Genomic DNA, 115,189 nt, shown 5'->3' on the forward strand with positions numbered 1-115,189 from the left:
CAGTGAAGGTTTATAAAGCTGTAATAGTACTTATTTGTATGAAATCTATTTTGTTCTACACACAGTATAAATCAGTTTCCTTCTACTGCAGTGAAGAAAAATAAGTTTTACAGAATCCAGCAATAGCAAAAGTGTATCAAGGTTTGAGTAGGCATTACCCCTTCATACTGAAATGGCTTCCATTGCCCATATGTAACAAATAACATCCATTCAGTGGATGTGCTCTAAATGCATCAAATGTACAGCAGTGGTTTTATGTGTGTGAGTCAGCCAGGGAATGTGTGATCAGCGAGCCATTGTGAAGTGCTGAGAGAGTACACATCATGAAATGAATACCTCAACACAGTTGCCAAAAGCCCCAGATGATAATTTTTAAAGTGTTTTCAAATATTTATGGGTCTTTGGGGGACATATAAAGACCATTTACTTTCCAGAAAAAAAGACCAATGTAATCTGAAGAAAAAATCATTTTTCTGGCCACCCAGCTGCACCAGCTAGGTGAGATATATTGATATTACTTGCATGTAGATATGTCAAAGAATGGTTTTCTTAGGATGTGAGGTTTGCAAATTTGTGGTGGAATATATCAAAATCCAAATTCAGTACTGGAAAGTTACATTTTTTTTTATAAGTCCTGTAGTCACTGAGGAGACAGAAATTATTTCACAGCCTTCCTTGAAGCAGGGGTAAACAACTTCAGACTTTAAGGCTCTTGAGCCCCCTTTGCTTTCTCCAAATGAAAAGGTCAAACACCTATATATCTCAAGTATGAGCAAAATTTACTACGAATCAATAGTGCCTGTTTAACAGAGAATACTTGTGTTTGAATATAGTAAATTGCAAGCTACACATAATAATATCCAGAATTGTTAGCGTGGGAATACACTTTGGAACTAGTTATGAAAATAACTAGAACAACCCATTTTCTTTGATTTCAACAGCTGCAAGTAAACACTATGTTTCTGAGGCAACCTGGAAGGAGAATAACAGGTATTTTAGTGTGTGAAACTAAAATTAAAGATGTTTTAATGTGCTCAGAGCTGCGAATCTGGTAAACAGCTTTTTTGTCCATCACGTAATAAAAAAGATATTCACTTGTACATACAGACGGAGAAACCTGAACATCAAAGTACTTTATTGGTCATCTACCATTCTTTTGCCTGCTACTGCAATAATGAATGATGTCACTGCAGTTTACTGTCCCAGTCTGATTTTCTCCATAGACTACCAAAGGTATCAAATTTCCACTTCGAGGATTTTTTTTCCTCCTTCATTCCAATAAGTTGTTGCAATAATTTACACACAGATTTAACTCTTCAGTGGCACAGTATCATTTGAATTGGGTTTAGTTTTGCAAACAAAGCATAAAAGAGTGTCTTCCTGACTCGTAGGAATTGTTCTGCTCACTGGTCTCAGTGGCCTCATCTTTCCCTTCCTTTTCTGTTGGGCTTAAACATCTCCTTTCCTTTAGCACTTTTTATTTCTACACTGAGATAAATACATTCTATCTGAAACACAGAAAATGTGTGTCATCAGATTTGCTCTCTGATCTCATTTCTCTTGACCTCTATCCATCAAAGGTCTACCTATCTTCATTTCTCTGAAAGTTCTTTTGGCTGTTTTAGCAAATTTATTGCTTTTTCCTTTTAGAAAAAATGGAGCACCAGGAGTGAAAAGTATCCTTTTCTGAACTAGAAGAAGTGTACAGGATATATTTCTTATTTTTTACTCAATCAGCTGCTTGTCTACTTCCAGCAAGTTAAAATGGCTATATGAAAAAAACACAAATCTAGAAATATAGCTGTTTTCTGTAAAAGACAACTTTTCTATTCACTATGGCAGCAGAAATTATAACATTATTAATTTCTGCATACTATATAGGAATATAGTATAGGACTAGGTTTGATGAGGAAAGGGGAAAGAGCCTTTGGACAAAACTTACAACAATCAGAAAATATGAGATAACTGGTTAAAACGAACATAATAAAGGAGCAGTCTGAACAATATGAAACAGATCACTATTAAGTTTTGTAATCCTTTTACTCAGGCACTGCTAAAGTACCCCTTTTCATTAAAGGGAAAAAAAGCAGAAAAAAACCAAGGGAAAAATAGTATTTACCTCTCAGTTTGAGAAAAAAGGGAATCCATCATGGTCTACATGCTGCCAATTTATGTGGGTAATTTCTATCATTTTCATGTTGATAAGATGTTATTTTAGCCAATCATATTTAGGTTATACTTAAGATAATTTGACTTGGAATTTATGCTGTAAAGAAAGGATTTTTAATTTTTTTTTTAAGATTTATATATTAAAAGCATATAATACTTATATTCTCCAGGGTTTTTTTTCAGCCTAAAAGTTTTACATAAGGTTGCAAATCTGCATGGAATGGTCTGAGTTGGAAGGGACCTTAAAGATTATCTAGTTCCTACCCATGTGCCATGGGCAGGGACACCTTCCACTATCCCAGGTTGCTCAGAGCTCCATCCAGCCTGGCCTTGAACAGTCGCAGGGATGGGGCAGCCACAGCTTCTCTGGGCAACCTGTGCCAGGGCCTCACGAATCTCACAGGGAAGAATTTCTTCTTAATACCTCATCTAAACCTACTCTCACTTTGAAGCCATTTCCCCTTCTCCCCTGCTTGGGAAGGAGGAGCTCAAGTCCATCATCTCCCAGGAATTGCCTCAGTGTCAGCCTTTCAAAAGAAAGCAACAACATGGGGACAAGTTCTTTCATTATTCCACCACTTTCAGATCTGAATCAAGTTGCAGGTCTTTGCAGGAACACAAAGAGGAGCATCATGAAACCTCCTCTGCACTTTTCTGGACTAATCACACAGACATATTCCTCTTGTTGCCTTACAAAAATCCCTCTAACAGGCATTGTGCTTTCCTCCAGGAGAGCAGTAAGGCAGTCTCTGCACAAGCCATGCCCAGAAGCAAAGTGCATCTCACACATGTGGTGCAGCTCACAGGAGTGGACACCTTGCAACGCTCAGCCCCCTCAGCCTCACAGCAGTTTCCCTTTGGATTTGTGATGCAGAGCACCTGCAGAAGGTGCTAACCCCAAATAAGCTCCTGAACAAAAGTCTCAGCCTCTGATAATGTGTGAAAAGCCAGTGTGTACACAGAGCTGGGTGATGTTTGGTTAAATTCACCAAGCTGTTCACAGAAGTCAGAGCAAGGTAAGGACAAGAAATTTGTGTTGGGGAAGGTGGGTGCCAAGGGAATTGTGTGATATGGTTGCCAGTTAAAGTGGGGAGCAAAATTCAATGACCAAGGTGGTCTCTTTCATCCTTCTACTCTCACATAAATGCCAAATTGATATAAGCAAGTGTTAGAAATTACTATATTTGATCTTACCCTGCCTATCATGTCAGGACTACCAAGAGGTAAGTTGGTCCTACTCTTTATATTTCATAGTGCTTTATAGGTCACCTATCACAACATATTACTTGTCCTACAGATATATAGAGACACTCCAAAACCCAGAACTTAGAGTTTACCCTACTTCCCATTTGAATCTCACCATAGGCATGCTCACAGCAAACTAGTGAACACCTAGAAACTGTGCAGCAAAGAAAATAAATAACTCACCAACAGAAAAGAGAAACACATATCTAATTATACTCATAATTCCAGGAACACATTGTGACTCAAGACTGATTAAAAAGGGAAGCAACTCTGAAATTTTGCCAGATATTTTCCAGCATGAATGACTCCCTTTCTGCCTCGCACACGGAACACACTGAGCTGTGTTGCATACTGCAACAACCTCCTATTTCAGCACAAAGAAACTGTCAGAGATAAGGCAAGAGATATGCAATATTATAACTATTATTTATTCTAGATTAATGAAAGGGGAAAATAGCCCTTTTAGTTGCAGCTTGCATGCAGAAAAACATTAATCTTACAGAGCTCAGACTGTCTATTGTATTCACAATATATTAGCAGTTAGCTGATCTATCAGCTGATATGAATTATTACATTGGCTTACAGTGATATCAGTTTTCATTATAGGGCAGTCATCCAAGTCATCTCCTATTCTGCTTGCACATCCTTATTTCTTTGTTTTTCCTTTACCCTTTGGATCCTCTCTGGCCAGGAGGTTTGTAGGCTGAATATGTTGGGAATTTTTTTTAATGTGTGAAATGCATGAAGAATTAGAAAATCAACCAATCAAATAAATGGTTTTCCAGAGAATTTGTTAAGCTTTCTTTTCATTGACCACATCTCCTTCTCCTTGGACTAAAACATGTTACAGCTTGGGTAGACAGGGGTTGAAAGGAAGGTGGGGGTGTTGGTTTGATTGGCTGGTCTTTTTTTGTTGTTATTGTTGTTGTTCAGAGTAAGCTTTGTTATTTTGCTTTAATTGTTTGGGGTTTTGTTTGGTTTTTTGGTGGGTTTTTTTTGTTTGTTTGTTTTGTTGGGTTTTTGTTTGGGGTTTTTTTGGTTTTTGTTTTTTTTTTGTTTGTTTGGTTTTTTGTGGTTTTTTTTTTTTGTCCATGTTACACAATATTGACTCTACCAGCTAAATAAAGGAAGATATTCCTGGGAGAAATTTGCAGCCCTGGTGCATGATAAATACAGTGCATGATTTAAGGAGAAAAAGACAAAAAAAGCTGGAGGAAGGATGGAATGGCAGGCTACTGTCTAATAGAGATGGCTCAGAAAATGCCCTCAAGAGTAGATTTTCTAGCCTTTGACACTGCAAATCTGCAAGCATGGCTTTGGACACAATCTGAGCAAACCCACAGATCCTACAGGACCCTCATGAGAAAGTTCACTCCACCATCTTAGCAGCTGTCCTCCAGGTTGTCCCTGAGGCTTCTCTTTCTGCCTCCAAGGCTTCAGATTTTGGGACAGGAAGGCATGGGATATGTGTGGGAGGGTTTCATATATTTACTTGACAATATTTTCATGTTAAACTGGCAATAGCACTTGACTGGCAGCAATGGGAGTCCCTCCCTGATGTAGTTTAGTCTCAACCCATGGGCAGAATCTGGGCCCATGTTGGATAATGCTGCCTTTCCAGTAAGGCTCTTGCAGGTATGGAGCCCTGAGACTGCAGTGGGCACTGCATGAACCCCCCTGCAGGTTTCCTCAGCTGCCCAGGAGCTCCTGAGTGGTAACCAAGTACAACTGGAGGGATCACTGCAGGATTTGGGTGCTTTTCCACATGACAGAGAGGCTGAATCTTTAAAATATAAGTCTGTGTGTATTTATAGACATACATGTACCTGCACATGTATTTTGCAAAAGGAACTCTGACAGGCTTTTTCCTTACTTAAAGCACTTACTTCCCTCCTCTACCCTCCCCTTTCCCCCTTTAGAAATCACTGTCTCTATCTGATGGCTTGCCTGCTTCAAGCTGTATTATAAGATTTTTGGGGCAGAGTTTCTTGTACCTTGCCTATGTTTGAAGAGGAAGCAGCAAGCACCACTTCAAGTCTAAATAATGACAGTAATCATTTCCAGCAGACAGACAATCTCTTCCTGGCTGGCTATAGTCTTCAGCCAGACTCTTCAGCCAATGTAACTGGCAGTCCTGATATTTCCTCTGAGCCTGGCACAGATTTAGGATGCTTAGCAGTGTTCTAGATGCCAATTTATCAATTTATTCCCTAAAGCAGTTTGATTTTGTTGCGTGCGAAAATATATACTTATCTATTAAAGGAAGTACAAGTGGAATAAACCAGGAAATATTAAAACACAGCAGGATGCGGTGAGATATGCTGTTTCTTACACAGTAGCAGTAATCCTAATAAAATGCAGATGCAATCATGTTGAGGGAGCAGTCTGGTAATAAAAAGTGAAGAAAGGAGCAAGGTGCATAAAAAAAAGGGGCAGCCCTTGGGTGGAAGTATGACTCTGAATTTAGTAAAGACATAATGTGGTGCCTGTTACAATTGAACAGATTTGCTTTCAAAATGTAAAATCAGTGGGTGGACTGCTTTAATGCCTGGTGTAACTCCACCAAATTCAATGGAATCATACCCATTCTGAATGGAGCTCTGCACAAGCAATATAATATACTGTAGATGTGAAGAAAGTCAGATTGACAGAAATGAAAAAAGCATTCATGTGCATTTCCTTATGTGTATTTAAAATTCATGGCCCTTTTTTTTCATTTTCCAAGAATATTCACAGTAATCATACTTTGGTTATGGAAAGAAAATTTCTAAGAAATGCTTATTCTTTTAAGTTTTGTAGCTCTCCAGGAAATGTATTTGGTTGTTTTCCTAGTGGGGATTTGAAACAGCACCATGTGACACAAGATACCAGTTACCAAATACCACCAGCCCTTTATTCTCTCTTTGTACAGTGTCTAACACAATGAGAAATTTGCTACATGACATAGGATTGTGTCTGTTACGGATAATAATAATAATAATAATAATAATTATTATTATTATTATTATTATTATTATTATTATTATTATTATTATTATTATTATTATTATTATTGTTATTATAGTCAAATAGGAAGATATATTCTTTAAAAGTAAAGCATTTGAAGAATAATGCAATCATCAGGCACAGTCAATACGGGTTCTCAAAGGGAAAGCCCTATTTGAACTAATTTGATATCCATCTGTGATAAGGTCATCTGCCTAATGGATGAAGGAAAGGTAGTCAATGGAGATTTTCTGGATTTTAGTTTGATACTCTCCCTCACAGCACCCTTTTGGAGAAGTTGCCCAGCTGAGGGAGCTGGGTAAGGAATTGTCTGAACAGCAGTGCTGTGAAGAGGGTGGCAGTGAATCAGGACACACTTAATTCCCACAGGGTTCAATTTTAGCACCAGTTCTGCTCAATGTTTTTATTAATGATCTTGGTGCAGAAGTTGAATGCACCATTAGCAGGTTTGGTGTTGAAACTGAGATGGAAGGTGTTGGGGCTGTTGGCTCTCCTGAGGGACAAGATGTCTTGCAGATGGATCTTGATAGATCGGATCATTCGGCTGTGATTAATGGGATGAAATTTAACAAGTCAAAATGCTGGATTACACACTTAGGATCAAATAATGACAGACACAGTGTAAATTGGGAGAGAAATGTCTGGAGGGCAGCCCTGCAGAAAGGGATCTGGGGGTGCTGCTCAGCAGCCTCAGTCTGAGTCAGCAGAGCAAACCTCATTCCACGGGGCATCAAACCAGCTGGTCAAAAGAGGGGATTGTGCCACTGTGTTCAGTGTTGATGCAGCCTCACCTCATGTTTTGTGTTTGGTTCTGGGCTCCACAATTCAAGAAGAATGCTCAAGTTCTTTCCTGCCAAATGAGGGAAGGCTGAGAGAACTGTTTTTGTTCAGCTTTGAGAAAAGAAGGCTTAGGGGAGACCTTATCATCATGTTTCTGTGTTCAAAATGTGGCTACAAAGAAGAGGGAGATTCCCTTTTTATGAGGAGTTGCATGGAAATGATGCAGGGTAATAATACAAGTTACTCTTGAAGAGATTCTGATTGGACAAAAGAGGAAATTTTTTCACAATGAGAGCAATCAGCCATTGAAATAGTCTTCCCAGAATGGATTCCCAGACATAAGAGAATTTTAGCATTTGACTGGACAGAGAACCGCACTATCTTGGCTTTTGTCAAGAAAGGTTGGACCAGATGATCTTTAAGGTACTTTCCAATCTGGGATGCCATGATTCTGAAAATGCATCCAGAGGACAACAAAGCTGGTGAAAGGGCTGTACAAAATGTCCCATGAAGAGCAGCTAAGGACTTTGAGCTTGTATAGTTTGGATAAAAGGGGGTAACTTCATTGTTTTCTGGGGAGAGGAAGTGGAGAGGGAAGGGCTCAGCTCTTCTCCAGAGGAACCAGGGATAGGAATAGTTCAAAGATGCAGCTGAGGAATCTTAGACTGGGCATTAGGAAACTTCTGTTTTCTGAGAGGGTGGTCAAACCCTGCAGTGGGTTTCTAGAGAGGGCATTGGCCTCTCAAGTCTGCTAGTGTTTAAGAGGCATTTGTACAATGCCCTTGATAAGATGCTTGAACTTTTGGTAAACCGTGAATCTGTCAGGAAGTTGGACTAGATGATCATTGTAGGTCCCCTCCTACTGAAATTGCCTAGACATGAGCCTAAACATCTCCTCCTTGTGTTCAGAAATCGTGTTTATCAAAAACCAAAACAAGTGTGCAAAGTAGAATAACCTGAAAAAAATTTATAATAATCTTTTGATAGTGGTGAAAAATTGCGAGAAAATATTTTGCTTAGCATTTTACATGCGAAAGCATGTCAGTCTTGCAAGAATAAAGGAAGAGAGACATTTATTTATGTATTGCACATAGGAATCTCATAATGAGTACATTGTTCAAACATATAGGTGATTTTCCCTTCCTGGTCTAATGGAGTTTTAGCAGCTCACTGTCTAAGCTTAATACATGTTGCTATTCTACAGGGTTGTCTGAAGTTAGACCTCAATTGTTCTGCTCAGATCCTTGGCAACTTATTATGGTTTCCAAACATTTCAAAAGGTCAGTATTGCTGGAAAACTCTTACTTGGCTGTGCATCTTCTTCACCTGCCAGTGGAGACAATGATCCAGGGTTTGTGAGGTAGCTTTGCTATTACAGGAACACCTGACATACAAATGGAGAATGACAGAACCACACTTTTCCAGGGTGGCAGAGAAGAAGGCTTAGCAGTGGTTAATAGCAGTCATTGGCATATTTAAAGGCCATTACAAAAATTAAAAACTCAAACTCTTTTTGGTAGTGGCAGATTATAAAACAAGAAGCAAAAAAATAAAAATTCCAGCTTTGAAGGTTCAAAATGGGCTTTAGGAAAATCCTCCTTGCTGAAAGGGCGGTGCTGCCATGGAACAGGTTACACTGGGACCCTGTGAAATCTCCATTCTCAGAGCCAGACAAAGCCATGGTTGACCTGATCTAGTGCGGTCAATAATCCTGCTTGGAGCAGAGATTGGGACTAAATGACCTCTACAGGTCCCTTCCAACCAACACTGTGATTCCATCATTCTAATATCTTTTGGGTTTGGTTTGGGGTTTTCTGTTTGTTTTTCATTTCTCTGGGCGCCTTTGGCTGACTTTGGGCCCTCAGGAGCCTTCTTCCACACTCTGCTCTTAAATTGCCATGGCTTCAAATTTCTGCACATTTTAACTCTCTGGAAAACTGACCGCGAAATGAAACAAGAAGTTTCCCTGCTCATTGACTCATCAGTGTTTGTAAGAAATTCTCACAAATATCAACTGGGCACAAATACAAACCAGAAGGTCTAAATGGCAAGCCTGAGGAGGCACCGTCTTCAGTTGTGCAGTGGTTTGCATGTTATGTGTAAACAACGAAAAATTTCAAGAAATGTTTTGGTTTTTCATCCTGGAAGAGGGACAGAAAAAAAAGAGGGTAATAATGCAAACCATGCTCTCAAATGTCTTCCAAAGCTATTAAATTTAACACTGGGGTAAAATAAAGAAATAGTCAGATGATTTCCATATATAAGGATGCTCATTTATAAGAGATCTGAATCAAATTCTGGATGAGGCATGTGGATTTGACTTTCTAGGGGTACAAGAAATAGGTATTTTTGTGTAATCCTGTAGTTGTCCCTTTTTTACATAAATAAGTCATGATATATTACAGTTTTAAAAGAAACTATAGCACTTGTATTCATCTTTATTTTGGTTGTATGAAAGATATAAAGTCAAGGCTTCCTCAAACACATCCATATGTACAATTGATGTTTTACAGGATGTGTATCACTGTTATTCTCTTGATATATTCCTAGGAGGAAATTTACCACTCAACAACACTGCTGTTCATATTTAGCATGAAAAAAGAGGTATTTCTTGAAAAGAAAACTCCTTTTAAAAAGAGATTCCTAGTCATCTGAGATGGTTCTAATAGAACTCACTTTTAATTACCCTTCATCCCCTGCCTTTTTGAAGACAGCACTACTATTACCTAGCTCAAATCTATGAAAAGGTAAATGACCCAAGAGATTCTCTGCAGGAAACCAAAAGCCTCTATGGTCCAGCTTGATGTTTCTCCTTAGCCGACTGCATCTTGTTTTACTGAGGCTCTGTTGAATCTTCTTTGTCCTCTTTTGATATTAAATGTCTTTCCTTCAGTTTTGCACCCTTTTAAAATGAATAATGTGTCCAGGTGTCTTTATCATGCACTCATCATTTTTTTTTCTCTGGGAATCCTTCAGCTTTTGCATCTTTCTCTGTCCAGTGAGCAACCTTTTGAGACTGCTTCTTCCAATGTAGGTCAGCCAGGCTTCAGCTTCTCTCATGTTGTTCAGACTGGATGTTACTGACAAATTTCTATGGACTAGAACATTTAAAAATAAGCTCCCCATGCCTTCAGGCTTCAATTCCATAAAGGTGATGCCTTTTCCTGCACTCCTATGAAAAATAAGGTGCTGTATTGGAATTCAGCATTGTGCAGGAGCAGACATCTGTATAAATAGTCAAATCCCTTAAAAATGCCATTAACACTCAGATTTAAGATGAGATTTTCTATAATTAGAAGAAAGGATGTATATATTCAATACATTCATTACAGTTTCCCATCCCAAAGACACTTTATCTATCATTCAGCACGGGGTGCAATACAAAACAGGCTTGAATCAAAGTCATATTTTAACGTTCTGATTTTCTCTACAGCCTCAGATGAGCAGTTGTATTTACCTGAGCCATTCTTCTGATTTATAACTTCTCACCACTCATACCCTTGCTCATGTAAAAGCCAGGAAAATCTACAGGGACTTTTGCATTTGGGATAGACACAACTCCTTTCTTGTTCTTTTCTTTTCACTCACACCCAGAAGTGGATAGAAGAACACAATTTTCTTAATATCCAAAAAAAAAAAGGGACATCTGATAGTAGTCAATGGTGACTGAGATGCAATAAAATGAATTCAGTATATGGCAAGTGTTGTTTGTGTTATCTGTCACTCACAAAAATATAATAAAAAAACCACACACACCAAAATCTAACATTGACCTTATGGTTACACATGGATCTGTATCAAAATCATCAGTCTGAATGCTTCATGCTTGGGAAAGTTCAGCAGAGATTTAAAGTTTGTGGTTTCCTGCTGTCTCCATAAAGAGATTAAGCCAAAGTTTTGGTTCCAGGCACTCTTGAGCACTGTCTTTAAAAAGTATTTTAGGCATTTTTTATATGGCATAAAGAAACAAACAATTAAAAAGTCATATTTTAGATTTAATTTAATTTTTAACTCTACTAGCTGTTCTGAAAGACTCCAAGCACATATAGGTAGACTTACTGGAGCCTCTTTTACAAGTGCAAAAGTGGTATTTTGTGCTCATATTTGACAATTGAGAATTCTTTTAGTGCACATCTCTGCAAAGAGAACAGAAAATTGGGTCAAATATTTGGTTATTTGAGGTATGAGTGAATGGTGAGTGGTCAGAATTCAAATTCCCCCTCTCATAATATCAGCAGATTTCATCCCCTTTTAAAAATATTTCTATTTCCACCCTGCCTCCACCCACATCATTGTTACTGAAAAATTCAGCAAGATTCACTGATTGCTTTTGCAAAGGATGAACAGGATTTAGTCAGAGCACAGAAAATGCTGATAGAGGTTTTTCATATGGGGAGCTCGGGGTAGGGTGGGGTAGAGTTGCTTCACTGAAGAAAAAGGAAGGAAGGAAGAGTGATGAAGCCACATGCTGAGGAGAGCCCTGGAGAACCAGACTTTCTGCCCATTTAACACTTCTTGAGAAGAGAGGGTTTGTGAAATCACAACTGCTCATAGGAGGAGTTTCATCATCCCACATTACAGCTGCTGCTACTTCAGTTTAGCAGCGGGTCTGTGGCAATAAAGGCTGGTCATTCTGCCACTCCTGGAGCCTATTACCCTAGAAATTGCTCTACTTCGCTGTGCCTAAAGCCTGACCTTGCTGGAAGGCCAAGAGCCTGTTAGTTCTGGATTTGCAGAGATTGGTCCAAAGGCACAGGGAAATGTGTGCTCACACACCCACTGCAGCTCCCAACACAGGCATTTCTCCATGTGTCTGGGTGGAGATGGGCAAGTCTGGCAACTTGATGTTTTCCATCCTCAGAAGCTTTGCCTTTCTGGTAGCAAAAGCCCTTTGAGCAAACCACTTTGCTCCTACATTGAAAGGGAGCAGCCCAACCTCCTGCCTTTTTGGAGCAGTAGCTGGCAAAGGATGTCCTGCAGGATGTCCTGCAAGACCACTGTTGTGCTGAAACACTGAATATATTGCTGTATAAAAATCTATGCAAATTATGATCCCAGCAGTGACTATTTTCCCTCTAAAATTACTTCAAAAGCCCATAATTTCTCCTCTTCAGGCTTTTCTCATATTTACTGTAACATTGTAATTTCATCTAATAACTGTGTAACCCTTTGGCAAAACCTAATTTTTCTGCTTGTCCTCAGGTTTGAGATGCCCCTGTTTGATTCACTGTCCATCCATCAAATGAATCCTTCACAGTTTTTATTGGGTTTTATTTGAAGATGGGGATATTTAAAAGACAGATCCAAGAACCAAGTCCTGCAATAGGAGATCTGTCATTTCCAAAGCCTCTTGGAGAGCAGCTAGAGTGTGCCATTTTCCAGCTTTGAGGCTGGAAAGTTGGAGGTTCTTACTGAACAGATCTCAGTTAAAGCACCAGCAGAACTCAGCTCAAAAAAAAAAAAAATTATTGACAAGCTCTGTTGTAGAGTCATCAAAATGCAATGCAAATGCACAAGTGTCTGAATCTGCTTGTTTTGGCATCTCAACCTACAAATCAAAATTGTCATATGAAAGTGATCTTTCTGGATCTCCTGCCTTCCAGATGGCATTTTTCCCCATGTGCTCCTGACATTCATGATCTCTGTCACACCTGAGCAATCCTCTGAGTGTAGCTCCCTAAACTGGCAAAATTAATTGGAAGCTTATTTCCTGCTAGAGTAACATCCTGACTGTATTTAAACCTATATCCTATGGAGCTGTTGATTTGTCATTTAGTGAGGAAGGGGTTTTTTTCAGCTGTCCCCAGACAACTGTACTTCCTAGAGATTTTTAGACTGCCAGGGTTGATATGATCTGAGAAGCTTCTCAACACAAGCTCCAGAATGCAGCATCCCCACCGCCATGGGCAATGACTGATTAATTCAAAGAGTACTTGGACCATGCTGCCTTTTTCCTAAACTGAGCTCTTGTGCTGCAATACAGTAGAGGAAGGGAAAAACATAAACTTGTAGAACCCTTTCTAGGTTTCTTGAGTGTCTCTTGAGACCAGCTAAGCCTGTTTTGCACCTTCTGCTTGACTTAATGGAAGGAAATGATCCAGTTGCTATCCTTTGCATTTGATTTTCTACGTCTAGGGAAACATAGTCTGAAAGGCTCTTGTTTCATAAAATGCAATATGCGTTCATGTGAGCAGCTCCTCCAGGCTTCCTTTGATAGTCAAGAGAGCATGAGACTTCCTCTCATTGGAGGCAAACACCTATGGAGGGTTAGTGGAAGTGTGCTGGTTTCCTTCCATTCAGTACACAGGGGACTTCAGACTTCTGCACTGATACGTGGCACTAGGTGAGGCGAATCCTCCCTGCATGTCTGAGTAATGCTCTGAGACAGTGCAGGGTAATTCTTTGAGACAAACTTCATGTTAATACTTACATTACTACAAGGTTCAATTACTTCCAACTACATTAATAAGCCCTTCCTCTTCCCTTTTTTATATTTCATATCAAAACCCCTTTTAAAGATCTGACAGTCTCTCAGGGAAACACGTATCTTGTTGATGATGGACTGAAAAATGTATATTACATGTCAGCAACACTAGGAGCTCATAAGCTTTATGCTGAGAAGGAAAGCTACCACAGCATTCACCTCATGGCCATTTAAAGTGATTACCTGTAGGCTGAAAATTATTGTGTCATTATTCTCTTCAACTAGAATGAACTGTTCTTAAAATCATAGGTAATCTGGTTTTGAGTATCTGCAAACAACAAGAAGCTGACAAAGCCAAATCCCCTCCCCTCTTCCCCAGACTCACCTTTGTTAAACCTTTGGATCTGTGCTATTTTCCTGATTATGTAGCTTATTTAAAAATGCCCAACTGTGTTATCTGTTTTTTTTCAGACATCAATAGGTCTGCTTGGTGTTTAAATAGGTCTGAATAATGGAGAAATCAGTCTGATGTAAAAACAGAAGGAGCTTACATTTATGGTGGCAGCAATAATGATGGTACAACATCACACAATGGCTCCTGTAAGCAGACAAATGTCAAAACAGCATGAAAAACCCCTCTTGCACACTGTTAAGACTGCCCAGAATTCTCCCAGAATAACATACACAGTCATTTTGATGAATTCAAAGCTAATATCCATGTCAGACCCTCACAAAAACACCTAGTTTCAGACAGAAACTAATTGTATTATCTTGTTTAAAAATAAAGAAATCATCCCTTACTTTAGCAGATTTTGTCTCTGGCATTTTGCTGCTCTTGCCTGAAAGCATGCTGTATGTAAAATGGTGGCGTGGAAAGGATAGCAAGCTGAGACACAGTAGTGGACATTGTTGGGGATATAACAGCGCTTTTAGGTGCACAGGAGAAGGGTGTGGGAGAAGGGATGATCTTTGGAGAGCTAGCACACCTCAGTGGAAACTGTATGTACTGCAGTGAACAGCATTTTTTAACAAAATAAATCTGTGTTGCCTTAACACAGTCGTGCATATTACCTGGCTGCTAAGGTTTTGGTCTATTTGTTCTGTTTTGGTTTTTTTGTTATTGCTTTTAAATTCTCATGGTTTACATAATGCTCCATTCTCATGATAAGTGGAATTTATCAACAGATTTCTTTTTAACTCACTGGGAAGAGTCCCCTTTAGGAGGACAATATCTCTGGCAATAACACTGGGCTTTCTGCACAGCCTGCACTTTTACTCAGTAACCTTTCAAAAGCAATCACTGACCCTGGAATGCTGGTAGTAGTTACAGATTTCATTTTCCAGGGCTCTCCAGTCCCTAACACTCCAGATTAATTCAGTGGGAACTGTGGATGGATTCCATGGTTCAGGCCTTGAGTTTACTGGAAAGAGAAGTGAGCCCTCACAGTCTGCTTATGCTGCTGCTACAGGTCCTGTCCTTGCAAGGCTGCAACCTCCTTATTCCTCACTGCTGGTTCATGCAATCCTTAAAAAAGGATTTTTTAAGGAAATGGAATGGAGATGCACACACCAAATAACCACATGAAGTAGCAGAAAATCCCATTCCTGACCAAAACCATGAGCTAGAAAAGCTCATGGAGTAGAGCATTGTGTTTGCGACTTGTCACTTTACAATGCACATCTGCACTATAGTGAGGATAGATGCTATAAAAACAATAATGATTATGGTATTATGAAGATGACTATAACAATGGTCTTTACTGTAAATAGGGAGTATTTTCTTCCTTCCAGTTTTCACAATAAGTAGGATAAAGAACCAATATGTGAACTAATTTTTTTCCTTGTAGGTTCATGAATATAATAATTATATGGGTGGCAAATATTTATCCTTTATTTTTTCATCTACTCACATTACTCCACTGTGTGTCTGGTTTTCAGTTAAACTTCAGCCTTGATTAAGGAGTCTATGCAATTACCTTCTCCCAGTAAAATGTTCTATGAAGTCCTGAATGACCGTGGGTTTAGTTTGCTTGCCATTGAAATCCCACAGAAGCCTCCAGAAGCCTTTCCTTTCTCAGTAACCTTAACAGTATGACTTATCCCAGTGTATACAAAAAATTATTTTGACTGGGAGATGACTTCTTTAATTGTATCACCTTTGAAGTTCTAATTGGCCAGTTAAGATAATCAATTGTGAGGGCATTTGAGGGACTCTTGTACTGCTGCTCCTGGACCTGTTCTGCAGGGAAACACAAGGCTGTGTGGCAGTGATGTTGGGGCACACATCTCAAGGAGGTTCAGAAAAGCATTGTTTCTTAAGGTACCGAAATACTTTGGGAAGTTTGAACTGTAATCAGTCAACAATCACTGGTGTGGTTGTTTTTATTGCTGCTTTTTTAATTTGTTGTAAAGAAACTGATTCGTTACATAAGCTCCTTTCCTGACACACACACAAACACACCTCACAATGAAACCAGGAATGGCAGGGAATCCCAAAAGACAATGAGACTCATAACAGTGCAGAAAGGTGTGGAAATACTGATCATCTGTAGCACGATATGCAGGAATATCAGATTGAAATTCTAAAGTTTCAAAATCTACTACTGAAAAACAGAACCAGCATCTTTCTCCTTTATTTTCAACAATACAAATCTATTATATTCTTCCTTACAATTTAATCACCTTTAGGCCAATTCCAGCTTTAAAATCATTAATACATTGAAGAATATGTCATACACTTGGTCCCAAAAATGGCCACAATAAGGCCAAGGTCTGTAATTTCTCATGCTTCTTAAATGAGGCTCCAAAAGCAGATACCCTTGTCAGGTCTCTCTTCCTTCTTATTTTTTTAGACATCCATAAATATCCTTTTAGAAAATACTGAAGAATGTGAAATGTGTGATCTTGCTACACATGGTATGTAGATTTCATTACTGATTCCCAAAACTTGGAATAAAACATGGTCAATTTCTTCTTTACATCCAATTGTTCTCTCTGGCACAATGACTACTTGACTGTTTCTTGTAGTAATAATTATTGACAAAAGGACAAAACATGGAGCAGTCAGATTTTGCCCCAATGTTAGTTCCCATAATTTGGGACTCTGATGTCTTTGAAATAGTAAAAGATGTCCATAATAGATGTGATTTCTAAGATCTTCTGTAGGAGTTCTTTTCAAAAGCTGCATTGTTTCCATGGATGCTGCCGTATAATCTAATTATTCCTGATGGGTTGCCTATTGTACCACAGGATTCTTCAAAGGAGAGGAAAACAGCAAGGTAGATCATTTGAGCAAAAAATCTTTTATTTGTTTAGGACAATGTTTCACAAAAGCTCTATCTGGGAAGGAAAAGAAATCTCTTCTGAGCCTCCTTTCTTTCAGAATTCAAGTTGCTATAATCATATAAAGCTGCTCTGTGTACTGTATGTTTTATCTTTTCCTTTCATTGGATGATAGAAGACATTTCAGCCCCATGTTGGGATGGGGTTTTTTTCCCACTGAAAAATTAAATCATTTATATTGTAGGATCTACTGTAGACAACTAGGGTAAAGCAACCCCAAGCAGTCAGAGAATACAAGCCAGGCCCAACATCTGCAGCTTGTCAAAGGAATTATTCCACTCAGCTCAGTTGGAATCTTTTCGTGGTAAGACACACAGTGGGGCAAAGTAGTTGATATTTACATCCACCTCATTAAAGTGAATCAGTTTCCTATTATCACTGAGTCACAAGTTCCTGGACCACATGATGAATCTCACTTGGTCTGTCGTGTGTGCAACTGAACTGGTTTTGACCTTGGGCATTGTGCTAACAACTCCCATTGCATGTGCTGTTTCTCAGGACACCTTTGCACCTGCATAACTAGGCTCCAGCCAGCTTTTCCCAGGGAAAGGCCTGGAAATGTACTTCATCATGTCAAATAACAATGTCCTGAGCACATGAGCATGATCTGGTCTTGCTGTGCATAAGTAAATAAATGAATGCTTCCCTTACAAGCACTGTCATCCAAGCTACCACACTAACCATATGGCTGTGTGGGAAACTAATGAGTGCTAGAGTGGGAAAGGATGGAAGCTCAGAACAGTTTCTCCCCATCATCCACTCCTGTCTTAGAACTATTACCATAGTACTACTATTTTGCAAAGCTAGATTCTGTGTTTTGGAGTTTTGCCATGCTTTTATATACATGTGAAACATTTTACCACTATTTAAAGGTTGTCTTCATTTGTACAGTCAACAAATAAGAAAAATCTCTACAGATTTTCTTTTACATGGCCTTTCAAGAGCATTTATAGTTCCAAAAATTACCTGTATTGCTCCTATATTATCATTATTCTTTTAAGACACAAAGGTTCTGCCAAAGCCCTACTCAGGGCTTTTTTCTCCTTATGTCACATCTACCCTTAATATTTGGTGATAGTCTGCATTGATAAATGGTACGCAGCTAGTAAACTTCTGCTTTTAGGTAGAGGCAGCTCAGCTTTGTTTCCTCCAGTGTTTACCAACAGAGGATTCAGAGCTCTAGTTTTAAGATCTGTTCAGGATCAGGAGCTGCAACAATTTCCAGCCTATGGTGCTCCTTAGGGAGGGACTCTCTGAGCAACATGGACCTGAACTTCTGGAGGAGGGAGGGGGGAAAGTGAGGGATGGAACCAAAGCTGTGTATATCTTGGGAAAATGAATGGAAAATTTTGAAGTCTGTAGTCAGTAGACCTGAAGGGATGGCCAACATTCTTGTTCTGCACAGCCCCAAAAGAAGCTGATATTCTCTACCTTTTTCCCACCTTCCTGTTTTTCCACTATTTATTCATCTGCAGTACAAGGCAACAGTATTGCACTATTTAAACATGTCTATTTTGAGTCTAGTTCCTCACAAACAAACAATATTCTTCAGCCTTCAATATTCTTACCTTCAATTACAGATAAATTTCTTGCTTTAAATTAAGTGTTTGAACTTCCCTTTGTCTAGGGCTTCAGTATATGCAGGGATGGAAAAGTACTGATGCAGTGAAAAAACATGATGTGCATGCAGCCCCTGACAGAGGTACAATCTGAAGGGCTGAGTCCCAGAGCCCGTCTCCTTTGAAGGTTCTCTCTCCCTTGTAGAAAGAAACCACATTCTTCCCTCTAGTTCAGCCAGTTTCCTCTCATGTGAAGCCACAGGAAAAGGAGGTGACGATGCCTCTCCAGATAATAGTTGTTATCAGGGAGGGATTCCATTCAGACCACGGAGAACCAGGGCAATAGAGCACCATACTTAGGGTGAATTTGTTTCCAAGCAGGGGGGCTACCTTCTGCACCTAAATCTTCTTCCAACATGTGGATCTCTTATGCACATATTTAACCAATGGAGGCTGAAAGTAGCAAACATCTGGAACAACGTCACTGTTGATCTGAATCGACAACAATGAAAAACTCCAGCTCTAAATCTAATGTATCTAAACTTTATCTATGTTGGAGCATCAGTTTGGGGTAGTAAAGCTGAGGAGACTGCAAAGTAGTAGTAGTAGTATGAAAAATATGGCAATATTAAATACTATTTTCCAAGTACTAGGAAATTACAAGGAGGGACAAAATCATGGCTTGATATCAAAGTCCAGAGAAGCTAAAATCTGGAAAACTTCATTTTAAGAAGCAGACATCCTTTCAAGGCATGGTTTGCTTCTAACAATTCAAAGTAGTAGAAGATACAGGAAAAAAAAATGTTCTCAGATGATGCCACTGGATGACTTGTAGTAGCCAGAAAGTATGGAATACTTTCATGGCATGTATACATATTTTGGGATGATATTAGATTTCAAGTTTTCCAAAGGGACAGTCTTCCTGCAGCAGTATTTTCTTAAGCTTTTAATTTTATTTTTTTCCCAGACAGGCACACTCATACATGGCATATTGAAGAAGCACAGCATGGTTCATGAAAGATGCTTGAAAATGCTTTGGGAAGGTAGTTAAATTTTGGAAAAGATTGCCCACAACATGAGCTGTAAATAGAGAATAATCTTACTAGTGTGTGGTAGGTGTATAAACATTATAAAAAGGCAGAAATGAAGAATCCTGTAGAAGATACATGTGGCTATTTGGACTCAGAGCAATTATGACATTGTAAAACTTTTTATTAGGAACCTAAATATATTGCAATTTGGTGTTTTTAGTAACAGAAATATTTTCATTTGATACATATCCTCTTATCCACAATACCTTTGACTTCCCATTACTACTAAATCTGAAAAGAGTAAGACATGGTCACAAACTCCCAACAGATCTCCCTAAAATCTCTCCTGACACTTGTCATGGAAAATGGGATGCCTTGGATAAAAGTGATTTTTATCACACACTGTTAATGTGGTCTCTGACAACAAATGATATTTTAATTACCTGGAATCATGAAGTTACTTAGGTCGGAAGGAACCTCTGTAAGACTTGAGGTCACTGGGGGCGTTCAAAGCAGGGTCAAAGTCAAGCCAGGCTGTCCAGCTGGGTTTTTTATACCTCCATAGCTGGGTATTCCAGAGCCTCCCTGAGCTCTTGTACCAGTGTCTGGCCCATTGTTGTTGGGAATAATTTTTTTTCATTATATCTAACCTCAGTTTCCCATTTTCCAGCTAGTCTGTGCTGTCCTTTCTCAGGGCGCCTTTTGACAATATTCTAGTCCAATCTTTATCCATTAGGTATCTACAGAGAACAGTTAGATCTTCTGCTTGACCTTCTCTGAGTTTAAAAAATACAGTTCTGTCAGCCTTCCCTCATACTTCATGTACAACTAAATATTTTTATGGAAATAAAAGAAGAAAACAGTGACAACTCGAAAATCACAGGAAGAGGAAAGAGAGAGTGAGGAGAGAAAAATTTAGAGGAAAAAAGTGACAGGAAGACTGACTTGATGTTGGCAGAAGATGAGAAAAGGCGCTGAGGAAATCCTGAAGCAGCAAAAAAAAAAAAAAAAAAAAAAAGAGAGAGAAAAATGGGGACATGAAGCTAAAAATGTCATATGCAGAAGAGGCCTTAGAAGTTGAAGAGTTATAGAGATGAGAAATGGGTAAGAAATGGAATGGCCACTCCTCTACCATTGTAGGAAACGGTAAAGGACGTTCCTTCTGAAAAAGATGCTTCTATACTTGAACTTACAGCTTAATTTTGACCACAAAGCTCATTTCTACCTTAGAAAGAGGAGGATGAAGAAAGGATTTCTGGGTAGAGATGTTTTATGAAGATGACACGACTGGTGCAAAAAATGAATGAGCACTGGAGCGTGCAAAGTAGACAGCTCCTTCATAGTTCCTGTCCCACTTGCAAAGTTGACAGAAGACTTTGTCTTTTTTTCTTTTCACTTGCAAAGTCTACAGAAGGCTTTCTTTACCTCTTTCATATCTTTGACCTACTCTAGAAACAATCATGACTATAGGGCAGCAGCCTTGAGTGACAAACTTGGCACCTTTGTTTCACGGTAATAACAAGTTCTAAAGAACATCATCTTCCTATCCCTCACCCTAGGCTGAGGTTTATTACATCTGTAGGTAAAAAAAGGGCTGCAAATGCACTGGAACAAGGTTAGAATTCAAAGTGCTCTTGACATAATGGTAGAGTCAGAAAATAGCAGGCTCCTAACTTTTCTAACCTTAAGACTATTCTTCTATTCTCTACCCCTTCACAAATTTTATGATAGTTTAACCCTATTCACTAATGAAATTGCTCTGGATGGATACTAAAGTGAAAATAGCCCTACAGGTTCTGAATTTTACAGCTTCTGTTTTCATTCTTTATCCAGGTGAATATTCATGTTTCTTACAAAAATAATAGAATATAAAGCTGAAGAATATAGAAGTTGTTAAGCTTCAAAGATATTCTTGCAATCAGGTAATATAATATAGATTCTTTTGTATCTTTTTAGAGGAACCATTATTCACATACATTTGAAAGGAATGGAAATATGGCTATTCTTAGCATTTGACCTTGAAGAGTAGATTCAAGCCCATTAATAGTTCTTCAGTTACATTGCTCCATGCTGCTACTTTTATTCCTCAGGTATACATGTAGGAATATCAAATACATTCTGCCATCAGACAGCGTGCCATTGGAAAAGCTGGCCTATTTTTCAGCAGCAAATCTTTCTTCTGGAAGAACTTCCCACTTCTCCTTTTGGCTACTCTAATAACTATTTGGAACAATTTACTAAGCATATTGTCTTGTCATTTTATTTTGAACTTTCATTATTAACTCTGAATGTTTTAAGGAGTTGAAAGTGCTTATGGCCATGTGAAGAAACCAGTGTAGTTTTTCCAAATATTTTCCTGTGATATGTAAATGCTTGTCCCCATTGGTGTGGAGGAACAACAGGCTGACCATGTGTATTTGGCCATGAAGTATGTTTAGTATGTTCAGCACTGTCATAAGCAGGAGAGCAAAGAAATGGTTGAAGTGAACCACTGAAAAGAAAATTGTGTCAGTCTCCATGTAACAATTTGACCAAAATATTGTTGTAGTCATCTCTGAAATTATTGCAAGATGATTATTGAGAACGGAATTTCTGTGTTGGATACTGTGCAAACCTTTGCGAGGGTTGATGTAGCTTATAAATTCTTGGTTATTTTACAGTTACTTTGATAGTGTGCATCAGAGTGCAACACAATGCTCTGGACTAGACCAACTATATAAAAGTCATTAACAAACGATATAGTGTGCTGTGCCAAACCACTGGTCACACATTTGATGATGCAAATATATTTCCTTTGCTCATTCCTGGTCTTCCATTAGAAGAACAACCACTTGAAGGAATGGAGCTTGGTAGCAATCCTTGGACAACCACAATTTTGGAAGCTGGAATCCTATTTTCAGCCTCGAACACCTGGCTGTGAAAGAAGGTTCTTTTCCACAGAAAGGAAAGCCCAGCAACACAGTGTCTCATGGGCAGTTAAGAGGTGGTCCCCTGGAGTCCAAGGCCAGCCAGAGCCACAGTCCCTTATACAGATGGCTGACTTACAGATAAATAAAGTCAGTCCACTGGTGTGCAGCACTCAGTCCCCTAGATGGATGAGGAATACATGCTTCCTTTCTGTGTTGGATTTTTTTTCCCCATTTGGATTTCTTTGCATTCTGGATTTTGTAACAATAGAGAGTATTTAACACGTTGCTGTGAGCGGGTGCCAGCCAGCAGGCGAACTTCTACCCAGCTGCTTGCTCCCTCCCAGGTGGGACATGGGAGAAGAGAGGAAGAGCAAGAGCAAGAAAGCTGATAGGTCAAGATGAAGACAGGATGATCACTCACCCTTTTTTGCCATGGGACAGACAGACTGCTCTTGGGTAAATTCCCAATTAAAAATTAAATGCCAATTAGCTGACAATTAAAAGGATTGCCCAGAAGTTGTGGATGCCCTGCATGATGGTTGCAGGGAAGATGGGAAGAGCAGCATGAACAGTTAGAGTGCACATCCCTCATGCGCTTCAGCATCAAGGCACCCTCTTACTCCTGCTCTCCTCTTTTCTGGGTGATTGTATAGAAGGCAAAGAACCACCTTAAGCCAAGTCCTCAATATCAAAATTCATATCCCATAATAAGGTGCAAGGTGCAGGCAGCCACCAGCATCTGCTGGAGGCACTGGTTGCTGGGAACAGTGGAAGGGGAAAGAGGATCCAGGAGTTCAGGTACGTAGCAATGTTTCTCTGCCTTTTCTCTGCAGTTTCTCTCAGACAGGTACCTGGATTTTAGGATGAATTTCAACAAATTGTGGGTGGGAAAAAAAAAAAAAAAAAAAAACAGGTTCAAAGAAGGTAAGAGGAGGTTGAAGACAATTTTGATGAATTAAACATATATAAGTTGGCAGAACTTAATGAAATGTACTCAAGTACTTTGGAAACTAGCCCTAACATTTCTGAATTATCTTCATGCATTTCCTAGTGGACTGGGGAAGCATAACCATGGCACACAAATTGATATATGAGAAATGGGTGGACCTGGGGAATTATTGAACATGAATCCTTGTTAGGACAGTTGAGGGAAGAAATGCAGCTGGCTCTCAGATTGAAAGTATCTGTCAGAGCATGGCCTCTGTTCAATCTTGCATTAAATTGTGGATGACAAAAGGAAAAATGCACAAAATCAACAAGGGAGGGACTGACATTTTAGAGAAAATTATCACAATCCAAAACTTAATACAGGGTGATACTCAGAAGGATGAAGATGGAGTCACCAAGTACACACGTACAAATGGAAAATAAACAAAAAGCAGAAGAGCACAAAAGTTTGGAAAACATAGCTCCATTGCAAGCTGGTCACATGATTTGTTCCCCAAACACCTTATCCTAAGATATCCCTGTCAGTGGATCCTACATCAATTAAAAAGGTGGTGATGATCGGCATCTGTTTGTTACAAGTACTTACGGAGCACTGACCTCAGTATGGCACATTAGACCCAATGTGGCAAACCCGAGAAGATAACCACAGCACAGCAAGAATGAATTATTTTATCATCACACCCCATGGGAGGGGATACAAAACTGCACTATGTATTCCTAGAAAAAGAACATAGGCAGTGGCTGTGAAAGCAACAATGTGCAGGTGTGAAAATAGTACCTGGCCATAATTTTCTGTTACACAAAATTTTGATGGAAATAATGACAAGTTGTTCCATTGGAGAAGAAACAGTTATCTTGCCTCCAATTATCAAGACTCTGTGTGGAAAAAAAATCCAAATTATCACAATAGCTATGGAGATAAAAGTTCCAGAGACTTCCTTCTTTCTTTCTTTTTTTTTTTTTAATTTAAAAAGGTGTAAGAGCTCCTCAGTGGCATTACAAGTAGGAGTATGGTCATATGGCCATGTTGCACAAAATCTTTGTAAACTATGTGCCACTACAAGGGATTCACTCCAGCTCATAAAGCTTGTTTGAAGTAGCTGCCTGTGTGTCAGATGTGATGCAGGACTCCTGGCACCTCAGCTTGTAATTACTGTGTCCATGCTTTCCTGTCTTTGGGCTTCCAGAATTGTGATTTGGAATTGAGATCACAGCTTCAGAAATCATTCACAGCTTCTCCTTCTATTGTTTCATTCAACTGTGTTTATTTAGAAGATTGCTGATTAGACAGTCCAATAGTTGGAATTACTCCAATAGAACAGGAGTAATTTCAGAGAGCAAAAATATTGCTATTGTCTTGCTCAAAAAACAGGAATGTTAATTCATTGACAATTAATACACAGTTAAACTGTGGGGCATTCTCTACAAGAATTGCATGAAAATGACAAAAAAAATCCAGCTAAGAAAAAAAATTTAAAAATCAACCAGAGGGAATTTTTGCCTTTATACTCTATTTTCTCTAATCATTAAATTAGTATTTTATACTATTTTATACAACACTAGTATTTATATTTTATACATTATTATACAATATTACAACATTATACAATTATACATTAGTTTACATTAGTATACATATATATTAGTATACAATTATACAACATTAGTATTCATACTATTTTATATAACACGGTGCTTGAATTGTCATTTTATTTAGATCAATTATCAAATCTCGCTGGATCACCAAAAAATAATGCCACTCAAACGACTCAGCATTGCTCTGCTCCAGAATCAAGAGCTGACCCACAGCCAGCTGTAGCCTCATTCCCAAACCAGCCAGCTGGATCACCTTGCTTAGCTGGCCAGACAAAGCATCTTGTCTCAGCCAGACTCTGTTTTTGCAGCCACTCAGCCCCATCCAGAGACTCAGCCCAACCAGCCAGCCAGAGCCACGTTCCCCAGCTGGTCTGTGAGATCCTCTTGCCATCCAGAGTCACTCAGCCCTGTCTGGCTCACCACAGCCTCTCCTCCCTGGACAGCTACAGCCCTTTTTCCCAGCCAGCCAGAGCCTGTTTCCTCAGCTGGTCAGCCAGAGCCACTCAGCCCCAGCAGAGCAGCCCAAGCCCCACCCTGCCCAGCCAGTCAGCCACCCTTAGCCCAGCCAGCCAGGTTGTCCTGCTGGGCCAGCCAGGCACAGAGTCACCCTGGCCAGGCAGCTGGACCACCCAGCCTATCCTACCAGCCAGAGCTCCTTTCTCCAGCTGGGCAGCCAGCCAAAGCAGGGCTCTTCACAGCACAGGATTAGTATGGGAAACCAGTTACAAGCCCTGCTAAAGTCTATACAGACAGCATTGTCTTACCTCCTGCAATGATTCATCTATTTTAGCACTGAGGCCAATCAGATTGGTCAAGCATCATTTAACCTTAATGAATCTATATTGACTATTCTTGCTCATCTTGTTTTCACTCATTTTGCCCAGAGAGAGCTTCAAAGAAGATGTTTCATCATTTTGCCATCAACTGAAGTGAAGCTGACATGTTTGTAGGCCCCCAAATTGTCTTTCTTCCATTTCTTTCTGTAGATATAATGTGTATCATTCTCCTGGAACGTGTTCTTCCCCCACCTCTGGTATGGGGAAGTTTTCTCTCCTGAGCCCCCAGGTCTGTACTCCACTGCTGCCTCCTCCATGCCCCTGAGGATCTCCATCTCCCTCTATGTAGTGGTCTGTGCAGCCATGGTTTCCATTAAGACCCCTCACCAGTGAACCTTGAGAAATGTTATCACTCCATATCTCCCCTTCACAAACTCTGGTTCTGCACAGGTCACCGAGCTCAGCAAGTGGCATTGTTACAACTCAGCTGCACTTTGGATTATTACGCTTGCTCTGAAGCTGCTGAGCCAGTATTTCCCAAAGCCTCTGCAATATTTCCCCTTCAGTTTTCTTGCATCATTATTTTCATCCTGTTTTTCTCAGGGCTTTGTGCCTGTAAACCTCAACTGTGCTGCAATGGGAAGTTTTCATGGGAATGAACAATTTGTTTTGGAGTGTGGGGACAACAAGGACAAAGCTTCCCCTTCATTATTTTGTTTCATGCATCTCAGTTTATGCTGGTAAAATCCAACCACACTCCACAACAAAATAGATAAGCTATTTAATTATGATTTCATTTTTTTTTAATTTTGCATATTTGTTTAGCACAATTTAAATTCTTATTTTATCACTATTTAATTTCTTGTTTGATTCATTATAGATAATTACTTTTTAATTTTTAATTTTTATTATGATTATTATAATTTTATCATTGGATTATTGTTTTCCAATAACATGCACAGTTGGAAATCAACTGATGTATGGTATTTGCACCTGATCACCACGTTCCAGTCAGCAGTAAAAGCATAATGAACAGCCAAAAGGGAGATTAAATGAATACTCATGAATACAGCATAGCTGTGTCACCCTGGCAGACCCCCCACCATGGAGGGAGTCTGCAGCTCACTGAGGAATAAGTGCCCCAGCAGCTCAGGAGTTCTACACAGTCATAGAATCATAAAATCATTAAAGCTGCAAAATACCTCCAAGGTCATCAAGTCCAATTTTCAACTGAACACCATATCAGATAAAGCATAGCACTAAGTGCCACACTGAGTCATTTTTTGAACAATTCCAGGGATGGTGACTCCACCTGGGCACCCCAATTTCCAATTCTAATACTTGACAAATGCAGACCAGAGCTTTGAGGCCACTTCACATGCCCTGCTTCCTCAGCATCCTCCCAAGGCATGCCATGGCTCCTAATACACCCTGCTCCTCTACCATGGCCATGCTGATCCTGGGGCACTGCAGGAGGCCCTGAAACAGGCAGGAAAGCATATTTACAAAAAATAAAACACACAGACAGAAGATTCTGCCCAGAAGAACAAAATGGGCCTGGAAGGATGGAGCTCCAGCCACAAGGCTGGTGTTTGGGTGTGAGAGGAAGGGCAGGAGGCACATCAGCTGTCCCTCTCCTTGCAGAGTTTTCCTGCTCTTCATTTTCCAGTATGGTGAAATAACTTTTGGTGATTAAAAACTGCGTGCAAAAAGCTGTTTCGCCTAGCAGATAAAGACACTATTAAATACCTGCTTTATGGACAATGCTGCAGCTGGTGAAGATGTTCCATGGCTGGGCTCAGCCCTCAGAAGCATAGCCATGGCTGTATGGTGCTCCTAAAGGGGCCAACCGTGTCCTCCTCGCAGCAGTACTTACTTTATCTTACTGTCCACAAGAAATAGAAATGTCATTTTTGCAGCATCCTCACCCTGCTATAGGTTTGCAGCTGGCCAGCTGATGACCATCAGACCCTGAAAAGTGTAACCAGCAAAGGTACACTTCTGAGTTGTTAATGTGTTTCTGAGCTGGCTGAAGCAGCTCAATGAGCTGCCCTGCCCTGCTTAAAGTGGCATTTCCTATCTTGTGCTTCTGTTGCCAGCCTCCGATTTCCAACCTTTATCCTAGTCCTGTCTCCTCCTCACTGAGCCCCAGCCACGTGTTTCTTACTCTGGTTCTACCACCATCCTCAGGCTCTTCCTCCCAGCTCCTGCCTCCTGCAGTCCCTGCCCAGCTCCTGTGCCCAGGCAGCCAGCCTCAGAGGGGCAAAAGCATTATCTTGCCCTTCAGTTGCCTCATTTTTTCCAGGATCCCTTATCCAGATCTTTATCTCTGTGCAACTGACCTCCTCCAATGTATGATCATGACTCATCATTTCAGCATCTCACTCCTCCCTCCCCAGACAGTTTTAACTGCTGGACTCAGCAGTTAGTAGGTCTGCCAGACACAACCCACCTCGTAGGTCTGCTCCCAAATCCCTTCTCAGGTTTTAACATCTAAATCTGTAACTCTTCCTTATTTAGAATTACTGTGCACTAACTTAGCAATTCAGAGATGCCACTATTTTAGCAACCCTATCTATAACCTAGCTCACAAAGGCAAGCTCTGGCATGCTGGGTTATTATATTTGTCTGAATCAATATATTGATTTTTTTTTTTAACAGCAGGCTATGGCAAGATCAAACAGGAAAACAACAGAAGGTTTCTATTTAGGATTTATGCTTAAATTACAAGACCCATATCTCTCATTATCCAAGAGCTTTCCCTCTTAGCAATTATTCTAAATTATGTTCTTTCTTTCACAAAGGGCATTTGAGACACTTAACACCTCTGTACCTAGAGAAGCAAAAGTGCAAGACCTTAACAAAGGATAAGGGTGTGATATGTAATGGAGAAATAATTCAGGGTGCAGTTCCTTTATCAGATGGTAGAATGGGGCTGCAGCCTCTACATTAAATCACAGACAGGACACGCCACAATTCTTTAGGTATATTGGTAAAGATATGGCCACAGAGCATAACTGCAGCCATGTGAAATGCATAAGCCAGGCTTTGTCCATGTGCAACACACTCAGCACTTCTACAGGGGTTCAATAATCCAGCTACCATTGAAAGAGGATGAAGGATCTTAGATGAGGGTGTTACAGGACTCAGAGCAGTTGGAGATTGAAGGGAAACTATTATCAGTTTTACCTGGAGAAATGTTATTTGATCAACGCTACCATCTTGAAAGGAGAGATGTGATAAGGGGAATGGAAATATATCTTGGAAAATATACCTGTTTTCCTCCTATGTCAGATAAACACTCCTTGTTCTGGGTTTCTGGATTTTGTTGTTGTTGTTGTGGTTGTTTTGGGGTTTGTTTGTTTGGTTTTTTTTTGTTTTGTTTTTTGTTGGTTTTGTTTGTTTGTTTCTTTTTAATATTAATCTAGTACCAGTGATACTGAAGGGTCAAACATTTCTTATACTTTGTTTAAGCATTGAATTATAGCTACCTTGAAAACACTTTCTCCAGGCTTCAGAATGTTACCATTTGGAGATAGAACCTAACATGCAGAACACAAAGCAGAGCTAGTTTATTCAAAGACAGATGGAAGTAATTCCTAAAAAAACCCAAGAGTTCAGGAAGTGTTCCATTTGAAGGCTGTATTTGCCCTGAAAAGCAGAGAGCATGTTGGATTAGACAGCACTAAAATGATTACTCTTTGACATTTTTTTTAGCAGACAGAAGGTAGCAATTTTTTAGATATTTTTTGTGTCAATTTTCTGAGATTTTCCAAAAGCTTTCCTGATATGCTTTTGGTAAAATTTTCACTTCAGAACATAAGGAGTTACCATATTGGATCAGATTTGTGATCCATCTGGTCTGGTAGTCTGTCTACAACAGCAAATAGTACCAGACATGTCAGAAGAAGGTGCAAAAACCAAACAGTTGACAGAGGTCATTTCATGCTTTCCCTAATAGGGAGGGCATAGTAAAAGGATTTTTAAGCCCTTAAAATAATTTGTCTGCATTAAATGACTCTGGATATCTCGGTTGTTGCTGAAAACGGTCAATCTTCTCACGTCCTTCTAAATGGCTTCCAGAATTGGCTTCCGTTGTCGGTATGTTTGACAGCCAAACAATACTGGAAAAACTACTATCTTTCTTCATTTTCCATTTGTGCCTTCTATTTTCATTAAGTGATAGTTATATCAGTCAGTGTCTCACTGCATCATTGACTCAGATGGGCTCTCTCTCATCCTTTCTACTCCAGGCATTGCTTTGTGTTAATTTCTCTCACTCATTCCCTTTTTACCTTTCCAGAGCAGAGGAGCCCAGTCCTTTCTGCCCCTTTCAGCGTGAGATTTTTCCCTGTGTCTGATAATTGTCTGCATGCTTTGGGGGAGAAGAGTGCAGCAGGAGGTCCACTTGACACAAAGTGCAGCTCGAGGAAAAGGCAGGACAGGAGCAGAGGGGTCACATAGGAGCACAAGGCTTTGTTTTGCAAGAGGCTGAGTAAGAGGAAGAGGACATGAACTCAAGTCTGTCCTGCAGAAAGTAGAAAAAAGAAGCCAAGGTGAGATGGTGAACAGTCTCCCAGAGGAGCTACATGAGGTATGCTAACCTCAACTGCCTCGAAATCTGCCTTGGCTGGAAAGACTGTGAAACCAGCCCAAATTTCAGGAATGCAGAACTTCTCCAGCAGTACTGACCACGGACTGAATGGAAAATATGTATATGATCTCAATAATGAGAGAGCCTAAAAACCAAAAGCTTGTGTTAGAGGCTGATCAGAATAATCTACTTCTGAATCTTATTCTTGACTGTGATTACTACTGTGTGCTTCTGAGCTACTTTCTGACCAGAGGAATAAATTCTTTGATTCAGAACTCTTGAACAAATCCTGTCATTGAAAGTAAAAAACCAAATCTCCAGATTTTCCAACTTCACTGTATTTCCGCCAGCTCAGATAAATTCTTCCAAGATGGTGCCAATACCATTGCTCAGCACCCACACATTGAAAGTAATTTTAAATAATGTCACAAGGCTGTGCACAGAAGAGATGCCATTGCAAAATATTTTCTGGAGGAAAATTTGAATCTCTCTCTCCATTTCTTCTTAAACTGAAAAATTAGACTAAATTTTTGAAAGACTCAAATATTCCCTATGGGACTGATTGTTTCTTTGGCAGGCAGATGTAGGAAATGTTTCCGCTTTTGTTTTTACAGAGTTTTCACAACCAAAGGAACATGAACTGAGCAAATAAGTTAAAAACACAGAAGAGAAAGAATTCCATTCCTATGTGTATTTATGTGTTCAAAAGTAAAATGGCACAAGCTAATGAAAATCCACAAAATATTAATCGATTTTTTCAGAGGAAGAACTGTAGAATGAGTAATGGATATAGGATAGCAGAAACACTGAGAATATCTGTAAAATATCATCCTTTGACTGTACAATTCTGAAATGTCATTATTTTTTAAATATTTGATTTAATGCATATGAGTTAATTGCAATACAACATAGGGAAAGATACAAAAGTCCTTCTTCAATTAGTACATATTACAATACAGTTTATATGTCTACATTCAGGCTTTTGCATTAAACTATGTTAAAAAATCCATCTTAAATGCCTTAGTTGGTGGGATGCTACTGAGATGTAGAGTTTAGCAGGATCCTGGAAGGTTATTAACACTGATGTAGATAAAATCCATCACAAGGTCTTCTAGTATGGCTAGACAGTTGGGTTCTAAAAAGTGTCAAATCTAAGGATTTCAAAAGTTTTTGAAAAAGACAACCTTGCTTCTAAAACAAAATTACAAGTTAAATAAAAATGTAGTTTGTTTTCATTCTGTTCCACAAAGGCTTCAATGTAGTAACACCGAAAATCACCTTAATTGATCTCTTATTTTCCTTCTATTTATTTCTATACTACTGAGTTTAGATGTGAGTTATAACTTTCTTTAAATGTAATAAGTAGTGTGTTTGTAGTTGATCATTTACTGATATAGAATTATAAATCACACTCAGTTTTATTATTGTTTTAACAACTGATAAGACTTGTTTTGCCATTGCTCACTGATAGGTTTAATAGGTTACCTGCAATTTAGTCAGCACTTTGGTGCAAATCTCTTTAAAACAAAGGTGTGGAGAAAAAACACTGAAATAATGTAAAATGTAATGTGGTGGAGGACTATCACCAACAGTAGACATTTATGTCTAGAGGTACTAGAGAGTAAGAAAAGAAGAGTGGTAACTTCTGTGAGTCTGAAGGAAAAATATACCAAAACACTGCACACACAAAAAAAAAGTGCATTTACACATGACATGTGAGAGTTCATTTGAAAAATTATCTACAAGATTTTGATACCAGGAAAGCTGTGTGATGTCCATTTGTGCAATCAGTGGGGATTTGTTTGTTTGTTTTAGTACTTGGCCTTCCTTGTTCAGTTCACAGGCTACCTGGAACTGGCCAAATTCACTACTCTGTGAGGTTTTGTGTTTTCTTACTAAGTTTACAAGATGAGATCTTCATTATGCACTCTTTTCAAACCCTCTCCTAAAACACAAAGCAGTGTTCATTTTTATTAATTTAATTAATATACTAATTAACCTAGAGTCTGGTTTCAATGCACTAGCTCTTCCATCTGTTAGTGTTCACAATAATTTTAATTCTGTTTTTACAGGACCTCAGCTGACAGGCAGAGGGAGCTTATGTCCACTTTACAGATGGTCAGCTGAGTCACTGGGAGTTTCTACTCAATTTTGATGCCCGTAAGGCTTTATTTTGTGGGCTATTTAACATTATGTTAAGCATTATACCTAGACTTGGAGTTAACACTAAATTCAGCTTTCTCCAACTTTATTTTACTGCTATGTGTTCTTTGCTTCTGCAGGTTAGATTTCAAAATGTCAGACAAGAAACAAGAAAAACACAACTAATGTGAAAAACTGAAAATACAAGACAAAAAAAAAAAATCTTGATTAAAATAATTTTCCACTTTCACTCTGAACTTCCCCAAATGAAAACCTTTCCATTCAAATGCCTGGCTGCAAACTCATATAATAGGACATGCTGGACAACTTGAATAACACAGAGGGTTCCCTGCCCTTGCCATAACACACATTCATTAATATCAGCATTCATTACAGGTTTCTGCAGTCAGGGGATGTTGCTGCAGTGTCAGGGATTTTGTTAGGGGGAAGGTACTGAATACAAAAGGTTAATTCTAGTAATTAGTTGATGATAGATTAGGCCCATGGAAAGCTGCAGAGAACATCAATATGAATATTGAAGACTGTCCCCAGAGCCATTTAATCTAATTCAGGTAATAGCCGAAGTAAAGGAAAGCCTGGCACCAAAAGTCAACAAAGCAAGACAGGAGAGCCAAGGTCTGATAGGCTGTTTTGGTCCAGAGATTTAGAGTGACTGAACCAAATACAGCGACAGATAATGGACTAGTGGATTGTAAAATATTAAACCAAAATATACTACTGGGCAAATCTATGAGGAAATGCCACTAGATTTTGATGAAAAGCTCTTGCATAATTTGGTTATGTAGTACGCTGTATAGATTGCCACTGGAGCACTATCCTGCCTGCCTTCCATTCTTCTTCTGTTCAATACTGATGGAGTCATGTTGGATTTTGATTTCATCAATCTAATCTGTACTGTGCCTTAGTTTTGGCTTTCCTGCCATTGATATTATTGCCTTTGCATCACACAGAACATCTTTTTTCAGGGTGAAGCCATATGGTATAATAGTGAATGTGCCACTGCAGAGACTTGTATGACTGGTAGAACCTCAAATATGTCACTTTATGAACAAAAATAGCTTCAATTCAGCTATTATTGGGGGAGATTGCTCTACTTGAATGAATTCACATTATTTTAAATACTTTAAAGTACCAAATAATCTTGTGTAAGAAGAGGGAAATTAAACATTTTTGTTTACCAGATTATTCCATTTGTTTTTGTGTAACTGACATTTTTGTTCAGAAATGGTTATTTTTCTGCCTATTTCAATAAATTGATTTTTTAAAAAAATATTTGCTGTGTTTTATAGGTTTCAGATGTATGATTTTTAATAAGCATTTTTTCTGTCCTTTTGTGCTTTTTTTTTACTTTAATGACCTTTCCTCAGCCCTATTAATTCCTCTCTTTTCGTATTTTCTCTGCACTTGGAGCTTTTTGGGCACAGAAATTATGCACGAACATAGATAAATTTGGGGGAAATACTTCGTGTTCTTTAAGTGAGCTGGGTTAGAATTTGCTCCCTTAGAAACTGATAAAAATGTCTAACATTGGTGAGGGCAGTGTGTGAACTGGGGGCAACAACCAAGAATTGTTTATACGCCAGTCGGTAATTCCTCATCTTCCTTTTTGATTGTAGCCAGGTGGGGCAAGTAGTGACAGGACAAGAGGACACGGCCTCAGGATGCACCAGGGAAGGCTGAGGTTGGATATCATGAGGAATTTCTTCAGAGAAAGTTGTTAAACACGGGAACGCACTGCCCAGAGAGGCGGTGGATCCACCACCCCTGGAGGTGTTCAAGAAGTGACTGGGCGTGACACTCGGTGCCATGGTCTGTTTGACAAGGGGTCAAAGCTTGGCTTCGGTGATCCCAGAGGTCTTTTCCAACCTAAATGATGCGGTGAAATATCCTTTTAAGGACGCCGAAGAGGAGTGCCGAGGAGTGCGATGTGGTTGTGTTTTTCCCCAAGGGAAAAGCGGCCGGTTAACACACGGAGGCGAGACATCGCACTGGCAGCGAGTGCCGCCCCTCTCGCCCCGGCCCCGTCGGACCCGAACCACCTGACCGGGCTCCGCCGCAATCCCGGCTGGATCTGCGGGCGCTGCATCCAGCGCCGAGCAGTGCACAGAGCCCGCCAGCACTGCAGATCGTTCCCGGCACTCCACGGTGGCTCCTTCGCCTGTCCCCTGCGAGTCGCCCCGGCACCGCCTCCATCCACACCGCGCCCTGTCCCCGCCGCGCCTCCGCACACCGGCACTGCACCGACCCACGGCGCAACCCCTCCGGCACAGCGACCCCCGGCACACGCCATCCTCCAGCACTCCATCCCCACCCACGCCATCCTCCAGCACTCCCTCCCCACCCACGCCATCCTCCAGCACTCCATCCCTACCCACGCCATCCTCCAGCACTCTATCCCCACCCACGCCTTCCTCCGGCACTCCTCCATCCCCACCCACGCCATCCTCCGGCGCACCATCCCCGTCCCGGCCGTGCCCCGCCGCTCCGCCCCGACACTCCCATTGCGTCCCTCCGCCGCCGGGGAGCGCTGCGAGCTCGCCCGGGAGGCTGCGGCAGATCCCGCGGCTCCGCTCCTCCCCTTGCTCGCTGCTGCTGCTGCTGCGGGCGGCCCTGCTGCCGGCCCAGGCTGCGCGGACACGCTGGCACACGTTCCGCGGGTACTGCCCTTCCTGCTGGCTGAGCCGGTGCGCTCTGATTACGCTCGATTTAACTTGAATTTAGCTCTGAGGCTTCGGTGCTGTTGGTTCAAAGCTGGAAAGGCATTTGGTTACAGATAGTTTTAGCTTTTCTTGAGGCCGCTAACTGCTCTGAACATGCCTCTGACTACAGGCTTGCTTCTGCTTTTCCCAGAGAGAGAGACCTGAGCCCAGCTGGCTCCTGGGGTATAGAGCATGTACTTTAAGGACAGATATTGGTGATGAGATTGTAGCCACCCTGCCTTCAAGAGAGAGCAGGTTGCCTGTCCACCTTGGGAACAGAGCCTTTGCATCCTTGGGCAGTGTTTCAGAGTTCCTATCTCCATAAAGCTGCCTCAATTTAAAGTAAAAGCTGCTCCATTTTCACTGGATACTTGGAATCTGCAGCATTCAAACTAGATCGTTGAGCCAGGCAAGTGCAAACTTCTCATTTAGGCAAGATCACAAAAAATTATATGTATGCAACTGACTTTGATAATCACAGCCAAATGGTTTGTGCCTTTGGTGTAACTCAGCCCTTACAGCTTTTGGCTTAATTGTCTAAACAAATTAAGATTAAGTGATTGGGCTGTGTGCTTATGTGTGTGTATATATAAACACTTGTCTGTCCAGTTCTGACCAATTCAGGTAATTGGTCAGTGGAGTCAATATTAATAATTTTAGGCATGTTTTGTGGAGATAGTCCAATATAAAAAGATGCTGCACTAGTCTACAGCTCAGGAAAAGCCTGCAGCTGGCATCCCTGTTACTGCCTTTTTACACCGCAGAGAACCCGCACCTTCCAACGTTAATCCATAAAAAAACAGGCTGCATTGGTCCTACTGCTCTCATCATTGTTATTTGGTTGGTTTTCCTACTTCCCATCTATGAGAGAGCTTAGAAACTCAGAACTCAAGTACTTGAGAGGAGAAACACATCAGAAGCAAGAGCGCCATGACTCTGCTGGTTGCCTGAAGATCAGGAGGTGCTATCTGACTCCAGACACAACCTGAACTCATAAAGGAAGGAGAGACGTTAGCTCAGAAACACAGCAGGAACTAACAAGAGGAAAATATATCATATCTTGCCAGTTGTCAAAGACAGCTATGTCTGAGTTTGGAAAAATGATAGAGTTCAGAGAGCTGGTCATTGAAAAAGTCTCTCACTGAGATGGGTCCTATGGTAAAAATGCTTAGTTCTCTCTGTGGCTGTAAAGTAAAGCTAGATTGACTCTAGTTACACATTTCTATATGGAGGCATTATGTACAACTGCAGTAACCCTCCTTCCAGAGTTCTAAGTGATAACAATTTGGAAGATTTAGAAAAGTAAACATGTAAGAAAAAAGATATTAAAGATTAAATAATTTACTGTTAAATAAAATTTATGGTAAAGAATATATTAAATACAGGAGGAAAAAAATAAAAGCTCTCAACAAAACCAAATTGTTTTTCAAGACTAGCTGCATTTAGGTAAGACAGAGCTAGGCATAAAGATAACTTTGTAAAGAATTCTTAAATGAGCTGGAATTTCTTTTTTTAAACACAACTTTGGTCTTTCTGAGCCCATGGTTAAGTGTATGTCAGTAATGCTTATCCTTTGAGAATTCAGACTCTCACATCACGTGGATTCTCAGGAGAAAGGAATTGGCTCTACCCTGCTGCAGGGCAGAGGGAAAATCCCTTTCTTCAGGTCCCAGGGAGAAGGCAGATCCCATTCTCCAGGCTGGGGAATGATCTGTCATGTATGGGTTATCCATGCTGGGAAGGGTCACACCAAGTTTCCTGAGGCTCTTCGGGCATGGTGGACTAATTCCTAGCAACTTTTTTTTTATTAACATTCCCTCTCTGTTATTAGCAGGGTTTGAAAGGCAGAACTTCCCAGCAGCTTCATAACTTCAGGCTTTGCTGCAGTAGAATACCCATACCTAGGGAGTAGCAGCTGTCAGCAGCAATGACAGCTACAGAGCCTTCCTTACCCCAGCTGTGATTTGATGTGCCCATTATCACTGCTGGCTGTTGCTGTAGAGCAGCCTTTGGTTTCCAGTCAGATTCCACACAGAGACAAGGCTTGTGCAGCCTCACTGTCATCACCACCCTTTCAAACTCTTCAAGCCATAACAGAGAAATGTCAGAGATAGAGTTACATCATAAAAATCTTGTGTCCCACAGGTTTCCTGGAAACTGGTGAGCAGATATTGCTTTATTGCTCACAAAGCGATGCAAAGCTGTTCCTCTTTCTGGCAGACATGCCAGGCTGCTGAGTGAGTAGCATGCCTAGAGTTTGAATCAGACATGATATATAAGGTATCTTGCCTAGCTTTCATGTAAAACACTCAGAATAGGAACATTACAAAAGAGATACAGGAGGTATGAAAGCTGAGATGAGTGTAGCAGGAGGCCGCAGGCAATACAGGAGGGAGCTACATGTCTTAGTTAACTTAGGAGAAAATGGAGTATAGAGATGGTTAGCAGGAGGAAAAAAAGATATCTAGGATAAGAAGATGAAACCAATACAGAAAATATAGAAGATCCATAAAACCTGGGGGGAAAAAGTGGGAGAGGGGAGGCTTTCTATGTCTTGCTGCTCACAGAACCATCTTGTGCAGGTCCCCGGTAACAGAGGATCAGTGGGGCACTTACAAAAAATGTGGGAATACCTGATCAAGTACCAAAGAACAGACAGTTAAATCCTGTAAAGAAAATCGAGTACATCTCAGGAGAATGGGAGTGTATGTGGATGATAGGAATAGACAATGCTCATTTGTATAAACTAAGTCTTAATAGATGTTTGGTTGCTATGGTTTTTATGCAGGTGATCTACTTCCTTTTCCTTTTTTTGCTCAAATTGCCAGCTTTACTGTGACAGTCACTGCAGAAAGAAATGTTGTTCTGCTTGAGGAACATCAGAATGCAAGGACAGAGTACAATGATTCCAGTGTCCCACAGAAGCCATCTGGTAGGAACCCTTTTTTGGCTTCCATAATATCAGATGGCTCAGTTCCCCTTTGCTCTGACCACCAAATGCTGGCAAAGGGGAGCACGGGAGGAGGAGCAGTATCGCTTGGCTTGTTTTATTGGTGATGTGCCAGTAAATCCCACATAGTTCAGGAGTTCATGTGAGGGTAATAGGACAAGCTGGTACCTGAGGGCTTCCCATTTCACAATAGTCACAGTCTTGGCAGCCTGTGGCTTCTCCTGAGTAAGTGGTAGCAGTGAAAGCACAAGCACCTTTATTAGGCCATCTTGAACATGGGTGCTGATAAAGGGGTTCACCTGAGTAAAGGTGTGAGGAAGTTAGAAAAGGGCTTTGCATAATGGTTTTATAGGTTCATACAGTGCTCTAAAATCCTCAGGGATAAAGCATCACACTCCCCAACCCGAATCACCATAGTGCAGAAAGACATATTTCTTATATGCAACTATTAAGAAATACAAGTTTCTTATGAAATACAAACATGTTTTCTGCCTAATGAGTAAGGCATAGGATCATATAATTATAGAATATGCTGAGCTGAAAGGAGCCCACAAAGATCATGAGTCCAGCTCCTCGCCCTGCACAGGACAGCCACAGAATCACATCTCATATATGAGAGCATTGTCCAAACGCTTGTTTGATGTGGTTATGATTTTTTTTTTTTTACTATTAATATCGTGGGGCTTTTCTAACTATTAATATCATGATTAAAGACAAAGGAGCTGTTTATTAAAGGCAAAGGTGCTTTTGCATTTGGGCTTGTAATAGTTTGTGATTAGTATTTTTTTTCCCAAAGCTGCTTAGGTGAAAGCAAACCTAAGGATACATCAATCACTGCTCTGTTGAATCCCAGGGTTCTCCTGGCATTTCAAGTCAAAGCCGTGATGAAATGGTTGATGCAACTCTAGGCAGGAGTGTGGCAATGCAGGATGTAGTTGGGAAAGGCACCGGTGGAGGTCAGTGTCTCCCAGGGACAGGCTCTCCCGATCCCCGCGGCACAGAGCGCCCATCGCTGCCCTTCCCTGCCCCGCTTACAGGAGCCGAGTGTCAGCTGTTCTAGCCCCCCATAAACTTCATTTCGTTTCTCCCTATCGTTTCAGGGACGCGAGCACGAGCTGTTCAGCCTTGATATTCAGCCTTGATACTCAGCCTTGTCATAACAGAAGTGCTGCTGGACCTGACCAAAACTTTCCAGACCTTTGGGACTCTCCAGAGTCAGGCAGCTCATGAACGTGGCTGTTTCAGGTTAACTGTATGCCTCTCGTCCTGTGTCAATGCAATGAAGATCAGCCCCTTTTCATGGTATTCTTTAGGCAAAGACTGTGTGTTTTAAGAGTCCACCAAAATCCAGATCAATTTTACAAAGGACATAAGCAAGGCCATGTTGTAACACTGAAACCAAGCCAGAAACCCAGACCTTTAAACAGGAGGGGAAAACACGTGGTTAAAACCTAGTCGCTGCTTTATCCAGTTTGCTAAATGCCTGTCAGTATTTGCATGTGCTTGTGCCTGCAGTATCAGAAGTGCCAGGAGAGCTGGACTTTCGGTTTCACATGGACTTTGAGTGAAAGGGAGAAAAGTTCCCGCTGCACACTACAAGTTCAAGCTGTCCCTTCTAAGATACACAGCAGGGTACTAAAATATGTGAAGGTAATTGCCAGCAGAGTCGGGCTGCCTGGCTGGGGACAGCTGCATTGGAGACACACAAATTCTCACAAGCACATGAAGAGCCCAGAGGAGAAGGAAATGGATGACAGCAGCTGGATGAAGCCTGGCCAAGAAGAGAAAGGCTGGAAGATTCAGGCTGTTTAGCCCACAGAGGAGGTGTGTGAGGAGAAACACTGATGCAAAGGAGGAAATTAGTCTTTTCTTCTGCATGTACTCAGTAACAGGCTTGAACTGCAAGTAGAAGTTGAGAACTAGAAAAAGTTTTCCATGGAAGGCAAGGAGATGTGTTGGGATGTGCTCAACCTGGAAAAAAACAGGTTAGACAAATGGTTGTGATGTAGTCGATCCTGCTTTGGCTAGCAAGAGGGCAGTAGACCCTCTCACAATCCTTTCTGGCCTGTTTTTATCATCCATTGATCAGCCATAAACCCTGACTTTCATACCTCAGGATCTATTGGCAGCAAAAATAATTTTAAACAATTGTCCGGGGGTGACTTTATGATGCTTATATCCCCAATCATCTGTTCTGTTTATGCTGGGTATTAAGTTCTGCACCTTTAAGACTGGTTCTAAAAGCAAAAGAGGGGGAAGAAGAAATGCACTGTTTTCAGAAACTGCACTTTTTCCCCCACATCCTGCTCGAGGACTGTCTGCAGAACAGACAGACAGAGGGACAGAGCTCTTCTTTGATTTTTAGTTAGTTTTTTGTTAGCTAAGGCAGAGAAGTTCCCTGGACTGTGATTTTTCTTTTTCTTTGGACCTGTTTAAACCTGCTCTGGACAGAACACCCAGCAGAGCACCAGCAGCTCACACCTGTGGCCCACCAGGCCTGGGCCACGGCATTTCCAGCACCGGAGGGACTGATAGGAGACTGAGTGAGCTGAGCTACAGCCCACAAAGGGACTTTCTGAGTCTGTCATCTCTTCAGAGGGGCAAGAAGTTTTATTGTTTAATATTGTTCTTTTTGTGCTGGTGAATGCTTTGCCTGTTAAATAAACAGTTTTTTCCACTTTTCTCCAAGAAAATCTTTTCCTGAAGCAGTTGGGGGAAGAACCACTTGAATTTACTTTCTAGAGAAACACCTTTTGAAGTTTTCTCCCAAATTTGCCCTAAACTGAGACAGCAATGAAGCTTTGTGTTTTGTTTTCTTTTATTTCTTGCTTAGATAAGTGTCTGTTAATGTTTAAACTCTCTTGAGTATTCAGGCAGTTTATCTCCTGGACAAGTTAGTGGACTACTTCATTCATCTGGGTGTTAGTGGGAATTCCTCATTATGTGCAGCTGAGGTGTGTGTTTACACATTCATTTTGAAAGCTCTGAATCTTAAAGGTAAGAACAAACCCCAAATCTTCCTTTTTGTCCCCACAACTTACACAATACATATATTTCAAAGAAGACAAAGAGATTAGGACATAATATTACAAAATAAAACCTATTCCTTTTTCTTCTATAAAGGATGCCCACTGCTGTAAATCATTTTCCTTGGCTGCCTCTTGAGCAGGGTTGGATGATGGGAAAGCTGTAGAGCACGGATCTGTTGCATGCAACTGAGCTGAAATCCAGCACAACTGCAGCATGACAGGTTTGGGGTCACGGTTGCTCATTTTTTGACCATTATTCTTGTCTTCTTCTGTGTGGAAGTTGGTTAGGCAGGGATTAGGAAGAATAATCCTTATCTGTATACTTCAAAATTTGTCTGTCACTGACTCAAGAGCCTGTCACTGCTGTAATGAAAAGAGAAGCTCTTCTCCTTCCAACTCCTGCACTTACGTGCAGGTAAGAAATAAGGTAGTTTCCTGAGGTGACCAAGATTTAATTTTGTAATTTTCCATTGCAAAATTCTTACATTTACTTTACTAGTTTAGAAATTCACACTAGTATGAGATTCACAAAGAGTGTTTTTCACATCCTCTTTGCAGACAAGTCAGAATCCTTAGATGGGGGAAAAAAAAAAAACCAAAAAAAAAAAAAAAACAACTAAAACATTAATTTTGGAAAAAAAAAAAAAAAGTGAGACTGAGTATTTAGTTGAAATCTACCAGACCAACTGACACTCATCCCAGCACAGATACAGTAAACTGCCATGCACAGGTATGGGAAACAGATTAGGAGAACCCTAGATGGGAATGAGAGGCAGAATCATTTCCCTTGTGGGTAACTCAGAGTTGTCTTTGACTTTCTTGAAACTGGTGATATGAGAATTACTTCATCCCTCCCTCTCTTATCAAGGAATGTGTAATAAGTAAATTTTTAATGAATTAGATTGATTGTTCTGGCCTCCTTGCAAAGAACTGTGAGTGCCATTACTACAAAATCCTAGATAAAAAATTTTGAGGAATAGCTACATTTTATTACAAAAAAAAGGTCTGTTCACTGATTATCATGTAAGGCAAAAAGACAAACAGGCAGAAGGGTTTCTGATTTGTGTCTGGGCTCTTGATTAGAGGTTACTAAGCAACACTAGGCCTGATCTTAGCCCTGCATTTCTCCTGGAATGCAGTGTCTGTTAACACTCAGATCAGAACTGGGCTTATGTATACATTCTTCTGATATCAAAGGCATGCATTGATGCAAATGAAACCATGATTCCCTGATTTTCAAGGAGAGGTTAACCCAAACACACACTTTGCTGAGCATGGTTGGTGGGTCAGCTATCACCCTGCTCAATACTGGCATGCATTTCGTTTCAACAGCTGTATTTCCCTCTTTTTGTTCTTCCTGGCCTACTTCCTTCCATCCTATGCCTCGCAGTCTCTGTGCTCCTGTTGGAGATGTTCATTCCTGTTCACTCCCCAGTGACAAGGCCTACCAGGATATGTCCTTGTAGAAACACAAATGTGAGAATTACCTGGATGAATTACGCTGAAATGACATGAGGCATTCTCAGGTGTTTTCCCTGAACACTTTTCCCCGGCAGCATTCCATCACCTGAATGATGCTGCTCTCAGCCACAGCTCACTAACCTGCCTCAAGGGCCAGGCAAAAAAAAAAAAAAACAAACAACCAAACAACCCAATCAACAGAACAAGGTGCCCCTTTGGGATTTGGAAGAGCACAAAACAACTTCAGTACAGACAGTCTTCTAGAGTTGTTCAGAAGGAAACCTCTTCCCACAGTTCATTGGGATCCCAATGTAATTCACCTTAATGGAGTGAAATAGCCATGGGATATATCCCCAGAAATCCCAGCAAGTGCTGACACGGTAACTCCTGTAGTGCTTTTGGAGTGGCTGCCCTCACCAATTACATAAATTAACCCAGAAAAGGCTGCTCATACATAGAGAAAATCCTTCCTGACAGGATTCTTATGCCCATTAAGATCATTCCTCAGGACCTACCTTTCCTAACATACCTCTGTAAAATGAACTGCTGAGAAAAGAAAGTATACTTTTTCTGTTTGTGGTAACTTACAAAAAAAAAAAAATCAGTTTGTTCAGTACGGCAGAGGTGGCTGTTGGTGACTTCTGTTTCCTATGCCAAGAGTGTGCTGGTAGTGACCTGTATAAAACACTCTGAATTCAAAACAATGTATAACCATTCTACAAAATTCTATTGCCATTTTTACAACAGCTCTTTGCAATTTAACAAAGAGAAAGCCCATGGGCTAGAAAAGTGCCCTCTCACTGCTAATAAACTTGGATTAAATGCATACGATTTAATTAACTCAATTTCATGAAGCTGCATTCTGGTTTTGCTTGTGTAGCTTGCATGCCAGAGAAACACACTGGCAGGCTCCCAAATAATAAGCAAATACAGAATATTCCAAGGTTGGGCTTGTGCCACCACTGGAGCAGGGACAGCAAATCTGCAATAGAAATGTCTGCAAACTGCTGGAGGAGAAAAGCAGTGCCAAGGCAAAACCCTTAAATAAAATCCCAGGCCCGCAGGTCCCACTGCAGAGCTGTGGATTGAGAAATCGGAGAGATTAAGAAAGTATTCAGCTATCTGGGCAAAGAAAAAACCAAGAATTTTCAACAAATTGGTTATGTTCTTACTTAAAGAAAATAAAGTTTATTTTCTTCTGATATTGTTCTCAGGACAGCTGTATTTGTCAATATGTTTGTCAATGTATTTATCAATTTGTTTGAAGGGAAGTGTTTCAGAGTACTCTAATAGTGATGCTGCAGCTGTAAGAATACAAGGATAGGTTTTACATTAACACAAACCCTAACAAAATAGCACCATCATCTAAACTAGGCCTGCAAGAGAATTAAACAATGAGTTCTAAATACAGCTCAAATAAATCAGGACTCTAAAGAGAATCAGTGCTGGTTAGGATACAGCTGATGATCAGCCTGCAACTCAGCCCACTTTAACCCCAAGAAAAATGAGTTTTGGTTGAGGAGGTTTGCCCTCACTCAGAAATGCACGTCAGCATGTACTTGAATTTCACTAAAAGCACTTGAATTCAAGTTTGAGCTTAAAACTAAGCATAGGCCTACATGTTTTCCTGCGTGAGGGACACTGATTTAAAGGCTGCAAACCACACAAGTTAACCTCTTTTGCAAGCCAGCAAGGCAGTGTTGAAGAATGAAATAAAATTAAAACTTCAAAACCAAGGAAGTTTTTGGGTCATTATGTTTCAAGTTGAAAATTGTTGTCCTCAAAGTGGAGAATCACAGAGAGATAACACAGGAATGACAGAAACTAATGTCAACAAAGATGAATCACCTCTGGATCAGGAGGTGGGGGAGAAAGGAGTAGATTTGCCCGAAGATAACCTAGTACTAATTAGCATGGCACAAATCACTCAGCTGGGAAGGGACCTTATGATGTCAGACTGCTTTTGTATGATGGACTAGTCACTAATCAGAGCACATACAGAAATGCATTGGTTATATAACTGAAGGTTGAGTAATGAACAAAGTATTGTGCAGCTACAAGGTCTCCAAAGAGGGACACTAGTTTTGGGAACTATGGGCTAGCACCCCTCTCCGTGCAGAACAGCATCAAAGGCTGGAAGGAGGATCTCAGCTCCAGTGTGCTCCTTGGCCCCTGCACTCTGAGAGCAGAACTTACCCCTCTCTGAGAGTCAGCAAAGTGATAGCACAGAGATCTGCTGCATCCCAATGAAATTAAATGAGTTGTACGAATTAATCCCAAGGTTTGTTTTTTTTTCTATGATACAATTTGCTTGCTTGTTGTGTTTTTTAACCCAAGAACTGGGTATGTCTGATAAATTGTTTAATTTGGGATTGGAAGAGCTGATGGAAGTGGGGTCTTCCCAGTGCTGAGAAACTTACTGTCCCCATTGAATCTCACATGTAAACTAACCTGGCTACTCTAGATGTGTAAATAAATAAACATGGGAAGAACATCATCAGCTCCAGGAGTCTGCTCAGTCTTCCTGTTAAAGCTGTAACATACTGGGATGTGTTCACATGTAGGGTGAACATTTACAGTCAATTACACTCAATTTATTAGATTAGGTATGCAGAGCAATGGAATAATAGCAGAGTCATATGGCAGAGGAGGTTTACCATCTGCTATCTGCCTTTAGCAGTGGACCAGTTCTTACTGTGGACAACAAAAAATAGGAGTAGTGAAAAAAAATAAATGGAGTATATGCTTTTAAATTCCCAGATGGGAATTTGACTCCAAATTCTCAATTTACAATCATGCCCTTTTGTAAGCGAACTGAATTATTTTCCAGTATTTTACAGCTGAATAGATTTGCTAGCAGGCTCTTATTAATTACATTTAATAGTCTTCTGTTAGAAGCCTGTGCAGAGTGTGCCAAGGGGTACAGGCTAAGGGAAAAGATCCAGATAATGCAATTCACAGCAGAATTGTGCCGAGTTCATTTTGGCAACCATTCATGTGTATATGCTGAGATTTTTGTATTTAAAAAAATGTATCTGTGCATAAATACTAACTGCTAAAACAGAGCTGAGGAGAGACATATGTGACAAACACTCTCAGGCAGCATCATCAGGCATCTAAACCTGAAACCTGAGAACTAAAACTTTTATTCAGGACTTTTATTCAGCTATTAGTCAACAGTGCCACCCTGGGTGAGGTGAGGATCCTCAGGAACCAAAATGCCATTTCTATGCAACCACAGCACCTCACTCTTTGAAAAAGATACAGTTTAGCCTGATGTCAAGCCTACCACAAAGCCTCATCTGCTTTCAGAAACTACAAGTATCACCAGATGCTTCCCCAAGGGCCATCTGCAGTTATGCTTTATATTCACATTGTGGTTTTGGGTTTTTTTTAACTTGTGTAAATGAAATTTGCCTTCTGAAATCTCAGGCCTTTCTGCCTCTGTGCTGCAACTAGCAAAGTTTCATTTACTTATGCAAACAATCAGTTCTGAGTAATTTTGTGAGGACTCGTGAGATCTGTGACATAACAAAATTAATATAGCATTGGTACTGCTGCTGCTGGTTTGGGAGACTGACTTTCTAGGATCAATTGATATTCCTAATTCCTGCTTTTCCTCCCTCAGTTTGCTGGGAACTGGTATGGAGTGAGGAGAAGTTGTTTGCAAAACAGACCTTGACCTTGTCAGCAGGAAACAATCACTGCTGAACAAGCAATCAAAGGTCATTTCCAGGAATTTTTTCAAGAATTTGGGATTGGGACTTCATTTGCCATCTCATTTACTACTGTGGCTATTCCAAGAGCTTATAAACTAGATTCTCAAACTCAATTTACCTACTGATACTTCAAGTTTGCCAATTCCTGTTTCTGACCTCCATTAAAACACTCACATGTTTAGAAATATAGACTCTAAAATTTTAACAGTTGAACTAACACCATCCTTACCCTTTAAAATTCTATTATTGTAAAAAAAAAAACTGAAAAATGAGACACACTATTTTAATCAAGAGATGGAATCATCTCTAAGAATGGTTTTAAAGTGAAATATTTTGTAGATCTAAAAGTTAGCTTTGTTAAACCAAATTATACTAAAAGATTTTGCGTTTCCCTTGCTTTTAACCTGATAATCTCAATCCCATCTGTAAGCAAAGATAAATTAACTCCTCCAAACTAATCACAAGAGAATGAATCTCCTAGTAATACATCTATCTGCAGGTGTGTGTGCATAAAATATAAAATTATATTATTTCAATGCATTTGTGTGGGTTTTTTTCAAATTTGTGTGTCTGTTTTTGACCACATTATTCCAGTGTAACTTCAGAATGAAAATATATTTGCCGTTGCCTCAGTGTCATGGGAAATTCTCAAATTGCCAGAAACATCCTTCCCTCCATTTGACCTCGCCAGTATGTACATTGGGACAGCTTGGTGATTTTGGCACCTTTTTACCATAAAAAGAGACTTGAATTCAGGGACTTACTGACCTAACTTGCCCATTTCTTGCTGTTCTTCTGCAGAAACAAGCCTTTTATTATTATATTTTAAATTTCTGTATACTTCTACCTGTGAGTCCTCTCTGTTCCTCAGTAGCTCAGACAGAACATGCTAACTAGTTTAATTTCACAGACACATGTAGAGGTCTCCAAGACAAAGCGTGTAGTTTAAGTGTCATTACAACCTATAGAGACTCTAATAATTAACTTCTGAGACTGCTGTGTGAGCTGAAGGCTTACAATACACTTGAGTTTACCTGGGAAAGAAGAGAGACAATGGGCAGGACTCTCCAGCAGCAGGAAAAGCACCTACATCAGTCATGCACAGGACAAATATGCAGGAATACAAGTTGCCCTAGTTCTGGTGCTCCTTGGGTGGCCTGTAGGTGTACATGGTGCTCTTTCTGGTCCCAGTACACTGCATAGAAACCAGTGCCTATTAGGATTTCATTGCCAATATTACTGATTGGGATGTGCCTCGACTTGCCTGGCTCTGCGTCTGAACCAACAGCGGCAACTGAGGTGTCTTACCTCAGAGACACTATTGGCTAGCTGGGTGTTGCGGCAGGGCAGGAGAGGACAAGTCCCGGCATGCCAGAGCCTCTGACAGAAGGTCCACTCCTCAGGTTCTCACTGATGGAGGGGCTTTAAGGTGATGGTGAAGGAAGGAGTCGGTTCTGATGGAGGGTTTTGATTCAGAGATTTTATTCTGGGCCCTGTGGCCCCGTGAATCCAGTTACAGCTCCAACAGACGCCAACCACGTGGTCTGCTTGCCCTTTTATCTGGGGGAGAAGAGGAAGTAACGGAAAGGAAACCCACCAACCAGGTACAGGGCGGGCAGGTCTCAGATGAAAGGGACACCTTGATGGGCCAATGGCCCCCGGGGGTGGAAGGCATCTTTTGAACTCTGCCAATCACTCAATGCTCTTCTGGAATGCTAGGACTGACAGACAGCCCTCAACAGGGATCAGGGAGGGAGGAAAGGAGAGGTGATTGGCACCTGGGGAAGGACCATGACAACTGAGGCAGGCTATGACATCACACTACAACAAGTGCCTATCAAACAGGATTAAAGACTGGTCTGACTTTCCTTACCTGTGGTTTGGTGGCTATGGGCAGTGGTCAGGTACGCGGGCCATAGCTCTGCCATGGCACTTTCTATGTGACTCTGCCCTGGATTTCTCCAAGTGACTCTTTGGTCTTGCACAAAGTTGAGTAGAATGAAGTTTACTAGTGGTTGCAGTATAAATTCACTGGTGTAACCTAGCTGGTAATACCTGGGATTTTTGTCCTTGAACTTGCTCTGATGGTGGGATGAGAACAACAGAATGTATTATATTGTGTGTGTTTATAGGCTGTTAAATCAATAAGCTGCTGGAGGGGAATCTTCCACATCATTTATAAATAATGGTGAGAGATGTGCTGTCAGCACCATAGCTGTACATGCAAAGTGCCTCCATTGACTTCTGCACTGTTACACATTTTACTGCATGATTTATTTAACCTGCTCCCTCTCATGAACTGCCCACACCAACATTTACTGCTCTAACCAGAGACATAGCAGTTGCAAAGAACTGCCTTCCCAAATCAGCCTTTCTTATAACTGGGAAACAAAAGAAACTATGAAAATCAGAACATATTAATGTCAGGACTTCTGGTCCACAGGCACCTACACCAGACCTACACCTACATCCAGGAATGAATGCTCTCTGCTGATAGGAAAAGTTAATTTGCACTCCTGCTCTTTCCCATGTCAGCTTTCAGACAGGTCTCCTCCCCCAGCTTTGTACTTCAGTGTCAAGCACTCAAAACGTTGAATCCTGTACTCCACACTCATCTAACTCTCTGACCCTGAAATATATTATGATTATTATTATAGCAAATTATGGCCTACAGCTGAACTCTGTTGGAAAATCATCATAGAGCTGATGCAAGAAATGAAACTACTCAAAAGCATGGGTGTGGGCACATATACTGCAATATCACTTCAGTACACCATGAGAGGAGGAAGTATGGGTGATCACAGATAACCACGAAATCTTAGAATAACAAGCAAATTAATGATAAAATAATATCAGACTGGACAAATCCAAAAAGAAATCTGAAACAATGACAATATATTCAATAATTACTCAGATGTTTTGATGACTGAAGTAAAACTATGTTTCAATAGATGAATGATAAAAGCATTTAACTGACGTTACCAAAGTAGTTAAATTTCATGGAGCAGTTTTTCCAAGTAAGAGGTTTTCTATTCAGAGCCCCACCACCCTCACAGTAAAGAATTTCTTCCTACTCTCTAATCCAAATCTACTCTCTGTCACTTTGAAGCCATTGCTCCTTGCCCTGACACTCCAGGCCCTTGTAAATAGCCCTTCTTGTGGGGTCCCTTCAGGTACTGGAAGGCCACAACTACGTCACCCCAGAGCCTTCTCTTTTCCAGGCTAAACAGTCCCAATTGTCTCAGCCTTTCCTAACAGGAGAGGCGCTCCATCCCTTTCCTACCCACTGATGAATATACTGAATAAACAAAACAAGTGGTACTGTCAACTCAGTGAGACACATTCCTCTTCTTTGCATCTGAAGTACCTTATTCCCACTTTTCTGACACCGTACAGAAGCCACACTGGGCAAGTCTAAATGTCAGTCAGTAAGTTGGTATATTGTCCTAATATAAGCTGAATTCTTATCCTTCTGCTGAGTGGGAATTAGCCAGGTCCTGGAACTCATGAAAAACAGGCGTTTTTGAACAAAGATGGGTTTAGTTGGTCGTTTCGGCAGTCTCTACCCAAACATTAGCGCTCATTTCCTCATAGCAAGTCCTTTTGTAAATGAAGTTACTTTGACAATAGACAGAAAGGTTCCTTGTTGATCTAGTGACCCGACAAACCACAACAAACAAGGAGCTGTGAAACACCACCAGCAGCTGTCTCTCCTCCAGCATTTTTCCCAACATGAAAAGACTCTTTCGTGAGAAGCAAACAAGCCTGTACGATTCTGCGCTTAATAAGATGTATTTATGCAAAACTGCTGGAGTACTCCCTTAATAGATAACCCCACTACCCAATAAAAGTCCACATTCCTCTTGATCTGCTTTGTGTTTTCTCTGTCCCGATCAGAACCATTGGCTGGCAGGGCTAGCACCAGTAGCTCAGCAGAACTGCACTGGGCTGTGTTTCATACCCGGCTCTGACTCATAAAGGTTGTCTGGGAAAGTTTGTAAACATGGGAAATAGCCATTAGACATAAAGATCACATTACCAGTCTGACAAATCAAGGAAGTTCTTGCCGGGTTAGGATGAATAACAAAGGGCACAGAGGTATATTTAGAAAGTAAATGTGTTTGTATGATGAGTTACATACATTTCACAAGCAGCAAAACTGAAAAGTTTGAAAGAACCAGTTCTCACAGGACTCCACCCAGACCAAGACAGCGAATAAGCAGAACCGTGTGATGAAGCAGGCAAATGAAATCAAGGCACACACCCAGCCTGGGTTACTTGCAGCATTTACATGATCATACATAATCTAAATGGATTAAATCGGTCTATTGCACTGTGAAATACGAATCTAATTAATAAGACTACTTCATAATTATTTTTTGAGACACGAGTATGTTTCACTGCAGCAGTTTTCCACTGGGAGACAGGGGTGCATGTAGGCATTATACTAAATCTTTCTAGAGAAACACTCCATATAGCAGGAATGAAGTGCAACATTTTTTATAATTTTAATTCTTTATGGCCCCTCGTCCTCTGTCTCTTTCTTCTTTTGTTTTCTTCCTGTACATTTTGATCGCTGACTTATCTTTACTTTTTCACGTTTTCATTCTCTCTTCTCCTGATGTTCTGGGCAGTACCGCCAAAAGAATGGGGAAAAAAGGGAGGGGCGGGAAAAAAAAAACAAAAACAAAAAAAACCCACAACCCAGCCCTGGCTCTGCTTCTGTTATCTGGTGCTAATGATGCTGTAAAGAGCAAATGCCTGGAGTTCCTGTTGTTGCGAGCAGCCCAGCCGCATGGAAGAGGCTGACAGAAGCAGCCCCTCTTCTGATGATGCTTATTTTAGCTGGATCGCGGGAGCGGGTACCTGAGTGGGAAAGCCAGTGTAGCTGCTGCCAATGACGGCGAAGGGCTCACGGGTGTGTTCCTGGAGACAAACCTTGAGTGGCAGTCTGAAAGCGCGGTGATCCCCTCAGTAGATGGAAATTCATGCGCGGCAGGTACTCGAGTGTTTCCCTTGGTCGCGGACCAAGGCTGCATCTTTGACCCCCTAGTGATGCCGCTGACCTCCTTTTCCTCGGTGTCGGGAGGAGGGACAGAGAGCTGGCGGATGCTAATGAGGTGCTGGGTTACCCCCATGTCCTTATTCTGGTCCGGTTTCTGTGACACGTGGTGGGGAAACCACTCCCTGCGTTTTTAGCAGATTATTTTTAGCCCGTGTGGATTTCTACAAACACAGCAGAGACGGGCATTTTCTTTTAGGTCAGCAGCTCGGTAATGACTCGCTGAGGTGGGAATATCATTGTTTACCCCGATCGGAAATCAGGATTCCCAGATAGGCTCACATCTCATTATCAGCACCAGAGGCAAATAGCGGCATTGTTATTCCATGGATTGCACCTTTTCAATGGCTGAATTGCCAGCCCGAGGCTGTGTCTGGGTGTGCAGGGGCGGGGGAAAGGGGTGGGGGAAAGGATTTGCCTCCAGTCCTTTGGTTTCAGGCTGTTCCATTTGTTTTCCTAGAGGATGGGAGTGCTTTGGAAGGCCGTGGAAGTTTTTTTGTCTGGCCAGCTCTCTCGCTGTATATTGAGCCCCGGGCAGCACATTGAGCTCGCAACGAGGTTTTGTGTATGTGGAAGAAAAAAAAAGAAAAAGTGGAAAAATCTGAAACTTGGTTAATTAATTCACATGGTCAACTATTTTATCGTCATTCTGTTCTTCCCTACCAAGCTGTTAGTTACCAGCCCTCGTGATGGGTTTTCTTTCTCTCTCTTTTTTTTTTTTTTCCTTCCCCTGAACCTTGCACAATGAAATGTGATTCAGAGTTCATTTGGCTAATCAGTCCTCCTTTGACCAAAAAGTGCTTTACGGAGCCTTCATCCAGCTTGGTGGTATCAGATTTCAGTGTGAAACTGTTACATTCCTCACTGCCCTGCACTCTCTTTTTGTTTGATTTTGCCTGGTAAAATAGATTGAATACTTAGAAAGACTAATCCATTCAGAAAGGAAGAGAAACAAAAGGGGGAAAATTAAATAACTTCAGCTTGTTTGTTTGTTTTTTGTTTTTGTTTTTGTTTTTGTTTTGTTTTGTTTTGTTTCATGCTTGATTCCACCTTTCCATCCATTATATTAATTTTCTTTTACTGTTGGTGCCCTACATTTTTTTTTTTATCATTTTTATGTACTTCAGGTTTGATTCTACTTTCTGACTTCTGGTTTTAGCTGAAAAAACCCCCTTACCTACGTCTCTGAAAAAATCACACCCCCCTCCCTTTTTTTTTTCTAGTATATATAAGAAAGCTACTCTGGAAGATAGCTGTAACTTTCACCTTTCACTTTTTGGTGTAGTTCACGACAGAAGTAGCTAATGCTGGAAACGCTGTATGAATCATTTGAGAATCATAAAAACACTCTGGACTTTTATATGTATTTATTTCATTATCTTTTATAACATATAGCTAAAGCTTGCATTTTTACATATATCTTTTATTTTAAATGCTGCTTTTCCCCCGCCTTTAATCTTTCCTATAATTGTCTTTTTTGAAGGCACTCGAGGGGGAGGAGGAGCATTTGCATCACTGTAGCTTTTTGTCTGAATGCAGTTACGCGGGCACGAGATAGTATAATTAGGGTGTCACTATGAAGTGACAAAAGTGTTGACTAATTCTTAGAAGAAAAAGGACTTTAAAACAGTATTTGCTGTGAACTCCTGACATACATTTGGAAATCTGAAAGAGTCTTTTTTTGTAGACAGAGCATTAGGGCATCCTTCTGTTTTGAAAGTCACATTTATAAAATAAGTAGAACCACTTATATCAGAGAATCTCTTTGTCAGAGAATCCGAGAATCTCTATATTTTGCATGTAATATAACATTTATATTAGCTGTTGGTTTGTTTTGGCTTTTTTTTTTTTCTCGGAAGGATGGGCTTCTTTTACTTTTTTAAAGGCTGCATTTTTATTGTCTTCTTTTTCTCTGCTTTTGCCTCTTGATTTTTCCTTAAACAGCCTCACTTGCTTTAGAGACAATTAAGAACCTGAAGACCTTCAGAAAAGGAGCTTTTTAAATGAATTATTCTGAATATTATAATGTATATTTTAAAAAGAAAAAAAAGTTTGCATTTCTAAGCATCCCTTCTGGTCTTTCAAAACTGAAGCTGGCATCTGTGTTGACTTGAATTTAAATGGTCCCTGCAGGCTCTTTAACTCAAAGGGTTATTTTATTCATTTGGTTGTTTCTTATTTCTTCCCGGAGGGTAACTACAAACCTAGCTCTTGTATTTGTTTACTTGCCTCGCTTTGTTAAAAGATTATGTCTTCACCAGTGCTTACGAATTTATTAGTGCTTAAAAATGCACTCAAATTGTCGAACAGTTTGCCTTTATCACTGTATTTTACCTGGAGCATTTTGTGCTGTGATTGTTCCCCGCGTATCCCTAACAATAAGCTCTCTGAATGAGGAAATGCACCGAGTGAGCTGAGCAGAGGATGCAGGGAAGTGTCAAACATGATTTGTCTGGCTTTATTTGCTCCTATTAATATAGCCCTCATTTGTGCTGCCTGCAGTCAGCATTTCCAAATACAAGGGATTCCAACTGGGTACCTGCCCTCCACATCTACAACACGTTACTGACACTGTCTAAGGGGACAAACCCATCTCCCAGGCTGTGTTGCTTCCCCTGTTCTCCCTTGTTCCCCCCATGCCCTACCCAGCGTATTCCTCCCCGGGGCAATGGAAGGACAGGCGACATTCCCCAGCCGAGCCCTCCTCGTCCCACCTGCCCCCTTCCCTCCAGCTGATTGCTGCTGCCGGTGTCCAGCACTGTCCCCGTGGTGGTGCCAGCAGGTTTTTGAGAGGTTGCATGGGAATAGAATTCCCTGAGAAGACCTGAGCTAAAGAAGATGGAGACGTGGCACAGAGTCCCCGAGTGTTTGTTCAGCATCGCTGAACTGCACCTTCCCCTGTCACACCCAAAGAGAACCACCTCCAGACAGCAAAGTCTGCTTCTTCTAAAATATCTTCCTGAATTCTGTGCCTGAAGTTACCATGGTCAAAGAGGGAGAATGGGTGACAAAACCATCCCTGGGGATGTTGGAAATCGCAGGACGAGCTTTCCTCTGGCTCCGGAGCCTGCCCTCTTCCCAGGGCTGTTCTCAGCTGGTGGCACAGCAGCCTCACTGGCGGCTTTCTCCATCCAGGAAGTTTCACAGGGTCATAGTGCATTTTTAAAGCACATAAAACAAGTGTCATAATTTCCTAATCTGTGTTTCCAGCCCGACCAGCTTTTGATATTTATATTCTGTGTTCTACTCAGCATTAATTATTTGATAGTTTTATACCATTAAAAATCTAAGAGATAGCAAATATAAGATACAAGCAGTGGAAACATAAGAGTCAGTATCTGGGTCAGTCTTTTCCCTCCTTGGCAAGAAAGAATAGAATGTGAGGGTTTTTTTTTTAGTATATGTGTATCTCACCTGTGATCTTGAAGAAACAATTGAGAAAAAAGAAAGAAAAAATAAAAGAGTTATATTTGTGCCAGTGCAGGCAGGTTTGAAGTATTTCTGGGATGAGTCTTGAACTAGATCCTGAGGGGAAAAAAACCTTTCTTTTTCATGAAGGTAATAACACTCCCTGTGGCAGTGACAGACTGTTACTGGTGTCAGAGGAGGAACTGAAGGTTGGTGAGAGGAACTGCCGTGCTTGGGACGTACATAAATATTGTAATATTCAAAATAGACTGTCCAGTTCCCATCTGTATGAGAGCAAAGAGACAGCAGAAGGTGACAGGGGCAGAGATACCTGAATATGAATTGGTGAGGGGAAGATTTTGTGGTCTTCACTTTAAATTTGTGATGCAAAACATAAGTCCATCAAAAAACAAGTACATCAAAACACTAGGGTTGTTTGGACTGTCTGAAGAGACACTAACCATTTTTAAACTGCTCTGAGAGACTTGCACCTACAGAGAAAGGCAACAGATTCTATTAGATTAATTTTATTATTAAATTTATTTATTTTATTTTAAATAATCGTCGTGGAGCTTCATGGTAAAGTTTTAAATTGTGAAGTGTTTGCTTCCTGTATTACAGGAAAATCTTGTGGATAAGCTGCTGCCATCATTTTTCCCCCAGTTCAGTAGATATAATCTTGTTCTTGAATTCCATGTATTAACACATCTTACTTCCAGCTTCATCAATTTGACTACAGCACATTGCCTTTTGTGTCTTTCCATTACTACCTTTCCCAGCATGTCGTAATTACTACATGTTTTAGTTCTGCATTGGTCAAGACTTTATCTGTATTTTCTTACATCCTTTCAATTGGTTCACCTTCTTGGTCTCTGCCTTTTCAGATGGTATCATCTTTTATTACACATAAAACCTTTTTGCTTTCTTCTTTGATTATCAAAGGACATTATTTGGTTATCAAAGTAGCATCAAAGGACACCTACCACTATCCCCCTCCACAAATAAAAAAGGTAAGGCCACTAAGTTAATTTATTCTACATCCTTGCTTAAAGGCTGTCTCTCCCAGGAAACATGTCAATTTGCTAGTAAGTAGGCAGTTATGTGTTATTACTTGTATCATAATCATCGCCTTCCATCTGCTTCATACCCACCTTAGAGACACTTATTTTTGTTCCTTACTTGCATTGTTTAATTCTTTGCATGCATTGTCTAAATGACAAATCTGTTCCATACCTTTGATTTGTTTTGTTGGTTGTTTTTTCCCAAAAATATATTCTCTACTCACAGGGAGAAGTGGAGTCTCTATATATCTGGTCAAGATTTATAAATGTTTTGATTTAGTTCTGATTTGTCTGTGCTCCTAAAGGATAATAGAAATAAAATACTTCAGGCCAGCTAAAGCAAATTATAAAAATTTGCTCACAAGTAAGAGGGATCGTTTATAGAGCACCCTGCCCATCTCACCCCACTAAGATATCCCTGCCCCAGCCGTAGCCACCAAAAGTTAAAACACACAGAAAAAGCAGGAATAAAAAGAAGTGCTGCTCTCCTTCCTTCCCTTTTTTGGTCATTTCTGCTCACCCTGAAGCTGATAAGATAAGTGCACTTTGATATTGTAGATTTCAAGGTGTAAACTAGAGAAGCTGAGCTGTGGGTACACTTCCTGTTTTGCTTTTTTCTGCTATGAGGATAGTAAACTCCGACAGAGAGAAAAGAAAGGTATTCAGAGTAGTACTATCTCAAATGACAGACAAAAAACATACCAGACTGCTACACACCTAAGAACGGCCTATTACGTAATAAAGTCACACTAAAAATGAACTGTGTTTGACCTGCTATGAGGTTGCAATGCCAGGTCAATTGTCACTGGAGTAATGTCACTTTGTGGTAAAATGAAAATGTTGTATCTCCACTACGACACTTTATCTTGAATAGTTTGCTGTTATCTAGTTGGGTTCATGATGACCGATTAATCGCACACCTTTTAAGGAGCTAAAAGGAAACATTTGCTTCAGAGAACAGAGTGGATGCTGCTTAGGACATAGATCAATATTTTGTTATGCATATGTACTGGATGAAACAGAGCCATGACTCATAACTGGAACCTTTCAGACAGCACAAGCAGGCAATAGTATTCATAATTCTGTCTTTTAATAACACATTTACCTAAAATAATTGAATTGTTAAGGTTGGAAAAGACCTCTTAGACCTCCAGCTGCCAGCCTAGTACCACCACCACTAAACAGTCAAGTGTCCTCAAGGGTCATAATCACATCTTTTAAATACTTTCAGGGGTGGTGACTTCACCACTTCCCTGGGCAGCCTGTTCTGGTGCTCTGTGAAGAAATTTTTCCTAATGTCCAATCTAAACCTCCCAGGGTGCACCTTGAGGCCAGTCTTGTCTCTTGTTTTACCTGGGAGAAGAGGTTGATCCCCACCTGGTGAACCCTCCTGTGAGAGAGTTGTACAAAGTGATAGGGTCTTTCCTGGGCCTCGTTTTCTCCAGGCTACATCCCCTGCTGTCTCAGCTCTCTCCATCACACTTGTGCTCCAGAGCCTTCCCCAGCTGCCTTCCCTGGACATGTTCCAGCACCTCAATGTCCCTCCTGTGACGAGAGGCCCAAAACTGAACACAGGATTTGAGGTGTGGCCTCACCAGTGCCCAGCACAGGGGGATGATGACGTTCACTTTACCTGATATAATAATCACAACCACAATGCCTGCCTGACCTTTTTTTGGGGTTGTGTCACAGCTTCCTGAGCCACTGCAAGTTGCTGCCTGGGGGATGACAGGAAGCTAAACCTTGCAAGGGGACCCTCTGACCTATCTGAGCCCTGTGGGATTTCAGCCCTTCATTCCAGTGGTGCCAGGACTTCTCCTGCAGCCTGTGCTTAGGTGAAGTATTGCTAAGGTGAAATATCAAGAGCCATCATTGAAACTGATGATATAAAAGTTTGCTCACATGCCTGAGGGAGTAAGGTCCCAACCCTCATCTGTCCTGGTGATTCTTTTTCTGTTGCTAAATTGTGGGATTTGCCCAGTCCCATCTCCTCAGTGGCTGCAAGGCAATGAACACTGCTGAAGAACAAAAGAGTAGCAGGAAGCAGTGAAAGCACGGGGCCAGGACTGCAGCTTTTCAGACCTGCAGACACAGCATCAGCCTTTGCTAGCCTGTACTGTAAACAGATCTCTGAACTTTCAGGCAGAGGTCATAATATGCATTAAATTGTCCTACGAAATGGACCTTACAAGCTCCTATAACTTTTTTTGCATTTCAGTGTTTCCTGTATGATGAGTGTTAAACAAAGTGTTTTGACAATTATAAGCTATTGATTTTATTTTTTCATACTCTCTCTTTCAGACAAGCAAATATTTAATCATGCAATTATTCAGGTGAAGCAATTTGAGAACAGAGAGATGAAGCAAATCATCCAGAGATTTCAACAAACAGCAAAACCAAGACTCTGGCTGTCCTGCCTCTCCACTCTCCTCTTCATGTCAGGCCATTGAGCTTTGAACTTCTGAATACATTTTGCTCATCCTTCTGGAGCATTTCACTAATTGCTGAAACATTAAAATATAATTCAGGATGACATTCATCACTGAAATCTGACTTAACAAGAGGCAATAAGCTGAAAGCATGGAAAAAAGGGGAAAAATGCTTTCAGAAAAAAACCCTAAAGTACATAATTTGAAAAAAGGTTTTCTTTTTTGGTAGAGGACTACTCACAGAATGTCCCCAGATACACCAGAATTCTGAAATACTTGCCACACACAATAAGCAGTGACATTGTTCTAGTTTGCCATTAGGTTAACAGTGCTAGACTTCCAGCTAGGTGCTACTTCCCCTGGGCAAACACTTTCCACAGGCTCCCTGGAGAGCCATCCTAAACAGGTTTCATGGTAAACAGTTACGCAAGAATTCACAAAGGTCATTAGCTGTAAAAATATGTATTCCGTACACTGTCAGCATTTTTTTTCCTGGGCTAATGTAATTACAAAGCAGTATTGAAACCAACCCAACCTGTTTATACAGTAGGAAGGGAAATTACATAACCCCCACCTAAAAAATTGAAACAAACCACAAAAACCAACGAGCCAACCAAAAAAAACCCCAAAAACCAAGTGAGATTTTCACAATGATGTTATGCTTAAAGATCCAGCAACTAAAAATGCATCCAAGTGGACCTGAGACACAAACTAGAATTCACCCTTACAACAGGACACTGTTTAAATGCCCTGGACAGGGAAGGAAAATCTCCACAGAGGACAACTGCATGTATGAGAGGGGAGGGCTGCTCTTTGAGTCAGCGAGCAACACCTGCTGCTGGCTCAAGCAGCCACATCATACACTCCCTTCCAGAAACCGGTGAAGTTCTGCACTGAATGTTGTTCCACCTCTACTTTTACCTCCATGAGGGAAGGCTCCTTCAGAACATCAAACTCAGACAACCAGATCACCCTGAAAAAAACGTGTGGGTTCCCTATGCCAAGGTCTCTGCCGTACCCAGCAGGGTGTGGTTGCTGTGAAGGAAGCAATGAAGGGCAAAGGGTGGTTTCTGTCATGCTTGTCAGTGCAGCAGTAAAGGGGACCTGCTCCCAGGGTACATGACCAGTACCCAGGGTACAGGAAATGGAGGAGGAAGTGGCACCTCAGAATGGGCTAGGAAAATTATGTAGTACAGCCAACCAAAAACTTATGAGTAAAATCCTTCTCCACATACCCCCAAATACTTAGGCTGAATTAAAACAAACAAAAAAAAATCTCATTGAAACAAATGAAGTTAAGAGTATTTTTATTTGGGTCATTTTTATGATTTCTGCAGGTCTTCTTCCCAGTCTATCAGCTGCAAACAGGTTCTGATATTTTTTTCATTTTTATTAAAAGATCTGTTTTTCATGACAGATCTTTTTTCATGACAGATCTTTTTTTCATGACAGATTCATAGAAGTTGATATTTTCAAAAACTGAGCAGCACAAAATTTCAATCAAATTGGAGAAAATGATCATTCTGCAACAACCTCATGAGTAGTGATAACAGGATTTCAGTGGAAGTACTGTGAGAATCTCTGTGGGCCCCAACAGATCCTCTGTGTAAAAATATTATTTAACAATTTTGTTGAAAAAAACAGCAGTTAACTCAGAGTGACCTTTAAGGAGCTTGGCTGTAAGAACTGCTGCAGTTACCCTAAAACACCTAAGCTCCTGGGATGAGCAGATTTCACAGCCCTGAGCTATCCATCTAGGTTTCCCAGGAAATGGGAGTGCCGGACACCTATGAAAGAAACATGTCAGAAAGCAGCCAGCTGAGCACAGAGTATCTCACACTGGTCAAGAGTGAGAGGTGAAGTGTGAGACAAGGAGTGAAGGCATCTCAGCGACTGACTCCACAGAAGAGCTGACAGACCTGAAATGGCACCCTCCTGCCTGTTCTTGGGCTCTCTTCACACACATGCTTCAGGCCTCATGCTTTGCTAAGAAGGGGTAGTTTCCACAGATTACAGAGAACCTTGCTTCAGGGGTTCTGGGATTTCATCGCAGGACAGGGCTTTGAGTAGCTTGCTAGTGACCAGGCAATGTCAGCAGTGCCAACCGGGAGAAACTTGGCTGCCTATCAGGACAGTGGCAGCTGAGTAGCAGTTCAGGAAATGTCACAGGAGTCTTAAGTGGTAGGTACAGACACCAGGGAGACTGGTGAGTGCTGAAGTACCCTTTGTGAATGCCTTGCACAAATAAAATAACCTGGAAGTTCATAATGCAGTCTAAGCCACCATCAGCTACTAGTTCTGCACTATTAAAACTGACATGAGTAGGATTAAGTAGGAAAACCCATTGCCTCTGGCATACCTGTGATTAACTTCCCGTTCAATTGTACTCTCCAAAGAGTTCCTTCCAGTATCTGAAGGGGACTACAAAGAGGGTAGAGAGAGACTTTTCATCAGGAAATATAATGATAGGACAAAGAGTAATGGGTTCCACCTGAAAATCTTCAGCTCAGCTGCTAATGGTGCATTTAAGATAAGATTTCTCTTCTGATAAGCTGAATTTCCTCATAATTTCTGCAAATCACATCTTTTTGTCCTTTTAAGAAAAGTGTTCTTCAATCATCACTGTGGTGAATATAAGCTCAGAAAAAATAGTTTGCAAGAGTACGGGTCTGTATTGTCTATTGCATTAATGTTCCAGCCAACAGACATCACACTTTTACTGTCATCTGCATGGACAATGAAAATGTGAACATAAATAAATTTAAATACAAATGTATACCTAAGAAAAGATAACACTCATATTTCTATAAAGATGAATCACATTATCTACTCCTCTTCTGGACTTCAAACAAAGCAAATCTATTTTATATTACTTGGTTTTTGCTTCATTTTCACAGCAAAAATATAAAGCTTTAAGCCTGGGTTAACTCTAACCACCATTGGTAGTGGACCGCTCTTCCTTATTTCTCCTTTCTCCTTTCTCTGTATCAAAATGATGAAAATGTCCAAGTAACCACCGAGAGAAAATTATTCGAGGCAAATTGTTTTTCTAAGCTTTAATATTACATAGAGACAAAGGTGTAAATTGCTGCCCTCTTTGCTAAAAATTGTCTCTCCAAATAAAGGAGCACGGCAAGGTGTGAATTTTACCCTGAGTGCAACTGTCACTTGACTGAGGTGCTAAATGGGAAAGCTGTTATTTGAACTAGAAACTGGATTGGCTCTCAAAATCATTAAGTCGAATTCAAGACAATTAAATCTCAGCTACTGTTGGATAATTTTCCTTTACTCCTTATTTTCTCCAGTAATGGATTGTGTTTAGTTATTATCATAAAAAGGTCATAAGTGCATAAAAGGCTTAGTTGGAAACAGCTCAAGGTTAAAGAAAAAGCAAACCCTGGTTAAAGAAAAGGCAAACCCTGGTCACAGGGTGCAGCACTCCCTGGGGAAGCTGAGGCCGGGGGTGGTGATCCCTCACTGGACCTGTCCCGGTAGGGAGGTTGGATGGAAAGCTGTTCTCAGGACTCTGCTCTGGGCTCTGCCGGCTGGGACTGAACATGAGAGCTGCACTCTAAGCTTTATGATCAAATACTCAGCACTCTGTAACTTTGCCTTACCAAATCCTTTGCTGTAATCATCCCCAGTTGATGAGAACTTAATGTAGACTATCTCTTGACTCTGGCAGCTATTTTCAGCATATCAGCCTGACTTGTCCCGGGCTGGTTTAACTAATGCTGATAAGGGCAGTTAGTGCCAAAAAGCTTAGCAGGACAAGTGCCCGTTCCTCACATAGGGCACAGATGTCAGTATAAACAACAACAAAATTTATTTTGGAAAAAAAATGTCTGCACAAGTTAGACCTTCCTGTTCACACAGCTCTAGATACGGTGCCAATTGAAACTGAACCCAGCTGACTCTCAGTCCTTCCCTTTCCCCTCCTGCCATCCAGCCACTCCCTTTTTTTTTATGCTAGCGGGCAAGCAGGCAAATAACCAGGAAAACACTTCAGGGAGTTCAGTCGGCTGAAAAGATAAGTTCTTCATCTTTGGGCAGCCTGGCTTCCCAAACTATCTCATCCACTGGTGTCCTTAGCTCCAGTGCCAGCAAAAGTGCACACATGGGAATTTGGGGCTTGGGGGACAGCAGGACTGTGGCACCTCCATTTTAAATGACTAACGTCCAGGTGGGCTCACACTGAACACCAACAGCCTGCAACAGAAATGGTCCTGTCCTCCTACCTCAATTCCCCAATCCTGCCCAAACACTCCCTCATGCCTGCTCTGGCCTGGATTACAGAGTAAAGCGATGGAGTTTGCTGATCCATCCCTTTTCCAGAAGAGTATGTGTCCCATATGTGACTCCATCCTATAACTAGAAATCCAGACCCAAAGTTCCAAGGATACTGTTTTCTCCTCCTCTTTATTTTTCTTCCCTAATTTTTTTTTTCCTCTTGCCCTTCTTGAGAAATGCTGGTATACACTTTAGGAACTATATGGTCCTTTGGGGAATTTTGTCACAGGTATTTCAATGGCTGATGACAGCAGCTCCTCCTGTGCAGGACAGAAACTGAAACAGAAAACAAGCCTGTTTTCCTTGTATGGCATGGACATGTCCTGTGTGACCTGTGTAACACAAGCATGGATGATTTCCATTTCACTGCTTCTGTATGTCAAGCCAGTGAGTAACTTCATTTGGTGCTTTTTCACCCATCCCCTCAAGAAACTAAACACATAGTAAACTCACTTCATGGAAGGTCAGGCAGATAAGTAATTATATAAAATTTAGAGAAGATTATATTGATTTTACATTTTATTTCAAGTTATCTCTGATAAGTTCAGGCTGAGACTCATGTAGGGGTCATACTGAAGGGTTTTTTTACCATTAAATACATGAAATGGATTTTTATATTTAACATAAAACACAAGATTCTTGAGCATGGGACAGCATTCTCCATAAGAGAGATGAGAAATAATTTTCCATTTGCAAATTATGTGTGGGTCTGGACTGCAGACCTCTGCTCTGGTGGATACATTTTCCTTTTTGACTGTATTCTGCCTTCATCCTGAAGCCTTTTTTGAGCTTGATCCAAAATACTGGCACTAGCAGAAATGTGTTTAAAAAGTTTTGAACCTGACCTTCTCTTTTGTGAGGGTCATTTTCACAGTTATCTCTTTCTCCCATTGTGTTTACTGTTCCAGGAAGTATAGGTCACTAAAAATCTACAGAATGTCATATCCTCTACTAAACCTGCTAGTTTTGTGCCTTTTCAGCTGGACCAATGTTTGCAGTGGGGAAGCAGGTATTTTTTTTTCTTTTTAAAAATAATTATTAAAACCTGTTCATTTGCTGGAGTGTGAAAAATGTTCAGGAGCGTGGACTTGACTGCATTAGTGCTGCTTTTGATTTAAAGAAGACCAGGAATAGGTCTGTCTAGGCTAGTCAAAATGTGGAGCTCATGTTTTCTAGGTGCAGTACAGTATTAATTTTAATTACTAGCTAGGATTTATTTCACAGGAGGGTGAGCATCTCCATTCTAATGACAAATCATTTTCTCTTTCTGTAATGACTGTGATTGCCTCATTATACTTTCCTTGGTATATAATTTCTGTGTTGACACAAGTGGATGTACAGCAAAAAAACCTCACTCATCCAGTCAGCCTGGGAGACTCGACTCAGATTACCCTTTAAAGTCTGCAGCACATATAAAAAACCAGAAGAGTACAAAATCTTAATACCTCTACTTTGAGGTTATGGTTCCTTTAGCTTCAGATTACATGAATATTTTCTTTCCCTCACCGCAAGAAAAGACAGATCTGTTCTATCACTAAATAAAATGCTTGAAACCTCCAAAATTGAAATTCTATGCTTTATGTATAGTATCCAGCATCTTATTGGGTAGATTTGGTTTTAAAAGGAGATCTAACAGACACTGTGAGTTGTCATGTCCTTACAAGATGTAAGCATTACTTATCTGAACCTTCATGGAAAATGACAATGCATTTGCCCTACTTATCAAAAAACTAATTCTGAGCTGGCAGGTAAAAGCTGCTGCTTTACTCAGAGTAACCAACCATTTTGAAAGACATAAGTGCATGTTCACATAATCAAAATTCCAGCAGAAATGAAGACACTGTCAATTTCAGCACTAGGAACCCTTTATTGAATGAAAGGTGTAGCACCTCCTTTTTAGCTAAATGCATCTGAAACACACCCTGTATGATACCCACTTAATCCAATGCTTTTGACAGGGGCAGAAAAATTGGGTTTTTAAACTCACACTTCAAAGATACAGAATGTAATCATATAAAATGTATTTAAAATTTATTTATTATGGGCATCAGAGAAAAAAAAACAAATGGTAACACTTTCAAAATTTGTTTGGAATGCATATCTGGATTGCACAACCTTTATGTAAATATTTGGTTATGGCAGCATTTTCCCAATAGAGATGGAGCTATGGACATAACAAAGGGTACCAAAACTACTTAACCCTTTACAAGTGTCAGAAGCACATTTATACCAAACAGTTTTGCTATTGCAGTATGTTGTAGCACAGACATGGGAATAAATTAATGGAAAATAAACCTCATCAAGTACACTTTCTCTACTGATAAACGTATCTGACGGTTTTGCTGTACGTAAAGCGCGATCCGGGTCTTTCTGGAACCGGCGAGGGCTGCTACTTTGGACACCACGCTACAGAACCAAAGTCTGCTTTGTGCCCTTTCGCACACGCTCTCGTCTCCCTTTTGTCCCCTGAGCTCGTTTTCCACAATTCCAGATCTTTCACCGGCAAGACGTGTGCGCTGCACAAGGAGCGCACAAGGAACTACAATCGCGTTGCTATGGGGACCAAGACACGTCTGCTCGGCGCCCGCACTAATCGCAAGGGACAAGCGCTCCCGACGGCAGCGGAGCGCTGCTCGCCGCACCGCGGCCATCCCTCCGGCTGCCGCGGCCAGCCTCCCGCCGCTCGCACCGCGTGTTTCGGGCGCGGCAGCCCCCGCGCCGCCCCGTCCGCGCTGCCGGCCGGGCGGGCAGTGGGGGCAGCGCCGGGCGGCGCGCGGGGAGCCCCGGCGGGCGCGGCGGGCACGCGTTGCGGGCGGCCCCGGGCCGGCGGCGGCGGGCGCAGGTGCCGCGAGCGGGGCGGGCGCTGCGGAGCCGCGGCCGGGGGCGCGGCGGGGCGGGGAGCGGCCGGAAGTGACGGGGCCGGGCCGGGCCGATTCACCTGCTGGGCGGTGCGCGGGGCGCAGCCCGGGAACGGAGCCGCCGCCGCCGGGTGCCCGCTGAGCCATGGAGCCGCCGCTGCCGCTGCTCGGGGTGGCCCTCGTGCTGCTCTGCTCCGCAGGTGGGCGCAGGTGGAAGGGACGGGACGGGACCGACGGGGAGGGGAAGGAAAGGAGGGAGAGAGGGGAGGGCGGGAGGCGGCGGCTCTGTGCGACTGAGGGGGCTGCTGCCCGCCCGGTGTCCGCCCCGGGGGCCGCGGTGAGCTGCACCTCCGCCCCTGCGTGTGTGGGGTCCTCGCCGTGTGTGTGAGCGTGGGGGGGTCTCCGCCCCTGTGTGCGTGTGTGAGAGACTGTGTGTGCGGGTCCCGGCCGTGTGCGGGTCTCTATCGCTCGTGTATTCCCCGTCCCCGCCCGCCCCTCTGCCCTGCCCGCCCTCAGCGCGGGGCGCGGTGCCCGGGCGGGCGCTGGCGGTGGGGCCGCGCCGCGGAGCCGACCTGGGCTTTGTTCGCCCTCAGCGCGGCTGCCGAGCTTTATCTGTCGCCTCCCCCTCCCCTTCCCCCGCCAGCCTCCGGTGCGGCCGGCTCCTCGGTGCCGTGGTGCCCGCCCGGTGGCTCCGGGCCGGAGCGGCTCCCGCGGCGGGCGGGCGGCGGAGTCAGGGAAAACCGACGTGGAAAGAGCAAAAAGGAAAAAAAAAAAAAGAAAATAAAAAGAAAGATTGAAACCCCAGCCCTGCGTGTGTAGCACCTCCAGCATGCAGGCTGGCTCTGCTTTTGAGGGGGCGGAAGGCGCCGGGTGGCTCCCGGAGAGCCCTCGGAACCCGGTTGTGCAGAGCCGATGGACACGACTGAGCCCTGCGGGGGAAACGTGAGAGGATTTGAGGGTGGGAGGAAAGGAGTTGAATTGGATGGACCTAAACGCATTTGTTTTTCGTGATGAAAGAAAACAAAGGAGTAGATAGTCTCAAACAAAAAAAGCAATTAACCGTACCCAGAACCCACACATATCAAATCAAACGTGCCTGGGCTGCTAAAAAGTAGGCAGATGTTTTTCATCTCAAATCCTAGATGTTATTAGGTTCCTGTAATGAACTTGGCTGCCATATCAGTGTTTCCTAAACATATCTCTAAAATAAAAGTAATTTTTCACTAAGTTGACCCAAACTTATGTGAAAGTATAAAAGGTGAGAAAACAGCTATGGAGGTTCAGGTTCACAGTAAAATGTATACCAGTTGTGTCAGGGGGTCAGGTTTTATTTCCTATTGAAATGTTAATGCCTGTGTTGATGTTACTGCTGTTTTGGGAAATTACTCATGGGATCAAAATTGTGTGTCCCTAATGGAATGGTGAACTCTGATCTCCTGAATGAAAGGGAATAGATAGTTCTGCATTAAATGTGTTTCCTGAAGCAGAGTTAGAAACAGGGTAGATGCTGTGTAAGAGCTGTGAGTTACTAGTATTTAGTTGACAAGGTTAGTCATCAAGATTTATATTGAAATGCTTCATGTAACGAAAACTGTGAAAAAAACTTATTGTAGGTAGAATTGTATGTACTGCATTTGCATTGCTAGGTTATCAAAGGCTATGATTATAAAAATTAGGAATAATTAATGTGTGAGGAAATGTCAATCCATAACAGAGTTTTACACTTTAGTTGTGCTGAAGGATACAGGTGTCTTCAGACCTCAGTGTGAAATTGGATGACTTTGTAAATAAAAAAATATTCCTAATAAAAACAGACGTACTTCTTTCATACAGGTTTTTGAGTGACTGTACTCTAAAACACATATATTTCACAGTCCTCTTAAGTAAATAATTGAATAATCTGTGTATCGTAGGAGTTGATATATCCTCTGAGCTAACTTGTATTTTTTCCCATCAGACTGAGTTACTGTTTCTGGGTCTGTGCTGCAGATAGACATTGCTTCCTTCACTGAAGGAACAGATGTCAGTAAGTTGCTGTTCTCCATATGGACCAAACTTAGAGGAGGCTATTTTTTGTGCAGTTGAGTGAGAGCTGTTGTCAGTGAAGCACTGCCTAGGTGCTGATGTTACTTGAATTTGTGGTGGTTGTGGTTTAACCCTAGAAACTAAGGACCACCTACGTGGTCACTTGTTCCCCTTGTGTTGAGATGAGGGAGAGAATTGGAAGGGTAAAAATGAGAACTTGTGGGTGGAGATGAAGACGGTTTAATGGGGAAAGCAAAATCCATGCATGCAAGCAAAGCAAAAGAAGGAATTCATTCACCACCTCCCATGGGCAGGGAGATGCTCAGCTGTCCCCAGGAAAGCTGGGCACTGCCACACATAAAGGGTGGCTTGGCAAGAGAAACACTGTCACTCTGAACATCCACACTTCCTCCTTCACCCAGCTGTGTTCAGTGATCGTGGCATCTTGTGGTGTGGCACTGTCTCCCTGGGTATACCGTGTTGGGAAAGTACTCTCATTCCATTGCGTGCAAATTCATATTTGTGTAGGGTTTTCAGTGACTGAGAATAAATATAGGCGCTGAACTTGTGATCCTGATTTAAATTAACAAATATGATAAATTAGGGCTTTTAAGCTTCTGAAAATTTGTAAGATCAGAACACAAATTTTCAATAATTGATAATGTTAACATAGCCAGATTATACCTATACAAAGACATGCTAAAAAAAGATACTGCATGCATACTGACCCATTTAACTTTTGGAGGAAGGTTTTACAAAACAGTAATGGTTGTGCATATAGATGCCCCAGCTGAGGATGAGTTTGAGTAGAGTGTTAAGGTAAATAATTGGGCAGGAACTTCTTTAGTCTGTAGTGGTATCTTTTCTTGCTGCTCTTGTAGTGGGTTTTATGTGCATTTTGCTTTTTTTGTTTGCAGTGGTAATAGTTGGTAATTTTTTACTCTGTTGAAATTCTGCAACATGTGATGCTTTATTAATAGAATTGTAAGCTTTTAAATAAGGTAAAAGTTCTGGTAAATCTTAGGAAAATCAGTAGTTATTGCCCTGTTGTTAAACTTGCAAAAGTAATTCCAATATCGTGCGTGCAGGAGTAGAACCTAATGCAGGCATGGTAAGTCAGCATTTGGTGGTTAATACACTTTGCCAAATAAGTATAATAAGGAACTTAAGCCTGTTCATGTTTTTATGCATGCAATAGGATCTTGCAGAACCTTAAATTAGAAGTGTGACTACCGCAGGAGTTTAATGATGACTCCCAGTCTTTTAATTGCTAAACCTGGGACACTTCATCTGTTGGGCAGTAATTGAACAAGGTGCAGGTTTCAGGTTCTTCTAAAGTGTCCATTAACGTGAGAAGTTACCCGAAATTTGGACCCATTTCTTGGATCTTAGAATTTTAAGAAGTATGAAAGTCTTTAACCAGTGATTACTTAATCAACTGTTAGTCAGCTGCTGTGACATCAACCATGACATCTGAATTAGTGATTTTGCCTTGGCTAATCTGTGTTTCCCAGAAGGTATTTTATGTGTTGAGAATGCTGCCGCAGAGATTATTATAACTCATCACTTTGGTCTCCTCTGACTGCCCCCCTGTGTTGCATCAAACTTCAGCTGCCTTTCTGTCTTCACTTGGAGTTCTTGCCTCTTCCGCAGCCAAGCCCAGCTAACAGGCAGATGAAAGTACCCCTACTAATGTCTGGTTTAGCTTCTGTTGCTGCTTTATGAAAAATAGTTGTGCTCGTGTTTTTATATGAGCACATGTATGCTTTGCTACAATTCCATTCACACTTCAAGAAAGTAATCTTGAATATCTTTAAATCTGCGTTGAAGCATATTAAAACTCCTTTGTCACAGTACCTGCAGAAATTTTTACAGACTAAGAAGCTTGGTTTTGGGGCTGGTATTGTTTCAACATACTTCCACAATAATTTAATCAATTGTTTTTTGCATGTTTCATAAGCTTTTAATAACAGGGATCATTTTTGGTCTTGTTGCAACTTCTGATTAATTTCTTGAAATTTTAGATACTGTGTGAAACATAATAAATATGGAGAAATTTTAATAACTGTGTAGCTCGCCGGCCTGGAAGAATGTATGTGTCCCCACCCCCTCTACTACAGCAATTTAGTTACACTTTCTTTTTTTCTGTTTCTTTCTTTTCCCCCCTTCGTTTTTAGGGAAATCCTCTTTTACTCCTTTGCACCTTTCAGAAAATGGCTCAGACAAAAGCCTCCTCAGCCAGTTGCCACGGGAGTAAGTGACAGAAAGTCACAGCTCTGTGTAAACCTGTTTCGGTAGCAGCTGCAATATAAGCATCCCCTACATCCTAGCTGGTGCTTTCCTTTACTGCAGTTGTAAATGGGTCTCAGTTGCTGAAAACTTTAATTTTTAACTGGTTAGATCACATGATTTGAAACAGAGTGTTTTGCCACTAATTTGTCCTGGTACAGGGCAGGAGTGAGTGACTGGAAGGATGGCAGAAGAGCATTAGGAAGAAAACTTGTTCTGTTTGATCTGTATTTTCCCAAAGTAGGGAAATATCTGTAAAACCTTGGCCTGGAGAGAGCTTAGTTGAGAAGTAAGACTACATGGCTTAATCAGGCAATCAGTCAAATATCTAGATGTCACCTCAAAGATTATTTTTGCACCCCATTTGAAGTTGTACCTCTCATTCATCTGGCTCCATGGTGAGCTAGTTCAGGGCATTTAAAAGTTATTAAAAGAATAAATTTTTGTGAGGTCAGTTTTCTGCCTGTTCCTTTTCCTGATCCAACTCAATGAGATCAAGTCTGAATTATAGCAATGGGGTGTCAACTGGAACCTCAAATGCACATGGGTGGAATATATTATTGCTATTGTTTATTTATTAATTTCTTTAAATGTCACCTACTTACTGGGTCATGTGTTCAAAACGTGATAAAGAGGCAAGATTTGGAGCTTTATTTGTTTTACTCTGGAGCCATTCACTGGTGCTCTGATGTCCTTTAGCTGCTGTCAAGATGCATCTGAGGTACTTGATGGTTGCAAGTTTTGCAGTTGCACTTGCTGCTACATTTTTTTAACATTTGTTTTTCATGCCCTACAGCCAAAGCCTATATGCTTAGTACGCTGAAAGATGATTAGTCAACAAGAACTATTTGGTATGTTGGAGGGAAAGATGAGGATTTGATGCATTCTCAACTGTTTGAACTTGTACAGAATTAGTTTGCATAAGGAAGTTTCCTGTATTCACTTATCCTGCATCTTCAGTGCTTCATTTTAGATGTATTAACAGTGTAAGCTACAAGGAATATTGAATCTCAGTTGTTTTAAGGCATGTAAAAATTAACCTGTATGTGTGTGTATATGTAAAATAAATATATTTTAGTTTCCCTAAATTTTTAAATTATTAGTTAACTTCTTGGCTAATTCTTTGATCTTATTCCTTTCAGTCTGTAACATGGTGGGAGTGGGGCAGGGAGAGAAACAAGAGTGGGCAGACAAGATATTTTTCTCTGACATCATGATGCTTCACCTTTATATTTAAAAAAAACGAAACAGTAACAAGAAACAAGCCCAAAATTAACTCTGCTACTGAATCAAGCAGTTGTCAATCTTAATGCAAAACTTGCATGTACTGGGAAAAAAGCATTTTGTGTTCAGTAGCTCGGAAGAGCCAAAGCCTCTTTACTCAAGTGAAAATAATATGGCTGCTCAGTTAAGTGTTGGATTGTAGCGAATTACCTGATGCATCGACTGACAGATGTGCCCAATGCATTCACACTGCCAGTGAGCTGCTTCATTCAGCTCCCTTTTAAATGCCATCAAATTGGCAGGAAAAAGATCGAATCATGTGGCTTGATTGCTTAGTGACTGTGTAAGCCTCCAATATCCCTCTCTAATAGGAAAGTGACTTGCAAAGCTAAAGGCTAAACAACCTGTGCAGCTGGCATAGACTTGGGAGAGGAGCAGGATTTTGTGTAAGTCATGTCAGGATTTCACCTCTGATCTTTTTATTGCGTTCACTCAGAAGAGTCTTTGTAAGGTTGGCCTTCATTTCATTTTACACTTCTCAGTACTGTTTCTAGATGGTTCCTTAAAGACACCTAAGTGCAGTCTGAAGGTACAGTGTCACATTACATCTGCCCCCGTTACAGATGTGATGCGGTTACATCTGGTGTGTAGCTTCATGTCTACTGTGCTCATTGCCCCTTCCAGCGGTGGCATTGGATTCCTTCTCCCCTCCCTTGTGTCAGAGCAGCCTCGTGCAGCTGCTGCCAAAGTCCGTGAGCTGATACCACAGAAAACATGGAACTCGTTGTGGTCTTCTGCAGATACTGGGCTAAACACTACTCCTCTGCTTAAAACTAATCTTAATCCCAGTTTGTGTTACACTATCCCCTCCCCCTTTCGGTTGCCTCCCGAAAGTTTATCCTTCCCTTCAGTAAGGAGATCTGAATGCCCCCTCTCTCCACTTGATAAGCGCGTCCCTCTCAGGAAGGTCATCAGCCAGCAGTTGCTAGGATACGGGCTGGTGGCTTTGGGTTTAGCAACCCAAAAGCTTCAAGAATGTGCTGAACAAGTAAGGAGTGCAAGGACAAGTTGCAAAAGAAAGGGATGTTGGAGAGAATCTGAAGGCAGAGGGTGTGTTGAGGAAAAAACGAAGTTGTGGGGGGAAAAAAAATGATAATTCAAGTTTTAGTCTGTGATTTTTAAGTTTTAATTGTTGCATAGCTGTTTCAGCTGATCTCAGTGAACTGTGGTGGGAAGCGAAATCAAACTCATGCTATGTATTTGCAGAGTTGGGGTTGTTGGTAGTTTTTTTTATATGAGCCTTTAAGTTAAGAATTTTTTATTAGATTGGGAGGATGTGTAAGTTGTAGCTTAATTGTGCAGTACCTTTTAAACTGGGGCAGGGGTATGCTACACTACACGAATTGGAGCTATTTATTAATTTAATGCTGTCTGAAGACATCCAGACTGAGATTTTTTTTTTTTGTCTTTGAAGAAGTGTGCATAGTCAGTTTCCAGTCTAGTTGTTGGTGGTTTTTTTTTGTTTTTTTTTTTAAACTCATGTGATTTGACAGAGGATTTTTGGATTCAAGTAAATGTGCCTCAGAAGAGTGGTGCTTCTCCCCCACCCTGCTCAGAGGAAGTAAAATTTGGAAATACAAGCCCACTGTTTTGAGAGCTAGCAGTAGAGTTGACTATCCAGGATAGTAGATAGTTTCCCAGGCTTATTCTTAGATGTAGGGGGATTTTTTTGGGGCTGTGTTTCATTTTGTGGTGTTGTTGTTTCTTTGGGGTTTTGTTGTTGTTATGTTTTTTGGTTGTTGTTTTGTTGTTTGCTTAGGTTTTTTTAAGTGCCCTGCTGTTTCATTAGCCTTCTTATTGTAGCTTATGGCAAAAACTTATTTCATGCAAATAAGTCTTTTATCTGCACCATCGGTGGAAAAAGTGTTCTGAAAACTGGGAGTTTGGTCACTCAGCCTCTTTGAGCTATTGGTGAGGTAGCTGAGATGAAATGTGCAAGAGAGGGTTTCAAAAATCTTGCCCCTACTAACATTGTGTAAAACTCCAGCTATTTTCTATAAAAATTGCTGTGTGGATGTAGTTTCCTGAACTGTTTTTATATTGAGTTTGGGACTAAACAGACTAGGAAGGAGGAGACTGTGTAAAGCCAAGTGTCTCCTAGGTGAGTGCTTTTATTCTTGGACTGTCTTTACTTTCTCTGGCTCTCTAAACTGTATCTTTTCTGCACAGTGGAGAGTTTCACTAAGATCTGTGACTCCAGTTTAGAGAGCACTGACCTGGGAAGTCTGAAATGCCAGCGTGAACATATTTTGTCTTAATTTTACTGTCTTTGAGGATTAACCAGTACTCTGCCTAGTGGACTTAGTCTAGTGTAGAAAGGTAAGTCTTTATCTTCTCTGTAGCCTTTTTGTATTGGGCCTTTTTGAGGTTTAAGTAGAAGAATATTTGGTACAGTAATGTCACTAGCCCTGGAAATGTTAGGTTTAAGGAGGCTTTGGTTCCTTTTGTTGCTTTTGCTAAAATGTGTTTCTGGGTGGTTTTACCACTACAGTGAACTGTGCTTATCTCTGAAATTTGTATCACTGCATTGTATGATAACAACACTTAGGATGTGAAGCATGGAAAAATGTGGTCTGTGGAATATGTTAAACAGTAACTGTTTAACACTTGATATTAGCAGGACAGTACTTTCTTTGTCAGGAAAGACTTTGTGATTTTCCTTTATCAGCATGGGATTATCCTAAAAACTAAATTCTTTGTGGAATTCTAAAATTAGAATGTACTAAACCAAACCTCTTTACATACATGGATTCAGATGCAGTAATGCTGTGGGACTTTTTCTTCTCTTGTTCTATTTAATGCTGCATTATTACCTAGCTTTTGTTAGTTCCCGACCAATTGCTTGCTTGTTCCTGTCCTTCATCTATTGCTTGTTTTACCTCCATTGAGGTTACTGTGAAGCCTGAATATTCTTTGATACCTAGATACCTGGCTAAATGAATAGGATGTATATTGAACTAATACGTGTTTTGGAATCTGTCACGTAACATTTTTGAGTTTCAGTCTCTTATCAAAAATCCCCAAGTCTATTGAATTTGCTTTCCAAAAAGAAGACTGTTAATTTTTTATCCTTCTATTAAACTTCCTTTTTATTGACATTGTTCCTTTAATGTTTACTAAGCTAAAGGATACTGCTTAGGGACTGTTCTTTGTGTTACAGAGTTTATGACATGTGAAGAGTTAGATCCACCAAAGCTTCATAGTGTTTTGGGCCCAAGCTTCTGAAAGCTGTAACTCTGTTGAGTCTTTTTGCTCTTGGGGGTGAGATGTAGAAACTGAGAATCCAAATCTGAAGGTGGGCCTTTTTTTAAGCTTTTTTTTTTTTTTTAACATTTGGGGAGGCATCTCACTGATAAATTTAGGATGTTGTTTTGTTTCTCACTTGTGACAAAACAGCATAACTGCAGCTTTTTGGCCATCTCAGCTGTGCTGATGCGACTTAGCTCCTGGGTGCTGCAAAAACCACTAAAATAAGTAATGCCAAATATTTGTTTCCCTTTATTCCTTTATGAAGGCAGCTTTTAATCCAGTTACTTGATCAGCAGGAACCTGCCTTGCAGGCATTCCCTTTGGCTGCTGAGGATGCTGATGTGTTTGGTATTGTGAGGAAGCAGGCGATGATTGTGGGATGGTGGCTGTTTGTGGAGATTTCAGCCTTGGAGACTTGTGTTTGTGTTAGATTGTGCCACTAAACACCAGGGAGTCTCCTCAGCCAGGCACTCCTCCGTGTGTACCTTCCTCCCTGCACACTCCCTGCTTGCTAAGGGTGTAAACTTGACTCACTCACTCCTACAGGGCCTGAGTTCAGAAGTGCAGGTTTGAAATAAGATGTTGTAGAACTGTTCGAGTGAAGGTGGGAAAGGGGAGAGTTGGGCAGCTTTGTTCTGTAGAGTCATTACAGCTAGCTGAGAAAAGTAGGAGATGGACTGTGGAGAAGAGGCATATTTAGAGCTAAAGTGGGGTTGTTGGGGAGGTAGTTTTTGAGACTGAAATCTGCCTGGTGAAAAGATTTGATCACATATATATCTCTAATCTGCATTTGAAATAAAAGTCTAAGCTGAAGTCTCTTAAGTGAATTTTAGAACTTATGACTCTCAAAGCACTAATGTGCATTTCTGGTTGTGATCATTAATTGCTACATAAGGCCACATTCTGTGGGAAAAAGCATTTTTATATTTAGAGCCTCTGCTTGTTTGCAGTCAGGTATTGGTAAACAAGACTGCTTTTGGAAAGCCTGGTAGTAAAGTACTCTAAAGATGCAGTTGCAGGTGGATCACACTAAGTAGAACAGCATCTCTGAACTCAACTCTTACTCTGTGTAGAAGCTGTCCTGTTCCCCATGTAGGGAGGGACTGTGTCTGTCGGGTTACATAACCCTACTGTGGCACAGCCCTATCTGATGCCAGAAACATTCATGCCAAATATAGATGCACACTTACATTTGTGTAAGCCAGCAATGCAGAATTTCAGTGTGCCCCAGTTAAATAAGAAAACACTAAATGCATACTCATACTTCATAGAGTAATTTGTTTTTCGTTATTTATTAGTATGTATCACAGCTCTGCTTATGTCTGTGTTGGAATGAAGAAAGCTTTGCTTCATTTTAATTTTTTGCCTGCTTTCTGTTTTGAAGATTCTTTTATACTAGAAAGCAACTTTTATCAGAGTCCATAAAATATTTAATTTTCTCTAGATTATTCTTAATAATAATGTAGTTTGCTAAACTGTGTTCTACTTGAGTGATACTTAAAAGTAAGTTCAGATATTCAGAAGGAAAAAGTTTTTCTAAAGATTTGCTATGGGTTTGCACCCCTTCAGAAATCATATGAAAAACTTGTTCAGTCATACAGATATAATTTGCCATGCTCTTTAGGGTCAGTTCCCCAGAAAAAAAGTATTTTATTCCACCTTAAGACACTTAAATCTGAGTGTTCAGAATCCAAATAGTGCATTGGCCTCTTGCTTCTTCTAATACAAACTTTTGTAAGGGATAATACTTATTATTCTTCATCAAGGGAAGGGTGCTTTTCTCTTCTCAACCAGTCACAAATATTAATTTGTTTGCCACAGCTGAATATGGCACATGTTCTTGCAAAATACTTTGAAAACAATATACAGTAATTTGAAACAGGTGCACTTCAAAGTTGACTTTCAGGAGTTTTCTTGAGAGTTTGTTGTGTTCTTCTGAGTCTACACTTTGCAGTGATTTATTTGCTGCAGTTAGAAATTAGATATTTTAATGCTAACCGTATTTGAGTAAGTAGGATGAATGACTTGAGTCACTTATCTGTGTCTAAACCAGAAAAGTTGTCTGAAAAGGGTCTGAAATTTTATCCATTAAACCATGCTAACCAAAACAAATGCAGACCTTCCTTCAGCTTGTGGTAAAATATCTGCCTGTCATGTGCTAGCAGTTGGGCACCACAGTGAATCTTCTTATGTTTTGAGCAGCATATATAAATAAATAAAATCTCCCTGATTTGAGTGGAAATTGAAGGGGTAAATCTTGGGAAAAATTGAGAAAATGTCATCCTGTCACTGTGCTTGCTTCATGCAGATCTTTAATGCAGTTGCAGAATTGTTTGTTGGACATGACCTCAGTCACGTCCAACCATCTGCTCCAAACAGCAGCAACTCTGAATACTTTGGTCTTCTCTGTATCAGCTATTACCTGTCCAGTTTTTCTCTCTGATTCTTTACTGTCATGTAATAGTAGAAGGTTTTCATGTGGTACTGGAGTCCCATGCTGCTTTCAGCTTTAGTTGTGTTTTGACTTCCCTGGCAGGGGTGCTGCATGCCTGGGCAATATTTGTGTATTCTTCCCTTGATAAGCTGTTCTTGCTTCTTCTTCCTTAGGCCAAGCTGCTGATTAATCTGTTTATTTTGCTGGGTTTGGGGATGTACTCCTTGTGTGTGGTTAGTAATTGTCCTTAAATACTCCCCAGTTTTCTTGAGCTCTTTTGCTTTTTAGAACTGGATTCCACAGAACTCCAGCTACTGGGTAAGTTGGTCTGCTGGATTTGCCTTCCTCCTCTCAGGATTTTAAACATCACTGTTTCATGGCCAAGTGGTCATGGTCAAGGCTGCTGTTGATCCCATCCCTGGCAAGTTCTAGGGGTTTTTTCCTTGAAAGCAATCTCAAGAAAGTATCAAATGGGGATTGACTCATTTACTGCTGTGTTCATCTGTAATCTTTCAGAAACCTCTTAGATTTTGTCTCCTGCTGTGTTGCCCTTCTAGTAGATGTCACAGAGGTGAAATAGTAACCAGTCTTTGTCATTTTTAGAAACTTTCTGAAACTGCTGAAATAGTTTTCATCAGCTTCTTATCCCGACCATGTTATTTGCAACAAACTTTGACTGTGATGTTTCCTTTAACCCTGACCCACAAGCTCTTAGCCAGCCTGTTGTCTGTCCTGTAGAGCAGCTTTTTGTGTTCCAGCTGCTCCTACAGGTAGAGGGCAGGTCACCTTCCCTTCCTGGCTTTGTTTAAATGCTTGTGTCCACTCATGACAAAGCGCCAGTCATGCAAGCTGTCCCACACGCCTGACTCTGGTGTCAGTTCTGTGTACAGGTGCTGTCGGTGGCTTCCCTTTTAACATGATTTATCCTCACCAGGGTATCACTTCCTTCCACCAACCTGACCCAGGTACTTCCCGTGGCTCAGTCTCTATTCCCTCCCTCACTGCTAAGTTCAATAACCATTCCCTGGCAGATCTCTCACTTACAGGACTCATCACCAGCTCCAATGAGGTTTCTCATATCCTGCTTCCTCGAGTGGATCCCATCTCTAACTTAGCAGCCCTTGTTTCTCAAGGGTACTTGTGGCCATAAAAGCTAAAGTGCTCCTTGCAGTGCCATTCCTGTAGTGAGTTCTTAACTTGAAGGATGTGTCTCTACAAGCCTTTTCCCCCCACAGAAAAAGAGCAAGGAGAGTAAACATCACCTGGGATTCCATGTCCTCCTTTGCCCCTGGAGTTTTCTAGCCACACATGACTTTCTCCATCCAGGTCTCTGTTAGTAGCAGGTAATAATTAGGTGGGAAAGGAACAAAAAAGAAAAGAAAAAGGCACTAGTGGTGATGATAATAAAGGTCGGAGGACCCTTGACAATCTCTGACATGTCGAATTGGCCAAGCCTCCTTTTCCAGCATATCTGGCAGCAGATGTGTGCCTTCCCTGCAGAAGGGAAGCTCCAGCTAGTATTACCTGCCCCTCCCTTGTGTTGCTAATGCTTAGTCCAAGCCCAGCTAGCTCTGACATGTACCTTAATTGAGGTGCTTGCTGTTTCTGCATGCTGATGTTGATCCAAAAAAAAAAAAAGTGAAAAAAGATTTGTGTTTGCAGCCTTACTGTAAGGAAACTACTGTGGAACACTGGTATAATGAAAGAAAGGTGCTGGGAGATATGCAGTAAGAAAGGAATTGAGATTTGTGGAAAAGCTCTGATAATTAGAAGGCTCAGACTGATGTTTGAGTACCTCTCAGCAGCTAGTGTGAGCTGGAAGCTTCACATGCAGGAATAACGGTGTAGGGTATTATCCTGAGGATTGTGTGCTTTAGCTTTCATTGACATGTTTACATGCAGTCAATGTGCATGAACATACTACTTGGTCTTCAAAATCATCTAAAATTGAAACTTTAAAAATATTTTTATGACAATCTTCTGTTTTGGGCAAGGCTCTTCAGGCTGTTGGGTTCTGCTTTTATTTGGCATGTGGTTACTATGTTGATTTGTGTGTTTGGATCAGATAAATGAGTGATGTAGTAGAAACAGAAACATTTGCTATTTCTGGCTTTTAAAGCACTTGGACCAAGCTGCCAGGCAGTGATAGGTGGGACTACTGGAGTCTAGTTTCCTAGGAGTGTGTCTCTGAAATGCAGTACTTCTAGCTTTTAGCATCATTTTTCTTCCCAGTTGCCACTTTCTCAGTGTTTTGCTGTGAAACTGTGTAATGTCCACTTTGAAATTATACTCACATGAGTTGTCTGGCAATGAAGAGGCAAGAGATAGTTGAAGAATCTAATGCTTATTAGCTATGTCAGTATGAATGAGTACTTGGGGGACTTCTGGTTGTACTGGACTGTTATTTCTCCTTTTATATTTGTTTTGAAATTGTCAAAGAGATGAACAAGTAACTGCTGAAGAGGGAGAGAAGTAAAACATTGATCATACAAGTCCCATTTGTTTAGAAAAGTGGTCAAAAAAAATAAGCATACGGATACTCATCTGTCCATTTTTTTGGCCATGTTGTGTTTCAGCAGGTATCAACTGAAAATTAGAGGGGTTGATACTTTTTAGTAGTAGGGATGTGTCATACTGTCTTCAGAGTATGAATTCTGTTACCCACTATCTGCTGTGAAAAGGCAGAGTGTTGCTCTTATATGAGTTGTCCCATTTGTGAAATTCTCAGCAGGCTCTCTTGTGGGAGGGGAAAGCAAATGTGTGTGCTGTGATCCTTTGTTGTGGAACTTCAGATGGCAAAGTAACTGTGACTGGAGATGCTGCCACAGAGCAGCAGCTCTGCTGCACTGATTTACTTCAGAATGAAAGCTTCTAATTTCCCAGGTTATAGTTTTGAGGCTTTTAAGGAAGTAAGTAACATTATAATGTATTTCATTATCAGTCACTTAAACTGCACTTGAGTTCACGTTCCTTTTCTTTGATACAGTAATGTTGAAGATGCAATTTGGAGATGAACTTTAGAGTATTGTATTGCAATTCCCTAATGAGGTCATGGCGGAAAGGGAAACAGAAGAGTATGGAAGTTGCTGAAAAAACAGTTCAGAAATTTATATTAGTAATGTAAATGCTACTGTGTGTTACAGAAACATGAATGTACTTTCTAATCCACCCATAAACAGAAGTAGTACTCGTGTTGTCTTTGCTTATTCAGAGGTTTAGAATGGCTAGTTTGAAAATCTGAAAAGATCCTTTAGGAGGGGATATAGAATTGTGACAGGTCAACCAGTATTCATGGAGATGACTGTTATTTAGAGAACAATATTAATTCAACCTAGTGGCAGAGAATTAATTGTTCGGATCTCTTTACTGTGGTCAAAAAAGAGGTGGTACAAATCTATTAGAGTTGTTTTTGAAAAGGTGTACATTGTTGGTAAGAGACATGGCAGGTAAATCTCTTTGCTACCTCAAGTTGATGTGGATTTTTTGATTGGTGTTTCTTTTTTTTCTTCCACCAGACTGAGGGTAATGTCATGACAAGTAATACCATGAATGGTAGGAAACATAATAATCCTACCTGGTTTGTTGATAATCAACTACAGTGAAAGGCTTTTCTTGCAGGCTGTAGTCTGGAATTAAGTATGTCAAGTGATTTCTCTTTCTAAAGGATTTTTTAAAATATCTGTTAAGGATCCCATTGTTTTGTCATCAGGAAGAGAATGCAAACACTTGCTAGAGAGCACAGTTTTTAAAAAGTGGAAGGATATCTGTTGGATCCTTTCCAACTCACCATATTCAATGATATACTGAAGGAAGCTCTTCTGCTTCACTGGAGCTCCTCGACTGTATGGAGAAGTGCAAGTTAGAACATAAAAGCGCTGTGTGAAATGATTTTAAAGATTTTTTCATCTGAGGCTGTTACTTTATCTCTGTAAGAGGCACCAAAGCCATATAACTTTCTCACGCTGTCCACTCTTCCTGGTGGCCATGCAGGTCTTGTGGCTGTGGTCACACCTGTGTGTGTGTCTAGCAACCTGCACACATAAACTGACTAAAAATGTGAGCTTGGTTTCCAGCAAGGTGGACAAAACAGTGGATGTAACAGTGCCAAACCTGTTTCCATCATGAGCAAAGGGTATGCTTTGCACATCCTGGCTATTATATGCAAGCCTGTACACTTGATATAAGGGAAGCCTGTGTTTGTGGTGAAATGGGGAATCTTGCTTTAGGCCTTTTGAGTAGCTCTTTTAGTGTCACTATATGAATTCTTTTTCAGGGTTGAATTGAGGAAAATTTGTTGTTTGGAAGCATGTTTGCCTAGAGGCATGCAGATAAGGATTGTGCAGCCTTTTTAGAGGTGTAAAACAAGCAGAACAGACAAACAAATGCAAAAAACTCATTGAGATTTTTGGAAAAGATTAATTTGCCTTCTATCTCCCTGTAGATGGAGGAGCCCTTATAACTGAAGGCAAAGTACCTTCCAACCCAGGACTTCTCAAGAATTCTGTCTAATCTGGCAGACTTCATTGCTTGCTGTTCCATACTTTCATTTTACAGTGAGGGAGTAATGGTAAGGTGATTATGTAGTGACTTGTAGTGACTTGAAAACCTGCTGCTGAAAATGTTTAGCTTAGGATTGTGTGGGATGTGAATTGAGAAAAAAAAAACAACCAAACTAAAAAACAAACAACAACTGTGGCTTCAAAGACATAGCTGCCTGTTGGATGTAATTCCAAATGAGCAGCACAAGACTTTGCACTGTGTTGGGTGACAGGGTCTGCACAGGCTCTCTTCAGCGGTGACAAGTCGGACTGATGGCATGATTTCTATGCAGGAAAAGTATGTCATAGAGCACTTACAGTGAACAACTGTGTGTGACTTGTTTTCAAAACATAAAAATATATTCTTATAGGTCTGACAAGAAGCCTAACTATAACTTCAGTTGACCAGTCAATGTTTGAAAAAGCACAAGGAGAGAAAGTTACATTGCCATGTACTTTTGAACTCTCGGAAGAAGATGAAGGACCACTAGATATTGAGTGGGTTTTGATACCAGCAGATAATCAAAAGAAGGAACAAATAGTAAGTAGAGACTTCTCTTTGGATAATGTTAATTCAGTTGTTTTAGTAGGTCAATGTATGAGGTTTTTACTGACTCTTTGAAGTTCCACCTTTTCAGGTTGGGATGCTTGTGATCTTAAATTGCTTTGAAGCACCAGTCATATGAAATCTAGTGCAAGTTTTGAAATACCAGATTAAGGATGAAATATTAAGATATTTTTCACTATAAACTTGCCTTCTAATGAAGAACTTCCAAATTAAATACACTTCAGTTCCAAAAAGCAAACTTTGCTTTTGTACCTGTATTATCTTCCTTATTGAAAATAGATTAATGAGGACTTAAAATATATTAACTCTTTTAGTTATTAATGCTTTCCTGTCTTTTAAAGCCTTATAAGTAAGATGATTCATATTAGTAGGCACGTTTTGCAGAGTTTAATTTGAGCAATTCTAAACAGTTTCCTTTCAGTCAGAAGTCAATGCTGACATATTGGTACTTGGTCAGGTGTTTAGTTGGAGTATTCACTGTAATACTGTGTGTGGTGATATTTTGAAGGTGGAGATATTTGACTCACTGTTTTATTTCTGGGGTTAAAACTATAGAAAGAAACTTGAGAATTCAAAGAGATGAAATTTATTTTAAATGTTTGCACACTAAGTGGATTTCTGAATCATATTTATTTTTTTTTTATAGATAATTATGTATGCTGTAGACAGGGTTTATAATCATTATTATGCTGGTTTGACTGGACGAATGCAGTTTACTAATCTTGATCCCAGATCTGGTGATGGTTCACTGGATATCCTGAATTTAAAGGCATCAGACACTGGCACATATCAGTGCAAAGTGAAGAAGGCTCCTGGAGTTCAAAGCAAAAAAATACAGTTGACTGTACTTGGTAAGATAATTTCTTTTCTTAAGTTTTCAGTGATGTTTTTTATGTGCTTATTCCACCCTATTTTCAATATCTGAAATGAAAGCTTCTGTTGGGCAGTGTTGTACTGAATCTGTGGTGATTATGGTCATTACTAAGGCCTTGGGAGGGATGGGCATAATTCTGTCCTGGGAAATGAAGTGAACGATATTTAGAATTACAAGCATTTCTAGAAATTCTTCTCCTGACTCGTATTTCATAGAAAAATCTTTCTGTGCATAGAAATGGTTTGTGGCACAAACTTTTATCTTTCACAGAATGGACCGGCTGCTAGAACACAACTAGGAAATATTTTGATTGTGACTGTTATTAATTCGGTGATGTTTTGTTTATTAGTAAAGCCAGCACGGACTAAATGTTCCATTGAAGGATCACAGGAGATTGGAAAAGACGTTACCTTGAAATGTGTGTCACAAGAAGGATCCCCACTTTTGTCTTATGACTGGAGGAGAGTATCTGGCACACAGAATCTTCCTGCCACTTCCATGCTGAGTACTGTCAAACTTCATTTATTACTTTGAAATAATTAAATATATTGCAATATTATTTTTGGCTTATCCTGACTTGTAAGCATCTCTGGGTTAGTATTGCTACAGAGTAGACAAGATTAAATGTCACTTCTGCCTTCTAACAAAACTGACTTTGAAACAAGCTGGAGTTGATTCTGGTTTTTAATTCATGCTTGGAAATGTTTCAAGCTTCAAGTTGAGATTCTTACCATTAAGAGCTGCAGTATCATGCTCACCTGTGCCCAGGTTCTCCTGCTTGTTGGTGGTTTTACTTTGTGCTTAAGTGGGCAGTAGGGAATTCAGATGTGGCTTCAATATGATTTAAAACAAGCAAAAAATCACCAGTTTCTTGTAAGCTTCTGCATTCTATTAAAGTATGTAGTATCTTAAAACACAGATCCCTAAAAATGATCTACAAAGGAAGAGCCATAATGCTATTCTTCATTTTGGCTTGACTCCTGATCTCCTATTTGATGTCTCTTATTTATTGTTTTGACAGTGAATCTGTTGATGATTAATGTCCTCTGTACCACTCATGACTTTAGGCTACTGTTGTTATGCCCCTTCTTTCTCCACATCCCAAATTTGTCTTGTGGTAGCAAAAAGAGAAATTGGCAATATCAGTGCTGGACAAGAATGAGTGGGACATCGTGCAAGAGTGACTTGTAACTCACAAAAGCCATGTTAGTTTTGGGCTTGTGAATGTAGTTTTGGGGACACTGTGTTCTCTAGAATCTAGACCCTATCTAACTTGTTCAGCAAATACAGCAAGTCAAATGCTGTGTAATACATTTCTAATGGGGTAAGACTTTTACTAGCAATAGCATTTTACAGCATGATAGAACTGTTTAAATCAGGGTGTTTGTTTTTTTTTCCGTATAGCATTTTTAAGTTAAGATTTCATGTATATGCTGGTTTAATAATTCTGTGATATTAAATATGGAATTATATTTAGGAATATGGTAAACCTCTACCTTCTGTTGTTTGTAGATAAGAATACAGGGGAACTTCTTCTGAAAAACGCCTCTCGAGAGTATTCTGGTACATACAGCTGTGTGGCCACAAACAGAGTTGGCACAGATGAATGTTCTGTTGAGCTGAATGTCACCCCTCGTAAGTGTTTGCTGTGTAATAGTCACACAGTGTTCTTGTATTATAGCTGAACTGTCTTTTTCTCTAAACTCCTAAATGGATAAAAACCCCAATGCTCTTATGTAACTTGTGGGTGCCACTTCAAGTCTTACTGTTTTAAATGCATGTGATTGAGCACTTCCCCTCTGATTCAGTGATTCAGTATTATTGACCAGCCTCGTGTGAAACATACTGGGCTTAATTTTTGAAGAAAGATCTTATAACTTTGACATTTAACAAACAGTATTGTTATTTGTCTATTCTAGCCGTAAATACAGCTGGTATAATTACTGGAGCTATTATAGGAACTCTGCTGGGTCTCTCTGTACTGTGTTCTGTCATCTTCTGTTTTTGTAAGAAGCACAGAGAGAAGAAATATGAGAAAGAAGTACATCATGATATCAGGTAACAATGTGTCTCTAGTTTCTGAGCAGTATTATTGGAAGATTAACTTTTAAATGTGTATTTCTGCAAATAAGTTACTTAACAGTTGAGATTTCTGTCTTAATCTGGAAAGCTTATTATAACACTAATGGCTTGTCAGAGAACATTTTGTGGTTTGTCTAATTTCAGCAAACATTTTAGAGGCAAAGAATATTTGAGAATATTTGGGGGGCTTTTGTTACTTTAAAGGGAGATATAAGGATGTTTTTGACTACATTAGAATAGAAAAAAACCAAACTGAATATATTATTAAAAGTAATGGTGACTGAACTCTTGTTCTGCAACTGATTTTTTTTTTTTTTTTTTGGTGTGTTTTGTTCATTTCAGAGAAGATGTTCCACCTCCAAAGAGTCGCAGTTCTACAGCTCGCAGCTACATTGGCAGCAATCGTTCTTCCCTGGGCTCAATGTCTCCCTCCAACATGGAAGGATATACCAAAACTCCATACAGCCAAGTCCCAAGTGAGGACTTTGAACGTGCTCCTGCTCAAACCCCAGCCTTTGCACCTTCAAAGGTAGCTGCACCTAATTTAAGTAGAATGGGAGCTGTTCCTGTGATGATTCCAGCACAAAGCAAAGATGGGTCGATAGTATAAAATATTATTCATTTAAAAGCTGTTTTTTAAAGTGTTCATTGTAAGTATTAGAGAAAAATACTGTGTTCCATCCCTCATTTAAACACTGGCATGAAATTTTCCTTGAAGAAAATATACAAGTGAGTTTGAAAAGCCACCAATTTTCAAGTTTAATTTTAAACTTATTCGCATATGATAGTTGAACTATTTGCTAAAAATGTTGAAGTTCATAAATATCGGGCACTGAAGGTATTTGCACCTCTGGTAGGTTGCTGAGGAGGTTCTGACACTGTCAGCTAATGTACAGTTCTGAATGTGTAACAGTGAGACACAGGTGAGAAGTAACAAAAGCATTTCATGTGTAGACCATGAAGTTTCTCAGAGTTCCTGAGACTTTATTCTCAGTTGTGGAATAACAGAAATATTTTAACTTGGCCACTTTCTGGTATAGTTGCAGGGGGCTGAAATACCAAGGATGACTTTGCCTTCTGTTCAAATTGAGTATTTATGTGGTTCTTTAACCTGGTGATGTTTGTTTGGAGTACTTGTGCTCTTAATTCAGGGGCAGAGAGTCATTTGATTGGTTCAATTAATTTAATAATCTGTTCTGAATTTAAAAGGGCAATGAGTGGAAGTGTGACAGAAAACCTTGCAAGTTCTTTGAAACACAATTTTTTTTTACAATAACTGGTTCTTGTCCTGTCAGATAACTTAATACTTATGTTATCTGATGCCAGAGGTCCTATCAGATTGTTGGTAGAGGTATCTACGCTCTAAAACCTACAGACAACTGTTACTGTCACAGTAAGAATGAGTTAATGTATCTTTACACGGGTCTTTGTTAGTTGTACCTTGCATTTTCCAATGATTGGTTAGATACTAAGGCAGTGCTCCTAGTTTTTTTTCCAAAGCAATTTCCTAGAAGCTCTATGGGGATTTGATAAAACCTGTTAAGTAACTGGTATTTGATGTCCTCTTGCTCTAACCAGTGTGGAAACAACTTTTCTCATATGCCCCTAAGCAGTAGTCAGTCAGTCCTTGTTCAAGATGCTAATGTCTGGCTGTATGAATTTGCAAGGAGTTCAAAGCTCATTTTTTCTTGCCTCTTTAACCCTAAATATTCTGAACCAGTGTTCAGACTGTGGGGAGAGCAAGCATTTCATGTAACTGAGAAAACAATTACCCAGAATTGTTGATATAAATCTCATGTTGCAAGATTGAAAACGCTTCTTCCCAATTTTGCAGACTTAAAGCAATGCAGGAGAAACACAACAATTCCTTGTCTTACTTTCACATGCATTTAAGGACTTCTGGTAGCTTCTGATGACTGTTGTTACATACCTCTAAAAGCTCTATTTAAAAGTCTGTATAGCTTGAATCTGAGAGTTCTTCCTTCATTCCTGTCTTCTACCTTCTTTGTCTTGTGCTGGGGAGCAGGTGGGGGAGAGTTCTTTTAGCTTACTCTAGCTAGAGATGTTGAACTGCAAGGTATTTTGGAAAACTGTAAATTCATTATTACAGTATGTGTGCTGATGTTGATGAAGGAAATATCTGAGTAGCCTGTTGAAAGATGTTAGGATTATTTGTGTGTAGCAACAGTGAGAGAAAACATTAACCCAGACTTCTAGGTTTAGTATCTGCTTATCTGTAGCTGCCTATACATCTGTGATGAATTCTTTGGCTTGCTACTAAATGTTTGTCCTATCTGTAAATAGGTGCACAATTTTTGGCACTATTTATGTAAAGAAATTTCCCTGCCCATGGCAGTGGTTGGTACAAGGTCATCTTTAAGCTCCTTACAACTCAAACAATTTCATGATTTTAACATACCCTTCATACTGAATTTAGAAACTTGAATGGCTATTAAGTAATATAGAGTTAGTTTTACACATTTGGGACTTTTTTAGATTGTAAACTGATACTGTTAGAGATCAGATTTTTTATCTTTCATGTGTGCCTTGTCAGTAAAATTTGCCTGATTGTAACTTCAGTTTTTATTAAATTTCTGGTGCCTAAACATACTGTATGAACAGGTGCTTAGATTATGGTACAGTTCTTAAAACATGACACTGTGATCTGATTTCTTGATTCTTATGTACTATTTATACCTCTTCATGCCTATTTTTGGATGTGAACTTCAGTGTCTCTCTCTGTATTGTTCTGTATTTCAAAATGTTACTTAACTCCTTCAGTTGCTAATTATGATTCAAGTGTTTGTGTTCCTGTAAGCTCTTCAATTGTTGTACCAATGAGAGAGATGATTGACTTTTATTTATGTGGTAAATAATAGGCTTAGTAAATGTGCCAAACATAGCTTCTGAAGAATGATAGATGAGGAGACAAGTTTTTGCATCCAATTATTGTGATAGAAGAGACTTCCAATATGTTAATCATACACTGATTGTTTACCTTGAAACTAAGGCCTTTCTTAATGAAAAGGGTATAATTACTACAAATACAGTTGAGTGCAAGACTAAAGTGAATCACAGACTGAGAGAGAGCTATAAGCCTAAGGAACCAGGGAGTATACCTACTAAATTTGGTTCCAAGCCGTCTGTGGACCTATGTGTTTTTTGAGGGTTTTTTTAAGTTAATTTTTTGTTTGTTTTGGTTTGTTTTTGGTTTGGCCTGAGACCCTGTAACTTACAGTCAGGTAAGCCCTAGAATACTCCAACTCAGAAACCTGTCTCAGTAAAGCACACGGAGCAGAGTTTACACATGCTTGATGCTCTGTCAGCTTGTGCAAAATAATAAATAGACAGAAGGACAGCCTGATGTGCCCTCAGAGCCTGGCTGTTAGGCTTAGCAGCCTTGACAGTGTCTGTCTATTTATGTAATTGCATGGAAAAATGAAAGAAATGGAATCTGACACAGTCCTTATCTGAAATATAGAACCTCTGACTTGAGGCAAACCGCCTCAAGTTGCTATCATCATGCCTTTTTGGGTGGATGCAACACTACTATGAAAACATAATATTGTTACTATAAATTATTTCTTTTGTCGCTAGATTGTTCACTTACACTGGATTATGATTCTCAAAAGCAGCTACTATATCTTAACAATAATTTCTAGCTGTGTGGGAGATGAACTGGTTAAACATATGAGGTGTCCGATGTGACAGAGAGCTGTGCTGACAGAACAGTTTTAGGAAGTAATGGCAGCTGATATACCAGTTAGGAGGTGGCATTTTTAAAGTCTCATTTTGTTAAAAAAAAATGGGGGGGAAAGGGGAGGGAGGGTGGTACCATTGTGTAAATACTCTTAAGTGAACTCCAGAAACCTCTAGTTAATGTCATGACTGTAAACTTGCCTGTTGAGGACTACTATATTTAGAAAGAAACCCCTCAATTTTAGCATGGTGTGAATAAAGTGTTAGACTTGTAATACTGTAGAGGTTACGTAACACTTGTCCATACATTACAAGAGTTTTCATCAGCTTTCTGCAGTGGGTATTTAAAGATACTTGTGTGAAACTTCCTTCCCTAAGAACAAATATTACTTCCAAAACTGTGTGGTGCACAGAAATGCCTTGTTGGAGGGGTAAAACATGACTTTTGAAAGAAATGTACAATGCATACGTCTTTCTCAGCTCTTGATAGTCTTATTCATATTAGATGTATGCTTCCTGTTTAATAGTGCAAGTAAGACTTCTGAATTGCAAGTTTTTATGTAATGCTGAATATTGTATATTACTGGTTTCCATGACAAGCTTTAAGTTTTGTTCTGAGCAGTGTGTATATTCTGGATCACTCTAGGTCTTTGTTCAGTCTAGAGATATTATGCTATTTGTGTCACTTAAACCTTGTTTTATACACTTGATAGGTGCTTTTTGGGGCCCTTTGTTAAATAATCCCCTAGCACTGAGGCATAGCTCAGCTGAAATCAGAGCAATAACAACTTCCTGGGATCCAAAATGTTACGATGTTACATTGCATTTCTCATGCACAAAGCATGGACTTTGAACATTGATATGAATTTCAGTATGAGGTTTTTATATTCACACTTTTGAGGGAATTGTATTTTAAAATACAGATGTTGTGAGTGAATTTGTAAAAAAACAAAATTCAAAATTTTAAAATGCTATAGTTCCATGACAGACTTGTGTACTTTTTGAAATAAAACTGTTGGAGAAAACAGTAGTCTGTCTTTATTTTAAAGCAGCACTTGTATATGTCTTCAGCTTTTTCTTTATGTAATTGGAAGTGAACTAATAAATATGGCTGTGTATACCATGCTGGCATGAATAATTTTATTTATTGCTTTTCCCCCCCTGCCCCCTTCCAAGGCAAGTAAAACTTCAGATATTTTAAAATATTCACTTTTAGGTGGGGTTTTTAATTGTAGATATAGTTATTCTGAAACATAAGCCTGGAAGTGACCTTTAGATTAGATTTCATCTCTCTTTATTTTAGGTAGAACCAAAAATTCCTGAAACTGATTAATCTTTATCCTTTACAGTTCAAACAAGTAGGCTGACAGCACTCAAAGTATGTTGATAAAATGCTTGGGGGTTTTATTGTTAATGTGTTAATTTGCATCTCTTTCAATTTCGATGAAGTTGACTGGGGATACTCTGCACTGCTTGGCCTTGCAAACCAACTGATTATTGTCCTTGTCATTTTACCTGAGATTAATGTGATTTCTCCAGTGTCATCTTGGGTGGAGATCCAAAGTCTGGCATGGGCTCTGTTTGCATTAATGGCATGTATTAAGTTCATAGAATTGGAGGCATCATTAACTTACATTTGCTCATAATATATGCATGTTCATATGTTATAATGCATGCCCATCTTGATATATTAATGTGTTAGGGGCCAGGCCAGATGTTCCAGTGACTTCTTTATATATATAAAAAACCCAGTATATGTGTGCACAAGTATGTGAAGTTAAATGGAGTACTGGTGGATAAACCTCTAGGATTTTTTTTTTAATTTCAAATTAAGAGTTGTGCTTAAATACCAAAAGAAACCTAATAAAAATGGAAGTTCAGGTTTGTCTCCATAAGTAGAGTTCTAAGAAACCTTTCTTACACTCTTCTTAACATTCATGTCAAGACCTGGGAAAGGATGGAATGTTGAACTTAGGGCAGTTTTGTCACAGATGGCTCTTGCATGCCTCAGCTGCTCCTCAGGTCTTTTACGTGGAGAATAGGTGACTGTGAACCAGAAACTGAGTACTGCCTCCAGCTTGTCTGTGGAATTCAGCAAAACAGCTAGAACTTTCTTGAGCGTCCTGATAGAACAGGGGTCACTCAGCGCCTGGTAGCTCTACAGAACCTCTGAGGTCCTTTATATGTGTGTTAGACAATGCCTTGGATAAAGTGTTGTAAAGCTGTCTGTTTGTTTCTCTGAACATCTTGTCTGTCTTTTGAGCTTACTGCCTCTAATTTGTTTCCCTGATGTTGAGTTGTTTCAAAGCTCTATGATAGTACTGATAGGCAATTAATTGCTGGGCTCTTTTAAAAAGCAGATAATGACAGCAACTTAGCCTTGTTTCCTATCTGTAAAATTCATAAAGCGGAATAGTTTGTAAAGAAAATAGCTGATTAAGTAGCAGAAGTAAGAATAGGATGAAACAAAGCTATGAATGTTGCCTACCTTTCCAAATGTCTGCTTATTCTAAAACTACTTTTAGCTTGTGCATGACCATAGGTGATTTCTCAAAACATGAAGACTTGCATCTTAATATAAAAATAATGTGTGTATTTGAGTTATGATGATTCTGTTGCTCTTCCTAATTTGCTTTAGGCTTTTTACGGAATGGTGCAGGCACAGCTACCAGGAGAAGAGTATGAACCTTTAATTTTATAAAATAACCACTCTGGCAGAAAACTGGCCTGGAGGATTGTGTTGTCCCTGCTTCTGACTTCCATTCAAAGTCAAGTTTCTGGAAATAGGGAGCTTTTAAGTATCTTTTGATTTTTAGATCATTGGAAATCAAAGTCAGTGTCACCCATGGAAATTGGTATTTTGAAGACTTCAGCTTTCAGCTGTCGAAGCACTGGTCAGGTTGCTTTGGATATGCAAAATCAGTAGTATTTAGTGGCAGCAGCTGCTATTTGTGTCCTCATTTTTCGTAAAGTTTCTTTTGGTCAATGCTGTCTAGAGAAACAGATGAAGGACACTTGTACCATATTATTTGGGAAATGAAGCAGTGCAATTCATACACGAACCCTGCATGATGCTGGGGTTGATGGATGGATGGATGGATAGAGGGAGGGAGGGGAGCAGCTTTGTAAGGAAGTTGAGCTTGTTGATTACACAACTTGATTATGTAACAGTTTTAAAAAGTGGTAATATTAGAAGAGACATTACCAAAGAAAATTATGTGCTTTCAGATGTTAATCTAATTTTTTCTTAGGGGAAAAACCTCTGGAGGCAGTGTGTCCGCTGGGAAGTGCAGGGAGCTGCGTGATGCCTTGACAGTTGTCCCACTTCCAGGGCTGGATGCTGTGGCTCTGGGGAGCTGCAGGCAGGGCAGAAGCTGAGTACTGTACCTGAAGGGCATTGTACTCTCTTTCCCAGAGAATTTTTCCTAATTACAAACTGGGGAGAGCAAAGCAGTGAGTCTGATCAGTTTCTGTGGAATGGGAATTCTGGAAGCATGCATGAACTTTCTAACTTCTTGAAACCTTTCCCTACTCTGCTTGGTAGCAACATCTGGCTTAGGGGTCTTAAGACAAAACATTTTTGCATTCAAAGTTGCTTATGTAGCCAGCATACCTTCACTGCTTGAATTGCAGAGCCTTGTACTCTGCCTACCATCCATAATGTTTGCAGGTGATGACTCTGGATATATTATTACTAACAGTACTGTATAAGGAAGTAGAAGAAAGTAGATTCTCCTGAACCCTCCTAACAGGGCAAATTGTGACAGCTCAGCTTTTTGGTGCTCTGGGCACAAACATCTCCAGGGGTGCGGTGGTCACTTGGGTTAGAATTTGCTATGAAGGAGTACTGAATCATATGGTAAAGAGCTATAAAAGTAATTTAGTGCCATTACTAAATAGCTTCCAATTATGTCAGGTTCTGTGTGAGTAGGAAAGCAACTTGAGCTTTTTTTTCTTGTGGCCAGTTACTGCTGTACAAGTGAAACAACACCTCTCTACAACTTGTGACTTGTCCCGGTCAATGATTTGTAATTGAAACTATTACACCATCCAGGTATCTGAATCTCCCTGTTTTGTGTCACTAGGTAATATTTTACCTGTGAGACAGTAGTTGGGATTAGTCAGATTTCAAGGAAGTTAAATTGTGCAGGAGAGCATTTGTTCCCAATGTTTAAGGACTCTGACTGCAGTCCCAGCCACTCACAGATGATTCCTCAGGCAGCTGAGTGGGTGGTGTTTTGAAGAAACTATTTGCTGAAGTCAAAACACTTATGCTATGCCTTACTTAGCTGTAGGAGATCAAGATAAAATTAATTTAGGATTTCTGTTTCCCAGTACAATAGCTCAGGTGGGAGGGAAGCCGATACCTTAGACTAGGAATAAAGGCAACTGGTGAGGATACATAACACTACTGAATTGCTTTGCCTCCTAAAGGAGATGCCAATTCTGCGGCACAGCTGGTGGTTTGTGAAACATGTCAAAAAGCTTATGTTGTGGCTGCTAGCACTGCACTTCTTCTCCATATAAATAAAATGCCCTTCCACGTCACTTCCAATCCTGTAACTGTCAAGACCAGAAACTGTTCATCTCATCTGTAAAATACAAAATAAAGCTTGCAATTAGTTTATTTTCACATATTCTTCCCTCTTTCTTGTTGGTACATGAGAAAAATTCAGACTTACTAAAAGGACACAGATTGAAATGAACTGTTTGGTCTTGCCCTGGTTTCATCCTTGTACTCTGTAATTCAAAATGAAGTTGCTTAGGCATTGCAATATCTTTTGCTTCGGACTTGAGTTGTGGTTTGGGTGACCTCTTTAGGTAACCTATTTAAATTTAATGATCTTGTGTTCCTGTTTAAGATGGGAAAGCTAACTGTGTTTAAAACACAGAACTTCAAAAAACAAACAAAAAAAAAATGCAGTGGATTCCCATACTGTCTGCAGCCCATTTGGGAAAAAAATTATGGCTCAATATAAATGCTTTGTATGGAGAGTAATAAATGTTGTGTTTGGGAATTATGAGTGTCCCCCATGGTTGATGTTTTGGCAGCCTCTGTTCCCACCTCTCTGTGCCTAAATGTGACTGACTGTTTGGTGCTCTGCAGTGACTTTCTAAGAATGTTTTCCAACAGAAAGCTGAGGAACCTTTTAAGGTGTCAGATGGTTATTTTCTTATTGTTTACTCAGGAAAACAATTGAGAAATCTGCATCAGTTCAGACTTTTTTTTTTTAGTAAGTTCTAACAAAAAGCTCTAGAAATGTACAGTTGAGTTATGAATGTAGTTTTTGATAGGTTTTAACAGTTGTGATGGGAAACACTGTATCATCTGTACACACACTGTTGCTAGGATTGAAATAAATACTTCTACATCCTTTTTGTTTACAAAAAAAATAGGTGCAGCTGTTGCCCAGTTGCCTAGTATGAAGAAGACTCAATAAAATGTCAGTATTTTTCAGACTGAAGTTAAGGTCACTAATGATGGTTCTTCATTTGTGGCTCATTTAGGGAAAAAATCTTCAGCTCGATCATCAATGTGTCTGTTGGTTTTCATTTAGCAGCAACACAATGAAAATTGTGATTCTTGTGCAGATAACCTACAGCTGTGATCTTGCTAGATTTGCATACTTGAAAGGCATCAAAGTTCTAGACAGCAATTTTGTTTTTAAAATCAAGGTTATGTTGCTACTTGAAGTATTTTAGGTTTATTATTTTAAGTATGATCTTTGCACATCAGAACTGGGTGGGCAGGCAGGAATCTCAACTGACCCACTAAAATCCTTTATTCCTAGATGAAAGGGCTGGAAGGAGGGTTACAGCCTTTATGCTCCCTTTTGTTGCCTATTAGAAATTAACATAATTTCCCTGCCCCTGGCATTACCTGAGCAAGCTGGGATCTCAACTGACAGTGACAATTGGGTTGTTACATTCTACATGTGAATTTAATTCTGGCAACATCTCATGTGTGTGCCAGCCATATGAGCTAGTTCATTTGCTGCTGGCTTTATGGTTTGTACGTGGGGGGAAAATTGCTGAACGTGCAAGGAGGCTGAAGACATCCTTAATGACATGGCTGACAGAAGCTCACACACTAAATAAAATAAAAACAATAACAAAAGAATTATCAGAGGACTCTGATTAACAAGCTGGAGAATTAGGTTGATGTCCTGGCTCTGTCATCACTTAGCTGAGAGGTGTTTTTTTAATTTTTTTTTTATTTTCTATTGGCATTGACATGTCCTCTTCATTCATCATCTCTAATAGCTGTTAGAATGAAGCATTCTGTGACTTTTGGAACTAGGGGTTTCCCATCACACTGTCATTTGTTTTTAAAGCTGTCCTTGGCAAGCTTTTTGCTATCCTTTTCAGACTTCACCAGATGTCCATCTAGTACTTTTTTTCCATTTCTTTCATAATCTTAGGAAATTTTGAAATAGATTTATTTAAAGATAGTTATCTTGATGAGACCATCTACGGTTGTCTCTGTCCCCTGCTGCTTCCTGGTTTTTAATTCTGTCCTGACAGCAGTCACTCTTCCAGTACTTCTGCTGCTCCTTGAGTATTTCAGGTAGTAGGAAAAATAATAGTTGAGCAGATCCCATTATGGGGCTTCCTGAGGGTGAAAGATCCCCCAAAACCATTGCCAATGTGAGAGGAAGTCCTCATCACTCCATTTGATGCTCCCTCACAACCTTTTCTCTGCTGCTCACTGCAGGTGTCTTGGAAGTAGTCTCAGAGTGAGATAATGGAAATACAGACTCCAGAGGTTTTGAGTACTTTCCTTCACCATTACTGACATTGGAGATGCCTAACCCTGTGTGTGACAGGCTGAGGTACAACCAGAGAGGTGGAAAGTTCCTTGGCATCACTGGCCCTAGTGTTTGGTGTTTCACACACTTTGTCTACAGCTTCCTACTTATATTGGTGCCTGGCCTTCCTCTTTCTATCACATGCTGCCTTTTTATTCCTGACTGTGGTATGGATTTCACTACTGGAGTAGGACAGAGTTTTAGGCAGGTTTTTCTTTTTTTCTGAGTCTGGTATGTTGCTTTTGATTGCGCTTTCATGGAGGATCGTTCTTTTTACTGTCACTTTCTATCATATTTTCTGTTCCCAGCCAGTTTTCCTTGTCTCTGCTTTAGGCATTATGCACTTTAAACTACATTTATACAGTGGATTTCAAACTGGCCCCTGGTTTTCCAGCTTAAACTTAATGGTGTTATGATTGCAAGTAGCTGGGCAGACAGTAGTTTCTTATTAACTGATAGTTTTCCTTGCATGATCCAAAGGACTTAGCACATCTTGTTTATAAGCTACAACACTGGGGGGTGGATGTTTTCAATTTTTTTTACTATGATTATTTATTTATTCTTTTATCACAGCTGCACAAACAGCCTCTAGCTGCATGCTAAGGTTCACTTGCCAGACTGCATTTTTCTTTATTTTAATAATCTTTTTTTTTATTGCTAGAGATTTGCTTGGATGAGAAGGAAAGGAAAAGAAAATCAAGACTGAAAGTATCAGGGCAGTGCAGCAAGGGAGAACAGATTGTGTTTGCCTTTCTAGCTCATTTAAGCATCAGATTTAAAAAACATTTGCTTTTCCAAACAACAGGGGTATAAGAACTATTCCCCTGTCCCAGCTCATCTCTGTGTGCCACGTAGCAGAATTTGCTCCATAAGCAGGGTATGCTAATTTTCTCTTGACTTGTTCGTGAAATGGAGCAAAGAGGAGCTTGATAGAGAGACATCATTACATGAACCCCTGCTTGCACTCCTGCCCTATCCCTGAGAAAAGCTGGGTTTATAAATGTTTTGGAATGTAAGAGCACTGTTTCTTCAGGCTCTTCCAGTAGAATGTGATAGGATGAACTATGTGTGGAGCAGCTAAACTTTATTTAAAAGGCATATGTTTGCTAATTATGAACTTGAGAACTATTAATGAAAGAGGCAGGATATAGAAGCATTATGCAATCCATGGTGCAAAGACAGGAATACAGAAAGGACATTTCTGGCCTCAGTGTTCAGTCCCAATTAATGAGTCTCTTAATATTCCCTACAAGAACAATTATGTGGACAATAGCCAGAATGAAGTTCAGAGAACAGCAGGTTCTCATGCCAGGTGATAGCCTGAAATAGAAAGAAGCCAAAGGTCATGATTTCCAGCCAAGCAGAACTTGGTGCTGCTTTGAGTTATTCTTCCAAGCAAAGTTTTGGGAAGGCACTTGATTCCTTTTACTGTCATATGCAACTGGAAGATTCCATTTGATGTGTAATTCTAATTGCAATATGACAGTGTGCAAGGAAGAAAGTAAGCTGTTGCAGAAATAGCCTGAGTCAGTTGTTTTAATTACTGCTCTTATGGAGAAATTATTGTGTCATTGGGGCACGTCCTAAAAATCTGTGAGGATGGGTGTAATTATACAAAGGCCTGTAATAAGCTGAAATTCAGTAAGAAAATGAGATGTTTCCAGTAAACACAATACATCCATATACATTTGTGGATTATTAGTTAGGAAGAGTTGTTTTCTGGTGTATTATCATTTTTGCAAAATTAATATTGGTGACTGTCACCAGCATTTAGGTAAAGGCAGCATGTAGAAAGTGCATTTTGCAGCATGGAGATGTGGCAAAAATGATGATTTATCATTTTTCTTACAATACCAGTCTTGGAATATGAACTCAAAGAATATAGAGCTGATAGAGAACTGCAACTGCAACAAAGAATTATTATCTTTGTACAAAACATTATCCCCAGAAAAGTCTGTAACAACAGTCAAGGAACTAGAACTGATTTCTAAAGGAATGATGAAATGAGCAGGTGTGCAGGTTGGGATGAGGCACTTTGAGAAAACTGAGTGTTCATGGCATTAAACAACAGAACTGTGTGGTTCTTTGACGATGCAAGTTACTGGTATGAAACTTAGGAAAGAGGCATTTAGTGGATTTTGACAGGTACTTTAAAAGTGCAGTGCAGTAGGTATGCACTGGGAAATCCATGAGATACTGAAAATTTCCGGTCAAGTTTAACATACAGTTATTTGTAGTCCACTCACAAATGAAGTTTTCATCTGCTGCACCACTTCACCTTTTTGCTGTCAGACACTGGTATAAATCCGAATCTGAATGACCACGAATTGGGTGATGATCTAAATAGTGCATTTAATTACTGTATGTTACAGTACCTAGCCTCTTGTTGCTATAGATTAATGATATTCTTTCTTTTTGTAGTATGACATCGCACACAAGATTGGTGACATAACAGTGGTATAAACATGAAGAAACAGGCATCAGTTTTTGCATGACTTTCCAGTATGGTGAAACTGAAGTACATTATGAAATGAAGTGCTGGGGTTTTTTTACTTGATCTCACTTTAGATTCAAGATTTTTAAGTAGGCTGTATTCAGTTTTGTAAGTACCAAATTTTTTCTTTTTCATATTTTTAATGCAAAGTTTACAAAGCCACTCCTGACATTTTTCTTACTACTTTTGTGTTTTGAAAAGCATGCACCATCCCTCCTCTCTGCTTCCCTCACCCCATTCCTGGAGATGCAAAAAATTGTGAATTTAACAAAATCAACTCAGGTAGCAGAAATGTAGCCTTAACCACTGGGGTTTTCAAGAGATTGTAATCTGAAATAGAGTAGTTTTGGGTTTTCCTAGCTTTCTGGTCTGCTGATTTCATAAGGATGTGTGTCATCTGTTGAATGCTGTAGTGATACCCATGAGGGGACAAACTGTGTGCAAAATATGCTGTGTTTTGAGATTGTATATATTTTATAACACTTAATAAAACATACTTGAATGTTACAGTTAACACATGCTTCAGCATAATTTATTAATGCAGGTGGTGTGGTAATTCCTGTCTGTGCACTTCCTTATTCCTCCTGCTCTCCAATTTACCATGCAGGAGTCCAGAGGAAAGAAGAAGAGTATGCTCTTAAAACCAGGCTGGTTACGGGGTCCCTATTGCCTCCTGCACTGTGGAGACTTTGGGTACTGATTTCATAATGAAAATATTAATTTACTTAGCCATGTAAGGATGAGACCACTGTAATCTGATCTAATTGACTGCAGTTTACTGAGTCAGTTTTTGGAGCCTGGTATCCCACTGGTACTTGGGCATTTTTGGTAGCGCATTACTTGTCACAGTCCACATAAATCAGAGCACACTGAAGGACACAGAATTTAGGCAGTAGCAGTGAGCATATGCAGACTCAAGCCTGCCTTTAACTACATCTGTGCTCTGTAGAAATACTGGTGCTGGTTTCTAACTCTTGTGAATACGTAGTTATGAATTTAAACACTAATCTAGGGGCATGTGTTTCACTGTGGTCTGAAGGCAACCACATAATCCGTTGTGAAACTGGTGGTTATAATGTTGAAAAGTTATTAAATTATTTTTGCTTCTGTTTTTGAGAGGAGCACAGCTAATTCTAGAATAAACTCATGCTGTCAAGCAAAAATTCCATTTAATGAGTTTTGTCACTGCACGTGAACAGTTCAGCAAAATCGTCTAAGAGACAGGAATAACTGCTTGAGAAAAATGGAAGTGTGTAGGGTTTCTAAATATCATAGGCTCAAGTAGCCAATTAAGAAAAAAATTGTTCCAAATCGAAGTTCAACATTGTAATTACAGAAAAGATACTTTGCCTTTAAGAAGCACTTGTTTCTGTGCCAAAATATTTATTCCTCATTCTCTCCTTTGACTCCACACTGCCTAAACTTGTCTCTGAGTGAATCTGGCAAGTAGTTCATCAGGGTAAAATTCCTTGGGGATCAGTATGAAAGTTGCCTTGTCAAGGAGCAGCAACTGTAAGGTAATGATTTGTAGACAGCTTTTACCTTTTATGCTATGGTGTGCTCTATATAAGATGAGAAAGTGTTTTTTCCTGCTCTCAGTGATCACCATCATCTAAGTGCTTAATTGCTGGTGTTTAAGAAAGTAGGAGAAAGGTAGGAGTAACTGTGCAAGCTTATAGTTCTGCTTAAAAAGGCAATTTTGTAGAACTTTTTTTCTGCAGAAAAAATTGCAAAGCTTGCTGCACTAAAATATGTTCTTAAAGGAATAAATGAAATAAACTTTTTTGTACGTAAATTCCTATGCAAATTAATAGGTATATATTGTAAGTTAAAAAGAAATTAAAAAAAATATTGCTGTCATTGAAGGTAAATATGTGTCAATTTTGCAAAGAAATTTGCATTTTTTTTCCCCCAAGAAATTAGTAACTGTAAAACTTTCTTGTCATCTTTCTGAGGAGTTGCTTGGCCAATCCCCATCTTCTTACCGGATGTCCAGGTACTGAATTTTTTGGAAGGTGCTTTGTGTTGAGTAGTTAGTCCAGAAGTCCGCCCTGCCTGAGGTCACCAAACACGGGCTGTTAACTTTATGTTGCTATGTTTTTATGGTGTAAGCAGGACACGAGTTTGAAAGCTTGTCTGATGCCACACAGAAACTCTGAAGATTCATTCTCACTCAGTCCGTTCTCTGCTACCTTCCTCAGGCTTGAAAGATATGATGATTAAGCCTGGGGGTTTTGCCTTTATAGATTATTGTGGCTGTTTAGGAGTGGCTGGAAATATCAGGGGAAAGTTTTACCTGGTATAGGTTATTTTTTCAACTATTTATCCTTTGTAATACATAGAACAGCTTGGTCAGCAGGTGGAAAACTCCCTGACTCTCGTGCCAACACTATTAAATGCGGAGAAATAGTGCATTTCACGTACTTTACTTCTTGCCAGGGCTTGCTTGTTATGGGAGAGTTTAAGCATGTGTGTGTTTGGTAGCTGTGCTCCTGTTCACACCCAAAGAAATCTCATGTGATGTTTTGCATGCTGGCCTGGACCTGGAGAGTCACAAGGCCTGAATATCACCAATAGCAGCTGTATCTTTGCTGCAAAGAGATTAATTTGAAGTGCTTCTCCTCCATCCTCGCATACAACATTGTTCTACCAAACAGGAGCTGTGAGATCAAGCTGCTCCTTCTTTCCATTTAGTTCAGACCACTTCTGAAACAGCTCTGTTTCTCCCAAAGCCATTATAATTACAGGTGTCTGAGGAGCAGTGCTGTGCTCAGCCATTCCCATGCTTCCTGGGATCTTCTCCATGGTGGCCAGGTCTTGCAGTCATGGAAATTTGGAAAAAGTGTGTTGTTACTGAGATTGGTTCTATGGGCTCAGACTGCCCAGGTGGCATCTTGCACGCTCCGTAGAGTATGAGATGAGCCTGGCAGTTCACCAGGTGAACTGTCCCATGGTCAAGGGGGGATTTGGATTCAAACAGTGCCCTGCAGGCAGTATGGCTGCAACAGGAGCTATGCCAGTGCAAGGCAGTTTCACACTGCTACAGCTGTATCCCTGTCTGAAGTGGCATCGTTGTAAGTACTTGCATAAAATTAAGAAGCCTCAAATTGTGACTCCGGCGTGTGCATTTTGAATGGCAGCATTTGGCACGCTGCAGAAAGATTTGGCCCAGCCTGTCTTGACTTCTCTTTCCTGGCCTTGGGCTCCCTCCTATCCTGTCAGCATAAGCACTGGTGCAGTTGCCTTGAGCCACATCAGAGACACGATATGATTTAAAATTGCTTACATATGGTGAAGTGTAGTTTGAACTTGGGTACATTCATCATTCAGTTCAGCAGGCAGCCGCAGTGGTATTTGTGCTGACAACAGGGGAAGGAGGCAGTGTGAAAGTGGAAAGAAGGATCAAAGTACAAGAAAAGGCAGACAACAGAGGACTTTCAGCAGTGGGGCTAAAAGTGCCCAAGGCACTCAACTGCCCTGCTCTGCACAGGGATTGGCCCAGACAAACTCCAGAGGAGCTTTCCAGCTTTCCAGCTCTGTGATCCTGTTGAAAAGATGCATGTAGCCAAATTCTCTCTGCATTCAAAAAAATGGTGATCCTCAGCTGTGGTGCTCAAAGCTACAGACTCCTCAGCTTTTGGCACTGCTGTTTCCAGGCACCTCACCCTCCTACCATGTGCAGAAACCCTTTATTCTGCGTAGGATGCACAGCTTGCATTGTATTGCATGTGCATCCCATTGCCTGCCACGCGTATGAGCCTTCCTGAGTGTTCATAGGTATGACGGCATGTTCCCAGGGCACCCTGCTCCAGTCAGTGCTGGGACAGAGCATGCTGGCAGCAGTTGCCACTTTCCTTTTAAGACTTAAAGGAGATGGTAGTTGATAATGTTGATGTTGTCATCAACTATGAGCTTGCAAAAAAAATGTATGCAGTTATTTCATGTGACTCTGAAGTAATCCTGAGTCTCTCCCTAAGGCATCTTGTGGAACATCCACGTGGGCAAACCACCTTTGGCTCCAGCAGCCATGCAGGTGGGTGACTGGCACTGCAGTTCCCTCAGCAGGCTCCAGCTCTCCTGTGTTACTGACAAAATATAGGTGGGTCAAACACAAACAAAGGGAAAGAACTTACTTCAATCTCAACTCCAGGAGCATGTGGAAGGTAAAGGAGGAAATCATTACTTAAAAGGAAGCCACATCTTTCTCTGTAACTCAGTGCCACAAAGATTGCTTGTTAAAATCTGCAGGCTAGAGACCCAGCTCACTGGGTTTTAACAACACTGTTAACATAGCATAGCTGCAACTTTAGTGTCATGCATTCCAGTTCATTTCTATTCCTCACATGACTTTCATTGTCTACAGGAAAACAGGATACATTAAAAATCTCAAGTAATTTATTTTGAATGGCTTGCTTTTGCAATACAGTGCAGGCTGCATTAACGCTCAGGAGGCAGCTAGATGTGACCTGACATTGAATATGCAAAAATATTTACAATGAGCTGAACGTACCATGTTCTTTATGAATAATTTGCCTCTTACAAAGTAAATTACATTAATTGCAATTATCACAACACAAGCCATGAAAATTTGGGCTGGCAAAAACATAAAAATGGGATTACTGCCGTTTTCATTAACACTAGGTCACTTCTGCATTTTACCTTTTCTGAGTATCTAACTTGACAATGTCTTATCTCTGTCCTCATGACTTAGTCATTATTAATGCAATAAGAATTTTCTGTCCTTACAGAGAAATTGTGTTCCCTTCACAAATGTTTTTCTGACCTTTTTCCTCTTATTGTGGGGTTTCACCCCCGGATTGGGATGACCCCGAAAGATGGAAAAGTCCCTCCTCCAACCCATGCCTTCGAAGAAAGACTCAGTAGTCTTCTGTTGTCTGTTCTCAAGGTTGTTTATTGTTGGTTATCTAAAAGATTCTTCTCCCTGAACTGCTGTGGCCCGTTCAGCAGCTCAGACAAAGGCACACTGCCCTCCCAGGGGGCTGGTGCCATCTTTTATATCATATATTACGTACTACATGTTTATACTTTTTCTCCAATACCTACTATCTATATTGAATGGTGACTTTCTACTCTAAACCAATCTGTGAGTGCCAACATCACCAAAGACATGGAGGCTAGGAAGGAGAAAGAAAGAGGACAGGGCACACCCAAGTCCCTCCATCTTAGATCTCCTGACCCCCATGTACAAAACTTGGACCCCTGCGTACAAGGCTTAAAACCCCCCTGTACAGCACTCAGAAATCCTACCCTTTACTTCGTGACTACTTCTACTACAATATCTAAACTTTTGTGACTTCTTGTTCTTCCTGCAAAGTTGGTAAACTGTTCCATGGGTCAGATTCAAAGCCACAGGGGTCTCTGGCTGCATGCCAGGGTCTCAGATGCTTTTGACCTGGGTCTGGAACGTCCGAGAATGTCTGTGGGACATTCTGAGTTCCGACATCTTATCAGAAGTCAAACTTTTCCATAAGTTCCAATAGTCCCACTTCTGAGATTAACAGAAAAGAAGGTGGAAAATCTAATATCTTACATCACATACTAACATGGAGATGAGGTGCATGGAAGTCTTGCAGGACTCCTCAAAGAAGTGAGTTGCTGAAACTGGGAAAGGGAGCACTAACACACCAAATCCTGTCCTATGACAGACAAAAAAGTTTCACACTTTAAAATCCATAATTCCGCAATTTTTATACATGTCTTTATAATTTAAATCAGGAACTAGGCATTTCTATGAAGGGGTGTGTTTAGAAGTAGCTAGGCTAGTTTCAAACCTTAGAGCAAAATTTTAGAAGATTAACTGTCTTTAACAGTGAGCATTGCCTGTTATAATCCCTCCACATGCAAAGCATTGGTCCGGAGCAATTGTGCCCTGGATGAGCTTCAAGCGCGCATTCCCAAACCGTGGACGCCATGCCCCCCAGTGCTGGCTGCCATCCTGGGTGGTTCACCCAGGGGTGAACCAGAGCTGAGGGGGGACTTCTGTTCTCTGCCTCTCCCCCAGATCAAAATCTTGGCCTTTTGTGAGAAGTGTGAATTGCCAGTTCCAAGTTCTTGGTCTCTCGCCCTGGACCACGTGCTGCAGGAGGCTGGGGAGGTGGAGTGGTTACTTTCCTAGGACATAGCAGATGTCCTACATTGTCAAATTTCTGAGGGTTGAATTTTTTTTTTTCCCCTTAAAGCAAGAGGAATCCTTTATCATCTCTCAGTGCTCTATTTCAATGACCAGTGTTAGTGTCTGATGGCTGTTTGTCATTCTAGGGCCTCTGCTTTGGCTTCAGTACAACAAGCTAATGGGGATGGATTAAATGAGCTTGGGTAGGCTTTTACTGGGGTTAATTTGATGTGTGTGTATACAGTTTCTACTATGCCAGCAGAATGATCTGTCAGCAGAAAGGTAGGTAGGTAGGTAGTACCTTCAGCTTTTTCTTCCGGATATAGAAGAGGAGGAGATGCTGTTGGGAAGCACCTGGGCAGAGCAAAGGTGTGGTAAGCAAGGAGTCCATCTTGATGTCACAAGACACATTCCAATGGCTGTTGTGCAGATCTCCGCAGGAGCTGCTCTTGGCCTAGTTTGTATGCTAACAAGAAATGGAAATGCTAACAAAAAATCTGTATTTGTAACATGAAGTATTTGTAGTAATGACAATCATTACACATGATTTTCTACACTGCTGATAAGAAGAGAAAATGGTAATGGTCTGGTCTTTCTTTAAAAAATTTGGAGACATATAAGAAAGAAACTAGGAGACATCAGAAGAGTGCAGTTGAAGGAACCCGTGGGTTTCGGGCTGTAAATCCCTCCGGCTAGCTTAGGATTTAAGCCCGCACGGATCCTACATGGATGAAGTAAAGGACGAGAAGCGCTCTTTCTCCACATGGTTCTGATGTCCTGTTTATTAGCTGGAAGGGGACATCTGGATCGTAGGGTTTCCAGGTGAAGAAAAAGAGAGAACTCCAAACTCAAGGGACATTTATACCCACGGAATGGGAGGCGGGGACGGAAGGCCACAGCCAAGGGGACACAGTGAGGAGGGGCGAAGGGAGGGGCTTCAAGGGACAAGTCACCTTACCAGGGGGTACCATGGGAAAAGTTCACCCAGTGCAGAACATCTAAATACCTATATAGTGCATCACAACACCTCACCCTTTTCTGTTAAAAAAGAAAAAAAAAACCTAACAAAACAACAGAATTGACCTAATTATAGAAGTCCACCACCCCGAGAGTCCCCAATCATTGAACAGTCCAGCAGGATGACAACTTGGACAGGGTTCATCGCGAGGATAGGTGGGAGGTAGATTCTCTTCTTCTACGAAGGAAAAAAAATACATTTATTTTTCAAGAGTGTCCTTAAGTTCATGGGTCTACCGGAATGCAGCCAGTTCTTTTAGGAAATTTCTTTCTCTTTCCGGCGGCGTCTTCTCTTTGAGGCGACAGCTGCTTGTTTCTCCTCGGTGTCTGCTGGAGCTGGATTTTTGGGAATGAAAGGTTTTACCCACTTTTGGGGTATCCATCGGGGGCCTGAGGGGGTGGACACACATGCGTAACCACGCCCCCAGGTGACGAGCTCATAAGGACCCTTGACTTCCCAGGTTTCTGGGTCCTTAATAAGAACTGGTGGACGCTGTGACAACTTGAACCGATTGTTATTATTGAAATGACGTACTACTGGAGGATTCATGTTTTCAAATGAACAGTTTAAAAAGTTGATTGTAAAAAGCGCTTTGCAGAGCTTTTGCTGTGGAGTCATCCACACTGCAGAACTGCCCTGCCGAGCCAGAACTTGTTTGAGCGTATGGTGGGCACGCTCGATCACAGCTTGACCTGTGGGGGAGTGGGGGATGCCTGTCTTATGCTCCACTCCCCACTGCTGGACAAACTCTAGGAACTCCTTGGAGGCATACGCTGGGCCATTGTCAGTTTTGATCTCCCTAGAGATCCCCAATACTGAAAAGGCTTGCACTAAATGCTGTTTGGCATGTGCAGCCCTTTCCCCTATGTGGGCAGAGGCATAAACCGCACCTGAGTATGTGTCTATGCTGACATGTACATATTTCATGCGACCAAAACTGGGAATGTGTGTGATCAGTCTGCCACACTTCACAGCTCCCAAGGCCTCGGGGGTTAACCCCAACACCCAGTGATGGGACTGCCTGAAGCTGGCAATTGGGACAGGTGGCCACAATGGCTCGAGCCTGACTCCGTGTTAATTGGAATTGGCGGATTAGACCTGGAATGTTTTGATGATATTGCTGGTGACTTAGCTTTGCCTGTTGAAAGATGTCCGGAAGGCGTGCCATTCCTGCTGGAGCTGAAAGGGAATCTGCTTTGCTATTACCTTCTGCGATCTCACCTGGCAAATCGGTGTGTGACCTCACGTGCATCACAAAGAACGGATGCTCCCGCTGCAAAATCAAATAAATTAGTTTTGAGAGCAATCTGAAGAGCTGTTCATTCTCGATGTCTTTGAGAACTGCCTGCTCAGCCCTGGACACTACTCCTGCCACATATGCTGAGTCGGTAACCAAATTAATTGGCTCCGAGAACTTCTCAAAGGCTCCCACAACAGCAGCCAGTTCAGCGATCTGGGGCGACCCTTCCACAACGTCAACATCAGCTTCCCAATTCTGGGTCTGTGGATTTCTCCAAGTCATCACCGACTTGTGGGAGGCCCCGGACGCATCCGTGAACACTGTAAGCGCCTTGAGAGGCCTGCGACTCCTTATCTCAGGAGCTATGAGGTGGAATTCCTCGTTGAACAGCTTGTGTGACGGGGCGTGGACAGATACCTGTCCACTGTAGCTGTCCAGAGACAACTGGAGACTGGCATTGCTCTGGAGCAGGTTCTCGAGCATCTCCTTGGTGAACCTCTCAGGAGAGTTCCTTCCCTCCTTAGAAAGTTTAACTGGAAGGTGAATACACTGAAAGTCACAACCGGCCAGCTCACACAATCTTACCCTGGCCTTCTGGATCAGCTGAGCTATCAGCTCCTGTGGCTGTGTGATGGTTTTGGATCGCTGAAGGGAGAGAAAAACCCACTCTATGATTAGAAGCGAATCACTCTGCCCCTCAGACCACTGGAATATTAACCCGTGTATGTGTGGTAACTTCCCTAAAACAATGAATTTGAAAGGCAGCTCGGGCCGATAACGATGAGCCTGCCTCTCAGCCAAAGCTTTCTGCACCTTTTGGAGAGCGGTTTTTGCCTCTGGGGTCAGTTCCCTGGGAGAAGCCAGGTCTCTCTCCCCTTTCAGTAAATTGAGAAGGGGAGCTAGGTCCTCGTTGGTGAGGCCTAGCCAAGGCCTGACCCAGTTCAAAGACCCACACAGGGAATGGAGATCTGCTAGAGTTTTGGGATCATTCATGATTTCCAATTTCTGCGGAACAACGGTCCGCGCAGTGATGTCCAGGCCCAGGTACTTCCAAGGTGGCATCCTCTGAACCTTGCTTTCCTGCAGTTGGAATCCAGCAGAGGTTAAAACATTAACCACTAGGTCAAGTGTGTCTTGGAGTATTATGTCATCGGGGGCACACACAAGCACATCATCCATGTAATGTAGGATGATTGCCTTCCTTTTTTGAGCGCGCACTGGGGACAGCAATGAAGCCACGTACCGCTGGCAGATGGAAGGAGAGCATTTCATGCCTTGAGGCAATACTTTCCAGTGGTAGCGCTTCATTGGGGCTTCTCGATTGATGGTAGGAACCGAGAAGGCAAACCGTGGTGCATCTTCCGGGTGTAGGGGAATATGGAAGAAACAGTCCTTTATGTCTATGACAACCAATTTCCAATTTTGGGGGAGCATGGTTGGGGAGGGCATCCCTGGTTGTAGAGACCCCATGTCTTCAATAACCTTGTTTATTTCTCTTAGATCATGGAGGAGCCGCCACTTATCCTTCCCCGGCTTTTTTATTACGAAGACAGGGGAATTCCACAGGCTAGTTGTCTCTTCAATGTGCCCTTTATCTAATTGTTCTTTCACAAGCTCCTCGAGTGCCTTCAGCTTTTCCTTACTGAGTGGCCACTGATGTACCCAGACAGGATTATTATCCAGCCATGTTAACTTGTGGGCAGGGCGCTCCACAGTGGCCGCTTCTAAAAATCCTGGGGGCTTTTAGGGATGACCAATTTGACCCCCCATTGCGACATGGTGTCTCTACCCCACAAGGGAGCTTTATAGTCAGTGACAAATGGGCGGACACTGGCCAATCTTCCGTACGGTCCCTCAATTTGCACGATGCTTTTTGATATCTTTGCTAATGTGACTCCTCCTACACCTTGGATTCTACCAGCCACGGGCTGCAAATCCCAATGTGACGGCCACAACCTTTCAGGTATGATTGTTACATCTGCCCCTGTGTCTAGCAGCCCTTCCACGTGGAGATGTTCTTCTCCACACATCAGGTTGCATCCCATAATGGGTTTGTCCTCACCAACCACTTCTGCCCAGTATACACCTGGGGCCTTGTCATCTACTGATATTTCTGCAGGAACAGGAATGGCCTGGGCAATGATTTGCCCCTTGGCCAAATGGAAGGGTGGCTGTGGACAGTGCGCTAGAAGAATGAGATTAGGTATGTCCCCCTTGATGGTCATGGGAGCCACCTCAATCTCCATGGGTGTGTGTGCTCACTGTCCAGTACTCACTGTCCAGTCTCGGGCGATCTTTTGTCAAGTCCGGCAAGTCCTCTGGCAGGTCCACTCTAATGACCGTCCACTGGGTAGACCTAAAAACAAAAGCTTTGGTGGTCACAAGCTTGAAACGCTTGTGAGGCTGACAGATTTTATCCTGTACACTGTTATTTAGTTTCCCCGCATTCCGCTTCCCTGCCTCCCCTTTTTCTGCTCTGGGGGAGGTTTTCCCCTCAGGGAAGCCTGCTGAATTTATGTCGTAGCGCGGGGCAGGGGAGCCGCGCTGGTGTCCTGGTTTTTTGGAGTAAATGGTGTCTTTTGTTGCTGGTTTTGTGGGCAATTTTGGGCAAAGTGTCCAGGTTTTTTGCATATGAAGCAGATGATGTGTTGAAGCTGCTCTGGTGACATCTGTGTCCTCATGACTTCTGGAGAAACAGGTGCCACAGTCTCTGGGATTGCAGGTTTTGACCACGTCTCTCGTGTAGCGAACAGTTCCGCTTTCCTGGTACATGCTTCCATCATGTCTGCCAGTGTAGGTGGAGGGTTGAGAGGCAGTCCTAGGAGCACCCTGCTGCAGACCTCATTGGCATTCCTCTGTGCCAGCTCTTTCACCATCTCTACTTGTGTCTTGGGGTCCTGAACTTGTCTTTCAACCTGTGCACGAAGTCGGTCGACAAACTGCAAGAAACTTTCTGAAGGAGATTGTTTAATATCAAGAAAACTACCTTTAGATTCAACGGTTGGTAACTGGTTAAAAGCTTTACCTGCAGCTTTTGAAATCTTATCTTGAATGGATTTTGACAACACCCGAGCTTGATCCTCGGGCTTAGACCAATCCCCCTCGCCGCACAGATGTTCATAACTGAGGGGATTATTTTCTAAATCTTTGGCATCCTGTGGGTTTTGTTTAAGTTCCTCCAAGAGATCCCTTAAAGATCTCTTCCAGGAGCCTTCCCATAGATCAAACTCTGACTGGGTAAGCAAGCACTGGAAAAGATCTAGGAGATCGGTAGGAACAAATTCAAGGGATGTTAATGTAGCCTTCATTATGCTTTTAAAGATTTCACTATGTCTCCCAAATTTCAATTGGGTTTTACATAGTTCACGTTTTGTTTGGTATGAGAACGGTTGGTAGGTCCTAGGACCAGCCCTACCGCCATTGTATTGGACAGGAGCTACTAAAGGAATCACTTCTTTTTCTCAGGTTTGAATGCTAGGTTTTTTTGTTTCAGTCACACCCTCATGGGGGCCAGACGAGGGACTAGCTCTCCCCCCAGCCGCACCGCCCTGGGAAGCAGGCAGGGGTTCGCCCCTCACCCCACTCCCTTGGGGACTGGTAGAGGGTACACCCCCTACCCCTGCCCCACCCACCCCGGCACCTTGGTAACCGGAAGGAGGGACGTGCCCTCCCCCTGCCCCACCCCTGTGGAGGCCAGGCAGGGACCCACCCCCCCATCCCTCGGCCCCACTGTCTGGGGACCCGGGCATGGGGGCGTGGGAAACAGGAACAGGGAGGGGGGCGGGGTAACCGTGGGAACCAGGGGCGGGGTTACAGTGTGATGTCATGAGGGGCGGGGGCATGGAGGGAGGGGGAGGAGCATCTGAGGGAAGGAAGGGGTTGTGAGACCGGAAGGGGTTGGGGGAGGGGACAGGTGGGCGAAAGGGATTGTGGGAAGAGGAAGGATAGACTGAAGGCTCAAACACGTGGATGCTGCCATGTTGGGCTTTGACCACGCGGTCGGCAGTATCTGGAATGCCAACCATGCGGTCGTAGCCATTTTGGGAATGGGGGGGGTCAGCATGCGAGATTGGGGTAACAGGAATTAGGTTGGAGGGGTGCGGGGAAGGTGCTCTGTCAGCCTGCGCACAGCTAGCAGAGCCAGGGTACTGAGGGGGGCGTGGGAGGCCAGGGGAACAGTGGCAGTGCCAGGTACCCTGTGTTTGCCGGCGTGCCTCGCTCGACTCACTCAGTTCGGGGGCAGAGGGTTTGGGAGGAAGGGTAGGGGAAGCTGCGGGAGGGGAGATTTGCTCGGGCTGTCCTTTCAAATCCCTCTTTAGGATTTCTTTCCGAATTAAGAGGAACACAGGAAAAAACTTAGACACAGTTGTATCACCCTGTTCTGCTTTTACAGTTAACAAGGCTCCAATTTTGTCCCAGGCAGAGATGGAGTCGATATTTTGCTGGGAAAGTTGAGGGAAATGAAAAGAAATCCAGCGAACAAACCGTTTTAAAACTGCTTTTGAAAGTAACGTTTCCACTACTTAGGGTATCTAAAACTAGGGAATAAATGCCTCTCTGTGTTGCGGAAAGCTTAGCACCCATCCTGATGTTAACTGGCTTCTGCAACACTATAATCCACCTTCTAAAAAGCAAGCGCTAACAAGAATTGAAAGCACTGAGTCCACAGCCAATCCGAGAAAGAATCCGGGCAGCCTCCCCACCCCATTCTCTCCGGGGGACAGACGAACTGCTTGCGTGCAAACCGCGCGGGTTTAAAGCCGCGGGCGGCAGCTGCCGGCCGCCCCGCGCCACGTGGCTGCCACGCGGGAGCTCGGAGCCGCCTGCGCCGCTCGCCGGGTCCCCCCGCTGCCTGGGAGCGCTCGGTCACGGCAGAAACACGAGCCGCAGCTACCCTGCCACCGCCCGCGTCGCTGCTGCGCCGAAACTCGCCCGCGTCGCTTCTCAGGGCCGCGCGCCGCGGGGACCCGACCGATGGAACCACGCAGCTCCCGGGACCACGCACGGACCCTGCCGCAGTGCTGGAGCCGCTCTGCCCGCAAGGAGAGACCCGCGGGACACTCACAAACGCCGAGTATCGGGGCCGGACCCTTCTCTGCACCGGGAGCTCACCCCCACACTCTGAGGGCTCCCCCGGGGTCCCCCTACAATGCAAGGGGATATACTCACCCCTCCTGGGGACAGTGGATGGCTGGAACAGCTAGAAAGAAGTCTTCATCCGAAATTGGCCCGCCGAGTGCTGCGACGGGATGTCGATTTCACCCTCTGACGTCCTTGCCGACAAAAATGCAACGAAGAAAGGCAGAGGAAGGTGAAAGTCCAAAAAGCTAATATAATCCACGCGTGTGAATTACCAGCTCCTGCGTGCCGTCTCTGACCGAAGTGGGAGTCGAAAACACGTTGGGCACCACCTGAAGGAACCCGTGGGTTTCGGGCTGTAAATCCCTCCGGCTAGCTTAGGATTTAAGCCCGCACGGATCCTACATGGACGAAGTAAAGGACGAGAAGCGCTCTTTCTCCACATGGTTCTGATGTCCTGTTTATTAGCTGGAAGGGGACATCTGGATCGTAGGGTTTCCAGGTGAAGAAAAAGAGAGAACTCCAAACTCAAGGGACATTTATACCCACGGAATGGGAGGCGGGGACGGAAGGCCACAGCCAAGGGGACACAGTGAGGAGGGGCGAAGGGAGGGGCTTCAAGGGACAAATCACCTAACCAGTGGGGTACCATGGGAAAAGTTCACCCAGTGCAGAACATCTAAATACCTATATAGTGCATCACAACATGCAGTGGGCTCCTCTTTCACCCACATCCAGGGGACAGTGGTGGTATGGGCCAGAAAGGGACCCTGGAAGGTATTGAATGCCTTGTGATGTCGGAGTTTTCTGCAAAAGTGAGGGTTTTCACCTCTCCCAGACTCCCTGACTACTGCTGTAAATGGATGGAAAACTCGCGTTTTGCTTTTTTTACCTTGAGTAGCAGGATAATGGCTGACACAGCATGGAGCTTCAGGGAACTAAGGGGAGAATGAGATTCAGAACCACTTTCCCTGCCTCCTAGGGGTCAGGATCTACTCAGGACCAACTCCACTGATCCTTTTAGTTGGAAAGTAAGCCTGACTGCTACTTGACCTAAGACAATGCTATTACTATTCATAAAAGGCATTGTACACAAGTAAATTGTTGTCCTATTGTATTACACTAAAAAGACATGTTTTGGCATGTCAGTGAGTTGCCTGGAGGAAGGAAATGTATGGAAGAAGATGAAGGATGTGTCGTACACTGAGAGCGGTGTCAAGTCCCCCGAATGTTCTGGCTCTGGCTCGGCACTGTGCTTCCATGCGGAAGAATGAGGATTAGGTTTGTCCTGCTGTGAGGTGATTCATGTGTGGGGAATGTGCGTGGTCAGAAACAGTGAGATTTCAAGAGGGCATCACTGAAGAGAAGCTTGTAATAAGAATCAGCAATAAAACAATAGCTGAGCAGGGAAAAATGTATTTAATAAAAGGAATTTGCAGTTGAAATCTTAAGCAGTTAGGGTTGCTTGTCTCACCATTTCTGCTAAAGTTCCTGCTGTTCATTCTATTTTTGAAATGTCTTTAGATATACTGTTTATTATTAGATTTTAGATGTCATATACATATATTACACATTTTATGTGTATAAATTTTTAAATTATGCACTCTCTGCGGTGTTTTCCCAATTTGACTACATGACTTTGCTTTAATACCATGTTAATATTTATATAATACTAAAATAGGGCTGGATACTTAATGTAACAGCAACTAGATGTCAAACTATTATTTCCTTTATCTAAAGTGTGAAGGATGTGAGCTAATATTTAACCAACTAAAAGGGTTTCCAAGTTTTGATATTATTCATGCTTTCCTAGAGATGTTAACATAACCCTGTAATTGGCATGAATTCTATCCAGCAATGAGCACTGTAGGAAATACACTTTATGTTTGTTACTTGTTTTTAAGGCACAGTACAAATTCATAGGAATGCACAAGCCGTGCATTTGAGTGTGGCTGATTTTCTCTCTGTGCAATTAATGTGTTCTGATGGGAAAAGTAATATTAAGCTTAACATATTTCTCAGTAGAGAGCTTTCTCTGAAAGATCTTCATTGAGGTATAAGTGCATAATTTCCAAACAGCATGTTATGTTGAACAGACACTTTCAGAAAATCTGCATTTGAACTCTCCCCTCCAGGAAAAAACAAACAAACAAACAAACCCAAACAAAAAAACCCAAAAAAAACCCCAACAGTTCCTGTCTTCATAGTGAACAACCGAGGCATGACAACATGGTTCTGGTATACAAGCCCTGAAAAATAAGATTTATAAAGCAAAACCACAACTCAGACTGGGGTTGTCTTTAGCTTGTCAGTTTGACTTCTGTCTGTGCAGAGGAAAGGCTCGTGCCACTGGAGAGCTGCTTGGAAACCCTGTGTGAAACTTCTTTGTGCCACTCACTTGAGTCCCTCCTGGCCGGGTAAGCTCAGCACACACTGCAGACCCTGATGTGACTGCTGTCAGGGGTGCTGGGCTGGTAAGAACTGGTGTGTTGTCCTACTGGAAGAGTATGGCAAAAACGCCTCATCATCCTCATCACAGCCAACTGCTGCATGAGAGGCAGCCTCCCAGGCCTCATGGACCCTGCTGCTGCTTTCCTGCTGGCCACTTTCCCCTCTTTACCTTCCTGCCTTTCTCTTTGTCTCTTTTTTTTTTTTTTTTTCTATTTTCCCTGTTAAGCAAGTTCATTGCTAGAGCCAACATATGCCATAACTCATAGATGCTGCTGCTGAAGCTCTGTGCCTCTAAACTTGTGCAGCAAGAACCCTTTTGTTTCTTTTTTGTTTCTGTTGGGGAACAATTTTGGTAGGCAGTGAATCTATGGGAGATGGGGCTAGAAAAGCACAGCACTTTTTGCCGAGTTCCATGCTGCTGGTTTGTTTTTCTTTTCTTTCCCCATTTAATTTGAGTAGAATTGAGAAACAAAGAAAGCCAAATCCAAACCATTGTTGCTCAGGCAACAAGATGTAGCTAAGAAGGAAAACTGCAGCTTCATTAAAAGCAATGCAAAGGATGTGCTGTGGTTTTCTGTGGAAATTTCTGTCAATCAGACCTGGGTTCATTATGAAAACAACCATTTCCATCAGATTCACTACATAAGCAGCTCAACCTGCCATGACAAGTTTGCATTTGTTTATATTTATTGGAACTGTTGCTATTTGGAAGTTAAAATGTTTTTGGCAGGCACCAAAGAGAGAAATGTGGTTAATTACTTCTTGCCAATTATCAGTTCTGCTGGATATATCATTGTCATGGTTTGACCCTGGCCCAATGCCAGTGCCCCCATGAAAACCCATTCTCCCCTGGTGTCTGCTGTGAGATGTGATCAGAGACAGAGCAAAGCAGGCCTCCACTTGTAAACAAAGGAAAAAAACTTTATTATCATATAACTACAATAAAATTAACACACAGAGCAGAATGGAAACCTCTCAAACATTTTCTCCTCCCCCCACTCAATTTCCACAGAATAACACAAAACCTTAGATCTTTACCCAGTCCATCACCCTTCAGATAATCAACTCAGTCCATCTCCACCCTTCCGACAATCACCTCTCATTTCATCAAGGAGAGAGGAGCCCTCCTTGTGCCACAGGCCAATCCCCCGTTACTCAGCACCACACGTCGTGACTTCTTCCTTCCATGTTCAGTGCTCTCACCACTGCACATGGACCAGAGCTGCTTTTAGGGTTTCCCCTTTCAAGAATGCTTCGCCCAGTTCCAGGAGGAAACGACAGTCTCTCACCATTTTCGGGACACCAGTCCCCCCCAATATTTCACCCCCGGGGCTGAGGGGTCTCACCATCACTTTATCACCTGTCGTCTCCGCTCATATCACTCCTTTGGCACCAAGCCATCCGCCTCCCCCTAA

At 41.3% G+C, this 115,189-nt stretch overlaps 1 protein-coding gene and 1 long non-coding RNA gene across 3 annotated transcripts; both read left to right on the forward strand.

Annotated features, from left to right (window-relative positions):
• The first annotated feature begins 47,902 nt into the window (after nt 1-47,902).
• On the forward strand, nt 47,903-59,616 carry LOC119703025. The gene is made up of 3 exons (XR_005257530.1): nt 47,903-48,004; nt 57,624-57,766; nt 58,233-59,616. It is a non-coding gene; the product is annotated as an uncharacterized LOC119703025 (long non-coding RNA).
• A 5,924-nt stretch (nt 59,617-65,540) lies between these two features.
• On the forward strand, nt 65,541-98,365 carry CXADR (CXADR Ig-like cell adhesion molecule). 2 transcript variants are annotated; one of them, XM_038131966.1, is made up of 8 exons: nt 65,541-65,708; nt 81,699-81,868; nt 82,542-82,746; nt 83,119-83,274; nt 84,282-84,404; nt 84,689-84,827; nt 85,194-85,380; nt 97,781-98,365. In XM_038131966.1, exons 1-8 carry the CDS (start codon nt 65,654-65,656, stop codon nt 97,820-97,822), a joined length of 1,077 nt encoding a protein of 358 aa, XP_037987894.1. In that variant the 5' UTR covers nt 65,541-65,653; the 3' UTR covers nt 97,823-98,365. The 2 variants fall into 2 exon arrangements, with proteins under 2 accessions (XP_037987894.1, XP_037987884.1); XM_038131956.1 differs by lacking the exon at nt 97,781-98,365 and having other exon boundaries at nt 65,542-65,708; nt 85,194-89,673.
• Nucleotides 98,366-115,189: the final 16,824 nt, after the last annotated feature.

This window comes from Motacilla alba, chromosome 1, assembly GCF_015832195.1.
Source record: "Motacilla alba alba isolate MOTALB_02 chromosome 1, Motacilla_alba_V1.0_pri, whole genome shotgun sequence".
Lineage (NCBI taxonomy): Eukaryota > Metazoa > Chordata > Aves > Passeriformes > Motacillidae > Motacilla > Motacilla alba.

What these genes read in the sequence shown, in the direction of transcription:
- CXADR (XM_038131956.1), top strand. Translation starts at nt 65,654, where the DNA reads ATGGAGCCGCCGCTGCCGCTGCTCGGGGTGGCCCTCGTGCTGCTCTGC. An exon ending in TCCTGCCACTTCCATGCTGA is followed by an intron (nt 83,275 to 84,281) that starts GTACTGTCAAAC and finishes TGTTGTTTGTAG; the next exon opens with ATAAGAATACAGGGGAACTT. An exon ending in GAAGTACATCATGATATCAG is followed by an intron (nt 84,828 to 85,193) that starts GTAACAATGTGT and finishes TGTTCATTTCAG; the next exon opens with AGAAGATGTTCCACCTCCAA.